The 131,802-nt window shown below is 39.2% G+C and overlaps 2 protein-coding genes and 1 pseudogene across 5 annotated transcripts; all 3 read left to right on the forward strand.

The window, feature by feature from the left end:
• Positions 1–5,213: 5,213 nt before the first annotated feature.
• On the forward strand, positions 5,214–49,709 carry LOC124507711 (UDP-glucuronosyltransferase 3A2-like). Of its 4 annotated transcripts, none has more exons than XM_047074045.1 (8): positions 5,214–5,307; positions 15,116–15,221; positions 27,950–27,956; positions 34,518–34,621; positions 40,393–40,924; positions 46,547–46,778; positions 48,097–48,316; positions 49,433–49,709. In XM_047074045.1, the coding sequence occupies exons 1-8, from the start codon at positions 5,214–5,216 to the stop codon at positions 49,707–49,709; spliced, it is 1,572 nt and encodes a 523-aa protein (XP_046930001.1). The 4 variants fall into 4 exon arrangements, with proteins under 4 accessions (XP_046930001.1, XP_046929984.1, XP_046929992.1 ...); XM_047074028.1 differs by lacking the exon at positions 27,950–27,956 and adding an exon at positions 33,808–33,930 and having other exon boundaries at positions 15,116–15,217; positions 34,513–34,621; XM_047074036.1 differs by lacking the exon at positions 27,950–27,956 and having other exon boundaries at positions 15,116–15,229; positions 34,513–34,621.
• Positions 49,710–70,118: 20,409 nt separating this feature from the next.
• LOC124510265 (UDP-glucuronosyltransferase 3A1-like) lies at positions 70,119–86,368 on the forward strand (annotated as a pseudogene).
• A 20,286-nt stretch (positions 86,369–106,654) lies between these two features.
• CAPSL (calcyphosine like) lies at positions 106,655–115,201 on the forward strand. The gene is made up of 4 exons (XM_047074064.1): positions 106,655–106,791; positions 109,639–109,816; positions 110,109–110,318; positions 115,100–115,201. The coding sequence occupies exons 1-4, from the start codon at positions 106,655–106,657 to the stop codon at positions 115,199–115,201; spliced, it is 627 nt and encodes a 208-aa protein (XP_046930020.1).
• Positions 115,202–131,802: the final 16,601 nt, after the last annotated feature.

Consider the following 131,802-nt stretch of genomic DNA (forward strand, 5'->3'; position numbering starts at 1 on the left):
GGTGCTGCTTCTATGGGATCTGGCATATTAGCTGGGGTGGATCAGCAAGGTGCACAGGGGCGGGAGGGGCAGGCTCAGCTTGCTTATCCTTCCGTGATCCGCTTGGGGAGGGGCCTTGGGACACCAGGAGGGAGTCAGACCCGCTGGAAGCATGGATCCGCAGAAGCACAGCGTTTGGTGTTTGCGCGGTGCCAGCATGTTCTTTGGCAGGAACTGGTTCCTTTTGGGATTGTGGCTGAGGGATGGGCGAGGGTGATGGTGCTCGCGAGCACCTTTGTTCCCCACCAAGCTGAGCTCTGTCATCGGGGGCTCAACAACTCTCCCTCCCATTGTCTTCCAGCCCTCCTGTTCTCTGAGCAGAGCTGTTAGCTTATAACCTTCCAGATGTTAAGTCCCGCTTGCTGTCAGAACACACTCCATCAGGCCCCTCCGCTTTGCCAGCCTGACTCAGGGGCTCTACTTTGCTGGCAGGCTGCCCCTCCGCCCTGGCTCCCTCCTGCCAGTCAGTGTATTGCACACTGCCTCTTCACCCTTCCTACCCTCTTCTGTGGGCCTCTCGTCTGCGCTTGGCTCCAGAGACTCTGTTCTGCTAGTCTTCTGGTGATTTTCTGGGTTATTTAGGCAGGTGTAGGTGGAATCTAAGTGATCAGCATGATGCGCGGTCAGCCCAGCATCCTCCTACGCCACCATCTTCCCCAGGTCTCTACAAATTATACTTTAAAATTGATTTGAAAATCTATACGTGTGAGATGTTTTTAAGTGCTTTTGTATTGTTTACCTTAAAATGTATTATTACATTTAAATATAATTGTAAATGCAAACACATTTTGGTAATTTCCAAAATAGTAGAGCTAGTACAGTTTTGATGAAGGAGGAGATATGCATGCATGAGAATTTGGTTTACTTTCTGAAGAATCAGAGGACAAGGGATCAATTTCACATATTCAGACCTAATCCAATTTATTTTGTGAGTGGGACCTGGGCTTTACATAATTACAATATAAAACATAAAAAATAATAAACATGGGCAAAATATTTAATTTGTTGGTCTTTCATGGGCATGGAACATGACACATATTCAGGATCTACATCTAAAATGCATATATTTGGAGGTATGTGTTAGAATGTCAAAATGAAGTTCAATCTGTCATCTATGTTTCCTTTCATTATGCAGTGATTCTTCCATTTATGTGTTTCTACCATTACCACCAACCATGATCACATATTGATTCTTTGTGTGACTAGGTACACTAAATGCTCTATGGATGTGATTTTTCCCCTATGTCAATCTTCTGTTGTTTGGTTTATCATATCCTAATTGCAGGCGCTGTGAGATGGTTATTTGTTTAAGTGTCAACCAATTATCTATGCAAAAGTAGGTAAATGGAATTATTTGTTGTCTTAAGCAAACTTCTTTCTACTTAGCTCAAAGAACTAGCTATTTCTGAAAAGCAGATTTCATATTTTGAATGTCCTTAAGATGAATGCATTTTACCCAGTTCAACAATTTGATTCAGCCAACACTGACTGCTTTCATATTTGTCAAAATGCATCATGCTGGGCATTTTGGAAGATGCAGATTCTAAGCTGAAAGTGGGTTCAGCAGACCAAGGGCAAGGCAGCAGGCCAGGGTGCAACCCTAGTCTAGAAGAGGATTCAGAGGATCCTGACTAAATTTGGTGAAGGAGGGAATCTTTGTCACACCCACCCCAACACATTGTGCTGTGCTGTACTTCTGTATCAGTGACCACACTGTGTCCTGTCTCAGAAATGCCATTCTGCTCTTGTTGGGACAAAAAGCTTCTACATGTTCTTCCTACCAAACTTTATTGTGTTCACATTAGTGTGGCTGTACTTGACTTTGACCCTCACAACAGAGCTCACTGTATATTCTCTTTCGAAGCATTTTTCCTAATATGTTGAAATTACTTGTTAACATATACATCTCTCAATTTAGAAACTATAAGACCCTAACGATCAGAGACTGGGTTCCATTTATCTTGTGCTTATAGCACATGGCATGGTGGTTCAAACAAATAATGCTGAGGTGACAGGATAATCTTTTAGAAGAGAGACAATATTTGATCCATATCTCACACCATATCTAAAAGTAAACTCTAAATACATTAGATATTTAATATGAAAAAATGACAGCATACTGAGTTGAAAAATTAGGTAGGTATATGTACTTACTATGGAATGACCTTGACCTGTGTATTTGGAATGACTTTCTAAATATACTTAAATATACTGAAGTAACAAAGAAAAGTTAACTAATCTAATTTGCCAATAGTAAAATGTTTTTACACAGCTAAATTACCACAAGTAGAAACACAGAGAGACGAATCCTATTCCTAACATTTAAAAAAATCTATCAAAATTGAGGAAGGAAGCTTGGTACATGGACACATTGGGATCATAGATACCTATAAACTACAATGAACAAGACAATTTTAGACTAATGTTGGCTGAATTCTAATCTGTTAAGTAAGAAAGAAAATAGTCTAAAGACAAATATAGTAAGCTCACTTTTATTTTTAAGTAAAGAGAAAAAGGGAGAGAATAAAAATATAATTATATATGCATACTGTTGCAAAAAGAAGCAGAGGGATGAAAAATCAGAATCATGTGATAGATTATCTATAAAGCTGTTTTTGAATAGCGTGAAGGTCAAGGAAACAAATGGCATGTCTGTAGATTTCTGTGTTTACATAGTTTGGTCTTTGTAGGCATGTTATTATTTTTCATAACAAAATTCTATTTATAACAAAAAATGGAGGAGAAAACTCTAAAATAGAATACAAACAGAAACAAATGAATTCAAAATATTTTCAAACGTGTAACATAATTGCACTGTACCAAAAAAAAAAATGAGGGAACACAACTACATTTTGAACACAGTACTTTGAATATATGTCTCATCAATCTAAAGAAAAAATGAACTTCAAAAATCTACTTTTAGGCTAACCTATTTTTTGAGTAGTCTATTGGGTAGAACTGATATTCACAGTTCATGGATTAGTACATGGTAACATTTTTTCAGTATGATTGAGCAGATGTGTAAATATACCAAGGATTTTGAAAGTAGATTTCTTAAATTTAGAAGGAGAGTTACTAACGTGGAAATGGAGGAGATGAAAATCACCTCTGTGGTGGTGCTGGAATTGAAGGTATTATCAGTATGGATTCACATTTTCCCACAAATTATATGTAAACATGGTGGTATAGATATGTAATATTTACATCCATCCTGTATCTATATATTTCATAACTGTCCACTGAAAAGGATTTATGAACAACAGTGCTTCATTAGCAATGAGCACTTCTGCAAACCACACCTATTTTTTAAAATACCATTAGGTGTCTTTGAGAAATGGAAGATTTGAAGACAGAAACAAAAAAAATTCGAGTGGAGTCTGGAAATTGTGTGCAAGCAAGAAAGGAAAAGCTCCAAAATGGTTGAGTTTCAACAGCAGCAACCCAATACATGATAATAGGAAGAGATAATACCCCACTGAATAAATACAGAGAGATGAATAAATAATGATAATAGATTGATACAGATAGAAAATAGATAGATGATAGGTGGATAGGGACAAAGGAAAAGGTTTTGTAACAATACAATGCCACATGGAAAAAAAAAAAACAAAGAAAAGTGCAGTTAGAAATCACTAATTGGCCACCATGACAGCTACAACTGCTTTAAGTAAGAAACAAAACAGTTGGTAAAATGAGTGAGTGAAATTTGATAGGAACAGAATATTTACACAGTTTCAAAATGTCTCCCCAAATCTGATTTCCTAATTATAGGGTAAAAAAAATACCAGCTTTACAGTCAAGAATCTTGATGAACACCACCTTAAATAAGGGATAGAGTTATCATCTCTAATGATAGAGGACCATCTAATAATATCATGTGCTTCGCATTGAGATTCACTGAGATGGAATCAACACCACGTTTGTAGTATTCCCACCAAACTCCCTAGTAACCTGAAGTATTCTGAGAAAACATCAAACAAACCCAACTGGGGATCCATCATAGAAAATAAACAGCTTGTACTCTTAAAATATCAATCACGTGAAAGAAAAAGAAGGGTTGAGAAACCAGTCCTTACTAAAGGAGATGAAATACACATGATAACTAAATGCAATGTGTGATCCTGAATTGGCTCCTGCACCAGAGAATTCCTGTCACAACATAGGATACTGTGTGCACAACTGGAGGGATTGAAATCAGGATTGTAGACAAAGTAATGTGATTACATTAATATTAAATGGTGTCTCCCTAATGCAGATTAATATTGTCACTGGGAAGATATGCTACCTGAACAGATGAAAATTGTGAATGTGCATGCATGTAATCATATAGTATGAGGGGAAAGTGGAGTAATAGGTTGGGAGAGTTTTAACACGTTTCTAATGAGAAATTTCAAACACTTAGAAGAATAGAACTTCTTGGTGCCCACTACCGAGTCCTATTTTGTCATGCGCATTCAGAATTACAGACTTAGCCTTAGAGGTTCAGTCCTTCAGGTCAAGACCTGGCCCTCCAGGGGTATTTAACACGTAGGGGACCCTAGCACTTTCACCAGTAGGTACTTTCCAAAGAAACTCCCTGAGCACTAAGTGTAGGTCATTTTCTTCTTGGAATCAGCTTCTGGGATCTTGAGATTGGAAGACTCGCGGAGATTTTAAGCAGGTACCTGGGGAAATGGGGCACGGGGATGACAGTATGAGGTCAATAGTGCAGTTAGGAGGTGGGAACATTTGGGGAAAAGTCACTAAAATGCAGAAGGGTCTGAGTCACCTGGAGGTGGAGCTCACTTGGAAGTGACATCCTAAGGTCTCTATCATTCCTGGTTCAGAGTATCTTCTCTGGGGAGAGTGTGGTGATTACAGGGACAGAGAGGGGTTAAGGAGAGCTCACTAACCCCTCCTTCCTGCTGCCTTAGCTTAGGGAGGGTGAGGACCCAATAGCCTGTGGAGCAAGCACCCAGGAGGCGGAGCAGAGGGGCCAGAAGTGGCAAACAGAAGAGAAGGCAGGCAGGATCCACCTCTCACCTCTTCCCAAGCTGCCTGCCAGCGCATTTCCTTGGCAGCCAGGGCAGCGTGTGTCCCAGGGCACGCACACAGGTCACTGTGCAGGACACAGAGCCACAGAGCATAGGGCTCTGGGCACCAGGCTGGAATCTGCAGCTGGGACAGGAGCAAGCATGGTGGGGCAGCAGGCGCTACTGCTAGCTGGCTTGTTTTTGCCTGGGTTCCTGCTCTCTGAGGCTGCAAAAATTCTGACTTCTTTTGCACTGGGTGAGTGCTTAGCTGGAGAATCAGAAAGGGGCCCATCCCAGGCCCCTGTGCCAGGGTTCAGTCACAGCCTTAGGTCAGAGGATCATTCCATGTGGTGTTCTAGAGAGGGCTAGGGTCCCAGGCCAGAGGAGGGAGAGGCGTGAGAGGTCTGTGCGGTAGAATGGGATCCCTACTGCTGCGATGGGGAAGTTAGTTTTGGGCTACCAGCAGTTTCCTTTCCTCTCTTTGTATTTGCTCTGGAGCTGCTTCACATTCTGCATTCCTGGGGCCAGAATGTAGAGCCAGTGCTGAGCTAGAAATCATGAGCTGCCCACCACAGGGCATGGCAGGGACTTTCAGAGGCACATGCGAAAAGTGTGGGACAGTAGAAAGTGGAAAGTGAAATCAATTTCACGCTCTTGGAGGCTAAGGACAGGGGCTCCTGGGGGCAGCAGCACTAACTGGGCATGTTTCATTAATGGGAAACCTGGAGAACTGCCTGGGCAGTGGAGGGGGCCCTGGACGATCAAGTTCTCGGTGCCCCTCTCTCTTTTGCCCTTACTGCTGGAAGGTGTTGACGGACTGTGAAGCAGTTAATTTTGTGTGAACCCAGTTGTAATGCCTTTATTTTGTCCCAAAGGGAACAGAAGGGGAACAGGAACATTTATTAGGAAGAAGGTTTCAGAAGATGGAGTTTCCTGAAGACTTTTTTGGATCCATTGTGACAGGCTAGGGGATCTGCCCTGCCCCTGCCTCTGCCCCAGAATACACTGGGCTCACCAACACCTTCAGGAATGGCTGTCTCTGCAGGAAGCCTTTTCTCATGCATCCATTCCTTCCTTCCATCCATCTTGCCTGCCTGCCTTCCTTCTTCCTTCCTTCCTTCCTTCCTTCCTTCCTTCCTTCCTTCCTTCCTCTGTTTCTTCTTTCTTTCTTTCTTTCTTTCTTTCTTTCTTTCTTTCTTTCTTTCTCTTTCTTTCTTTCTTTCTTTCTTTCTTTCTTTCTTTCTTTCTTTCTTTCTTCTTTCAAGTTAGTTAACATACGGTATGGTCTTGGCTTCAGTAGTAGAACCCAGTGATTCATTTGTAACATATGACACCCAGTGCTCAATCCAAAAAGTGCCCTCCTTAATACCTATCACCCATCTAACCCATCTCCCCACCTACCTCCCCTCCGACATCCCTCAGTTTGTTCTCTGTATTTAATGGTCTCTCATATTTTGCCTTCCTCTCTGTTTTTATCTTATTTGTCCTTCCTTTCCTCTTTGTTCATCTGTTGTGTTTCTCAAATTCCTCATATGAGTGAAATCATATGATAACTGTCTTTTTCTGACCTATTTTGCTTAGCATAATACACTCTAGTTCCATCTACGTTGTTGTAAATGGCAAGATTTCATTCTTTTTCATTGCTGAGTAGTATTCCAGTATGTATGTATGTATGTATGTATGTGTGTATGTATGTATGTGTGTATAAGTTGATGGACATTTGCACTCTATCCATAATTTTGCTATGGAAATTATTTATAGTGCTCCTATAAACATTGGGGTGCATGTGCCCCTTTGAATCAGAATTTTTGTATCCTTTGGATAAATTCCTAGTAGTGCAATTGCTGGGTCATAGGTTTGTTCTATTTTTATTCATTTGTATTTTATTTTTATTTTTTAAACAGAGGATATTTACAATGATGCTTTACTATATCCTTAAAATTTATTTTGTTCATTTATTTTTGAGAAAGAGAGAGAGAGACAGAGCATGAGCAGGTGAGGGTCAGAGAGTGAAGGAGACACAGAATCAGAAGCAAGCTCCAGGCTGTGCATTGTCAGAACAGAGCCCCATGCAGGGCTTGAACCCACAAACTATGAGATCATAGGGTAGTTCTATTTTTAATTTTTTGAGGAAACTCCATAGGTTATCCAGTGTGGCTGCACCAGTTTGCATTCAAACCAACAGTGCAAAACGCTTCCCCTTTTTCTAAATCCTCACCAACATCTGTTGTTTTCTAAGTTGTTAATTTTAGCCATTCTGATAGGTGTGGAGTGGTATCTCATTGTGGTTTGATTTGTATTTCTGATGATGTATGATGTTGAGCATTTTTTTAATGTGTCTGTTAGCCATCTGGATATCTTCTTTGGAAAAGTGTCTTTTCATGTCTTCTTCCCATTTCTTCACTGGAGTATTTGTTTTTTGGGGTGTTAAGTCTGTTAAGTTCCTTATAGATTCTGGATACTAAACCTTTATCTGATATCTCATTTGCAAATATCTTCTCTAATTCCACTGGTTGCCTTTTAGTTTTGTTGGCTGTTTCCTTTGCTGTTCAAAAGATTTTTATCTTGATGAGGTCCAAAAGTTCATTTTTACTTTTATTTCCTTTGCCTCTGAAGACATGTCAAGTAAGAAGTTGCTGTGCCCTAGGTCAAAGAGTTTGCTGCCTGTTTTCTTCTCTAGGAGTTTGATGGTTTCCTGTCCCACATTTAGGTCATTCATCCATTTTGAATTTACTTTTGTGTGTGGTGTAAGAAAGTGGTCTAGTTTCATTCTTCTGCATGTCACTGGCCAGTTTTCCCAGCACCATTTGTTAAAGAGACTGTCTTTCTTCCATTGGATATGCTTTCCTGCTTTGTCAAAGATTAGTTGGCCATATATTTGAGGATCCATTTCTGGATTCTCTATCCTACTCCATTGATCTATGTGTCTGTTTTTGTGTCAATACCATACTGTCTTGATGTTTACAGCTTTGTTAACACAGGTTAAAGTCCAGGATTGTGATGCCTCCAGCTTTGGTTTTCTTTTTCAACATTACTTTCTCTATTCAGGGTCTTTAGTGGTTCCATACAAATTGTAGGATTGTTTGTTTTAGTTCTGTGAAGAATGCCAGTATTATTTTGATAGGGATTGCATTGAATGTGTAGATTTAGATAGCATACACATTTTAACAATATTTGTTCTTCAAATCCATGAACATGATATGTTTTTTTTCATTTCTTTGTGTCTTCTTCAATGTCTTTCATAAGGTTTATATAGTTTTCAGCATACAGATATTTCACCTCTTTGGTTAGGTTCATTCCTAGGTATCTTATGGGTTTTTGTGCAATTGTAAATGGGATCAATTCCTTGAAATCTCTTTCTGCTGCTTCATTATTAGTATATAAAAATGCAACCAATTTCTGTACATTGATTTTATATCCTGCATCTTGCCTGAATTCATGTATTAGCTCTAGCAGTTTTTTGGTGGAGTCTTCAGGTTTTCCATGTAGAGTATCATGTCATCTTTGAAAAGTGAAAGATTGACTTCTTCCTTACTGATTTGGATTTCTTTTATTTCTTTTTGTTTTCTGATTGCCAAGGCTAGGACTTCCAGTACTTTGTTGAACAATAGTGGTGAGAGTGGACATCCCTGTCTTGTTCCTGATCTTAGAGGGAAAGCTCTGTTTTTCCCCACTGAGGATGATATTAGTGGTGGGTCTTTCATATATGGCTTTTATGATGTTAAGGTATGTTCCTTCTATCCCTTCTTTCTTGAGGGTTTTATCAAGAAATGATGATGTATTTTGTCAAATGTTTTTTTCTGCATCTATTGAAAGTATCATATGGTTCTTAGTCTTTCTTTTATTAAAACAATTTTTTTTACATTTATTCATTTTTGAGAGACAGAGAGAGACAGAGCACAAGCGGGGGAGGGGCAGAGAGAGAGGGAGACACAGAATCCAAAACAGGCTCCAGGCTCCGAGCTGTCAAGACAGAGCCCAACGTGGGGCTCAAACCCACAAACCGCGAGATCATGACCTGAGCCGAAGTTGGACGCTCAACCGACTGAGCCACCGAGGAGTCCCTTATCCTTTCTTTTATTAATGTGGTATATCATGTTGATTGATTTGTGAATATTTAACTAGCCCTGCAGCCCAGGAATGAATCACAACTGATCATGGTGAATAATTCTTTTGATGTACTGTTGAATTCAATTAATATCTTGTTGAGATTTTTGCATCCATGTTCATCAGGGATATTGGCCTGTAATTCTTGTTTTTAGTGGGGTCTTTGTCTGGGTTTGCAATCAAGGTGAAGCTAGATTCATAGAATGAGTTTGGAAGTTTTCCTTACATTTCTATTTTTTTGGAACAGTTTTAGGAGAATAGATATTAATTCTTCTTTAAATACCTGGTAGAATTCCCCTGGGGGGTCATCTGGCCTAGGACTCTTATTTGTTGGGAGATTTTTGATAATCTATTCAATTTCTTTGCTGGTTATGAGCCTGTTAAATTTTCTGTTTCTTCCTGTTTGTGTTTTGGTAGTGTGTGTCTGGAATTTTGTCCATTTCTTCCAGATTGTCCGTTTTGTTGGCATATAATTTTCCATAGTATTCTCTTATAATTGTATTTCTGTGGTGTTGGTTGTGATCACTCCACTTTCATTTGTGATTTTATCTGTTTGGGTCCTTACTCTTTTATTTTTGAGAAGTCTGTCTAGGTAGTTTTCAATTTTGCTTATTTAAAAAAAAAACAGCTCTTAGTTTCATTGATCTGGTGTACTGTTTTGTTTTGTTTTTTTCTTTTTTGGATCCTAAGTCATTTATTCTGCTCTAGTCTTTATTATTTCCCTTGTTCTGCTGGATTTCGACTTAATTTGCTGCTCCTTTTCTAACTCCTTTAGTTGTAAGGTTTGGTTGTGTATTTGGGACCTTTCTTGCTGCTTGAGATAGGTCTGAATTACAATGTATTTTCCTCTTAGGACTGCCTTTTATGCATCTCAAAGGGTCTGGACAGTCATGTTTTCATTTTCATTTGTTTCCACGTATTTTTAAATTTCTTCTTTAACTTCCTGGTTGACCCACTCATTCTTTAGCAGGATGTTCTTTATCCTCAATGTATTTGAGAGCTTTCCAAATTTTTTCTTGTGTTTGATTTCAAGTTTCATAGTGTTATGATCTGAAAATATGCATGGTAAGATCTCAATCTTTTTGTACATGTTGAGGGCTGATCTGTCACCCAATATGTGATCTATTCTGGAGAATGTTCCATATGCACCCAAGAGGAATGTGTATTCCGTTGCTTTAGGATGAAGTGTTCTGAATATATCTGTTAAGTCCATCTGATCCAGTGTGTCATTCAAGACCATTGTTCCCGTGTAGATTTTCTGCTTAGATAATCTATCCATTGTTGTAAGTGGAGTATTAAAGTCTCTTACAATTATGGCATTATTGTCAATAAGTTTACTCATGTTTGTGATTAATTGATTTATATATTTGGGAGTTTCAAGTTGGGGGCATAAATGTTTACAATTGTTAGCTTTTCTTGATGGACAGACCCCTTAATTATCATATAATGCCCTCCTTCATCTTTTGTTACAGTCTTTGTTTTAAAGTCTAGTTTGTCTGATATAAGTATGGCTACTCCAGCTTTCTTTTGACATCCAGTAGCATGATAGATGGTTCTCCATCCCCTAACTTTCAATCTGCAGATGTCCTCAGGTCTAAAATGGGTCTCTTGTAGGCAGCATACAGATGGGTCTTGTTTTTTTTAATCTATTCTGATACCCTATGTCATTTGATTGGGGAATTTAGTCCATTTACATTCAGAGTGATTATTGAAAGATATGAATTTAGTGCCATTGTGTTATCTGTAGATAACACAATGTGGTTTTGTGTTTGTGGTGATGTTGTCTGGTCATTTGTAGTCTTTGCTGCTTTCCACTCAGAGTCCCACTTAGAATTTCTTGCAGGATTGGTTTAGTGGTCACAAACTCCTTTACTTTATGTTTGCTTGGAAGCTCTTTATTTCTCCTTTTCTGAATGACAGCTTTGCCGAATAAAGGATTCTTGGCTACGTATTTTTCTTATTCATCATATTAAATGTTTCCTGCCATTCCCTTCTGGCCTGCCAAGTTTCAGTGGAACCTTATGTGTCTACCTTTGTAGGTGAAGGACATTTTGTCCCTAGATGCTTTCAGAATTCTCTCTTTATCTTTGTATTTTGCAAGTTTCACTATGATATGTCGTGGGGTTGACCTTTTTTTTTGTTGATTTTGAAGGGAGTTCTCTGTGCCTCTTGGACTTGGATGCCTGTTTTTTTCCCCCAGATTAGGGAAGTGCTCAGCTATAATTTATTCAAATAAACCTTCTGCCCCTTTTTGCTCTTCTTTTTCTGGGACTCCTCTGATATGGATATTGTTTTGTTTCATGGAATCACTTAGATCTCTAATTCTCCCCTGTGGTTTAGTACTTTCCTCTCCCTCTTTTTTTCAGGTTTATTATTTTCCATAGTTTTATATTTTATTTCACCTATTCTCTCCTCTGCTTCTTCAATCCTCACTGTCACTATATCTAGTTATTTTGCATCTCCATATTGCATTTTTAAAATTCATCCTGACTAGTTCTTTGGTCTTTGATCTCTGTGGCAAGTGTTTCTCTGGTGTCTTCTATGCTTTTCTTCAAGCCTAGCTATCAGTCTTATGACTATCTTTCTAAATTTTGTTCAGATATATTTTTTATATCTGTTTTGAGCAAGTCTCTGGCTGTGATTTCTTCTCAACCTTTCTTATGGGGAGAATTCCTCTGGCCTGTCACTTTGCTTAAGTTTCTCTCGTTTGCATTTTTTAAAAGCCTGTCATGTGTCCTGCATCTGAGAGTACTACTATATTAAAAATGAGTCATACACTGTCCAGGGCCTGGCACTCCAGGAAGTGTTTCTGGTGTATGTTGAAGGCACTCTGCTGTTGCGTTTTGGCTGCTCTATCCCACTGGTCAATCCTTTGCAGAGCTCCTCCTTGCTTCAACTAGGTGTGCTTTGATTTGTTTGTTGAGGTAACCCTAGGAAAAAAAGGATGGGGGAAACCTGATCCCATAAAAAGAGAAAAAGGAAAGTGGAGAACAGAAAAACAAAAAGAATAAAAAAAAAACAAAACAGAAAATTATAAGCCTGATTCCAAAGAAAGAGTAGGAAAAAAATAAAGAAAAAAGTAGAATAAAAGAGAAAAGATGAAACAAAAAGAGAATAAATGAAGTCTGATATACATATACATATACAAATGTATATGTACATCAATATATGCCTATATATGTATATCTATCTATATATAGATATAGATATATTGATATACATATACATATACATATGTGTGTGTATATATATGTGTGTGTGTGTGTATATATATATATATATATATATATATATATATATGGTAAGAAATGACAAAAAAAAATCAGAAACCATGAGCCTGATTCCAAGAGAAAAAAAAGAAAAAAGAAGAAGGAGGAAAGAAAGAGAGAAAAAAGAAAAAAAAGTTGTCTGTTGGCGCCTGGGGCTGGTGGCTGTGCTTTTCTGGAGGAGAGACTGGCTGCGATGGGTCAGCCAGTCTTGCTCCAGTAAATAAGCAGTTTCCAGGCATGGAGGGGAGGGTTTAGGTGTAATCAGTCCTGCTTCCACTGGGAGCCACTGTGTTGCTCTCCAATGTCCCACTGTGTTGGTGTTGGGGAGAAAATGACATCACTCCAATCTCTCAACCCTGGACCAGGGATCTCAACCCTATCTTATCAGGCAGCCCTCACAGAATAGAGAATGCAGTCAGCTTGCCCTGCTCCACAGTTCTCCTGCACCTTCTTGGCGCTCATCTGGATTCAAAATCTGAAGTCTTAAAGGACTCAGCACCGTACAGCAATGCTCCCCAGCTCCAGAGTAAAGCCTCTCCCCACTGCTGATGAAAGGCCTTTGGCTGGCACCTGCAGGGTCTTTTGTCCTTGGGGAGACAAAAACCCTTCATCTCAAAGTACTCTGAGAAGAGAATTATTCTCTCCCCGAACACGCCAGAGATTGCTACACCACACTATGCACTCTGGGGTGGCTGCTTCCTCGCCAGGAGCATGAGCCAGGGTTCCAGTCTGGGTAAAGTTGCACACTTCTGAAAACTCTGAGTTTCAATTCCAAGGCTGTTGCAAACAAAGAGTTGGGACACTCAGTACTTCTTGCTCCCAAGTCCATAGTCCAGAGAAGCTTGCTCTTGTCCTAACCCCATGCTGCACTTTCATAATCCCTTTCTCTTTCTCTCCCGTTTGTCTCTCCACAGAAGGGGTTCTCTCTCCTCTATGCTCTGCCACTGTATATCCCTAAAATCACATATATCCACCTCAATCCTGCCAAGCTGTATCCCTCCAAATGTGGAGATCATTTGGCTGCTCTGCAGTTCAATTTCCTGGGTGTTCTAAGTGATCTGACACCAATACAGCTGTGTTTGAGTGGCAAGGCCCTCCTACTTCTCTGCCATCTTAACTCTCCTCTCCCTGCATCCATTTCTTGCATAGGTTAAAGGTAAGCTAGAGCAAGCAGTCTGAGGGGGTAAGGGTTTGTATTTTATGTAACCTGTGTTACCTCAGGAAACACAAACACAAATTAAAAATTAGAGTAATTCCCACAGACACACCATTACTGTAGTCATACATCCCACTCTGCTGACCTAATCACTACAAAGTCATTATCTTCCAAAGTACCCTTCTTTCCAACGTGGGCAAATTCTATTCTTTTCTTCCTGATTGGACATTCTCTGCTCTGAGACCCATAGATTCAAGAGAAATGCTCCTTGATGGTGCATAGTTTTAGACAATCATTGCAAGATAGAACCAGTACTTCCCCTAGGAGTAAGCTTCTCTTTCCTTAGAATCTCACGATTTTCTTAGGATAGGTGATGCCTTGGGGCGCCTGGGTGGCGCAGTGGGTTAAGCGTCCAACTTCAGCCAGGTCACGATCTCGCGGTCTGTGAGTTCGAGCCCCGCGTCAGGCTCTGGGCTGATGGCTCAGAGCCTGGAGCCTGTTTCCGATTCTGTGTCTCCCTCTCTCTCTGCCCCTCCCCTGTTCATGCTCTGTCTCTCTCTGTCCCAAAAATAAATAAACGTTGAAAAAAAAATTAAAAAAAAAAAAAAAAAAGGATAGGTGATGCCTAACTCTGTCATGTGCAGGATCTTACAGTTATGCCCCAATGACCACAGTTATCCTAAATGCCTTAATTTCATGTTCAGGCCTAACTGGAAACTTGGAATCCTGCTAAATATATTTGAATCTCAAGGATTTTGTTTCATTTTTAAAAAGTTTTTAATGTTCATTTGTTTTTGAGAGAGAGAGAGAGAACAGGGGAGGAGCAGAGAGATAGGGAGATAGAGAATCAGATGCAGGCTCCAGGCTCCAGGCTCTAGGCTTCGAGCTGTCAGCACAGAGCCCGAAGCAGGGCTCGAACTCACAAGCTGTGAGATCATGACCTGAGCTGAAGTCAGACGCTTAACCTATTGAGCCACCCAGATGCCCCTTAAGGATTTTGTTTCTAAGTGGTAGATCTAACTCCTTCTGCTTTAATGACTATTTCTTGGACTAATATTCAATATCCCATGTTTCTAATTCCCCCTCTAACATGAATTTACATGGAGAATGATTCCATAAAGAGTGCTGACTGATTATCCAATAGGAAGCCTTCCTGTTTCCATTTACAGCAGTGTGCCTAATTTCCACCAGTACAGTTATTTCTTCAGGACATGGTATCTCCACAAGGCCTGGCTAAAATGAGCATGTCGCTAGGATCAGGAACCACTTGAGGACTAAGCAGAGAAGTTCATCACACTGACATGGAGGCCATGAGCCACAAGGAAATTTTTGATGGAGGATTACCACAGGTCAAAATTTGGGAAGCCCTCAGCTGGGGCTTACCTTAAGTGAGACAGTGGGGCTGAAGAAACTCATCTTCCTGTGCTCACCATCAACTTTCTGCCCCCTTACCATGGATTTCCCAACTGCCACATCAATTTCAGAGCCTCTGTTCACAGCTTTACAAAAATGAAATTTTGTGTTGTTCCTAGGTGGAAGCCATTATCTACTACTGGACCGTGTATCTGAGATTCTTCAAGATCATGGTCATAATGTCACTATGCTTTTTTACGGAGAAGAGTTTTTAACCCCAGGTATGTTTTTTAGTAATCATTGAATTCTTTTATCCCAGGGAGATAATGTGTTTTGTATAGTACTGTGAAGCACATAATCTTTCTGGATCTAGTTGTATTGACAGAATGGGAAAAACGTGTGTGTGTGTGTATGTTTATGATACCTGCTGACTATCATATTAAGTTCTGTATGTCTGGCCTCCACATGCTGTATCTCCATGTTTTACCCCTTTAGCTAGGTGTCACTTCAACTCAGGCAGGCCTCTGTACATTATTATTTATTGATCAGTTTGATAACTACTACTCTGTGGTATGGTTTTAACTTGTTTAAACAGATGTCTTCAGCCAAATTTATAGCTTCTATTATGTAAGGACAGCTGCTTTTTCTGTTTCATAGGTTACTTTCTAACCCTGTTCTGAGGCTCAAAATTTAAGAAAGCTTTTAAAAGGATGTCTTTTATTCATGTCTTAGGATCAAAATCTATCAGTGAGATGATCCTGTATTCATGAGAAGTTACTGGCTGCCTATGAGTTGTGCATAGTGATGTCACAAGTTCATGAGTCACTGAATGCAAAGAATTTTAGCTAAGATGAAGCTCATCAATCTTGTCAATGATTCTGTTGACAGACAAGGACACAGAGGCCCAGAGAACTGCAAAGATTTGTTCAAGTTCACACAGCAATTTAATAATAGAGTTGGGTGGATCTGGAACTTAAAGCTCTGATTTTCTCATTTGGAATTGCTACCGCTTTAGCTTAAAAAAATCCAAAATTAAGCATTTTTTTTATGAAAATCAAGTCTGAGCAAGTATGGAATTCTGAAGATGAACTTAAGACTGTTATTGTGTAATCACCTTTTAGGCTGGGTTCTATATTGTTCACTGAATATCTTTTCCATATATGTCCCTTTGTATCTGCCTTAATTGTCAGTCTGATTGTGTATTTGCCTTGACTGCCAACCATGGTAGTTGTAACACATGATCATTTCATTTTGGTGGTTTCTGGGAATGAGGAACTGCTAAAAGCTTTAGACCCTCTACCTCTTTAACAAACAGACCCACACTCAGAACTACCAACAATTCAGGGGACTCATGGGTTCCCTTAGTTTTATTCTTGGTTCCAAGTTTTAAGAGTCCAGAGTTTCTTGCAATATTTACCATTTACTGGAAATTCTGGAGGTTTTGAAACGGATTATTTATTTTTCACTACAGCAGTACCTTTGCAGAGATCTGCAAATAAGGAAACACGTGATTGGATTATTTTTGTTGACCTGATTCAATACTCAGTATTGAAACTTTTGAACGTGTATTAACTACTTGTTTGGATAACTTCCTTATAGAGTTTTTATTTACAACTTTACTAAATAAATGACTTCAGAAATACTGAAGTAGAAACCATTTCTAATGCTTACATGGGGGTTGTTCTGATCAATAACTGAAGTCACAAGTGTAAGATGCCAGCCTACACAGGATTTTCCTTTTCCTAAGTGAGCTTGCTATACCTTTCTATCCACCACATAGACATTCTCCACATGACGGTTCTTCTTTTTTTCTGGGGGGACTGTGCAGTTACATCATTGATTCTGAGGGACTTGCTTGCACTCATGAGAAGTTCTGCTTGGAGGGACATTGCCATGACCAGATAATTCCATCCCTTTCAACCAGTTAGGTTCTGCTTTCTTTGGGTAAGGAGGTAGAAGAACGTGTCAATCGCTAATGCAAGGAAGCTCTGTCTTGAATTCAGACTTTTGAATGGACTGAAGGTCTTCTCCCTTTATCTATCTAGTAGTGCTCACCTTACCCCTGGGAGCTAAAAAACCCAGGATCTTAGTCTGCTGTTATCAAGGTGGGGTCAATTTCTCATTTTAAGGGTTTATAGAGTTTAACAAAACACAACCACCTTTCCCTCTGAATTTCAGAACCAACAGAGAGAAAGTTATAGGAGTTAGGTAAAAATGCACCTTCATCTAGTTGATTGGGGAACTTCCTTTAGGTCTTCATTAACTCTCAAGGCCCTGAGTAGTGACTTGAAAATAGGCTCTGTAAACCTCTGAGTATTGTTCTATTTCATTCTTTATTGTGCCTTGGGTAGTTTCCTCACGTTTGAACTGAACTGTTCTTAGGAACACTCCAACCCGAAACTTTCCCTACAGCTCTCTTTTGGTTTTCTGGTATTCTGGCCTGTGAATACCAGCTGCCATGTCCTTCCCCTAATCTACTGTGCTGCACTCAGGGAGATGGCCAGGCCAGGTGTGGGTGCCTCCTCCATGAGATGTATCTTGGAAGCTTCCTTCAGCCATCCATGAATGTCCTGTGCCACCTGGTGTCTAACGTCTAAAAAACCATTTTAGCATATATTTGGTCTGGTTTTCTTTAGTTGTTTAAAGGAAGAATTTCCATATGGCCCTATCACTTTCTTGTAGCCACAGACTGAAGTTGCTTATATTCATTATTTAAACCATTCTATTGAAGTAATATTGGCATATAATAAACTGGATATATTTAAAATATATTATTTGATATATTTGTACATGTACCTATGAAACCATCAACATAATCAAGATGACAAATATATTTGTTCCCCCACCAGAAGATTTCTAATGCCCTTTTGCAATCTCCCCTCTGGGGCCTCCCACCTTTCTATTCCCGTTGCCAGTCAATCCCTAACATGTCCCTATGTGTTAGATTACATCATGTAGATTTTATATCAGGGGAATCATAATTATCTAGTGTTATATTTTAGTTTATTGTACTCAGCATAAATATTTTTGGATGCATTCGTAGTGTGTGTATGAGTAGTTCATTCCATTTTCTTGCTGAATAATGTTCTATGTGTGTACTAACACAATGCGTTTATTTAGTTGCTGTTGCTGGGCATTAGTGTTGTCTCCAGTTTTGAGCTATTGTTAATACACCTGCTGTGTAGATTTGTGTGCATGCCTATGTATGAACAGGTAGTGTCTTTTCTCTGAATTAACTGGTAGGAGAGCAGTGACTGAACCATAGGTTAGGTGCTGTTTAAGTTTTTAAGAAATGGCCAAACTGGTTTCCAAAATTGCTGTAACATTCTGCATCTCACCAGAAGTGACTGCAAGTTTCATGTACACCACACCCTTGTCAGTACTTGGTTAGCCTTTTTACTTTTATCCTTCCTTGTGTAGGTATTTAGTTGTATTTCATTGCGGTGTTTACATGCATTTCCTTTGTTAGTAATGATGCTAAGCCTTTCTTCATGTGTTTATTTGTCAACTATATATCTTCACTGGTGAAGTGTTTGTCAAATTTCGCCCATTTTTACATTGGTTCATTTGTTTTGTTATTATTGAGTCTTCAGTGCTCTTGATATATATTTTGTATATATATATATATATCTTTGGATATATATTTTGGATATATATATATATATATATATCTGGTAAAATACCAGATATAAGCCCTGCAAATATTCTTTCCCAGTTCGTGACTTATCTTTTCATTGTCTCAGGAGTGCTTTTTGTAGAGCACAATTTTTACTTTGATGAAGTGTAATTTTATACTTTTGCTACATGTATTAGTATGAATATGATTTTTTTATTTATTCTGTTAAAATGATGAATGTCAGTAATAGATTTTCAAATGTTAAGTTAAGCTTGTAGTCTGGGATCGAATTCCATTTGGTCAAAATATATTTTATATATAAATACACACACACAGAGAGAGAGAGAGAGAGAGAGGCAAGCAGGGGAGGGACACAGAGAGAGGGAGACACAGAATCTGAAGCAGGCTCCAGTGCTGACAGCTGAGAGCCTGACGCACAGCTGGAACTCACAAGCTGTGAGATCATGACCTGAGCCGAAGTCAGACACATAACTGAATGAGCCACCCAGGCACCCCTGTATTTTTCTTTTATATATTTTATATTTTGTTTGTTTGAATTTTGGTTTAATATTTTATATCTCTGTCCATGAGGATCATCGTTCTGTGATTTTCTTGAGTTTTTTTTTTCTTTCTTTAATTGCTATTGGTGAAATTCTTATCTCAGAATGAATTGGGTTGTGTTCCTTTTTCAGTTTTCTGGAAGAGTTTGGGTAAAATTAGTATTGTTTCTTCCTTAATTGTTTCAGCCAATCTGAGAGTCAGTATGTCTCTCCCCACCCCAAAGTTAGGTTTGGGTGTTAAGACATATGGCCTTACATATATACCAAGAGGCTATAAAATGGTTTATTATTAGTATGATGACACTTTCAGGGGAGAGTAAAGCAACTCCCAAGGTGGTCCAAAAGTACATTGAGAGAACAGGAAAAAGAGGGTGGCTTTGGGCTTTTATGGCGGTCAGCAGTGGGACTGGAATGGGCATTTCCCTTCTTGCTTGACTGATGGCCAGAACATGCCATGTCTCATGTATTTCAATTTGAACATGTTTAAGTAAGTCATTATGGTATTTTATGAGCCTTGCTGCCTAAGACTGATGAGAGAGTTGAAAATATCACTGAATGTCTTGTTTAAAAGACTAACTATATGGTTCAGTTGGTTAAGCATCTGACTTCGGCTCAGGTCATGATCTCATGGTTTGTGAGTTTGAGCCCCTCATTGGGATATTTCCTGTAGGTAAGTATCCTCTGTCACTCTCTCTCTCTGCCCCTTCTCCACTTGTTTTTTTTTTTCTCTCTCTCTCTCAAAATAAATAAACTTAAAAAAAAAAAAAGACCAGCTTTGTGCATTTAGAAAAGTGAATTAGTGCTTTGGTCATGATCAGTAATGTCTGAAAATCTAGAGGATAAGGACAGTCTTCTTTAAGGCTGTGTATTGTGTCTTTAGTGTGTAGAGACACATGTGCAATCTTCTTTTATATTTTGGATATCCATTTCACAGGAGATTCTGAGTACTTAACCCAAATAAAACAACCGTTCTTCTTTATAGGTTTATTTAGAATGTCTTTTTCTTCTTTCAGTTAACTTTGGTAGTTTATATCTTTCCAGGAAGTTGTCCATATAATGTTGTCTAAATTTTTAGCATCTGCAGTTCATAGAATTCATTTATAGTCCTTTTTATTTCTGTGTGGTCATTAGTGGTGTTACTTCTTTCATTTATTTTTTTTTCTTCTAATACTTTATTTAAATTCAGGTTAGTTAACATATAGTGTAGTATTGGTTTTAAGAGCTTAATTTTGTGATTCATCAGTTACATATAACACCCAGTGCTTATCACAAGTGCCTCCTTAATGCCCTTTGCCCATTTAGCTCTCCTCCCACCTCCCCTCCTGCAACCCTCAGTTTGTTCTCCATAGTTACGAATCTCTTATGGTTTGCCTCTTTGTTTTTATCTTATTTTCTTTTTCTTTCCTTCCCTTATGTTCATCTGTTTTGCTTCTTAAATACCACATATGAGTGAAATCATACAGTATTTGTCTTTCTCTGACTGTCTTATTTCACCTAGCGTAATACACTCTAGCTTCATCCATGTCCTTGCAAGTGGCAAGATTTCATTCTGATTGTAGTAATTTGTGTCTTCCTTGTCTGTAAATTTTATTCATTATTTCAACGAATTGGCTCTGGTTCCATTGATTCCTTCTTGTTTTTTTCTTATTTCCAAAATTAATAGTTTCTCCCCTAATCTTTATTAATTCTACCTTCTGTTTTATATTTAATACACTTTCTTTCCCAATATCTTATGGTGGCAGAATAGGTTATTGATGTGATAACTTTCTTTGTTAACATAGCTGTAAGTTTTCTTCTGAGTACTAATTTTGTTGCAACCCATAAGTTTTGGTATGCTGTATTTTCAAATTTATTTTTGTCTAAGTATTTTCTGATTTCTGTTGTGATTTCTATTTGACACATTGCTTATATAAAATATGTTGTTTAATTACCATAATTGATAAATTTTCCAGTTTTCCTTCTGTTGTTGATTTCTACCTCCATCCTGTTGTGGTCAGATGTCCTGGGGTAATTATGTTTTAAAATCTATTGAGACTTATTTGTGACTGAACATATGGTCTCTGCTGGAAAATGTCTCAGGTACCTTTAAGAGGAATGAGTATGCTGTTACCGTTAGGTAGAGTGTTCTGTATATGTCTGTTACATCTAGTGGATCAATGTGTGCAAGTCTTGTGTGCAAGTCTTCTATTTCCTTACTGATCTTTCTGGTTTTTCTGTCCATTATTGAGAGTGGAGTATGAAATCTCCAATGATTATTATGGAACTATCTGTTTCTCCCTCCATTCTGCCAGCTTTTGCTTTAGATATTTTGTGGTTTCTCATTAGATGATATGTGTTTATAATAGTTTTATCTTCTTGCTGTAGTGAATCTTTTATTGATATATAATATCTTTCTTTGTCTTGTAATATTTTTTGATTTATGGTTATTGTGATTGATATTTGCTCATCTGCTTTCTTTGATTATTATTTGTATGGAATATCTTTTTCTGTGTACCTGTATCATTGGACCTAAAGTCTCTTGTAGACAGTTTATAGTTGGATCATGTTTTTCCTTGCGTGTGTGTTTGTGGCCTTTTAATTTTTGTATTTATTTTTAAAAATAATTTCTTCATTTTGGAATGATTTTGTATTTGAATAAAAATTGCAAAGATGGTACAGAAAGTTCCCATACAACTCACATCTTCATCTCCCCATTGTTAATCCCATTTAATTTTTAATTTTTTAATTATTGTTATTATTATTTTAATTTTATTTTTAATTTTTTAAAATTTACATCCAAATTAGTTAGCATATAGTGCAACAGTGATTTCAGGAGTAGATTCCTTAGTGCCCCTTAGTCATTTAGCCCATCCCCCCTCCCACAAGCCCTCCAGTAACTCTCAGGTTATTCTCCATATTTATGAGTCTCTTATGTTTTGCCCCCTCCCTGTTCTTATATTATGTTTGTTTCCCTTCCTTTATGTTCATCTGTTTTGTCTCTTAAAGTCTTCATATGAGTGAAGTCATATGATTTTGTCTTTCTCTGACTGACTAATTTCACTTAGCATAATACCCTCTAGTTCCATCCACATAGTTGCAAATGGCAAGATTTCATTCTTTTTGATTGCTGAGAAATACTGCATTGTGTGTGTGTGTATATATATATATATATATATATATATATATATGTGTGTGTGTGTGTATATATATGTGTGTGTGTATATATATGTGTGTGTGTGTGTGTGTGTATATATGGAAAGAGCCCAAATATCCATCAATGGATATATGGGTGTATATATATATCTATATATCTATATATCTCACATTTTCTTTATCCATTCATCCATTGATGGATATTTGGGCTCTTTCCATACTTTGACTATTGTTGATAGTGCTGCTATAAACATGGGGATGCATGTGTCCCTTCAAAACAGCACACCTGTATCCCTTGGATAAATACCTAGTAGTGCAATTGCGGGTCGTAGGGTAGTTCTATTTTTAATTTTTTTAGGACCCTCCATACTGTTTTCCAGAGTGGCTGCACCAGTTTGTATTCCCACCAACAATGCAAAAGAGATCCTCTTTCTCCGCATCTTTGCCAACATCTGTTGTTGTCTGAGTTGTTAATGTTAGCCATTTTGACAGGTGTAAGGTGGTATCTCATTGTGGTTTTGATTTGTATTTCCCTGATGATGAGTGAAGTTGAGCATTTTTTATGTGTTGGATGCCCATCTGGATGTCTTCTTTGAAGAAGTGTCTATTCATGTTCTTTTGCCCATTTCTTCACTGGATTATTTGTTTTCTGGGTGTGGAGTTTGATAAGTTCTTTATAGGTTTTGGATACTAACCCTTTATCTGATATGTCATTTGCAAATATCTTCTCCCATTCTGTCAGTTGCCTTTTAGTTTTGCTGATAGTTTCCTTTGCTGTGCAGAAACTTTTTATTTTGATGAGGTCCCAGTAGTTCATTTTTGCTTTTGTTTCCCTTTCCTCTGGAGATGTGTTGAGTAAGAAGTTGCTGCGGGCAAGATCAAGGAGGTTTTTGTCTGCTTTCTCCTCGAGGGTTTTGATGGCTTCCTGTCTTACATTGAGGTCTTTCATCCATTTTGAGTTTATTTTTGTATATGGTGTAAGAAAGTGGTCCAGGTTTATTCTTCTGCATGTCGCCATCCAGTTTTCCCAGCACCACTTACTGAAGAGACTGTCTTTATTCCATTAGATATTCTTTTCTGCTTTGTCAGAGATTAGTTGGCCATACATTTGTGGGTCCATTTCTGGGTTCTCTATTCTGTTCCATTGATAGGAGTGTGTATTTTTGTGCCAGTAGCATACAGTCTTGATGATTACAGCTTTGTAGTATAGCTTGGAGTCTGGGATTGTGATGCCTCCTGCTTTGGTTTTCTTTTTCAAGATTGCTTTGGCTACTTGGGGTCTTTTCTGGTTGCATACAAATTTTAGGATTATTTGTTCTAGCTCTGTGAAGAATACTGGTGTTACTTTGATAGGTATTGCATTAAATATGCAGATTGTTTTGGGTAGTGTCAACATTTTAACAATATTTGTTCTTCCTATCCAGGAGCATGGAATCTTTTTCTGTTTGTGTGTGTGTGTGTGTGTGTGTGTGTGTGTGTGTGTGTCTTCTTCAATTTCTTTCAGAAGCTTTCTATAGTTTTCAGTGTATAGATTTTTTACCTCTTTGGTTAGATTTATTCCCAGGTATTTTATGGTTTTTTGTGCAATTGTAAATGGGATCGATTCCTTGATTTCTCTTTCTGTCACTTCATTGTTGGTGTACAGGAATGCAACCGATTTCTGTGTGTTGGTTTTATATCCTGCAACTTTGCTGAATTCATGAGTCAATTCTAGCAGTTTTTTAGTGAAATCTTTTAGGTTTTCCAGATAAAGTATCATGTCATCTGTGAAGAGTAAAAGTTTGACCTCCTCCCGGCCGATTTGGATGCCATTTATTTCTTTGTGTTGTCTGATTGCAGAGTCTCAGACTTCCAATAGTATGTTGAATAACAGTTGTGAGCGTGGACATCCCTGTCTTGCTCCTGACCTTAGGGGGAAAGGTCTCAGCTTTTCCCCATTGAGGATGACATTAGCATTGGGTCGTTCATATATGGCTTTTATGATCTCGAGGGATGCTCCTTCTACCCCCAATGTCTTGAGGTTTTTATCAAGAAAGGATGCTGTATTTTGTCAAATGCTTTCTCTGCATCTATTGAGAGGATCATATGGTTCTTGTCCTTTCTTTTATTGATGTGATGAATCACGTTAGTTGTTTTGTGGATATTGAACCAGCCCTGCATCCCAGGTATAAATCCCACTTGGTTGTGGTGAAATTTTTGTTAATGTATTGTTGGATCCGGTTGGCTAATATCTTGTTGAGGATTTTTGCATCCATGTTCATCAGGGAAATTGGTTTATATTTCTCCTTTTTAGTGGGGTCTCTGTCTGGTTTTGGAATCAAGGTAATACTGGCTTCATAAAAAGAGTTTGGAAGTTTTCCTTCCTTTTTTATATTTTGGAGCAGCTTCAAGAGAATAAGTGTTAACTCTTCCTTAAATGTTTGGTAGAATTCCCCTGGAAAGCCACCCAGCCCTGGACTCTTGTTTTTTGGCAGATTTTTGATTACTAATTTGATTTCCTTACTGGTTATGTGTCTGTTCAAATTTTCTATTTCTTTCTGTTTCAGTTTTGATAGTGTATATGTTTCTAGGAATTTGTCCATTTCTTCCACATTGCCCATTTTATTGGCATATAATTGCTCATAATATTCTCTTATTGTTGTTTTTATTTCTGTTTTGTTGGTTGTGATCTCTCCTCTTTCATTCTTGATTTTATTTATTTGAGTCCTTTCCTTTTTCTTTTTGATCAAACTGGCTGGTGGTTTATCAAGTTTGTTAATTCTTTCAAAGAACTAGCTTCTGGTTTCACTGATCTGTCCTACTGTTTTTTTGGTTTGGATAGCATTAATTTCTGCTCTAATCTTTATTATTTCCTGTCTTCTTCTGGTTTGGGGTTTTATTTGTTGTTCTTTTTCCAGCTCTTTAAGGTGTAAGGTTAGGTTGTGTATCTGAGATCTTTCTTCCTTCTTTAGGAAGGCCTGGATTGCTATATACTCTCCTCTTATGACTGCCTTTGCTGCATCCCAGAGGTTTGGGGTTGTGGTGTTATCATTTTAATTGGCTTCCATATACTTTTCAATTTCCTCTTTAACTTCGTGGTTAGCCCATTCATTCTTCAGTAGCATGTTCTTCAGTTTCCAAGTATTTGTTACTTTTCCAAATTTTTTGTTGTGGTTGATTTCGAGTTTCATAGCATTGTGGTCTGAAAATATGCATGGTATGATGTCGATCTTTTTGTATTTACTTAGGGCTTATTTGTGTCCCAGTATGTGGTCTATTCTGGAGAATGTTCCATGTGCATTGGAGAAGAATGTATATTCCTCTGCTTTAGGATGAAATGTCCTGAATATATCTGTGAAGTCCATCTAGTCCAGGGTGTCATTCAAAGGCATTGTTTCCTTGTTGATTTTTTGATTAGATGATTTGTCCATTGCTGTGAGTGGGGCGTTGAAGTCTCCTACTATTATGGTATTACTATCGATGAGTTTCTTTATGTTTGTGATTAATTGATTTATATATTTGGGTGCTGCCACATTTGGCGCATAAATGTTTACAATTGTTAGGTCTTCTTGGTGGATAGACCCCTTGATTATGATATAATGCCCTTCTGCCATCTCTTGATACAGTCTTTATTTTAAAGTCTAGATTGTCTGGGGGCGCCTGGGTGGCGCAGTCGGTTACGCGTCCGACTTCAGCCAGGTCACGATCTCGCGGTCCGTGAGTTCGAGCCCCGCGTCAGGCTCTGGGCTGATGGCTCAGAGCCTGGAGCCTGTTTCCGATTCTGTGTCTCCCTCTCTCTCTGCCCCTCCCCTGTTCATGCTCTGTCTCTCTCTGTCCCAAAAATAAATAAATGTTGAAAAAAAAATTTAAAGTCTAGATTGTCTGATAAAAGTATGGCTACTCCAGCTTTCTTTTGTTGACCATTAGCATGATAGCTGCTTCTCCATCCCCTTATTTTCAATCTGTAGGTGTCTTTAGGTCTAAAGTGGGTCTCTAGTATACAGCATATAGATGGGAGACGGGTCTTGTTTTCTTATCCATTCTGTTACGCTATGTCTTTTGATTGGAGCATTGAGTCCATTGACGTTTAGAGTGAGTACTGAAAGTATGAATTTATTGCCATTATGATGCTTGTAAAGTTGGAGTTTCTGGTGGTGTTCTCTGGTCCTTTCTAATCTTTTGCTGCTCTGTGTGTGTGTGTGTGTGTGTGTGTGTGTGTGTGTATGTATTTTCATCTTTTCTCCCCCTGAGAGAGTCCCCCTTAAAATTTCTTGCAGGGTGGTTTAGTGGTCACAAACTCCTTTAATTTTTGTTTGTCTGGGAAAGTTTTTATCTCTCCTTCTATTTTGAATGACAGCCTTGCTGGATAAAGAATTCTTGGCTGCATGTTTCTGATTCAGCAAACTGAATATAACCCGCCACTCCTTTCTGGCCTGCCAAGTTTCTGTGGATAAGTCTGCTGCAAACCTGATCTGTCTTCCCTTGTAGGTTAGGGACTTTTTTTCCCTTGCTGCTTTCATGATTCTCTCCTTGCTTGAGTATTTTGTGAATTTGACTACGATATGCCTTACTAATGGTCGGTTTTTGTTGAATCTAATGGGAGTCCTCTGTGCTTCCTGGATTTTGATGTCTGTGTCTTTCTCTAAGTTAGGAAAGTTTCCTGCTATTATTTGCTCACATAACCCTTCTACCCCTTTTTCTCTCTCTTCCTCCTCTGGGACTCCTATGATTCTGATGTTGTTCCTTTTTAATGAGTCACTGATTTCTCTAATTCTTAAATCGTGCTCTTTTGTCTTAATTTCCCTCTTTTTTTCTGCTTCATTATTCTCTATAAGTTTGTTCTCTGTATCACTGATTCTCTGTTCTGCCTCATCCATCCTTGGTGCTGCTGCATCCATCCGTGTTTGCAGCTCATTTATAGCATTTTTAATTTCATTCTGGCTATTTTTTACTTCTTTTATCTCTGCAGGAAGGGATTCTAATCTATTTTTGAGTCCAGCTAGTATTCTTATTATGGTGATTCTAAATTCTGGTTCAGACATCTTGCTTGTGTCTGTGTTGGTTAAATCCCTGGCTGTCGTTTCTTTGTGCTCTTTCTTTTGGGGTGAATTCCTTCATTGCGTCATTTTGAAGGGAGAAAAGGAAGTAATGAGGCAGAAAAATTGAAATTAAAAAAATATAATATTAAAGAAATATTAAAATTAAAAAATTGAAAAAACACACACACAAAAATTGAATAAATGATACTAGATCCTAGGTGTGTTTGGTCTGGGTGTTGAAAGTGGTTTGATAGATTAGAGAAAAAAGGTGGGGGAGGAAAAAAGGAAATCGTTTGAGAAATTGAAAAATTGAATACACTGAAGTAGACTAAAATGAAATGTTGGGAGTAAAATAGAATGAAAAAATTTACATAATAGTAAAAAATATAGTGAAAAAATTAAAGAAAAATATTTTTAATAGAGATTGAAAATAAAATGAATTTTTTCTCTTTCTGTATTCAAGAGAAAGAAAAGAAATGAATAAGAGAAAAAAGAATAAGAAAAAAGGAAATCATTTGAAAATTTGATAAAGTGAATACACTGAAGTAGAGTAAAGTAATGTGATGGAAGTAAAATAGAATTTGAAAAAATTTACACAAAAGTAAAAAATATAGTAAAAAAGTTAAACAAAAATGTGTTTAATAAAAATTAAAAATGAATTTTTCTCTCTCTGTATTCAAGAAAAAGAAAAGAAGTGAAAAAGAAAAAAAAAGGAAAGAAAATTGAATAGATGGATGTGCTAACAGACTGAAATAGGACTGAAATTACTTCGTTTTCTGCTAGAAGTCAGACTATGAAGCACTTTATAGTCCACACACTAAGCAGGCGGTGAGACTTGTGTTCTTCAAGAACAAGGTTGGCCCAGTTGGGCGGGGCTTAGTGTAATGGCCTCATTTTCCACTAAATGGTGCTGCTAGCCTACTGGGGTGGAGTGTTGTGGCACTCATAGGTGCATATGCACATGCGTGGGAGCAGTGAAAATGGTGTCACCCCATTACCCAGTCTCTAGTATCGGAATTCTGTTCTCCCCAGCCAGCAATCGTGCACCCATCCTCTGTCTTCAGCTTTGGTCCACTGCCTGCTTCTTTACTGTCCATGACCAAGCCCCAGGCAGTATCTCTCTCCAGAGTTTTATCTCAGATGCAGCTGTTTTCCCTGGCCCCTTATTGTGAAAGACCTTGGCTTTGACCCATTCCACCCCTCTACAGGAGGGTCTCACCTCACAACGGCCGAATGTCAGCTGCACCCAGGAATACTTGCTGGACCCTGCTGCTGCCTGTGCCCAAAGACTGCGGCCAGGTGCCATCCTGCCTCAGAAAAAGTTCTCGAGATAGTGTAGCAGCAGTGATTCAGGGATTATGGAAAATCACAGTGCACATCAGGCACCAGGCTTCACCCTTAACAACCTTGTTCCAGCACCAGCCAATGTGGCCGTTTTCTGGGGTCTGCTGGGAACAGGTGGCCTCAACAGTTTCTACAAAATGTCCTTTTAGCAGTGAAACTGCTTTTCCTCATGTGGCCCAAGAACCTCCTGGACCCCACTCTGTTCCTGGGGATTCGCCCTTCCCACCAGAGCACTGCCAGGTATCAAGCTGTGGAGTTGCAGACTTTGTGCTCCCCTTGTTTACAGTCTTAATGGAATTTAAATCCTTTCCTTTCTCCTTTCTCCCTTTTTAGTTTAGTCCCTGGGGTTGTTTCCAATTTTCCACTTTCTCTCCAGCTGCTTTTGGAGAGGGGTGTTTTTCCTGTATCTCCCCTCCGTCCCAGTCTCCATCCTCTCTCTGCCTGCAAAAGGGGTTCCCTACCTTTTGGGGCTTCTTGCTCTCCAAGTTCAGCTCTTTGTGTCATGTACCTGCTGAATTCTGTGGTTCAGGTTGTGCAGATTGTTGTGTTAATCTTCCAATCAGTTCTCTAGGTGTGTAAGATGGTTTACTGTTGGTCTGGCTGTATTTCATAGACGAGAGACCCACAAAAATCTTCCTTGTTGTTCCATCATCTTGGCTCCTCTATTATTTTTTATTGAAGTATAGTTGATACACAATGTGACACTAGTTTCAGATGTCTGACATAGTGATTTGCCAAATGCATATGTATATGTTATGCTACGCTCACCACACGTGTAGCTACCACCTGTCACCAAACAATGCTATTACAATTGGATCATGTGTTTTTACCCAAAGTCTGTCTTTTGATATGGGAGTTTCATGCATGTCCATTTGAAGTACTTACTGATGAGGAGAGACTTCTGTCATTTTTCTATTTGTTTTCTATATGCCTTGCAGGTTTTTTGTTCCTCACTTTCTGTATTACTGTTTCTTTTGTGTTTAGTTGATTCTTTGTTGTGAAAATTTTAAATCCCTTTGTCATTTCCTTTTGTATATTCTATAGCTATTTTTTGCGTGTGTTATCTTGGGGATTTCATTTAACCTGCTAAATCTGTGTCATTCATTATAATTTATAGAAGTTCAAGTTTAATAACATTCAAAAATTCTGCTCCTGTAATGTGTTGTTCATGGTCACCCTCTTGGGTTGTTGACATCACAAAAATATCTTTTTGTACATTGTGTGCCCCCAGACATAAACTTTCATTAATTTAAATGAATTAGTACATTAAATTATATAGAAAACTTGATTGGCGTTACAAAGTTTAAGTAATACTTGTTTTTAAATCAATGATTTGTTTTAAAAAAACGGACTAGTTTCTTTAATCATGTAGAAACCAAAAGTAGTTAGAAACTGTTGCTATAATACTAAGTTTATATTTTTCTATGCAGTTACCTTTATTAAAATATTTATTTTTCATTCACCTTTGAGTTAGTATCTGGTGTCCTTTTGTTTTTTCCCTGGAGGACTCCCTTGAGCATTTCTCTCAGTGTGGGCCTAGTAGTAGCAAGTTTCCTTAGGTTTTGTTTATTTGGGAATGTTTTGATTTTCCCCCTCACTTTTGAGGGACAGTGTTGCCAGATACAGAATTTTTTTTTTTGGCCATTCTTTTATTTTACGACTTTGAATGTATTGGCCTGCTGACTTCTGGTCTCTAAAGTTTCTGATTAGAAATCTATTGATAATCTCATTGACAATCACTTGTATGTGATGAGTCACTTTTCTCTTGCTGCTTTTAATATTCTCTTTTTATCTTTCTAAATTTGATTATAATGTGTCTCGACTATGTGTCTGAGCTCATTTTTCTTGGAGTTGATGAGCTTGGATGTTTATATTCACATCTTTCATCCAATTTGGGAGATTTGGGAGATCATAGCTGAAATATTCTCTCTATCCCTTTCTTTCTTTCTTCTCCTTCTGAGCATCCACAGTGCATATGTTGGATCCTTAGGCTATGTTGTCTTGTTTTCAGTCTTAACTTTACTGCTCTCCAGCCTCTATCATTTCCATTATCTTCTCTTTAGGTTCACTGTTAATTTCTTTTGCCTCAAATCTGCCTTTGAATGCCTCTAGTGAAATTTTCATCACATTAGTTGTATTTTTCATTTCTAGAATTCATTTTTAGCTTCTTTTTTGATTTTCTATCCCTTTATTGACATTTTTATTTTGCACACATTTTTTTTCTTCTACCTTCCCCACATCTTGCTTTAGTTCTCTGAGAATCTTTAAGGCAGTGATTTTAAAGTCATTGTCTGGTATATCTACCATCAGGTTTTTCTCAAGAACAGTTTCTGTTGATTTATTATTTTCCTCTGAATAGGCTTTTGTTTTCAGCTTCTTGGTGTGTCTTGTGATTTTTGTAGAAGACTGAATATTTGAATCTAACCATGTGTTGAATCTGGAGATGAGACTTTCCTCCCTTCCCCAGGGTCTGCAGATTTTTGTTATTCGTTTTGTTTATTAATTTTTTTGATTGTTTTATCCTGCTGTTGTGGAAAAGATCAATATAAGATGTAGATTTCAATGTCCTCAGGTATTTTCTGGACCTTTTCCTGGTCATAAGTGGACACTTTCTTCTAATGTTCCTGGTTTATGTAGTTGTTTTCCAATGTTCTAGCCTTTAATATCTGTCTTGCATAAGGGAAAAACAGAAAAATGAGGGAGAAAAAAAGGTCATCAGCCTTTTAAGATCCCTTGAAGTCCATTCAGCCAGAGGGGGGAGATGGTTGCAACAATAGGTGTAGGGACAGCAAAGACTTTGCTGCCTACTTCTTTGTCTGCACTTCTGTGATTAGAGCAGCAAGCAGCAATCAGAACCCAGATACATGATATTTGGATTTTGGTTTTTTTTTTTTTTTTTTTTTTTGGTCCACTCTGGTTCTTGAAACCTCTGTGCATGCTGCTTTGTGAACACATGTATAGGTGCTTGCCATGTGATGGGGACAGGGGATGGATAGTTGCTACTGTGATAAAAGCTGAAATAACTGAAATTGAGTAAAATTATCTGCAATTTACATTGAAAACCTGCCCTAGAAGTTACTGCAACTCTTCAAAATAGATACTCTAGACCGAGTCTTCTAGTTCAATTTTTATTTAATTAGGGGAGGCAGATTCCTGTTGCTCTACCATCTTCCCAGAAATTTTCCTACTATCTTTTGACCTTTTTTTTTTTTTACAAAATTATATATATACATATGATGTTGAATATGTGTGTGTGTGAATATAAAAGAGAATTTTCACCAGTTTCTGTTTGAATGTGTGTCCAGGAAAGCTTTTTATACATATGTGCTCAAAGTGGACCACAGGAGTACTTTCTTGACAGTGTCAGGGTTGGAAAGTCTTCCACTGAACAAATAATTCTTCTTAGGAATCACCTGAGGTGCTGTAGCTTCTGCTTTGTGTAAGGCAGCGGCACATCCCTCTTTGTGAGCCTCTATGTGAATTTTTGTGTCTTGAATGAGTGTGTTCAATGAATCTCTACAAAAGTTGTCCACAATATAGTGTCATACACGTGCTCCTGGAGAAAGGTGAATGTGGTTAAGATCTTGCCAGCAAGGCTTATGAGCAAGGCTGTTGAGGTAGTCCATGAGAAGTCAGTACAAGTGATTTGTATCCTTCAAAGATGAAGGAGAAGAGAAACTGCAGCTGAGATCTTGTTGAAATAGGATCAGAACATACTAACAAATCTATGCTTGCAAAGTATCTATTACTACTTAGATAGAGTCAGCAATTTCAGTAATATTGGAGATGGGGAGCAGGCTTAATATGATGCATCACTGCAATAATGTTATAGTAATGTTCTGCAAGGTATCATAAATTCTTTTCAGGTTTATGAATTAATCTAAATTAAGCTATTAAATGGAAAAGCAGTGTAGATAATCTCTCCTTTGCTTAATAGATCTTTTATAATGGGATTTCATCCTTAAAGCCACTGTTTCAATATGTATTGGGTTGTATTTAAAGGTTAATATGTTGGACAGATCCAAACACGTCCTTTTTTGTGAAGCTGACTATAAGTGCCAGAACTCTAATATTATTTTAATTTATGACATGTTACATAAGACAACAATAACTATTAGTAGATGATGTAAAAGATGGTTGCTATGACTATGGGATATTTTATCCCAGTAGTTAAGAGAGGGCATGGAAATTTGTCTTGTATCTAATACTTTTGACTCCTAGTAATACAGGAATATCTACATAAATATAGAAAATATAATCATTATATCTGTTATTTTTGCCCCAGTATTGATTAAGAACACTAATCTCACTAATCTTTGTCATTGTTTCATCTCATCCAATGTTAAAATTCATTTGGAAGTTCTGACAGAGAGGTACAAAAGCAACTTGTGCCCTTTATCAGTTGTAAATTTTTTAAAGTAATGTTAGATTCCCACACGTATCAAAACAGAACTCTGTTTTCTTTCCTGACTCTCCCACCCTGCCCATCTCCTTTCTTTTGGTTGTTATTAGATGTATTTTGGGGAAGTATCTGTTATAACCTGCCTATATATATATATATATATATATATATATATAAGCTTCTTCTTCAGAATATCCCCATTAGTATCATCAAAGTTAGGGGTCTCCCCATGGATAATTTTGAGACATGTGAAATTAATTCGAACTAACTCCTTGAAATAACTCCATGGGCCTTTTATCAGTCTTTTTCTCTATTACTGTGTTAATCAAGATTTTCCTCTAGCTGCAAGATAATCAGCAGCAGCAGAAAAGTCATTTTCTAAGGTTCTAGCACACCATCTACTTTTGCAGGTATCGATCTCATCATACCACTTGGTAACTACCCTTCTTTACATCATTCAGTGCACTTGTAAATTGCTATCAGTTCTACTCTGGAGGACCATTCTTAAGGGGGCAATACCTGACTGCGACACACAGTCACAGAATTCTACCTAGCCTAGTGTCAATCACAGCTCATGCTGGAATCCAGAAACACAATCCAATCTGATACAGAAAATAGGTTTGTGTGAGACACATAATCAAGACCATGTAAAGACTAAACCCATACTTTTGTCTCTAAATGCCAATTGTGGAAGCTTCTGAGTGGGATGGAGGTGAGGATCCCCCTAACGTGGGTCTGGCCTGCTTGGCTTGAAAATCTTGGTCACACAAGGGAGGGCATGTTGAGTCTTTCCTCTAAGTTTTTCAGGATATGTCACGGAAGGTTAAGGGAGAGATGAAGCTTGAAAGCTGTCAGCAGTCTAACTTCAAAAATGGTGTTAGACTTTTTATTACACAGGAGTTATGGGGAAAATGCCAGGATGGTAAGTAGGGCTGCAGAAGACTGCAATTTTTAACTGCAATTTTTAATTTAGAAGACTAAATTTTTAATTTAGGCATTGGTATTTTTTGGTAGAATGAAAAACCTCTGCATGTTTCACTTTTAATTTTAATGAAAATGATTTCTTTTTCTAAGTGATAAATGACAGGGGAACGGGTATAAAATAAGGTCTGTATTTAAATATAAGGTATGCCATTCACTATACGTGCAATCCTGACAAATTATCTGGCACTCCTTTCATCTCTGTTTTCTCACCTATAAAATGATGAATAGTTATACCTTTATGTGAAAACTTTAAATAGAATCTTGAAGTACTTTAAAATGAATAAAAGTGTCTAAACCTATTAACAGGTTATCAATAAATATTGGCAGGTTGTGTGATTGAAGAAATGAGAAAGCAGAAAAAAACCATACAAAATAGAAGTTCAGTAAGGGAACATTTGAAAATATTTACAATAATTGGAATAAATAAACCATGATATCCTCATGCGAATGTTAATTTGGGTTGTATGGCATAATTAAAAATTTTCCTATTGGTGTTTTATTTTTTATCCTCTTTTTTAAGAAAAGGGTGAAACATCGTATGAAGTTATCAGTTGGCTTCCACCTGAAGATCATAAAAAAGAATTCAAGAAATGTTTTGATTTCCTTGTGACAGAAACTTTGCATGGCGGGTAATTTCTTTTATTCTCTGCTTGAAAGACTTACCGTTTTAGTGATTTAAATGAATGGTTGGATACATAGATACTTGGAGTGAGTTTAAGAGCAATGGATAGATGAATGGATGAATGGATAGATGGGGAGATCAATGACAGGGGGCAGAGGATAAATGGAGTAGATGAATTTTTACTCGCAATTATTCAGTCTGTGTAGTGTGCCTCTTCCACTGAAAGTAGGAATGCATTTCTGTATATGAGGGGGATTGTTCCTTTTGGATCTTCCTGGCAACACTTCACCTACAGTGTTTGCATATTCTCCACCACACAGATGGTGGATAGAAATTTAATTTCTCATTGTTGGTATGCAAATGGGAGTCGCCATATTATACTTATTTTTCCTCCCACTTCCTCCCATAAATTCAAGAATAGAAAAATGCTGGGGCGCCTGGGTGGCGCAGTCGGTTAAGCGTCCGACTTCAGCCAGGTCACGATCTCGCGGTCCGTGAGTTCGAGCCCCGCGTCGGGCTCTGGGCTGATGGCTCGGAGCCTGGAGCCTGTTTCCGATTCTGTGTCTCCCTCTCTCTCTGCCCCTCCCCCGTTCATGCTCTGTCTCTCTCTGTCCCAAAAATAAATAAAAACGTTGAAAAAAAAATTAAAAAAAAAAAGAATAGAAAAATGCTTATGAATATTGATTTCTTATACCTCAAACCAGTGTCTTTTAAACTCGTTTAAGAAACCAAATATCTTGGTGATACACAATGAGTGAGTAACCTGAGAGCTTTGCCATTACCTAGAATGTATAGAAAGTTCTTCATGTTTGACATCAGAGGGGAAGACACAAATTCATTCCTTACTTGCTTAATACAGTGGCTTAATGTCCATCCCCCTTCTTCCTTAGAAATTCTGTTTGCTAGTAGGTGGTCATAAAATATGGCTTTTTTATAAAGTCATTTTCCTTAGTCAAACTAGACTCCAAATTTTCTCATATATAAGAGATCTGATCTAAAGTACTGATTTGAAATTTTGTCTATATCATCTTATCTTGTTATTGATACATTTTAAAATTCTGTATCTCATCTCTTCTTCCTTAAACTGATTACCTTGAAGGCCGTTTTTTTTTTTTTAATGTTTATTTTATTTTTGAGAAAGAGAGAGACAGTGAGAGCAGGGGAGGAGCAGAGAGATAGGGAGACACAGAATCCGAAGCAGGCTCCAGGCTCTGAGCTGTCAGCACAGAGCCTGACACGGGGCTGCAACTCACAGAACGTGAGATCATGACCTGTGCTGAAGTCGGACGCTTAACCGACTGAGCCACCCTGCCGCCCTGAAGGCTGGTTTTATATACACGTCACATATGGTATAATATACCAAGCACAGTGCTTTCCTATATTTTTTTAATTAACTTAATTTCTGACATGATTAATGTTCTACTTTTAAGGAATTTGTACTTCACATTTTAAATTTGTCACCAATAATTAGCAGCACTGTTCGGGTAAAATCACTTAAAATATAATAGAGAATAATTTCAGCTAATCACCTGTTATCACATGAAGTTGATTTTAACCCCCAGGTGTAGATCTGCATATTGCCAATGAGTTCTCACCTGTGGGCTTTCTTTCAGTGGGCTGACATAGTGTAGTGTTGTACAGGTTACAGGTTGGCCAGGCCATTGATTCTCTTAGTTCTTCATTCAAATGGTAGGCCCATGGGTCACCAAAGTACTTGTACCTGTAACCTCTGGTCAGGAACATTCTCATCTATTTGTCCCTATGCTGCATAAAAAGGATCATTTTCCTTGCAGACACTGATGCAAAAACATTGAAGCAGAATGGTTCCTGGAACAGTGCCATAGACCAGAGTCTTAATAGATATTGGTAAAATTTTAGCATGAACTTTTATGAATACTCCAGCTGGGTATGAAGTGGAAAGGATAGTAGTTAGCTTCACAAAGGCTTTTATTTTTGTTTGTTTTAAATGTTAATCTTTTCTGGTAGGAAGACGTAAATCTCATGTTCAGCTTAGAATTAGAATTCAAATATTGCCATCAGAAAGTTCCTTGTGTGAGGCAATCTACCAAATTCAGGCTATTCTCAATTTCAACTAAAAGGGCTATATCATGAATATTGATGTCATGAAGTTATTTCTACAGTTCACTTAGGAAACAGGACAGTCACTGATAAAAAGTCAGTATACAAATGAAAGTTAAAGAGAGCACCACACCTAAAGGAAATAGAAGCAGAACAGCAAAGACACCCCAAACCCAGCAGAAGAAGAGAAATAATAAAGATCAGAGCAGAAATAAACAATATAGAATCTAAAAAAACAGTAGAGCAGATCAATGAAACCAAGAGTTGGTTGTTTGAAAAAATAAACAAAATTGATAAACCTCTAGCCAGGCTTCTCAAAAAGAAAAGGGAGATGACCCAAATTGATAAAATCATGAATGAAAATGGAATTATTACAACCAATCCTTCAGAGATACAAGAAATTATCAGGGAATACTATGAAAAACTATATGCCAACAAACTGGACAACCTGGAAGGAATGGACAAATTCCTAAACACCCACACTCTTCCAAAACTCAAACAGGAAGAACTAGAAAATTTGAACAGACCCATAACCAGCAAAGAAATTGAATCAGTTATCAAAAATCTCCCAACAAATAAGAGTCCAGGACCAGATGGCTTCCCTGGGGAATTCTACCAGACATTTAAAGCAGAGATAATACCTATTCTCAAGCTGTTCCAAAAAATAGAAAGGGAAGGAAAGCTTCCAGACTCATTCTTTGATGCCAGCATTACTTTGATTCCTAAATCAGACAGAGACCCAGCAAAAAAAGAGAACTATAGGCCAATATCCCTGATGAATATGGATGCAAAAATTCTCAATAAGATACTAGCAAATCGAATTCAACAGTATATAAAAAGAATTATTCACCATGATCAAGTGGGATTCATTTCTGGGCTGCAGGGGGGGTTCAACATTCACAAATAAATCAGTGTGATACATCACATTAATAAAAGAAAAGAAAAGAACCGTATGATCCTGTCAATCAGTGCAGAAGAAGCATTTGATAAAACTTTAGCATCCTTTCTTAATAAAAACCCTTGAGAAAGTCGGGATAGAAGGAACATACTTAAGCATCATAAAAGCCATTTATGAAAAGCCCATAGCCAATATCATCCTCAATGGGGAAAAAATGAGAACTTTCCTCAGGAACACGACAGAGATGTCTACTTTCACCACTGTTGTTTAACATAGTGTTGGAAGTGCTGGCATCAGCAATCAGACAAAAAAAAAAAAAACGAAATAAATAAGTATCCAAATCGGTAAAGAAGTCAAACTTTCATTTTTCACAGATGACATGCTACTCTACATGGAAAACCCGAAAGATTCCACCAAAAAGCTGCTAGAACTGATACATGAATTCAGAAAAGTCACAGGATACAAAATTAATGTACAGAAATTAGTTGCATTCTTATACACTAACAATGAAGCAACAGAAAGACACATAAAGAAACTGATCCCATTCACAATTGCACCAAGAAGCATAAAATACCTAGGGATAAATCTAACCAAAGATGTAAAAGATCTGTATGCTGAAAACTATAGAAAGCTTATGAAGGAAATTGAAGAAGATATAAAGAAATGGAAAAACATTCCTTTCTCATGGATTGGAGAGTAAATATTGTTAAAATGTCAACACTACCCAAAGCAATCTACACATCTAATGCAATCCGAAACAAAATTGCACCAGCGTTCTTCTCGAAGCTAGAACAAGCAATCCTAAAGTTTGTATGGAACCACAAAAGACCCCAAATAGCCAAAATAATATTGAGAAAGAAAACCAAAGCAGGAGGCATCACAATCCCAGACTTTAGTCTCTACTACAAAGCTGTCATCATTAAGACAGCATGGTATTGGCACAAAAACAAACACATAGACCAATGGAATAGAATAGAGACTCCAGAATTGGACTCACAAATGTATGGCCAACTAATCTTTGACAAAACAGGAAAGAATATCCAATGGATAAAAGACAGTCTCTTTAACAAATGGTGCTGGGAGATCTGGACAGCAACATGCAGAAGAATGAAACTAGACCACTTTCTTACATCATTCAGAAAAATAAATTCAAAATGGATGAAGGACCTGAATGTGAGACAGGAAACCATCAAAACCCTAGAGATGAAAGCAAGAAAAAGCTCTCAGACCTCAGCCGCAGCAATTTCTTACTTTACACATCCCCAAAGGCAAGGGAATTAAAAGAAAAAATGAACTATTGGGACCTCATTCAAGATAAAAAGCTTCTGCACTGCAAAGGAAACAATCAACAAAACTAAAAGGCAACCGATGGAATGGTAAAAGATATTTGCAAATGACATATTGGGTAAAGGGCTAGTATCCAAACAGAAGAGACTCATAAATATGGAGAACAAACTGAGGGTTGCTGGAGGGGTTGAGGGAGGGGAGGTGGGCTAAATGGGTAAGGGGCACTAAGGAATCTCTTCCTGAAATCATTGTTTCACTATATGCTAACTAATTTGGATGTAAATTTTTAAAAATAAAGAAGAAAATTAAAACAATTATAGAAAATGTTTAATATATAATATTAAATGAAAGAAACGATATGTAAAAAAATAAAATAAATAAATAAAAATAAAAAATAAAATCAGAAATAAAAGACATCCAGATGGCCAACAGGCACATGAAACGATGCTCAATGTCACTCTTCATCAGGGAAATACAAATCAAAACCACATTGAGATATCACCTCACGCCAGTCAGAGTGGCTAAAATGAACAAATCAGGAGACTATAGATGCTGGAGAGGATGTGAAGCAATGGGAACCCTCTTGTACTGTTGGTGGGAATGCAAACTGGTGCAGCTGATCTGGAAAACAGTGTGGAGGTTCCTCAAAAAATTAAAAATAGATCTACCCTATGACCCAGCGATAGCACTGCTGGGAATTTACCCAAGGGATACAGGAGTGATGATGCATAGGGGTACTTGTACCCCATTGTTTATAGCAGCACTTTCAACAATAGCCAGATTATGGAAGGAGCCTAAATGTCCATCAACTGACGAATGGATAAAGAAGATGTGGTTTATGTATACAATGGAATATGAATTGGCAATGAGAAAGAATGAAATCTGGTCATTTGTAGCAACGTGGATGGAATTGGAGAGTGTTATGCTAAGTGAAATAAGTCAGGCAGAGAAAGACAGATACCATATGTTTTCACTCATATGTGGATCCTGAGAAACTCAACAGAAGACCAGGAGGGAGGAGAAGGGGAAAAAAAAGAGTTACAGAGAGGGAAGGAGGAAAACCATAAGAGACTCTTAAATATTGAGAATAAACTGAGGGTTGATGGGGGGTGGAGGGGAGGGGAAAGTGGGTGATGGGCATTGAGGAGGGCACCTGTTGGGATGAGCACTGGGTGTTGTATGGAAACCAATTTGACAATAAATTTCATAGTAAAAAAAAAAGAATGTATCAACTAGAAATGAAACTCTAAAATCTGCTAGTGTAGGGAATGCTTTCAAAGCAGAAGGATCTTGAATTAGCTCTGATAGTGGGTGCATATGGATTGGCCAGAGAAAGGGGAGGGGAGGAGGTGAGAACATTTCAGGAGGCAGAAACACCTGGAGCAGAGTGATCAGAGCAGAGTATTCATCGGACACTGGTAAAATGGGTGGGTGGTAAAATATTGTGAAATTAACACCTCCAATGAATATTTGTCTTTAGTTTTTTGTTTGTTTGTTTGTTTTTGTTTTTACAGGGATGCATTTGGCAACTTTGTATCATTAATGAAACAACTGGGAATTCGATGCAGTGATTTGCTAAGGAGAGGTGATATCATGGATTTCTTAAAAAATGAGAACTTTGACTTGGTATTTGTTGAAGCATTTGACTTCTGTTCTTTCCTCATTGCTGAGAAGCTTGGGAAGCCATTTGTGTCAATTCTTCCTACCCAATTTGGAAGTGTAGACCATGGGCTACCAAGTCCTGTGTCTTATGTTCCATTATTCCGTTCCTTGCTCACCGACCACATGGACTTCTGGGACAGAGTGATGAATTTTCTGATGGTCTTTGATTTCTCCATAAAGCAAAGGCAAATCCATTCTACCATTGAGAACACCATCAAGGAACATTTCCCGGAAGGCTCCAGGCCAGTTTTGTCTCATCTTTTAAAGAAAGCAGAGCTGTGGTTTGTTAACTCTGACTTTGCCCTTGAATTTGCTAGGCCCCTGCTTCCCAACACTGTGTATGTTGGAGGCTTAATGGCCAGACCTGTTAAACCAGTACCACAAGTAAGTAAAACCTTAGTGTTCAATAGCGACTTCATGCAGAGCTCTTCAGTGCAGAGTTGGTGGCTTCCCTGCCAGTGGGAACTGGGAGTGAAGTAGGATGAGACAAACAAAACACCTAAATGTAAATTTTTATTTTTTTAATTTTTTAATTTTTATTTTTCTATTCTATTTATTCTATTTTAAATTTTATATTATTTGGGTAAAAACACTTAATATGAGATCTAGCCCCTTATCAAAATTTTAACCATACAATACATAATTATTTACTGTAGGTACCATATTGGATCTCAGATCTCTAGACCTTATTTATCTCACTTATCTGTAATTCTTTCTCCATTGAATAATAGCTACCCTTTTCTCTTAAACCCTAAACCTTGGAAACCAGCTGCCACTTTTCATTTTATGAATTTGAATATTTTAAATGCTTCAGATAAGTTAACTCATGCAGTATTTGCTTATCTGGCTTATGTCACTTATCATAATATCTTTAAGTTTCACCCATGTTTTCCCATATTGCAAAATTTTCTTCTTTTTTAAAGAATACATAATATTCTTCTTAAAAGAACATATAGTATTCTTTTTTAAAGAATATAAGTATTGCTTTTTAAAGAATATAGAGAACTTTTAAAAAATATGTAGTATTTTTTAAAGAATATATATATTATATATATAATGGAATATATATATATACATATATATATCTCACAATTTCTTCAACCATTCATCTTTAATGAATATTTTGTTTGTTTCCATATCTTGCTTATTGTGAATAGTGCTTCCGTGAATATGGGAATACAGACATCTCTTTGAGATCTTGATTTCCATTTTCTGTTTTTAATTTGTGGGGAAATTTCCATACTATTGTCCTTAGTGCCTTTGACATTTTTCATTCCCAACCACAGTATGTAAGGGTTGTTATTTCTCCATATCTTTAACACTAGTTGTCTTCTGATTTTTAAAAATAACTACCAATATTTGTGAATTAATAACTCATTGTGGTTTTGATGTGTATTTCTCTGATGGCTAGTGTTGTTGAGCACTTTTTTCATATTTCTGTTTGCCATTTGGCATGTTTTCTTTGGATAAATGTCTATTCAAGTCCTCCATCTATTTTTAATAGAGTTATAAGACTTTTTTCTTCTCCATTGAATTGTAAGCCTTTCTTATACATTTTGGCGATTAATCTCTTAGGATTATGGTTTATAAATGTTTTCTATTCTGTAGGTCTTCTGTTACTCTGTTGATTGTTTCTTTGCTGTGCAGAAGCTTTGTAGTTTAATGTAGTCTCACTTGTTTTGTTGTTTGTTTTGGTGTTTGTTTCTTTTGATTTTGATATTTCATTTTCCAGTTTATTGTGCTATATTTTTGAAATCAATAGCAAGACCAATACCATGAAGTTTCACCCTGTGTTTTTTTTCTAAGAGCTTTGTCGTTTCCGTCTTAGGATTAAGTCTTTAATCAATTTTGAGTTGAGTTTTTTGTATGGAGTAAGGTGAGGGTCCAGTCAACCTCTGGTGAGAGGTTGTTTTCATAACTATCTGCCAACTTTGGTGAGACTGGTTATACAATTGCCTGGGGTACAGTTAGTTTTTAGTTATTTTTATTTTTTTTTATTTATTTTTTTTTTAATTTTTTTTTCAATGTTTTTTATTTATTTTGGGGACAGAGAGAGACAGAGCATGAACGGGGGAGGGGCAGAGAGAGAGGGAGACACAGACTCGGAAACAGGCTCCAGGCTCCGAGCCATCAGCCCAGAGCCTGACGCGGGGCTCGAACTCACGGACAGCGAGATGGTGACCTGGCTGAAGTCGGACGCTTAACCGACTGCGTCACCCAGGCGCCCCAGTTTTTAGTTATTTTTATCTTTTAAGTACTTCAAATAAAATATTTTTAAAATATTTCTGTACAGAATGAGAGCATGGAACTTCCTATTCTAATGTCATGTTGTGCTCTTTTCAGTTTTAAATAATAGATTTACATTAATCTTATAATTATCAAAAGATAGTAAAGGTGATTTTAAGTGGTCCCCCAGAATGGTAGTTCTAACAGTGTAGTGCTGGATGGAGTCAATTACAGCCCAATGGAAGAATGGGGTATAGGTTGGGAATTGGGAACAACCAAACCATGAAGAGGATGGAGAAACTGTTATAAAGAATTGACAAAACTGTATTCATGCTCATTTTTAGGGGATTAAATCAGAAACTTCCTAGGGGGCCTGGTGGCTCATTTGGTTAAGCATGTGACTGCGGCTCAGGTCATGATCTTACCATTCGTGAGTTGGAGCCCCGCATTGGGCCCTGTGCTGACAGCTCAGAGCCTGGGGCCTGCTTCAGGTTCTGTGTCTCTCTGTTTCTGCCCCTCTTATGCTCGCACTCTGTCTCTGTCTCTCTGTTTCAAAAATAAATAAACGTAAAAAAATTAAAAAAAATTTCCTAAGAATAATCTAGGAATTATTATATGCTATATATTATATAGCATAATATATGCTAATTAATATCACACAAAATAGACTTCAGTCAAAAAGTTCACAGGAGGTAAAAATATTTTATAAATGGTTTAATATAACAAATCAATCAATGTAATACATTATTAGAGTGGAAGGAATAAAAAAACACATCATGTCAATATATGCAGAAAAGATATTTGACTAAATGAATACCCTTTCATGATAAAAACAAAACTAAGGGTAAAAAAGGTACTTCTTCACATGACAAAGAGTATTTACTGGAACACTCACAGCTAACATCATATTCTTTATGATAGACAGAAATTGTGCTGCCTCAGGTCGGTAGTCTAAGATGCCCACTGCTACTTAAATATGCCATAGACAGAGCAAGTAGGCAAGAAAAAGAAATTCCAAATTGGAATGGACAATGTCAAAATAGCTTACATTTTTTTATATGACATAAGTCTGTCTATAGAACATCCCAAAGACTTCACACACCAAAAAGAAACTACTAGATGTTAAACAAATCTAGCAAAGTTGCAGGGAAAATATCAACATGGAAATAGGACTTGTGTTTCCATACACTGGCTAGGAACAACCTGAAAATGAAATCAAGTAAATTATTCTGCTTACAACAGCATCCAATTAAACGGAGGAGGTGAAAGACATGTATGTTCACTGGACACTACAAATTTCCTAAGAGAAATTAACAAAGACCTAAATAAATAAAAAGATATCTCTAGATCATGGGTTATGATACTTAATATTGTTAAAAGAGCAATACTACTGAAAATTATCTACAGATTTGATCTAATCCTTATCAATAGTTTAATGGCCTTTTTTAAAGATGAAAAAGGCAGTTTTCAAATGCATATGGAAATGAAGAGACCCTGAATAACCAAAGCAATAATAAAAAGAAGAATGACTCATACATCTGTGACTAATTCATTTTTACAAGGATGCCAAAAACAACCAATGCAGTCTCTTCAGACTCTCTTCAGAAAATGGTGCTGAGACCATTGGATATTTGTTCACATTGAAGGGAATGTATTTTGAGCCTTCCTCACACCACATACCAATATGAACTCAAAATGGATCAATGGCCTAAATAAAGAGCTAAAAGCCATAAAATTCTTAGAAGACAAGAAAGGGATAAATCTACAAAGACTTGGATTTGGCAATGAATTTGTAGATGTGACACCAAAGCATGAGTAACAAAGGAAAAAAATACATAAATTGGACTTCATCAGGATAAAAAACTTCTCTGTATCAAGGTAGAATGCAAGTTTGTCTTCTCACTGCCACATTTTAGCCTCATACTGGAGGTCCTAAGTAAAGCAATAAGACAAAAAAGGAGGTAAAAGGCATATAGATTAGACAGGAGGAAATAACGTGGTTTTGTTCACAGATGGCATGATGGTCCATTTAGAAAATCTGAAAAGTCATAAAAAAATCCTAGAATTAGTAAGCAATTGGAGCAATGCCACAGGATACTAGTTTAATGTATAAAATCATCCTTTTCTTATATATCAGCAATGAATGGAGGAATATGAAATTAAAAACAATAAACTATTTACATTAGCACTACCAAAAATGAGATCTTAGGAATAAATAAAAAATATGTATATATACAAGATTAAATGAGGAAAACTATAAAACTCTAAAGAAAGAAAGAAATTAAAGAACTAAATAAATGGAGAGTAAGTCCATGTTCATGGGTAAGAAGACTCAATATTGCCAAGATATTAGTTCTTTGAAAATTGATCTATACATTCAATGCAATCCCAATCAAAACCTCTGCAACTATTTTGTGGATATTAATTAAAAAAAATTTAAAATTTGCATGGAGAGGCAAAAACCCTAAAAAGCCAACACAATATTGAAGATGAAGAACAAAGTTTGAGGAGTGATATTGTCAACTTCATGACTTACTATAAAGCTACAATAATCAAAATGGTATGATATTGGCAAAAGATTAGAAGTCAATGTAACAGAATAGAGAAGCCAAAATAGACCCACATAAATTTAGTGGGCTGATGTGTCATAAAGGAGTAAAGACAATAGTATAGAGAAAGCAGACTTTCAAAAACCAACAGTGCTGGAAAAATGATCTGACTACATAGAAAATTAATTAGCCTCAGATCCTACACATTCAAAAAAATTAACTCAAAGCAGACCGTAAACCTTAATATAAAAAGCAAGTGCAAAGTATGAAACTTTTAGAATATGATATCAGAAAAGAATCTAGAGGACCTAGGGTTTGGTGAAAACTTTTTAAATGCAAAACCTAAGTCATGATCTATGAAAGAAAGAGTTGATAAGTGTGCTAAGTTGAAATTAAAATTTCTCTTCTGGGCAGGAATTATCAAGAGAATGAAAGGGGGAGGAACAGAACACAACCAAATGTTTGGAACAGATCTGTTAAAAACTATTATTCAAAATATTCAAATAAACACACACACACATATACACAATATACCAAGAACTATTAAAATTTAACAATTAAAGCCAGTATTTTAAAAATGGACCGAACACCTTACCAGAACTGTCAACAAAGAAAACACAGATGGCTCATAAGCATATGAAGGAGACACATGACGGATATTTTCCCAGCATTACCTCAGTTTCCAGAAGGCCTACTGCCCCCTACTGGTCTAGGACATCAAGTGGCACTCTCCCAGGCACTAGCACCCTGGTCTGACATTGGAACACTCCTAAGTGACCATGTATCCCTAGAACTAGGATGTTAATGAAGAAAGAAGTTTCCACCCCCTGTACTTTCCTCTTCTTAAAACATTGTTAAATCAACATTCTGAATCTAGGTGTTGGTGCTACAGTATGTGTTAAGTGCCTTACGTGCAATGTGGGCTATTGTGATAGTGGCTGGACACCTAAGGCTCTCCACACATCCATTTGTGATTATTGAAGGTATTCATATGGTATGGCGTGTCCTGAGATCTCAGAAAAATGACTTCAAAGCCACCAGACACAATGGATACGAGCACAGTGAAGAGTGCACTGAGCTGTTCCCAGGGCTATGAGAACAATTTCAAGACAGTGAGCTCTAGGTATTGACAGGAGGGCGTATTCAGTTAATAGTTGACTTTCATTTCATGAATGTCTAGGCTTTCATAAACAACTTTGTTCACATCCTGTCCTTTCTCACTTCTCTCCAGGAATTTGAGAATTTCATCAGCAAGTTTGGAGACTCTGGTTTTGTCCTTGTGGCCCTGGGCTCCATAGTGAGCAACTATCAGTCCCAGGAAGTTCTCATGGAGATGAACAGTGCCTTTGCTAATCTGTCTCAAGGTGTGATATGGAAATGTAAGTTATCTAAGTGGCCCAAAGACGTCAAATTGGCAGCAAATGTGAAAATTGCGGACTGGCTTCCTCAGAATGACCTCTTGGGTAAGGACTACCCAGATCTATTTCTCTCTTTCCATTTATGTAACTTTAGGGCTCTACTAGGCACCCCAGCAGCCTGTGAAGGAGCAGATGGTAGCTAAAGGTAATGTCCAGAGGGTAGGAATGGAGCAGCCAGTTGGAGTTCTTGGGATATTAGGTATACTTCCCAAATGGCTAAAATTTCCATGTTTTCTTCTTCCTTTCCATTCCTGATACCTTCAGTCAGAAGTGATATTATCATGCCATTATTTTGACCCTATCATATTTGGCACTGAACCACATTGCCTAAATACAAAGACAGTTTACGGACTCTGAGAACACATATCAAGGGCCATACTACCAGTGTTTTCCAGGCATCTTGAGCACCTGTTAGGCTTTATGCCATTGTAGAAACACACTCCCACACTTACTGGTTCACCCTCCTTTGCTGCAAAAGATGTACTCATACTTTCACAAGGTTTCTGTTAACTGTCTGAAGAGTGTACTAAAATATCTGAATGTCAAGCTGAATAACCTCTCAGGTTTTTACCTGGTTCAACAAATTCTCTGGTAACAGAGAGCTAGATGGTTCTGCACATTTTTTTCAGAAGGCATGGGGTATGTAAAAAGATTCTGATTTTCAAAGAAACACAAATAAATTCTGATGCACATCCCCGTTGAGAGGCAGTGTTGGAGATGAACTCTTTGTTATCAACACTTGTTTTAGTTTTCTCTAAAGAAGGGTGGAGTAAGCACACAGGAACTGGAAATACTGAGATGGGTGGTCCATCATTCTCTGCTTTAGAGGATTTCCTATGGAATTGAATAGAAAGCATATGAGGTGTAAGTTTGATGAATGTCACATGATTATGTGTCGTCAATGAAAGTGTTAAGACTTCAGATAACAGGGAAGTGAATGGACAGTGAAAGAGAGAGTGTGAAACCTGGAGAGGGAGAGATGGAAACAGAGATAGAGTGAGATACCAAGAGAGACAACAGGGATGGGAGACGCAAGAGAGATGTATCATTGAGAGAAAAGAATGGATGGATGAAAGGATGGATATGGGAGGAGGATTATTTCTTGCTAAGCACTGTTCTCTGCAGATTTCCTTGGGTTCTTATTCCCACATGGATTGTTTTAAGGAATCTCTGTACAGAGACAAGGCCAGAATCTTGTATCTTGGAATATGCACCCTTGAGTGTGTCCTAAGCTAAATCAATATATCAGTTTCTCCAACATAATTTGAGATCTCTTTGTATTTTTTTCTGCCCTTGCTACTTTATCAGATGTTCTGAAAATTTTCACCCTGAAATATTCTGCTCTGTTCCTGATTTACAACAGCTCACCCACGCATCCGTCTTTTTGTCACTCATGGTGGGATGAATAGCATAATGGAGGCCATCCAACATGGTGTACCCATGGTAGCGATTCCTGTCCTTAAAGAACAGGCTGAAAACGTGGTCCGAGTAGAAGCCAAAAAGTTTGGTGTCTCTATCCAGTTAAAGCAGATCAAGGCAGAGACATTGGCTCTGAAGATGAAGGAAGTCATAGAAGATAAGAGGTATGGAGCTCTTTGGGCTTGTGGTCACTTAGGCTGAATGAAGGCATCAAATACGAAGGGTGCTGTGTGGCACACTTTTGCAATAACAGCTGGAACTTCCAGGACACGGAATATGTATGTGACGCTAACATCTGACCTGTTACCTTTGAGAGCAAGACTAGGCATTTAGGTTAGATATTGAGAACGAGTTCTACTCAACTATAAGTAGGACTGTGACCTACTTATATAGGGTTTCTGAGAGGTGTTATATTTTAAGGGTGCTTATAATTGAATTACTTAAGGCAGAAGGTTGCCTTTCAGTCCCCCAATATGCCACACTGTTTCCTGCCTCAGGCCCTTTGTCAGTGTTGCTCTCTAAAACATCCTTCCTTCTCCTCTCAGGACTGGCACCTTCATGACAGTCCGACTAATCTCCAATGCCCTCTCCTCAGAGAGGCAGTCTTTATCTAACAGTCCTAACTGCACTCTTCTCCCATTCCCTTCGATCATAATTTCATTTTTCCTTCTTATCGCTTCTCAGGATCAGCAACTACCCCATCCCCATTTCTTTCTGTTTTAATTTATTGTGTGTCCCTCACACTATAGAGAGTAAGCTCCCCTAGATGGCCAAGTGTGTCTCTTGTGTTCCCATATTCCCAGGGCCTAGTAAAGGGCCTGCTACAAAGTAAGGATGAATTTATGTTAAGTGAATCAGTAAAAGGGCCCATGATATCCTAGGTAAATTCCCATCCAGCACAATGATCTGATAACCAGGATGAACTGAATAACTTATTAGGGTCTCCAGGACATCTATACTGAATGGGTTATATGTTACATCCCATATATTCATATCTACTCTTCCCTTTATCAAACATAAGCTTCCTGGGTAGAGATTTGACTTTACAACTTAGTCCCTGTTTTATAGTTTAGCACTTTTAGCACTAATCATGTATCTTCGCATGGAGGCGCTAGTTTGAGCTTTTCAGTGGGACCAACTGGATGGTGGTAAGGCCAGGCCAACAACTTTTCCTTGAAAATGAGTCTTCTGTGCATGCAGAGGAAAGCATGTGTGACACAAGGTCTCTAAGACTTCTGAGACCACAGGAAGTAATGCCCTGCCTCTGTGTCTGCCAACAGGTACAAGTCAGCAGCGGTGGCCGCCAGCATCATCAGGCGCTCCCACCCCCTGACCCCTGCCCAGAGGCTGGTGGGCTGGATCGACCACATCCTCCAGACAGGGGGTGCGGCCCACCTCAAGCCCCATGCCCTGCAGCAGCCGTGGCATGAGCAGTACCTGCTGGACGTCTTCTTGTTCCTACTGGTGGTCACCCTGGGCACCCTGTGGCTCTGCAGGAAGCTGCTGGGCATGGTGACCAGGTGGCTGTGTGGGGCCAGGAAGCTGAAGAAGGCCTGATGGGGATATAATGTTGATGGTTGTCTCAGGACCCACTGGTTGTACAAGGCTTCCAACAAACACAGGACACTGCTGGTGTCTTCCCCATATTGGCACTTTAGGGTGGAACACAAATATCTCCTCATTATAATCTGCCTCTGCTTAGAAATTCTTATGAAGTAATCTTGGGATCTTTTTTAAAATTGTGGTAAAATTTATATTATTTAAAATTTACCATTTTAACCATTATGTGTACAGTCGTTGGCATTAAGCACATTGATGTTATCATGCAAACCTCACTACCATTCATTCCAGAACTGTTTTCATCATCCCAAATTCAAACTCCATGCTAATCAAACAGTAAATACTCATAACCCTGCCCCCACCCCCATGACCCCACAGGCTCCTGCCAACCCCCATTCTACTCTCTGTGTCTGTGAATTTTATCTTGGCTTCTTGACTTGCCCCTCATCAATGGCCTCCTCACTCAGATCCAGGCCTTCATCCGACAACCCTGCTTTCCTCCCCATTCCATGTCCCTAGACACAGGGCCCTGCTTACTTCACTGTTGCTCTCTGGACACTTTTCTCTCTCTGATCTTTCTCTATCCTCACTTTTATGGCATGACATAAGATCTTGGCCAGTTGTTCCAGTTTGGGTCTCTTTCCTCTTGTGTCTCCTTCTCACCTCACGTCCAAGCTCAGGAAGCCTCTCCTCTGTCTGTCCTGCAGTTAGGCAGGGGTGGCCCTCCCTGGACTCCACTTGTGGTCTCTGTGCTGAGTCCCCTCCTATGAAGAGCATCTCCTTTGCTCTCAGACCTGGAGCCTGCCTTTCGGCCACAGCTGATGCTGTGTTTTTCACTTGTCACAATTACCTTCTCATTTCTCACTCTTAAAAATGTAGTCATGGTGACCTCAAGTCAGATCCCAGACCTCTGTGTGAGGCTTTGGGGCCCAGGTCCAGTGACCATGGCCATTCCCAGGACTTTGTTGATTTAGGAAACATCTTTCTGCCACCCTACTGTGGCGTAAATAGGAAGTAACCCACTATGTATAGCAATTACATTCAGTTCCTAGCAACATATACCAGAAAAAGAGTGTATTAACCACCAGGGTTATTTTTTGTTTTCTTGTTTGCTTCTTTGATAAGGACTGGTGTGGTGGCTCCATCTTATTGTCTGTAGATTTTGCTCCATTTTTTTTTTGACTTTTTGATATTCTTTACTAGACATCAGGCTCCCACTCTGGTAGGTTCCCTTCATAATATATTTTACTTTCAAGTGATTATGTGCTGATATTTGCTTTTGCATTTACAGATGGAATTATATTTCTCCTTTAAAGTTTCAAATGTATGCTATCTTGTGGGTTATAACACAGTGAAGAAAATAGTAGATATGCAGGATGGTCCCAGAAAACATAGTTTGACTGCTTAATTCTGGGGTTGTGCCCACATCTTGAAATAATTCAAATAGAGGATGAAGCAGCTGCTACCAATACTTCTTGCAGATGTGGAAAGAGGCCCATCCTTACCAAGGTCAGGATAGGATTTTCTGGGTAGAATGTGAAGTGGTGCCAGGTGTCTACCGAGTCCTGTGAGTTCTCATGCTGCACGATGTCACTTATAGTCCCAAGCACATCACATGAGGATGTGTGTGTGTGTGTGTGTGTCTGTTATTCAAGGTTTAATTTTTGTAATTCTTTTAAAAAAGTGTTTATTTATTTATTTTGAGAGAGAGAGAATATGAGCGAGCAGGGGAGGGGTAGAGAGAGAGGGAGAGAGAGAATCCTGAGCAGGCTGTGTGCTGTCAGTGCAGAGCCCAACCTAGGGTTTGATTTCATGAATTGTTAGATCATGACCTGAGCTGAAATCAAGAGTCAGATGCTCAACCGATTGAGTCACTCAGGTGCCCCTATTTCTGTAATTTTTATGAATGAAATCTCTAAAATTTGTCTTTGGTAATAGTGCCTTGAAAGGCAGACCTGAAGCTTTTTCTGTGTTGTGATTAGAAAGAAAAGCCAAGATTTCTTACCTTCATAATCAACAAACGGATATAAGGATCAGACTTTCAGATGCTGATTCCCTTTTCCATTCCTACCACATCATCATCTTTGAACACTTGTAACTCAGTGATGCCAACTCTCTGCCTGCTGCTTCCTGGGCTCTGCTTTCATCCAGCACATCTGATCAAAGGAAGCCGTGAGTGGGGATGATGCCTCTAGTCTGGATCCATTGAAACCTTCTCCACTGGACTGTGTCAGCATGGTCTTGACAGTATGGACATCTGATCTCATCATTTCCTGGTTAAGATCCTTTCCTGGCTCTCATTGCATGTAATACAAGCCCTCTGTGGTTTGTGTCTGGCTACCACTCCAGGAGCATCTTGAAAACTTGGAAATAGACCCACGCAGACATGTTTACTTGATTTATGACAAATCTCTTCAGCAAATTTTACTGGAGTAACTGATATCTGAATGGTCTTTGATTTTTACTTAATGGCACACACAGAAAAACATTGACTGTTACTGCATACCATACAGTATGCAAAGTAAGACATTTGATAAATTGGACTTTATCAAAATGAACAACCTTCACTCTTCTAGAGACATGCGTAAGAAGACAAAAATATAAGCCATAAACTGGGAGAAAATATTGCAACACATTTCTCAGAGAACTTGTATCTAGAATATTCAAACAAATCTTACAACCAGTACAAACATGGACAAAAAAAGCTTGACCAGACACTTCACAAAAGAAAATATGCAAATGGCCAATAATCACATGAAAAAGTGGATACTGTAGTCATTTAGAGAAATGCAAAATAAAATCTCAATATCACAACACATCTACCAGGCCGGCTAAAATTAATAGGACTGATCATATCAATAGTGAGCAAGAAGACAGAGCTACTGGAACTCATACCCGTTCCATTGCTGAGGAGAACGTGAAATGGTGCAGCCACATAGGAAAATCGCTCTGTAGTTTCTCAGTTAAGCATATACTTGCCACATGACCCAGCATTACTTGTAGGTATTTACTTAAGTTCATGAAAACATATGTCCACTTGAAAGTCTATACACAAATGTTCATAGCAGCTTTATTTATAATGGCCCCAGATTAAGAAAAATTACATGCCCATCAATAGGTGAATGAAATGACATTGTGTTGTATCCATGTAATGAATGCAGTTTGTTGCATACAAATTACACTTTAAAATTGATTTGAAAATCTCTATGTGTGAGATGTGTTTTTTTAAAGATGTTTATTTATTCATTTTGAGAGACAGACAGAGCACAGGTGAGGGGCAGAGATGAGAATCCAAAGCTGGAAGGACAGAACAAGAGATGAGGCTCGATCCCACCAACTGTGAGATCATGACCTGAGTGCTTAACAGACTGAGCTACCCAGGCACCCCTGTATGAGATGTGTTTTTAAGTGTCTTCCTCTTGTGTACTTTAAAATGTAGTGTTCACCAATTATTGTTGCATTACATATAATTGGAAATGCAAATACATTTTAATTTCTAGAATAATAGAACTAGTACAATTTTGATGAAGGAGGAGAGATGTGTGTATAAGAAATGGAGTTACTTCTTAGAGAATCAGAGGACTAATGGTAAACAGACTAAGGAAGGAATCAAGTTCACATACTCAGACCTAATCCAAATTTATTTTGTGTGTGAGACCTGTAGTCTCTCTGTAATTATAAAATAACATTCAGAAATGATAAAGACAGGCAAAATATTTAATTTGTTGACATCTAATGGGCATGGAACATGACACACATGAAGGATCTACATATAAAATGCATATATTTGGAGGTGTGTGTTAGAATGTCAAAATGAAGTTCAATCTGTCATTTATGTTTCTTTTCACTATGTAGTGATTCTTTCACTGACATGTTTCTACCATTACCACTAACCATGATCACATATTGATTCTTTGTTTGCCTAGCTACACTAAATACTCTATGGATGTGATTTTCCCCCATGTCAATCTTCTGTTGTTTGGTTTATCACATTGTGATAAACACATCTTGCAGGCACTGTGAGATGATTACTTGTTGAAGTGTCAACCAATTATCTATGCAAAAGGAGGTAAATGGAATTACTTGTTGTCTTAAGCAAACTTCTTTCTACTTAGCTCAAGGAACTGGCTATTTCTGAAAAGCGGATTTCATATTGTAAATGTCCTTAGGACGAATGCATTTTACCCAGTTCAACAATTTGATTCAGCCAACACTGACTGCTTTCATATTTGTCAAAAGGCATCATACTGGGCATTTTGGAAGATGCAGATTCTAAGCTGAAAGTGGGTTCAGCAGGCCAAGGGCAGGGCAGCAGGCCAGGGTGGAACCCTAGTCTAGAAGAGGATTCAGAGGATCCTGACTAAAATTTGGTGAAGGAGGGAATCTTGTCACACCCACTCCAACACATTGTGCTGTGCTGTACTTCTGTATCAGTGACCACACTGTGTCCTGTCTCAGAAATGCCATTCTGCTCTTGTTGGGACAAAAAGCTTCTACATGTTCTTCCTACCAAACTTTATTGTGTTCACATTAGTGTGGCTGCACTTGACTTTGACCCTCACAACAGAGCTCCCTGTATATCCTCTTTCGAAGCATTTTTCCTAATATGTTGAAATCACTTGTTAACATGTATGTCCCTCAATTTAGAAACTATAAGACCCTAACGATCAGGGACTGGGTTCCGTTTATCTTGTGCTTATAGCACATGGCATGGTGGTTCAAACAAATAATGCTGAGATGACAGGATAATCTTTTAGAAGAGAGACAATATTTGATCCATATCTCACACCATATCTAAAAGTAAACTCTAAATACATTAGATATTTAATATAAATAAATGACAACATACTGAGTCTAAAAATAAGGTGTGTGTATGGAATTACTATGGAATGACCCTGATCCCTGTGTATGGAATGATCTTTTATATGACTTAAATATTCTGAAGCAACAAAGAAAAGTTAACTAGTTTAATTTGACAATAGTAAAATGTTTTTACACAGCTAAATTACCACAAGTAGAAAAATACCATTAAAAAAGTGGGATAAGTGGGGCGCCTGGGTGGCGCAGTCGGTTAAGCGTCCGACTTCAGCCAGGTCACGATCTCGCGGTCCGTGAGTTCGAGCCCCGCGTCGGGCTCTGGGCTGATGGCTCAGAGCCTGGAGCCTGTTTCCCATTCTGTGTCTCCCTCTCTCTCTGGCCCTCCCCCGTTCATGCTCTGTCTCTCTCTCTGTCCCAAAAATAAATAAACGTTGAAAAAAAAAAAAAGTGGGATAAGTGTATTCATAATTTTCATCACAGTGAGATGACTACTAGTCCTAACATTTTAAAACTCTGTCAAAATTGAGGAAGGAAGCTTGTTACAAGGACACAGTGGGATCATAGATACCTATAAACCACAATGAACAAGACAATTTTAGACTAATGTGGATTGAATTCTAATCTGTTAAGTAAAAGAACATAGTCTAAAGACAATATAGTAAGCTCACTTTTATTTTTAAGTAAAGAGAAAAAGGGAGAGAAAAAAATATAATTATATCTACATGCTGTTGCAAAAAGAAGCAGAGGGATGAAAAATCAGAATCATGTGATAGATTATAAAGTTGTTTTTGAATAGCGTGAAGGTCAAGGAAACAAATGGCATGTCTGTAGATTTCTGTGTTTACATAGTTTGGTCCTTGTAGGCATGTTATTATTTTTCATAACAAAGTTCTATTTATAACAAAAAATGGAGGAGAAAACTCTAAAATAGAATACAAACAGAAACAAATGAATTCAAAATATTTTCAAATGTGTAACAATTGCACTGTACCAAAAAAAATGAGGGAACACAATTGCATTTTGAACACAGTACTTTGAATATATGTCTCATCAATCTAAGGAAAAAAGGAACTGCAAAAATCTACTTTTAGACTAATCTATTTTTTGAGTCATCTATTGGGTAGAACGGATATTCACAGTTCATGGATTAGTACATGGTAACATTTTTTCAGTATGATTGAGCAGATGTGTAAATATACCAAGGATTTTGAAAGTAGATTTCTTAAATTTAGAAGGAGAGTTACTAACGTGGAAATGGAGGAGATGAAAATCACCTCTGTGGTGGTGCTGGAATTGAAGGTATTATCAGTATGGATTCACATTTTCCCACAAATTATATGTAAACATGGTGGTATAGATATGTAATATTTACATCCATCCTGTATCTATATATTTCATAACTGTCCACTGAAAAGGATTTATGAACAACAGTGCTTCATTAGCAATGAGCACTTCTGCAAACCACACCTATTTTTTAAAATACCATTAGGTGTCTTTGAGAAATGGAAGATTTGAAGACAGAAACAAAAAAAATTCGAGTGGAGTCTGGAAATTGTGTGCAAGCAAGAAAGGAAAAGCTCCAAAATGGTTGAGTTTCAACAGCAGCAACCCAATACATGATAATAGGAAGAGATAATACCCCACTGAATAAATACAGAGAGATGAATAAATAATGATAATAGATTGATACAGATAGAAAATAGATAGATGATAGGTGGATAGGGACAAAGGAAAAGGTTTTGTAACAATACAATGCCACATGGAAAAAAAAAAAAAACAAAGAAAAGTGCAGTTAGAAATCACTAATTGGCCACCATGACAGCTACAACTGCTTTAAGTAAGAAACAAAACAGTTGATAAAATGAGTGAGTGAAATTTGATAGGAACAGAATATTTACACAGTTTCAAAATGTCTCCCCAAATCTGATTTCCTAATTATAGGGTAAAAAAAATACCAGCTTTACAGTCAAGAATCTTGATGAACACCACCTTAAATAAGGGATAGAGTTATCATCTCTAATGATAGAGGACCATCTAATAATATCATGTGCTTCGCATTGAGATTCACTGAGATGGAATCAACACCACGTTTGTAGTATTCCCACCAAACTCCCTAGTAACCTGAAGTATTCTGAGAAAACATCAAACAAACCCAACTGGGGATCCATCATAGAAAATAAACAGCTTGTACTCTTAAAATATCAATCACGTGAAAGAAAAAGAAGGGTTGAGAAACCAGTCCTTACTAAAGGAGATGAAATACACATGATAACTAAATGCAATGTGTGATCCTGAATTGGCTCCTGCACCAGAGAATTCCTGTCACAACATAGGATACTGTGTGCACAACTGGAGGGATTGAAATCAGGATTGTAGACAAAGTAATGTGATTACATTAATATTAAATGGTGTCTCCCTAATGCAGATTAATATTGTCACTGGGAAGATATGCTACCTGAACAGATGAAAATTGTGAATGTGCATGCATGTAATCATATAGTATGAGGGGAAAGTGGAGTAATAGGTTGGGAGAGTTTTAACACGTTTCTAATGAGAAATTTCAAACACTTAGAAGAATAGAACTTCTTGGTGCCCACTACCGAGTCCTATTTTGTCATGCGCATTCAGAATTACAGACTTAGCCTTAGAGGTTCAGTCCTTCAGGTCAAGACCTGGCCCTCCAGGGGTATTTAACACGTAGGGGACCCTAGCACTTTCACCAGTAGGTACTTTCCAAAGAAACTCCCTGAGCACTAAGTGTAGGTCATTTTCTTCTTGGAATCAGCTTCTGGGATCTTGAGATTGGAAGACTCGCGGAGATTTTAAGCAGGTACCTGGGGAAATGGGGCACGGGGATGACAGTATGAGGTCAATAGTGCAGTTAGGAGGTGGGAACATTTGGGGAAAAGTCACTAAAATGCAGAAGGGTCTGAGTCACCTGGAGGTGGAGCTCACTTGGAAGTGACATCCTAAGGTCTCTATCATTCCTGGTTCAGAGTATCTTCTCTGGGGAGAGTGTGGTGATTACAGGGACAGAGAGGGGTTAAGGAGAGCTCACTAACCCCTCCTTCCTGCTGCCTTAGCTTAGGGAGGGTGAGGACCCAATAGCCTGTGGAGCAAGCACCCAGGAGGCGGAGCAGAGGGGCCAGAAGTGACAAACAGAAGAGAAGGCAGGCAGGATCCACCTCTCACCTCTTCCCAAGCTGCCTGCCAGCGCATTTCCTTGGCAGCCAGGGCAGCGTGTGTCCCAGGGCACGCACACAGGTCACTGTGCAGGACACAGAGCCACAGAGCATAGGGCTCTGGGCACCAGGCTGGAATCTGCAGCTGGGACAGGAGCAAGCATGGTGGGGCAGCAGGCGCTACTGCTAGCTGGCTTGTTTTTGCCTGGGTTCCTGCTCTCTGAGGCTGCAAAAATTCTGACTTCTTTTGCACTGGGTGAGTGCTTAGCTGGAGAATCAGAAAGGGGCCCATCCCAGGCCCCTGTGCCAGGGTTCAGTCACAGCCTTAGGTCAGAGGATCATTCCATGTGGTGTTCTAGAGAGGGCTAGGGTCCCAGGCCAGAGGAGGGAGAGGCGTGAGAGGTCTGTGCGGTAGAATGGGATCCCTACTGCTGCGATGGGGAAGTTAGTTTTGGGCTACCAGCAGTTTCCTTTCCTCTCTTTGTATTTGCTCTGGAGCTGCTTCACATTCTGCATTCCTGGGGCCAGAATGTAGAGCCAGTGCTGAGCTAGAAATCATGAGCTGCCCACCACAGGGCATGGCAGGGACTTTCAGAGGCACATGCGAAAAGTGTGGGACAGTAGAAAGTGGAAAGTGAAATCAGTTTCACGCTCTTGGAGGCTAAGGACAGGGGCTCCTGGGGGCAGCAGCACTAACTGGGCATGTTTCATTAATGGGAAACCTGGAGAACTGCCTGGGCAGTGGAGGGGGCCCTGGACGATCAAGTTCTCGGTGCCCCTCTCTCTTTTGCCCTTACTGCTGGAAGGTGTTGACGGACTGTGAAGCAGTTAATTTTGTGTGAACCCAGTTGTAATGCCTTTATTTTGTCCCAAAGGGAACAGAAGGGGAACAGGAACATTTATTAGGAAGAAGGTTTCAGAAGATGGAGTTTCCTGAAGACTTTTTTGGATCCATTGTGACAGGCTAGGGGATCTGCCCTGCCCCTGCCTCTGCCCCAGAATACACTGGGCTCACCAACACCTTCAGGAATGGCTGTCTCTGCAGGAAGCCTTTTCTCATGCATCCATTCCTTCCTTCCATCCATCTTGCCTGCCTTCCTTCCTTCCTTCCTTCCTTCCTTCCTTCCTTCCTGTTTCTTCCTTCCTTCCTTCCTTCCTTCCTTCCTTCCTTCCTTCCTTCTTTCCTTCCTTCCTGTTTCTTCCTTCCTTCCTTCCTTCCTTCCTTCCTTCCTTCCTTCCTTCCTTCTTTCTTTCTTTCTTTCTTTCTTTCTTTCTTTCTTTCTTTCTTTCTTTCTTTCTTTCAGTTAGTTAACATACGGTGTGGTCTTGGCTTCAGGAATAGAACCCAGTAATTCATTTCTAAGTTATGACAGCCAGTGCTCAATCCAAAAAGTGCCCTCCTTAATGCCCATCATCCATTTAACTCATCTCCCCACCTACCACCCCTCTGGCAACCCTCAGTTTGTTCTCTGTATTTAAGTGTGTCTCATAGTTTGCCTTTCTCTGTGTTTTTATCTTCCTTCCCTTCTTCTATGTTCATCTGCTGTATTTCTCAAATTCCTCATATGAGTGAAATCATATGATAACTGTCTTTTTCTGACTTATTTTGCTAAGTATAATACACTCAGTTCCATCCAGGGGACTCATGGATTCCCTCAGTTTTATTCTTGTTTTCAAGTTTTAATAGTCCAGAGTTTCTTGATATTTTACCATTCACTGGAAATTCAGAGATTTTGAAATGGAATATATATATTTCTCTTTAGCAATAGACTTAGAGATTTGCAAAGAAGGAAACACATGATTGGATTATTTTTGTTGACCTGTTCAATACTCAGTATTAAAACTTTTGAACCTATGTTAACTACCTGCTTGGATAACTTCTCTATAGGGTTTTTATTTACAACTTTAATAAATAAATGACCTTAGAAAACTGAAGTAGGAAGTGTTTTTAATGCTTAGATGTAGTACTGTTCCAAACATAACTGTACCCACAAGTATAAGATGCTAGCCTACAGAGGACTTAATTGTCTGAAGTTCTGACTCTTTTCCTTTTCCTAAGATAGCTTGCTGTACCTCTGTGTCTATCAGGTAGATATTCCCCAAGTGACAGATCTTCTTTATTCTGGGGGGACTGTGCAGTTACATCATTAATTCTGAGGAACTTGTTTATACTTAAATGAAGTTCTGCCTGGAGGGACATTGTTGTGACCAGACAGTTCTACCTCTTTCAGCCAGTTAGGTTCTTCTTTCTTTGGGTAAGGAGGTAGGAGAGCAGATCAGCAGCTAACTAAGGAAATCCTTTCTTGGAATTCAGGCTTTTGATTTGGCTCATGGGCTCCTCCTTTTATCTATCCAGTAGTGATCACCCTACCTCTGGGAGCTAAAAACCCAGGATCTTAGTCTGCTGTTAGCAAGCTGAGGTCAATTTCTTATTGCTGGGGTTTATAAAGTTTAATAAAATACAAACACTTCTCTCTCTGAATTTTAGAATCAATTGAGAGAAAGTTACAGGAATTAGATCAAAATGCACCTTTATCTAGCTGATTGTGGAACTCTCCTTTAGATCTTCATTAACTATCAAGGCTGAGTAGTGGTTTGAAAAGACTCTGTATAATCTCTGGGTATTACTCTATTTCATTCTTTATTGTGCCTTGGGTAGTTTCCTCACATATTTGCACTGAACCGTTGTCAGGAAGACTCCAACCCCAAGCTTTCTCTCCCTATGGCTCTCTTTTGGTATTCTGGTACTCTGGTCTGTGGATTCTAGGTGCCATGTCCTTTCCCTAATCTGCAGTGCTCCACTCAGGGAGATGGCCAGGCCAGGTGTGGGTACCTCCTCCATGAGATGTATCTTGGAAGTTTTCTCCAGCTGGTCATGAATGTCCTGTGCTACATGGTGTCCAATGTCTAAAAGAAAACATTTTAATATATATTTGGTCAGGTTTTTTAAGTCTGTGAAGTTGAGGATGGCACTTGTTGGGATGAGTATACTGGGTGCTGTATGTAAGTGATGAACCACGAGACTCAACCCCCAAAACCAAGAGCACACTGTACACACTTATGTTAGGCAATTTGACAATGTTATATAAGAAAATACAGTAGGAATGTCAATATGGTCCTGTCACTTTCTTGTGGCCACAGCCTGAAGTTGCTTGTCTTCATTATTTAAACCATTCTATTGAAGTAATATTGGCATATAATTAACTGGATATATTTAAAATATATAATTTGGCATATTTGGACATATACATATGCTGACATATGTATGTATATATACCTGTGAAACCATCAACATAATCAAGACAACAAATATATTTGTCCCCACACCAGACAATTTGCAATGCCCTTTTGCAATCTCCCGTCTGGGGCCTCCCACCTTTCTACTACCATTGCCAGTCAATCCCTAATATGTGCCTATGTGTTAGATTATGTCATTCAGATTTTATATCAATGGGATCATATTTTTGTTCATTGTACTCAGCATAAATATTTTTAGATTCATTCATAGTTTGTGTATGAATAGTTGTTGCTGAATAATGTTCTAGGTATGGACTACCACAGTATATTTATTTAGTTGGCTGTTGATGGGCGTTAGGTATGTTTCCAGTTTCAAACTATTACTAATACACTTGCTGTGAAGATTTTTGTACAAGCCTTTGTATGAACATGTACTTTCTTTTCTCTGGATTAACTGGTAGCAGTGCAGTGGCTGAACCATATATTAAGTGCATGTTTAACTTTTAAAGAAATGGCCATACTGTTTTCCAAAATGGCTGTAACATTCTGAATCTCACCAGAAGTGACTGCAAGTTTCATGTACACCATATCCTTGTCAGTACTTGGTATGGTTAGTCTTTTTACTTTTAGCCTTCCTTGTGTGTTTAGTCATATTTCAGTGATGTTAAGCCTTTTTTCATGTGCTTACTTGTCAACCATGTATCTTCACTGGTAAGGTGTTTGTCAGATTTTCCCCATCCCTACGTTGGGTCATTTGTTTTGTTATTATTGAGTCTTCAGAGTTCTTGATATATATTCTTGATAGAAGTATTTTATCACATATATTTTATCACAAAAATATAAGCTCTGCAAATATTCTTTACAAGTCCATGACTCATCTTTTTATTCTTTTAGTCATGTCCTTTGAAGACCACAATATTTAATTTGTAAAATGTAGTTCATGTTTTTACTACATGTCTTAGTATGAATATATGGTTTTTTATTGATTCTGTTAATATGATGAATTTACTAATTGATTTCAAATGTTAAACTAACCTCATAATCTGGGAACACACCCCACCTGGTCATGATATTTTTGTTTTCATATTTGGGTTTGCTTAAATTTTGGCTTAAAAAATTATACCTGTGTTCACATGGAACGTTGCTTTTTCTTGGGATTTTTTTCCCCTAGCATTGCTATCAGTGCTATCAGTGCAATGCTTGTCTCATAGAATGAATTGGGTTGTGTTCCTTTTTCAATTTTCTGGAAGAGTTAGGGTAGAATTAGTGTTACCTCTTCTTAAGTTGTTTTAGCCACTCTGAGAGACAGGATGTCTATCCTCACCCCAAAGTTAAGTTTGGATATTGGAACTTACGGTCTTTCATATACACCAGGAGGCTATAAAACAGTTCCTTAATAATATAATGTGGCTTCCTGGGGAGAATAAGGCAACTCCCAAGCTGGTCCAAAAGTCCATTGAGAGAACAGGAAAAGGAGAGTGGCTTTTGACTTTTATGATGGCCAGCGGGTCGGCTGGAATGGGCATTTACCTTCATGTTTCATTTATTTGATGACCAGAACGTGCCATGTTTCATTTATTTTGATTTGAACCTTTGTAAGTAAGTCATTATGGAATTTTATGAGACCTGCTTCCTGAAGCTGGTGAGGGAGTTGAATGTATCACTGAATGTCTTACTCAAAAAACCAGCATTGTGCATTTAGGGAAGTGAATTAGTGCCTTGTTCATGATCAGTAATGTTTGAATATGTGAAGAGGATAAGGACAGTCTTGGTTGAAGCTGTGTACTATGTCTTTAGTGTGTGGAGACACATGTGTAACCTTCACTTATATTTTCGGTATTTATTTATGTATTTAACTTTACTTTTTATTTTTTAAAATTTGTATCCAAATTAGTTAGTATATTGTGAAACAATGATTTCAGGAGTAGATTCCTTAATGCCCCTTCCCCATTTAGCCCATCCCCCCCACAACCCCTCCAGCAACCCTCAGTTTGTTCTCCTTATTTATGAGTCTCTTCTGTTTTGTCCCCCTCCCTGTTTTTATATTATTTTTGTTTCCCTTCCCTTATGTTCATCCGTTTTTTCTCTTAAAGTCCTCATGTGAGTGAAGTGATATGATTTTTGTCTTTCTCTGACTGATTAATTTCACTTAGCATAATACCCTCCAGTTCCATCCACACAGTTGCAAATGGCAAGATTTCATTCTTTTTGATTGCCAAGGAATACTCCATTGTATATATATATACACCACATCTTCTTTATCCATTCGTCCATCGATGGACATTTGGGCTCTTTCTGTACTTTGGTTATTGTTGATAGTGTTGCTATAAACATGGGGATGCATGTGTCCCTTCAAAACAGCACACCTGTATCCCTTGGATAAATGCCTAGTAGTGCAATTGCTGGGTTGTAGGGTAGTTCTATTCTTAGTTTTTTGAGAAACCTCCATACTATTTTCCAGAGTGGCTGCCCCAGCTTGCATTGCCACCAACAATGCAAAAGAGATCCTCTTTCTCTGCATCCTCGCCAACATCTGTTGTTGTCTGAGTTGTTAATGTTAGCCATTCTTATTGGAGTAAGGTGGTATCTCATTGTGGTTTTGATTTGTATTTCCCTGATGATGAGTGATGTTGTGCATTTTTTCATATGTCTGTTGGCCATCTGGATGTCTTCTTTGGAGAAGTGTCTATTCATGTCTTTTGCCCATTTCTTCACTGGATTATTTGTTTTTTGGGTGTTGAGTTTGATAAGTTCTCTATAGGTTTTGGATACTAACCCTTTATCTGATATGTCATTTGCAAATATCTTCTCCCATTCTGTCGGTTGCCTTTTAGTTTTGCTGATTGTCTCCTTCTCTGTGCAGAAGCTTTTTATTTTGATGAGGTCCCAGTAGTTCATTTTTGCTTTTGTTTCCCTTTCCTCCAGAGACGTGTTCAGTAAGCAATTGCTGCGGGCAAGATCAAAGAGGTTTTTGCCTGCTTTCTCCTTGAGGATTTTCATGGCTTCCTGTCTTACATTGAGGTCTTTCATCCATTTTGAGTTTATTTTTGTGTATGGTGTAAGAAAGTGGTCCAGGTTTAGTCTTCTGCATGTCGCTGTCCAGTTTTCCCAGCACCACTTACTGAAGAGACTGTCTTTATTCCATTGGATATTCTTTCCTGCTTGGTCAAAGATTAGTTGGCCATACATTTGTGGGTCCATTTCTGGGTTCTCTATTCTATTCCATTGATCTGAGTGTCTGTTCTTGTGCCATTACCATACTGTCTTGATGATTACAGCTTTGTAGTATAGCTTGGAGTCTGGGATTGTGATGCCTCCTGCTTTGGTTTTCTTTTTCAAGATTGCTTTGGCTACTTGGGATCTTTTCTGGTTCCATACAAATTTTAGGATGATTTGTTCTAGCTCTGTGAAAAATGCTGGTGTTATTTTGATAGGGATTGCATTGAATATGTAGATTGCTTTGGGTAGTATTGACATTTTAACAATATTTGTTCTTCCTATCCAGGAGCATGGAATCTTTTTCCATTTCTTTGTGTCTTCTTCAATTTCTTTCAGAAGCTTTATATAGTTTTCAGTGTATAGATTTTTCACCTCTTTGGTTAGATTTATTCCCAGGTATTTTATGTTTTTTTTTTTTTTTGTGCAATTGTAAATGGGATCGATTCCTTGATTTCTCTTTCTGTCACTTCATTGTTGGTGTATAGGAATGCAACCGATTTCTGTGCATTGATTTTAAATCCTGCAACTTTGCTGAATTCATGAATCAGTTCTAGCAGTTTTTTGGTGGAATCTCTTGGGTTTTCCATCTAGAATATCATGTCGTCTATGAAGAGTGAAAATTTGACCTCCTCCCGGCCGATTTGGATGCCTTTTATTTCTTTGTGTTCTCTGATTGCAGAGGCTCAGACTTCCAATAGTATGTTGAATAACAGTGGCGAGAGTGGACACCCCTGTCTTGTTCCTGACCTTGGGGGAAAGCTCTCAGTTTTTGCCCATTGAGGATGATATTAGCGTTGGGTTGCTCATATATGGCTTTTATCATCTTGAGGTATGATACTTCTATCCCTACTTTCTTGAGGGTTTTTATCAAGAATGTATGCTGTATTTTGTTAAATGCATTGTCTGCATCTATTGAGAGGATCATATGGTTCTTGTCCGTTCTTTTATTGATGTGATGAATCACATTAATTGTTTTGCAGATATTGAACCAGCCCTGCATCCCAGGTATAAATCCCACTTGGTTGTGGTGAATCCTTTTTTTAAGTATTGTTGGATCCAGTTGGCTAATATCTTGTTGAGGATTTTTGCATCCATCCATGTTCATCAGGGAGATTGATCTATAGTTCTCCTTTTTAGTGGGGTCTCTGTCTGTTTTTGGAATCAGGGTAATGCTGGCTTCATAGAAAGAGTTTGGAAGTTTTCCTTCCATTTCTATTTTTTTGAACAGTTTCAAAAGAATAGGTGTTAACTCTTCCTTAAATGTTTGGTAGAATTTCCCTGGAAAGCTATCCAGCCCTGGACTCTTGTTTTTTGGCAGATTTTTGATTACTAATTCGATTTCCTTACTGGTTATGGGCCTGTTCACATTTTCTATTTCTTCCTGTTTCAGCTTTGGTAGTGTATATGTTTCTAGGAATTTGTCCATTTCTTCCACATTGCCCATTTTATTGGCATATAATTGCTCTTAATATTCTCTTATTATGGTTTTTATTTCTGTTGTGTTGGTTGTGATCTCTCCTCTTTCATTCTTGATTTTACTTATTTGGGTCCTTTTCTTTTTCTTTTTGATCAAACTGGCTAGTGGTTTATCAATTTTGTTAATTCTTTCAAAGAACCAGTTTCTGGTTTAATTGATCTGTTCTACTGTGTTTTTTTTTATTGTTTTGTTTTTTTTTGTTTGTTTGTTTTTTGGTTTCAATAGCAATAATTTCTGCTCTAATCTTTATTATTTCCTGTCCTCTGCTGGTTTTGGGTTTTATTTGCTGTTCTTTTTCCAGCTCCTTAAGGTGTAAGGTTAGGTTGTATATTTGAGATCTTTCTTCCTTCTTTAGGAAGGCCTTATTTAGGATTGCTATATACTTTCCTCTTATGACTGCCTTTGCTGCGTCCCAGAGGTTTTGGGTTGTGGTGCTATCATTTTCATTGACTTACATATATTTTTTAATTTCTTTAACTTCTTGGTTAGCCCATTCATTCTTTAGTAGGTTGTTCTTCAGTCTCCAAGTATTTGTTACCTTTCCAAATTTTTCTTGTGGTTGATTTCGAGTTTCATAGCATTGTGGTCTGAAAATATGCATGGTATGATCTCAATCTTTTTGTATTTACTTAGGGCTCTTTTGTGTCCCAGTATGTGGTCTATTCTGGAGAACGTTCCATGTGCACTGGAGAAGAATGTATATTCAGCTGCTTTAGGATGAAATGTTCTGAATATATCTGTGAAGTCCACCTGGTCCAATGTGTCATTCAAAGCCATTGTTTCCTTGTTGGTTTTTTGATTAGACTGATCTATCCATTGCTGTGAGTGGGGCATTGAAGTCTCCTACTATTATGGTATTACTATCGATGAGTTACTTTATGTTTGTGATTAATTGATTTATATTTTTGGGTGCTTCCACATTTGGCGCATAAATGTTTACAATTGTTAGGTCTTCTTGGTGGATAGACCGCTTGATTATGACATAATACCCTTCTGCCATCTCTTGATACAGTCTTTATTTTAAAGTCTAAATTGTCTGATAAAAGTATGGCTACTCCAGCTTCCTTTTGTTCACCATTAGCATGATAGATGGTTCTCCATCCCCTTATTTTCAATCTGTAGGTGTCTTTAGGTCTAAAGTGAGTCTCTTGTATACAGCATATAGATGGATCTTGTTTTCTTATCCATTCTGTTACCCTATGTCTTTTTTTTTTATATATGTAATTTATTGACAAATTGGTTTCCATACAACACCCAGTGCTCATCCCAAAAGGTGCCCTCCTCAATACCCATCACCCACCCTCCCCTCCCTCCCACCCCCCATCAACCCTCAGTTTGTTCTCAGTTTTTAACAGTCTCTTATGCTTTGGCTCTCTCCCACTCTAACGTCTTTTTTTTTTTTTTCCCTTCCCCTCCCCCATGGGTTCCTGTTGAGTTTCTCAGGATCCACATAAGAGTGAAACCATATGGTATCTGTCTTTCTCTGTATGGCTTATTTCACTTAGCATCATACTCTCCAGTTCCATCCACGTTGCTACAAAAGGCCATATTTCATTTTTTCTCATTGCCACGTAGTATTCCATTGTGTATATAAACCACAATTTCTTTATCCATTCATCAGTTGATGGACATTTAGGCTCTTTCCATAATTTGGCTATTGTTGAGAGTGCTGCTATGAACATTGGGGTACAAGTGCCCCTATGCATCAGTACTCCTGTATCCCTTGGGTAAATTCCTAGCAGTGCTATTGCTGGGTCATAGGGTAGGTCTATTTTTAATTTTCTGAGGAACCTCCACACTGCTTTCCAGAGCGGCTGCACCAATTTGCATTCCCACCAACAGTGCAAGAGGGTTCCCGTTTCTCCACATCCTCTCCAGCATCTATAGTCTCCTGATTTGTTCATTTTGGCCACTCTGACTGGCGTGAGGTGATACCTGAGTGTGGTTTTGATTTGTATTTCCCTGATAAGGAGCGACGCTGAACATCTTTTCATGTGCCTGTTGGCCATCTGGATGTCTTCTTTAGAGAAGTGTTTATTCATGTTTTCTGCCCATTTCTTCACTGGGTTATTTGTTTTTCGGGTGTGGAGTTTGGTGAGCTCTTTATAGATTTTAGATACTAGCCCTTTGTCCGATATGTCATTTGTACCCTATGTCTTTTGATTGGAGCATTGAGTCCATTGATGTTTAGAGTGAGTACTGAAAGATATGAATTTATTGTCATTATGATGCTTGTAGAGTTGGAGTTTCTGGTGGTGTTCTCTGGTCCTTTCTAATCTTTATTGCTTCTATTTTGAATGACAGCCTTGCTGGATAAAGAATTCTTGGCTGCATATTTTTCTGATTCAGCACACTGAATATATCCTGCCACTCCTTTCTTGTCTGTCAAGTTTCTGTGGATAGGCCTGCTGCAAACCTGATCTATCTTCCCTTGTAGGTTAGGGACTTTTTTTCCCTTGCTGCTTTCATGATTCTCTCCTTGCCTGAGTATTTTGTGAATTTGACTACGATATGCCTTGTTGATGGTCGGTTTTTGTTGAATCTAATGGGAGTCCTCTGTGCTTCCTGGATTTTGATGTCTGTGTCTTTCCCCAGATTAGGAAAGTTTTCTGCTATGAGTTGCTCACATAACCCTCTACCCTCATTTCTCTCTCTTCTTCCTCTGGGACGCCTATGATTCTGATGTTGTTCCTTTTTAAAGAGACACTGGTTTCTCTAATTCTTAAATCGTGCTCTTTTGCCTTAATCTCCCTCTTTTTGTGCTTCATTATTATCTATAAGTTTGTCCTCTATATCACTGATTCTCTGTTCTGCCTCATCCATCCTTGCTGCCACCGCATCCATCCATGATTGCAGCTTAGTTATAGCATTTTTAATTTCATTCTGGCTATTTTTTACTTCTTTTATCTATGCAGAAAGGGATTCTAATCTATTTTTGAGTCCAGCTAGTATTCTTATTATCGTGATTCTAAATTCTGGTTCAGACATCTTGCTTTGTATGTGTTGGTTAAATCCCTGGCTGTCGTTTCTTTGTGCTCTTTCTTTTGGGATGAATTCCTTCCTTTTGTCATTTTGAAGGGAGAAAGGAATTAATGAGGTAGAAAAATTGAAAAAAAATTAAAATTAAAAAATATTAAAATTAAAAATTAAACACACACACACACACACACACAAATCGAATAAATGATGCTAGATCCTAGGTATGTTTTGGTCTGGGTGTAGAAGGTGGTTTGACAGATTAGAGAAACAAACAATAACAAAAAACAAACAAAAAACAAAAAAGGGGGTGAGAGAAAGAAAAAAGAAATTGAGAATTTGAAATAATGAATACACTAAAGTAGACTAAAATACACAAAATTAGAGAATATAGTAGAAAAAAATATAAAAAAATATTTTTAATAAAAATTTAAAAATATGAATTTTTTTGTTTTCTGTATTTAAGAAAAAAGAAAAGAAACAAAAAAGAGAAAAAAAGATTAAAAAAGAAAAAAAGAAAAGATAAGACCAAAAAAAAAAAGAAATCGTTGGAAAGTTTGAAAACGTGAATACACCGTAGTAGAGTGAAATAAAATGATGCGAGTAAGATAGAATTTCAAAAAATTTACATAAAAGCAAAAAATATAGTAATAAAAATTAAATAAAAAATATTTTTAAAAGAAATTAAAAGTAAAAATGAAGTTTTTCTCTTTCTGCATTCTAGAAAAAGAAAAGAAATGAAAAAGAGAAAAAAGAAAAAGAAATAAAAAAAGGAAATTGTTTGAAAATTTGAAAAGGTGAGTATGCTGAAGTAGACTAAAATAAAATAATGGAAGTAAAGCATAATTTGAAAAAAATTACACAAAAGTAAAAAATATAGTAAAAAATTAAAGACAGATATTTTTAATAAAAATTGAAAATAAAAAATGAGTTTTTTCTCTTTCTGTATTTAAGAAAAAGAAAAGAATTGTAAAAGAGAAAAAGGAAAAAGAGAGAGAAAAAGAAAATTGAATAGATGAACCTGCTAACAGATTGAAGTAGGACTGAAATTGGTTTGCTTTCCCCTAGAGGTCAGTCCATGCAGCTCTTTATAGTCCATAAATTAAACCAGCCCTGAGGTTTGTCTTGAAGAGAGAAGTTGGCCCAGTTGGGCAGGGCTTGGTGTAACAGCTCCGCTCTCCACTAGATGGAGCTGCTAGACTACTGGGGTGGATTGTTTTGGTGCACATGCGCATGCGCGAGAGCGATGAAAAACGGCGCCAACCAGTCTGTTCTCCCGGATCAGCAATCATGCACCAGTCCTCCATCTTCAGCTCTCCTCCACTCCCCGCTTCTTCACTCTCTGTGACCAGGCCCCAGGCATTACCTCTCTCCCGAGTTTTGTCTCAGATGCGGCTATTTTCCCCGGCCCCTTACTTCCGAAGGACTGCAGCTTTGACCCGCTCCACACCTCTGCGGGAGGGTCTCACTGAGCAATGGCTGAATGAGCAGTGCCGAATGTCGGCTGCACCCAGGAACGCCTTCTGGATGCTGCTATTGCCGGTGCCCCAAGACTGCGGCCAGGTGCCAGCCCACCCTGAAAAAAGATCGCGAGACAGTGTAGCCTCAGCGTTTCGGGGACCATGGAAAATCGCAACACACATTTGGCACCAGGCTTCACCCTCAACAACCTTGCCCCAGCACCAGTCAATGTGGCCGGGGTCTGCTGGGACCAGGCGGCTTCAACAGTCTCTACCAAGTGTCCCTCCAGCAGTGGAACCGCTTTTCCCTGTGCGGCCTGAGAACCTCCCAGACCCCACTCTTTTCCTGGGGATTCACCTTTCCCACCAGAGCACCGCCAGGTATGGAGCTGCAGAGATGCAGCCTTTGTGCTCCCCTTGTTTACAGTCTTAATGGAATTTAAACCCTCTCTCCCTTTTCAGCTTAGTCCCTGCGGCTGTTTCCAATTTTCCACTTTCTCTGCAGCTGCTTTTGGGGAAGGGTGCTTTTCCCGTATGCTCCCCCCTCCCCAGTCTCTGTCCTCTCACTGCCCGCAAAAGGGGTTCCCTACCTTTCGGGGCTTCTTGCTCCCCAAGTTCAGCTCTTTGTGTCGTGTACCTGCTGAATTCTGTGGTTCAGGTTGTGCAGATTGTTGTGTTAATCTTCCAATCAGTTTTCTAGGTGTGTAGGATGGTTTAGTGTTGGTCTGGCTGTATGTCATGGATGCGAGACACACAAAAAGCTTCCGTGCTGTTCCGCCATCTTGGCTCCTTCCCCTATATTTTGGGTATTTATGAGGCAAGAGATTCTTACCCCAAATGGGACAAGCTTTCTTCTTTATAGGTCTACTCAGAATGTATTTCTCTTCTTTAAATTAACTTTAGTAGTTTACATCTTCTAAGAATTTAGATATTTCAACAGTGTTATCTAATTTATTGACATCTAAAGTTCATAGATTTTTTTAATAGTCCTTTTAATTATTGTGTCAACATTAGTGGTGTTCCTTCTTTTATTTCTGGTCCTAGTAATTTGTATCTTTCGGTCTTGTTTGTTAAGTTTCTTAATCTCTTCAAAGAACTGGTTTTCATTGATTCACTATTGTTTTTCTATTTCTCATTTTAGTAATTTCTCCCCTAATCTTTTAATTCTACCTCCTTTTGTTTTAGGTTTAGTATACGTTTTTCTCCCAGTGTTTTAAGATGGCATAATATGTTATTGATTTGAGAATTTTCTTCTTTCTTTTTTAAATTTGTTAATGTTTATTTATTTTTGAGAGAGAGACAGAGAGAGGGATAGAGAGAACTAACAAGCAGGGGCAAGGCAAAGAGAGTGGGAGACACAAAATCTGAAGCAGACTCCAGGCTCCAAGCTGTCAGCACAGAGCCTGACGCAGGGCTCAAACCCACAAGCTAGGAGATCATGGCCTGAGCTGAAGTCAGTTGCTCAACCAACTGAACCACCTTGGCTCCCCAAGAACTTTATTCTTTATGTAGGCATTTACAGCTTTAAATTTCTTTCTAGTACTGCTTTTGGTGCATATAATATCTAAGTATTTTCTCTTTTCCCTCGTGATTTCTTTTTGATACATTGCTTCTTTTTTTTTTTTTTTAAGTATTTTTTTTTTAACGTTTATTTATTTTTGGGACAGAGAGAGACAGAGCATGAACGGGGGAGGGGCAGAGAGAGAGGGAGACACAGAATCGGAAACAGGCCATCAGCCCAGAGCCTGACGCGGGGCTCGAACTCACGGACCGCGAGATCATGACCTGGCTGAAGTCGGACGCTTAACCGACTGCGCCACCCAGGCGCCCCTACATTGCTTCTTTAAAAGGGTGTTTTTAAATACCCATAATTTGTGAATTTTCTGGTTTTCCTTCTGTTGTTGATTTATAACTTCATCCTGTTGTGTTCAGATGTCCTGCAAAAATTGTATTTTAAAATCTATTCAGACTTCTTTGTGGCTGAACATATGGCATCTGCTGGAGAATGTCCCATGTACCCTTGAGAAGAATGTATATGCTGCTGTTGTTGGGTAGAGAGTTCTGTATGTGTCTGTTACATCTAGTGGATCAATGTGTGCAAGTCTTCTATTTCCTTACTGATCTTCTTTCTTGTTATTCTATCCAGTATTGAGAGTGGATTTTGAAACCTCCAATGGTTATTATATAACTGTGTATTTCTCCCTCAATTCTGCAAGTTTTTACTTTAGATATATTGATGTTCTCTCATTAGGCACATGTGTATTTAAAATTGTTACATTTTCCTGATGTATTGAAACTTTTATTAGTTTGTAATGTCCTTTTTGTCTCATGGGATATTTTTTATTAAAGGCTATTTGGCTGATATTTGCTCATCTGCTTTCTTTTGGTTATTATTTGCATGGGATATCTTTTTCTGTCATTTCCCTTTCAGTCTATCTCTGTCATTGGATATAAATTGAGTCTCTTGTAGATAGTGCATAGTTGGATCATGTTTTTCTTTGTGTGTGTGTGTGCCCTTTTGATTTTTGCCTTTCTTTAGTTAATACATTTCTTGATTTTGGAATAATTTTAGGTTTTCAGAAAACTTGTTAAGATTGTAGAGAAAGTTTACATACACCACTCACCTTTCCCCCTATTCTTAATATCTTTTTAATGTTTATTTATTTTTATTATTTCTTATTGAAGTGTAGTTGATACACAATGTTACATTAGTTTCAAGTGTATGATATAGTGGTTGGACAACTCTACATGTTATACTATGCTCACACACGTAGCTACCATCTATCACCATACAAATCTATTACAATGGAATCATGTGTTTTTGTCCATTCTGCCATTTTCTGTCTTTTTAATGGAGAGTTTAAACCGTTTACAGTTAAAGTTATTACTCATAAGGAATGACTTAACTTCTGTAATTTCGCTATTTGTTTTCTATGTGCCTTACAGCTTTTTTTGTCCCTCATTTTCTGCAATACTGTTTCCTTTGCATTTAGTTGAATCTTTGTTGTGAAATGCTTAAATTTCTTTTTGATTTCTTTCTGTGTATATTCTATAGCTTTTTTTTTTTTTTTTTTGGTATGTGGTTACCGTGGGGATTCATTTAACCTGCTAAATCTATGTCACTCACATTTTACATTATATCAGCTTACATTTAATTACATTTAAAATTCTGCTCTTGTAAAGTTTTAGCCCCACACCTTTTTGCTGTTGTCACAAAATTATATTTTTATAAATTGTGTGCTTCCAGACATAATCTATCTTTCATCTCAAAGCATTAGTATCTTAAATTATGTAGAAAACTTGGAGTTACAAGCAAAGTTTAAAAACTATTAGTTTTAAAACTCCTATTTATCCAATAGTTCCTTTATGTTTGTTATTGTTTTATATATTTGGGTGCTGCCATGGTGTGTGCATAAAAATTTAGAATTGTTATATCTTCTTGTTGGATTGTCTCCTATATTATGATATAGTGCCTTCCTTTATCTTGTTATAGTCTTTGTTTTAAAATCTAGTTTGTCTTATATAATTATTACTACTCTGGGTTTCTTTTGACATCCATTTGCATGATAAATTTTCTCCATCCCCTCACTTTCAATCTTAGGTCTAAAATTGTCTCTTGTAGGCAGCATATAGGTGGGTCTTTTTTTTTTTTTTTTAATCCAGCATGACACCCTATGTCTTTTGATTGGAGCATTTAGTCCATTTATACTTAAATTAATTGTTGATAGATATGTATTTATTGTCATTTTATTACTTGTCATTGCTTCTGGAGATTTTTCTCTGATCCTTTCTTGTCTTCACCTCCTTTGGTCTCTCCTTTGCACTCAAAGGGTCTCCTTTAATATTTCTTGCAGGGTTGGTTTAGTGGTCATGAACTCTTTTAGTTTTTGTTCATCTGGGAAATTCTTTATCTCTCCTTCTACTCTGAATGATAGCCTTGACAGATAGGGTATTCTTGGCTACATATTTTTCCCATTCAGCACTTTGAATATATCATGCCACTCCCTTCTAGCCTTCCAAGTTTCTGTTGAGAAATCTCCAGCTAGGCTTATGGGTCTTTCCTTGTAAGTTAAGGATGTCTTTTGTCTGGCTGATTTTAAGATTTTTTCTATATCGCTATATATTATGCAAATTTAGTTATAATATTTCTCGATGTTGGCCTGCTTTTGTTGATTTTGATGGGAGTTCTCTGTGCCTCCTGGATTTGGATAAGAAGAACTCTCTTGCACTATTGGTGGGAATGCAAACTGGTGTAGCCACTGTGGAAAACAATATACAGCTCCTCAAAAAGTTAAAAATATAACTACCCTATATTCAGCAATTGCACTATTAGGTATTTACCCAAAATATACAAAAAGATGAATTCAAAGGGATACATGCACCCCGATGTTTATAACAGCATTATCAACAATAGCCAAATTATGGAAACAGCCCAAGTATCCATCAATAAATGAATGGATAAAGAAGAAATGGTATGTGTCTACAATGAAATGTTACTTAGCCATAGAAAAAAATGAAATCTTGCCATTTGGAATGACATGGATGGAGCTAGAGAGTATTAGGCTTAATGAAATAAGGCAGTCACAGAAGGACAAATACCATATAATTTCACCCATAGGTAGAACTTAAGAAACAAAACAAATAAGAAAAGAGAAAAAAAAGAGGCAAACTAAGAAATAGATGGTTAGCTATAGAGAATAAGCTAATGGTTACCACAGGGGAGGTGGATCAGGGGGTAGGTTAAATATGTGACAGAAATATGCGCTTGTGATGAGCCCTGGGAAATGTTGAGTCACTATATTGTGTACTTGAAACTAATATTATATGTATGTTAACTAACTGGAATTTGAATAAAAATTTAAAAAACCCTAATAGTAGTTTCTAATGTACCAGTCTCTTAAATCATGTAGAAAACAAAAAGTGCAGTTAAAACCATTGTTAAAATAGTACTAGTTTTTATAATTATCCATGCATTTACCTCTGCTAAAATCTTTGTATCTTCAGATACCTTTGAGTTAGTATCCGGTGTCCTTTCATTTTCCCTTGGAGGACTCCGTTGAACTTTTCTCTCAGTATAGGTCTAGTGGCAAAAGATTTCCTTAGGTGTTGTTTATCTGGAAATGTTTTAATTTCTCCCTCACTTTTGGAGGACAGTGTTGCCAGATGCAGAATTTTTTGTTGCATTCAACATGCCAGATGCATTCTTTTCTCTTAGCGCTTTGAATATGTTGGCCCACTGCCAACTTCTGACTTCTGATTTCTGATTAGAAATCTATTGATAATCTCATTGATAATCACTTGTATGTGACGAGTCAATTTCCTCTTGCTGCTTTTAATATTCTCTCTTTATCTTTCTAAATTTTGATCCATAATGTGTCTTGATTTTAGTGATTTGAATATGTTGTCCCACTGCCTTCTGATTTCTGATTTCTTATTATAAATCTACTGAGGGGCACCTGGGTGGCTCAGTCAGTTAAGCGTCTCACTTCAGCTTAGGTCATGATCTCACGGTTTGTGAGTTTGAGCCCCGCGTCAGGTTCTGTGCTGATGGCTCAGAGCCTGGAGCCTGCTTTGGATTCTGTGTCTCCCTCTCTTTCTATCCCTCCCTGACTAGTGGTCTGTCTCTGTCTCTCAAAAATAATAAATGTAAAAAAAAATTTTAAAAAGCAATCTATTGATAATCTTATTGATAATCACGTACAATCTTATTGATAATCACTTGTACGTGATGAGTCAATTTCCTCTTGCTGCTTTTAATATTCTCTCTTTATCTTTCTAAACTTTGATCATAATGTGTCTTGATGTGAGTGTCTGAGTTCATTTTGCTTGGAGTTTGTTGAGCTTCCTGGATATTTATATTCATATCTTTCATCCAATATGGGAGGCTTTCAACCATCATTACTTAAAATGTTCTCTCTATCCCTTTCTTTCTCTCTTCTCCTTCTGAACATCCACAATGTATATGTTGGACTCTTAGGCTATGTTCTCTTTTCTTAAATCTTTTAACTTTCTCTTCTTCAGCCTGTATCATTTCCATCGTTTTCTTTTCAGGTTCACTGATAATTTCTTTCACTTGCTCGAATCTGCCTTTGAATCCCTGAAGTGAAATTTTCATTTCATTTATTGTATTTTTCAGTTCTAGAATTTGTTTTTGGTTTCCATTTAGATTTTCTATCCTTTTATTGACATTTTTATTTTGCACACACTTTTCCCTTGACTTTATCCACATCTTGCTTTAGTTATCTGAGAATCTTTAAGGCAGTCATTTTAAAGTCATTGTCTAGTATATCTGCCATCAGGTCTTTCTCTGGGACAGTTTCTGTTGACTTATTATTTTCCTCTCAATAAGCCTTAGTGTCCAGTTTCTTGGAGTGTCTTGTGATTTTTTTTGAAAAATGAAAAATTGAATCTAATGGTGTGTCAAATCTGGAGATGAGACTTTCCTCCCTTCTCCAGGAGATCAATGGGGAGATCAATGATGGATGGCAGTGATTGGATGAAGTAGATGAGTTTTGCACTCCCAATCATTCAGTCTGTATACTGTGCCTCTTCCACTGAAAGCATGAAGGTATTTCTGTATAGCGTGGGGAATTCTTCCTTCTGGATCTTCTTGGCAACACTTCACCTATATAGCCTTTGTGTATATAATCTCCCCAATGGAGAAGTTGGGGTAGACAACTTAATTTTCCATTGTTGGTAGGCAAATCAGAGCCACCATTTTTTTTACTTACTTTTCTTCTCTTCTTCTTACATAAATTCAAGAATGGAAAAATCTTATAAACACTGATTTTTTATACCTTGAGCCATTGTCTTTTAAGCTCATTTAAAAAACCAAATACCTTGATGATATACAATGAGAGGTTAGCCTGAGAGTTGTTATCATTGCCTGGGATCTATAGAAAGTTCTTCTTCTTTGACATTAGAGGGGAAAGACACAAACAAATGTATGCTTTTTTGATTAATTATAGTAGCCTAACCCTATCTCCCCTGTTTCCTTAAAATTGTATTCAATTGTCAAGGTGGTTCTAATATTCGGCATTTTCCATAAAGTCTTTTTCCTTACTTTTTATTACTTACTAGAAGACCATATTCTCTCGTTTATAAGGGATCTGATCTAAAATATTCATTTGAAACTTTGTCTTTGTCATCTTGTGTTATTCATAATTTTTAAGTATGTCTTGCCTCTGCTCCCCAGCTTGATACTTCAAAGACTAGCTGTACATTCTTGTTAAAAATGGTGCAATACACTGAGAAAAGTGCTTTCCTATATTTTGTTAAATTTATTAACTTAATTTCAAATGAGATTAATGCTCTACTTTGAGGAATTTGTACTTTATATTTTGAATTTATCCTCAATATGTAGCAATCATTCATTATGTAAAATATTTTAAAAATATAATAGAGAATAATTTCAGCTAATCATCTGTTGTCACATGAAGTTGATTTGAATCCCAGGTAGACATCTGCATATTGCTAATGAGTTCTCACCTAAGGGCCTTCCTTAAGTGAGCTGACATGGTGCAGTGTTGTACAGGTAACAGGTTTGCTGGGCCATTGATTCTCTCAGTCCTTCATTCAAGTAGGAGGCCCATGGGTTTCCAAATCCCCTGTCCCTGTAAACTCTGGTCAGGAGCATTCTCATCTACTTGTTCAAATGTTGTACAAAAAGGGTCATTTTCTTTGCTCATATGTTGTGCAAAAAGGGTCATTTTCTTTGGAGGCACTGCTGCAAAAGCATTGAAGGAGAATAGGGCCATAGACAGCATCTTATTTAGGTATCAGTAAAATTTTAGCATTAACTACTTTGACTACTCCAGCAAGCATGAAATAGAAAGGTTAATGATAAGCTTCAAATAGGTATTTATTTATTTATTTATTTATTTATTTATTTATTGTTTTAAATTGTTTACCTCATAAACTAGAAAGATAGAAACCTTGTATTCAGCTTAGAATTGGGATTCTAATATTATCATCACAAAGTTCCTTGTGTGAAGCAATCTTTCAAATGTAGACTGTACAAAATTTAAAGAACAAAAAAGAGCTATATTATCAACATTGACAGACTCTGCTACCAAGTTACTTCCACAGTTAGGCTGGGAAACAAGACAGTCACTCATAAACAGTCAGTATACAGATGAAAATTAAAGAGAGCATCACAGAATGTGTCAGATAGATATGGAACTGTGAGGTCTGCTACAGTCAGAGATGACTCCCAAAGCAGAAGGCTCTTGAATGGGCTGGATGGTGGGTGTGAATGATTGGTGGAGAAGGGGGAGGAGGAAAAGGGAAAACATTTTAGGAAGCAGAAACACTTGGAGCAGAGTGACCAGAGTAGAGTACTCATTGGACACTGGTAACACAGGTGGGCAGCTGCCAGATGTGGTCTGACATAACTGGAGTATTTTCTTTGAGTCAAAGATTCTCCTAAGTATTGTGAAATTAACATCTCCAGTGAATATTTGTCATGATTATTTTTTTTCCTTACAGAGAAGCACTTGACGGCTTTGTAAAGTTAATGGAACAACTGGAAATTCCATGCATTGATTGCTAAGGAGAGGCAATATCATGGGTTCCTTAAAAAAATGAGAACTTTGATCTGGTATTTGTTGAAGCATTTGACTTCTGTTCTTTCCTGGTTGCTGAGATGCTTGGGAAGTCATTTGTGTCAATTCTTCCCACACCGTTTGGAAGTGTGAACCATGGGCTACAAAGCCTTGTTTGTGTCTTATGTTCTAGTGTTCCATTCCTTGCTAACTGATCACATGGACTTCTGGGGCAGAGTGAGGAATTTTCTGATGTTCTTTGATTTCTTCATCAGACAATGGAGAATCCAGACTACGTTTGACAACACCATCAAGGAACATTTCCGGAAGGCTCTAGGCTGGTTTTGTCTCATCTTCTAAAGAAAGCAGAGCTGTGATTTGTTAACTCTGACTTTGCCCTTGAATTTGCTAGGCCCCTGCTTCCCAACACTGTGTATGTTGGAGGCTTAATGGCCAGACCTGTTACAAGTACCACAAGTAAATGAAACCTTAGCTCTTAATGTGGACCTCTTGCAAAACTCTTCAGTGCAGAGTTGGTGGTTCCCTTCCCAGTGGGAACTGAGAGTGAAGTAGAGTGAGACAAGCAAAACACCTAAGATATACTAATTTAATTTAATTTAATTTAATTTAATTATTATTTTTATTTTTTCTATTCTATCATCTTTTATTTTACTGTGATCAAAATAGGTAATATGAGATCTACCCTCTGAACAAATTTCTAACAGCCCAACATTTAAGTATAATTATTATTATTTTAGGTTTATCCATTTACTTTGAGAAAAAGAGAGTGGGTGCAAGGTTGTGAATGGGGGAGGGGTAGAAAGAGAGGGAGAGAGAGAATCCTAAGCAGGCTCTGTGCTATCAGTTCAGAGCTGGGCACAGAGCTCGATCCCACAAACTATGAGATCGTGACATGAGCCAAAATGAAGAGTCAGACCCTCAACTGACTAATCCACCCAGGAGCCCCATACAACACAGAATTATTGACTGTAGGTACCATATTTACCTCAGATCTCTAGATCTTATTCATCTCACTTACCTGTAACTCTTTTTCCTTTGAGTAGTAAGTAGTCATTACCCCTTCCCCCAACCCCTGGAAATGAAAGACTACTTTTAATTCTATGAATTTGACTTTCAGATGTCTTATATAATTGAAATCATGCAATGTTTGTTTTCTGGCTTACATCACTTAGCATAAAGTGATAAAGGTTCATCCATGGTTTCACATACTAAAAAATTTCCTCCTTTTTAAAAATTAAATAGTATTCCATTGTGTGTATGTGTGTGTGTGTGTGTGTGTGTGTGTGTGTGTGTGTGCGCGCTCGCCACAATTTCTTTATTCATCTTTTGATGGATATTTTGGTGGTTTTCTCATCTTAGCTATCACAAATAGTTCTACAATGAATGTGGGAGTGCAGATATCTCTTTGAGATCCTGATTTTGTTTTCACGACTATATGCACAGAAATCAGTTTGATAAATCATAAGGTAGTTTTATTTCTAAATTTTTGAGGAATGTCCACACTGTTTTCCATAATGGCTGCACCATTTTGCATTTCCAACAACAATGTATAAAGTCCACAATTTCTCCATATCCTCAACCCTTGTCTGTATGCTTTTTGATAATAGTCATACCCACAAGTGTGAAGTGACACTTCATTGTGGTTTTGATTTGCATTTCCCTGATGACTAGGTTGTGGATTTTTTCATATATCTTTTGGTCATTTGTACTTTATCTTTGGATAAATGTGTATTCAAGTACTTAGCCCATTTTTTAATAGGTTTATTAGGATTTTTTTACACTTTTGCTATTGATTTGTGGACCATGCTGTATACTTTGGAGATTAACCTCTTTTCAGGATATGGTTTTTAATATTTTCCATTCTCTGGGGTGTTTTAGTCTGTTGACTGTTCCTTTAGCTGTGTAGAGCTTTTTGGTTTTATTTATTTATTTATTTATTTATTTATGCCTGTTCATGGACCTATATCATTGAAATCATTGCCAAGACCAATACCATAAAGTTTTCCCTCCTGTGTTTTCTTCTAAGAGCTTTGTATTTCAGGTATTATGTTTAATTCTCTAATCCATTTTGAGTTTTTTGTATGCTGTAAGGTAAAGGTCCAATTTTATTCTTGTTCATGTGGATATCCATACGCTGGGATTCTCGTGATAGGGTATTTTCAAAACTATCTGCCAGCTCTCATGAGTTTGGTTAACATTTTCCTTGGGTGCAGTACCTTTTCATTTGGTTTCTGGATTTCTTACAAGGGAAATTTCAACATGAAATGTTGCTAAACTGGCATGTTTGTAGGGGGAAGGAGCATCCAGGGCTTCCTACTCTGCCATCTTGCTGATTCCAGGGTCCACTTTTAAGGAAACACTTCCTGCAATGGTCATGGAAGTACTGTTAGGTCCCACATGACCCTGAGATTGAGGGTCTTCTTAAATAATGATACCCAGGTCTCTTGTTATGCCTTACCATAGACCTAGCCTTGGTGGTAAAAATGCTTCAATAAATCCATCTATCTATCTATCTATCTATCTATCTATCATCTATCATTTTTTTAATGTTTATTCATTTTGGAGAGAGAGAGAGAGGGAGAGAGAGCAGAGAGAGAGAGAGACAGAGAGAGAGGGAGAGAGAGCACAAGCAGGGGAGGAGCAGAAAGAGGGAGACACAGAATCCGAGGCAGGCTCCAGGCTCCAAGCTATCAGCACAGAGCCCAATGCAGGGCTTGAATTCACAAACCATGAGATCATGACCTGAGCTGAAGTCAGACACTTAACAAACTGAGCCACCCAGGCACCCCATCAATAAATCAATATTTTAATTTTCATTTTTTATTATCACAGTAAATAATCATGGAGTGCGAGGCTACCACATGAATGAATTTTTGTGGAGATAAGTTACCCATGTGATATATTAAAAAAATAAGACATAGTATAACCGGGTTAGGACTGTTTCGACTCACAGCAAGAACTGTGGGCATTATCTCCAATGTCTCCTTCTTATAGAGGCCTGGTTCCTGACTCAGCTTAGATTTTCTGATTTGATTGGTCTGGGAGTGGGTCTAGGTATTGTAAGTTTTAAATGTTACCCAGATGGTCTGAATGCAGAGCCTGAACTCATAACCACTGCTCTAATAGTTATAAAAATGAAGTAGAGCTAAGTTTAGTGGTTGCCTGTTGCCTGCAGGTAGGTACTGGGTTACTATTATATGGACATTATCTCATATATTGTATATTGTGCCACCTTGGGAGAACTGTCATGATCTCCAGTTTTATAAATGAGAGGACAGATGTTCAGGTGATGTACATAATATTCCAACACGATTCATCTCAGAGCAGCAAAAGCCCATATCTGGCCTGGACTTTCTAGGCACTAAAGTCTCTATTCTTTCCCTACTGATCTTGCACTGAGTGAACAGAAAAAGTTGGGGGAATGGTTCATGGGCAAAATGGACTTTGGTTCATGGTGGCATTTAAAAAAAAATTATATTTATGTTTACTTTGGTTTAAATGCTGGATTGCTCTATGTGAGAAGGATCCATATCTATTTTCTTACTGCTGAATATTCACTACTTAATACTGTACCTACAGCAAAGTAGACCCTTAACAGTAAGTGATAAATGTTGAATAAATTGGCAAAAACTCTTCAACATTATATTAAGATGGAGTTATAGAGAATTTAACCCTTGGGTCAGTAAGAAATGTCTATTGGAAACCCTGAAAAATAAATTAAGGGCTGTATATTTTACACTCTGTGAATCTGAAGAAACAGAACTGGGAAGGAAGACACACCAAGTTGAGAGAACAGGGGGCCCCATGTGTGGAGATATAAGGAAGATGGCCATGAGGCTGGGTTCCTTTGGTGACACTGGCCAGACCACAGAGTGGTCGATTCAATTGCATAAATAAGACTAGGCCAAAACACAGATCTTACCTGACATGATGGTAGGTCAAGTCTTGGAAGTGAGACAGGAGTTATTAAAGAAGAGAATAATGGAAGTGAAGGTGTATAAACTTTGAGATAACAGATTTTGGCTTTGTACAGTTTTTCTTCTCTTATTTCCCAAGTTTTCTGTTGTGGCCAAACATAGTATAAATTTTACCACTTTAGCCATTTTGAAGGGTACAGTTCAGGGGCATTAAGAACTTTCATATTGTTGTGCAACCATTACCTGCCTCCATCTCTAGAACATTTTTCTCTTCCCAAACTGAAACTTCATACCCACTCAACAGTGACTCCTCGTTTCCTCTCTGCATCCAGACCTTGGCAACTACTATTCTCCTTTTTTCTGTATGAATTTGACAATTCTAGGTGTCTTATGCAGGTGGAACCATACAATAAATGCTCTTCTGTGATGGCTTGTTTCACTTTGCATAATATCTTCAAGATTCAGGTATGTTGTAGCATGTGTCCAAATTTCTTTATTTTTTAAGGCTGAGTAATATTTCATTGTATGTATATGCCACATTTGTTTATCTATTCATCTGTTGATAGACACTTGGGTTACTTCCAATTTTGGCTATTGTGAATAATGTTGCTATGAAAAGTAGCGTACAAATATTTGTTTGAGTCCCTGCTTTTAATTCTTTTGGGAATATACTGAGAAATGGAGTTTCTGAGGCATATAATTGTAATATTTAATTTTTTGAGGAACTGCCATATAGTCTTTCACAGTGGCTGCACAAATTTACATTTCCACCAACAACGCACAAGGATTCCAATTTATCCATACTTTCACAAACACTTGTCATTTTCTGTTTGTGTGTGTGTGTGTGTGTGTGTGTGTGTGTGCATGTGTGTGTTTTAGTTTTGTTATTCGCCATCCTAATGGGTGGGAATTGGTGTCGCATTATGGTTAGATTAAAATTTCCCTGATTAGTGAATTTTACCATTTCATAAACTTATTAGACATTTATATATCTTCTTTGAAAAAATATCTGTTCAAGTCTTTGCCAATTTTTGGATTTTGATGGGGGGGTTGGAGAGAGTTATAGTTCTTAATTTAATCTGGATATCAATCCTTTATCAGCTATATGACTTGCAAATATTTCTCCCACTTCCTTGGTTGCCCTTTTACTATGTTGATAGTGTCCTTTGGTTCATAAAGTTTTTATTTTTTATACAATTTTTTATTGTATAATATTGTATAATTTTTATAAAATTTTTTATTTTTATAAGAAATACAATTTCACTATTTTTTATTTTGTTGACTGTGCTATTGGTGTCTTATCGAAGAAATCACTGCCAAATATAATGACATGAAGATTTCTCCCTATATTTTTTGCTAAGAGTTTTATACTATTAACTCATACCTTTAGATCTCTAGTCCATTTTATGCTGATTTAGAGTATGGTATAATAAAACTGGTTCAAACTCAATCTTTAGTATGTGGATATCCAGTGTTCCAACACCATTTATTGAAAACACTGTCTTTTATTTTATGAATGGTCTTGGCACATTTGTCATAAGTTATTTATCTATCTATCTATCTATCTATCTATCATCTACAGAGAGTATGAGTGAGGGAGGGGGAGAGGGAGAAGGAGAGAGAAAATCTTAAGCAGGCTCCATGCCCAGTGTGGAGTCTGTCATGGGGCTCAGTTTCACGACTGTGAGATCATGACCTGAACCGAAATCAAGAGTGAGATGCTTAACCAACTGAGTTATCCAGGCGCCCCTGTCATAAGTTATTTGACCAAATATACATCTTGTTTTTTATTCACGTATGTATATATCTATCTTTATGCCAATACCACATTATTTTGATTATTGTTGCTTTGTATTACATTTTGATATCTGGAAATGTGTGACCTTCAACTCTTCTTTTTGTCAATGATGTTTTGTGTACTCAGGTTCTTTTGAAGTTCCATATGAATTTTAGAGTAGGTTATTTCTGCAACAAAATGTTATTCACTATTGATAGAGATTGTATGGTATCTGAGATCATTTTGGATAGTAATGACATCTTTAAAGTATTAAGTCTTAGAGCCCAGTAAGCCTGGGCTTTATTCCATTTATTTGTGTCCTTTTATCTTATTTTATTTTGCCTTATTTAATTTTATTATTTTCACGTTTATTGTTGAGATGCTTTCCCTGGTGTTCTGAAAGATTTCAGCCTGACATATTCTGATCTGTTCCTGATTTACAACAGCTCACCCACGCATCCTTTTTTTTTGTCACCCACGGTGGAATGAATAGCATAATGGAGGCCATCCAACATGGTATGCCCATGGTGGGGATTCCCATCCTTGGAGATCAGCCTGAAAACTTGGTCTGAGTAGAAGCTAAAAGTTTGGTGTCTCTATCCAGATTATGCAGATAAAGGCAAAGACATTTGCTCTGAAGATGAAGAAAGTCATGGAAGACAAGTGGTATGGAGCTCTCTGAACTTGTCGTCATTTAGGCTGAATGAAGATATGAAATACGAAGGGCCCTGTGTGGCACATTTTTGCAATAAAAGTGAAACTTCCAGGACACAGAATGATATTAGTATGATACTAACAGCTAACCTATTTCCTCTGAGAGCAAGACTAGGCATTTAGGTTATATGCCAAGAACAATTTTCTACCAAAAGGGTTGTGAAGATTCTGAGGGGATTTTGGGGCTGCTTATAGTAGAATTGCACTGAGGCAGAGGTTGCCTTTCTGTCCTCTAATATGCCAAATTGTTTCCTGCCTCAGGTGCTTTGTCAGTGCTGCTTCCTAGAACATCCTTCCTTCTCCTCTCAGGACTGGCTCCTTCATGGCAGTCAGGCTCATGTCCAATGTCCTTTCCTCAGATAGGTGATCTTTGTCTGACAGTCCTAAATGCACTTCTCTCTCACCCCCTTCAATCATAATTCATTTTTCCTTCTTAACACTTCTCAGGATCAGTAACTACCCCATTTCTTTCGTTTTAATTTGTTGTGCATCACTCACACTAGAAAGTAGAGAGGAAGCTCCCCTGGATGGCCCAGTGTGTCTCTTGCTTTCCCCTGCATCCCCAGGGCCTAACACAGGGCCTGCCACACAGTAAGTTGGGATGAATTTCTGTTGAGTCAGTAAAAGGGCCCATGATGTCTTAGGTAAATTCCCATCCAGCACAATGATCTGATAACCAGGATTAACTGACTTATTAGGATTTCAGGGACATCTACCCTGAGTCGTGGGTATGTTACATCCCATATATTCATATATATTTTTTCCTTTAGCGACCTTAAGCCTCCTGGGTAGAGACTTCTCCTTGCAGCTTGGTCACTGTTTTATAGTTTAGCACCTTTAGCACTAGGCAAGGAACTTTGCGTGGAGGGACCAGTTTAAACCTTTCAGTGGAACCAGTTAGACTATGGCAAGACCAGGCCAACAACTTTTCCTTGAAAATGAGTCTTCTGTGTGTGGAGGGAAGAGTGTGTGTGATACAAGGTCTCTAAGACTTCTGGGACCACATGAGTAACGCCCCACCTCTGGGTCTGCCAACAGGTACAAGTCAGCAGCGGTGGCCGCCAGCATCATCAGGCGCTCCCACCCCCTGACCCCTTCCCAGAGGCTGGTGGGCTGGATCGACCACATCCTCCAGACAGGGGGTGCGGCCCACCTCAAGCCCCACGCCCTGCAGCAGCCGTGGCATGAGCAATACCTGCTGGACGTCTTCTTGTTCCTGCTGGTGGTCACCCTGGGCACCCTGTGGCTCTGCGGGAAGCTGCTGGGCATGGTGGCCAGGTGGCTGTGTGGGGCCAGGAAGCTGAAGAAGGCCTGATGGGGGTGCAGCCTTGATGGGTGTTTGGGGAGCCACTGGTTCTAGAAGGCTTTCCCCAGCACAGGGCAGCCCTGGTGTCTTCCCCATATTGGCACCTGAGGGTGGCACGCAAATATTTCCTCACCATTTACTGCATCTGTTTAGAAATTCTTATGATGTAATCTTGGGATTCTTTTTTCAAGTTGTGGTAAAAAATATATTCTATAAAATTTGCCATTCTAACCATTAAGTGTACAGTCAGTGGCATTAAGCACATTGACATCATTGTGCAAACATCACTGTCACTCATTTCTGAACTGCTGTCATCAACCCAAATTAAAACTTCATGCTGATCAAACAGTGATTCCTCATATCCTTGCCCCCACCTCTCACGCCACAGTCTCAGTCCCTGTTCTACTTTTTGTGTGTGTGAATTTTATCTTGGCTTCTTGACTTGCCCCTCATCAATAGACTCCTCGCTCAGGCCCTGACCTTCAGCACACAGCCCTGCCTTCCTCTGCACTTCCTGTTCCTAGACACAGGGCCCTGCTTACTTCATCCTTGCTATCTGGACACTTCTCATGCTTTCTGACCTTTCTCCATCCTCACTTTTTATGATATGACAAAGGATATTGGCCAGTTTCCATTTTGGGTCTTCCTCTTGTGTCTCCTTCTCACCTCACCTCAAGCTCAGGAAGCCTGGACTCTGTCCTGCAGTTAGGCAGGGGTGGCCCTCCCAGGACTCCACCCGTGGTCTCTGTGCTGAGTCCTCCCCTGCAAAGAGCACTCTCTTTGCTGGTCAGGCCTGGAGCCTGTTTTTGGGCCACAGCTGATGCTGTGGTTTTCACTTCTTAAAATTCCCTTCTTATGTTTCCCACTCTTAAAAATGTAGTCATGGTGACCTCATGTCAGATCCCAGACCTCTGCACAAGGCTCTGGGGCCTCAGGTCCAGTGAGTATGGGAGCTCCCTGGACTTTGTTGATTTAGGAAACATCTTTCTGCCACCCTAATGTGGCAGAAATAGAAAGTAACCCTCAGTGTATAGGAATTACATTCAATTCCTAGCAACATACACGGGGAAAGTGTGCCTTAAACACTGGGGTTTTTTTTGTTTTGTTTTGTTTGCTGTTTGTTTCTTTGATAAGGGTTGGTGTGGTGGCTCCATCCTACTGTCTGCAGCTCTCACTCCCCTCCTTCTTTTTGACTCTTAGATCCTTTACTAGACACCAGGCTCCCTCTCTGGTAGGTTCCTTTGTAATATATTTTACTTTCAAATGACTATATGCTCATATTTGCTTTTGCATTATCATAACTTGTATCTAGAATATCCAAACAAATCTTATAATCAGTACTAACATGGACAAAAAGTTTGAGCAGGCACTTCACAAAAGAAGATATGCAAATGGCCAGTAATCACATGAACAGTTACTTGACATATTAATCATTAGAGAAATGCAAAATAAAACATAGCACATCTACCTGACTTGTTAGAATTAACGTTTATTTATTTTTGGGACAGAGAGAGACAGAGCATGAACGGGGGAGGGGCAGAGAGAGAGGGAGACACAGAATTGGAAACAGGCTCCAGGCTCTGAGCCATCAGCCCAGAGCCTGACGCGGGGCTCGAACTCACGGACCGCGAGATCGTGACCTGGCTGAAGTCGGACGCTTAACCGACTGCGCCACCCAGGCGCCCCTGACTTGTTAGAATTAAAAGGACTGATCATATCAATAGTGAGTAAGAAGACAGAGCCACTGGAACTCACACCCATTCCATTGCTGAGGGGAATGTGAAATGGTGCAGCCATATAGGAAAATCACTCTGCAATTTTCAGTTAAGCCACACACTTGCCAAGTGAACCAGTATTTCACTTTTGGTATTTACTCAAGTTCATGAACACATATGTCCACTTGAAAATCTGTACACAAATGTTTATAGCAGCTTTATTTATAATAGCCCCAGATTAAGAAAAATCTACATGCCCATCAACAGGTGAATGGAATGACATTTGTATTATATCCAAATAATGCAGTTTCTTTATACAAATTATACTTTAAAATTAACTTGAAAACTCTGTGTGTGAGATGTGTTTTTAAGTGTCTTTTATTATGCACCTTAAAATGTACTATTCATGAATTATTATTGCATGTGAGTATTATTGGAAATGAAGACACATCTTAATAATTTCTAAAATGGTAGAGCTAGTACAGTTTTGATGAAGGAGGAGATATGTGTGTATGAGAATTTGAGTTACTTCCTGGAGAATCAGACGACTTATGGTAAACAGACTAAGGGATCAGGTTTACATACTGAGACGTAATCCAAATTTATTTTGTGAGTGGGACCAGGAGTCTCTCCATAATTATAAAATAACACATGGAAAATGACAAACACAGGCAAAACATGTAATGTTTTGATCTTTAATGGGCATGGAGCATGACACACAATAAGGATCTACATATAAAATGCATGTATCTGGAGGTATGTTTAAAGATGTTGAAATGAAGTTCAATCTGTCATTTATGTTTCCTTTCATTATCTTCCACTTATGTGTTTCTACCATTACCACCAACCACAATCACATATTGATTCTTTGTTTGCCTAGCTACACTAAATGCTCTGTAGATGTGATTTTCCCCCATGTCAATCTTCTGTTGTTTGGTTTATGACATCCTGATTGCAGGCTTAGTGAGGTGTTTATTTGTCAACCAATTAACCATGAAAAGGAAGTAAATGGAATATTTGTCTTAAACTTTAACATAGTCAAGGAACTATTTCTGAAAAGCAGATTTCATATTTCGAATGCCCTTAATATGAATGCATTTTATCTCGTTCAACAATTTGATTCAGACAACACTGACTGATTTTATGTCTGTACAAGGCACCATGGGGAGCAATTTGGAAGATGCAAAGATGAACCAGAGTATCCTGGTCCTCTCAAGTGGCTTCCCACAGTCTTACTGATGAATTAATTGAAAGGTAGATCTATCTGTCATTGTCAGGGCATCTTGTCTCAGTGGTGAGTTTAGCTTAGTAATTTTACTTAGTGTAATGAAATAACACAGTGTAATACCATGAGCTCAGCTGCAGTAAGGAAGAATGTTTCTGGATAAAAAGCTAATGGTGTGTGGGGAAGACAGTCAGAACTATCCTGGGGTGGACGTTGGTTGCACATCAAATACCCTGCCAGTGTCAACAGCTTTTTAGTGCTTGGTGGGTGTCATGTACCATATACAGGGACCTTCTGAAAACAGAATGTAACCCTAAAAGAGAGACAAAGGACTTATTTTGCAAGTGGCTTTTTCTTGTTCCTCAAATCACACTCCTCTGGAAATTCCCTCAACATAGGCAAGTATTTATTAAAATCCACAGAGAATATCACCTTGATCTCCAGGACAAGGCTGAGAAGTGGACAATACAAATATAATGTCTTCTCTAGAGATTGTAGAAATCAATGACCACACTTGCCTGAGAATACAGGTTAATGTACAGTGCAGAACAGAACATGGAATACATGTCCTAGTTTCTTTGTAGTACTTATTGGTGGAAGCAAGAGAAGGGATGGAAATGATGAGGTAGGTTGGGATATCTTGAAGGAGAGAATGAGTTAGGTACTGTTTTCTAAACAGGGCACTAGACTGCTTCTTAACTGGCAAACTCATTACTAAGGAACAAGTGTGAGAAGAGAAGAGAATAGAAGAAAGGAAAAAAGAAGACACCAAGGATGGAAAGAGTAGGCAATGGTATCCTATCAATGTGAGGATGTGGAGAAGGAGAGAGGGCTTTGAATCACTTACAATTACACCTATGGCTCCCCCTGTGTGCTGAGGTTTTAAGTCTTACTGGATAGATGAGACATCCTAGCAGTAAGCTATTCAGAGACAACAGAAGAGCAGGAAGGGGTTATCTTATACAACATATGAGGCACATTTTGATGCTGTCCTCTAAACCAAACAATTGCCAGCTACACTTCCTGCTGGCTTCCCTCAGAAGACAAACAACTTGAGCTTTCACAGCCACTGGATTTCCTAGGCAACAGAAGTGTAAACTTGAGAAAAGGCAGAGCCAGGGTAGGGATTGACAGTGAGCTTAGCCACTCAGGCTGTGAATCTGCTTCAATGATTGCCAAGCTGTGCAATCATCCTGAAGAGGGCAGCCAGCAAGTCTGAGGAGGGGAGGGAACTGGGAGGGAGGTGGATGGAGGAGCTGAGCCCTCCCAGGGGAGCCAGAGAGAGCGTCCCTAGTTTCAGATCCCAGCAACCGGTGGCAGCAGGTTAGCATTTAAGGTAAATGAGTGTTTTCGATCTATTATGTTTATTTGATCACTTTGTTTAGATTTAGCTAAACAGAGAAAGAAAGACAGGGAGAAGAAAGAGGAAAGGTATTACTTTCTAAAGAGAAAACCAACACTTGGTGAGAATTCTTGGTTGTCAGTCTAGGGAGGAAATAGCTTGGTTCTGGGAGAGGCTTTTGTCATCTTTATGAAGAGGTGCTCAGATAAAAATAAAAAAATTATTTGATAAAGGGAAAGGAAATAAACATCACTGAGCATCACTTTGTACTAGGTACCTATGGGTGAAGTGTTTGGGTGAATTGCTTCAACTAGCTTGTATGGCCATTAAAAAAATTGACCTTCAAGAATATTAAATATCTCCAAGTTATATGCAATTAAAAGATTGAACTTTGATTCAGACCATGGTTTTTCTGACATTCACAGATGTGCTATTTCTGCCATACCTTGCCAAACTGACCACATAGACTCAGATAAGAAACAGAACTCTTATTAAAGTGGGCTGGCATAACTTGCTAAAACTTGTAGAGTTGATTTGATTTATCACAAAATTGAGAAGGGCCTTAGTAAATAGCAATATCTTGACTTCAGTCTGGGGTATAGGTAAACCATACTAAGTAGATGAAATTGTTTCCTGGTTTTAGAGCTCTTTTTTTTTTTTCCCTCAAAATCTTATAACTACAGAAATGTCTTTATTTTGTAATTGTGCATTTTGAATATTGAGATTTAAATCATGGCCATTCATTTATATTCAAATAGCAGTAGTCTAATAACCATAGCAGTGATCAATTCCAAATAGCAATCTAGTAGCATAGTCCTAGGTGCTGATGATGAAGACAGAAGACACAAAGTTTACAACCTTTGTCCTTAAGGGCCTTATAGTCTAGTAGGACAGGCAGTTCTGAAAGCAGACTTACATCAGGCTTCAACATGGACGCTATTTGGGTTTTTCACAGATTATACAAAGAAAGATGCAAGCTGTATTGCTCTGGTGAGGGTGGTTATGTGAGGCTTCACCATAGTGATTATATAAGGAAGAACAAGACTTCTCTAGGCTAACAAGCGAGGGAGGGTGTTCCTTAACGTGGGACTGCATGTACAAAGGCACAGAGACAGAATACCATAGTGTGTTTGGGGAATGTGAGTGAGTATAAATGCAGAATAGATTTTAAAGCAGTGGAGAATTACTAGAAACAAGGCTGGAGAGTCAGTCAGGGCCAATGTATACTTCAGGTGGTAAGATGTTTGCTCTTTACCTGCACACATTGGGGGGCCACCAAAGGGTTTTTGATTAGAGTGTAAAGTTCACATTTCCATTTTGTAAAGATCGCTTTGACAGTCATTTGAAGGATGGTTGGAGGGGGAAGACTAGAGAAAAGGAACCAGCTAAGAGGCAATTGCAGTAGTGGAAATGGGAAATGAACAGGTCCTAGATTAAGGAGGTATCCTTGGCCATGGAGGTGGGGGAGGGAATAGAGATTCAAGGAGTGTCAAGATGGTGAAATTCTATAGGACTTGGCTGCTGATTTGATGTAGAGGGTGAGAAGGAGTCTAGGGTAATGTTCAGTGAATGACCTGTGGAAATGGTGGTGTAACTTCCTGAGGCAAAGAATAAGGAGGAAAAGATAATGAATTTGGCTCTGGAACATTAAACTTGAGGTGTCTGTAGGTCATTGAAGTGTGCATGTTTTGTGGGAAATTTGAAATGTGGCTCTGAAGCTAGCACAGTGCATGAGTTGGAATAAAGATTTGGGAGCTGTCATTCTGTCAGTGGATGTGGCTAAGACATGGCCATGGGATGGTGTGAGAGCATGATGAGGGGAAACAACCAAATCCTGGGAAACAGCATTTAAAAAAACAGGCAGAAGAAAAGGGATAGGCAAAATAGGTCAGAACCAGAGGAAGGGAGACAGAGGAAAGTAGATTCATAAACATTGAGAGAAAAGTTTTAAGAAGGAAGAATGGTCAAAACAACCAACTGCTGGGCAAGGTAAAATAGAAACTAGAAGTGACCGTTGAAGTTGGCCATCAGGTTGGCAGTGCTTCCTGAGAGAATGTTCAGTGGAGGGACAGAGGAGACCAGACTGCAGTGGACTGAAGTATGAATGGAACATGACAAAGTGGAGAAACTAGAGACTCTTTCAGGTAGTTGGACTATGAAGGGGGTGGGGGGTTGACAGAAGCAGTCTCTGATGGAGGGACCACTGCAGATTCAGGAACTAAAAAGAGGAGCTGGTGGAGGAGAGGAAAGGGGCACAGCGGAGGGTTGAAGAGGGACTGAAATTGATGTCATGGGTGGAGGTTATCCTTAAGTGGAAGGCAATTCTGAACTTCCTCTGGAGGATAGTTTCAGAGATAAATACCTTTGTAGACTTGGAGGAGGTGATGTGAGTTCATCTCTGTTTGTACTGTGATTTTCAAGGTAAGGTGTGGAGGAGAGTGGCATAGGTTGAAAAGATTGAAAGAGGAATCTAACCAATGTCATATAAAAGTATGGTTGACTGTTTTAGAAGGCCCAGCTGTGGTTGAAGAATAAATGTGCAGTGGCATATGTCCATCTTGGCCTGTGGGTTTGTTCAGTTGCACTTCACAGCCCGCCTTAAAAGAGAGGGCACATGGAGAAATCAAGCCAAGTTAGGCATCCATATGGGAGCATAGGAAGCTGACAAGGGTTGAGAACAGAGGCTCTGGTAAGAAGTGGTCAGAATGATATGCTGATGTGTCTAGGATGAAGAGGGGAGGAAATGGATCCAGAAGGGAGAATGCGGTAGGTAATGGCTACAGCGGAAATGCAGAGTCAAGAGACTAGTGGTCACAAGTATCTAAGGTTGGAAGAGAGAAACTAAAAGGTGGAGAGAAAGTGGATATTGAATTTTGAGTTTTCAGAGGAGGCCATATTTGGCTGGTGATAAAAGTAAGAGATGGTCTTAGAAAAGGATGCTGGGAGAGTGAGCAGATGAAATTGGCAGAAATCAAGCAGCTCCAGGAACTTCACGGCTGCATGTTGAATGGATTGTCTAGATGAGTTGTGAGGTTGCCCAGGTTGATGGGGGCACCTGGGATGGGGAAGAGGTCCCTGAGGTAGTATCCAAAGTCTCAGTGTTTTAGAAAATGACAGAGCCAAAGAGGGACATGGCAGGGATTCCCAACTGTGCTGTGCTTCAAAGAAAGATGTGAGAATAGGTCATCTTAGAGACTGTGAGATTCCATAGTACTTAGAATTTGGGGTGAAAAGTATCTTTATCTGTGGAGACTGCAGAAATAGAGTTCCTTATACAAATTCAGTTCTCAGGTATGAGAAAGACATTAGACCAGTCAGCACCTTGGGAGGGAATGGATGGCACATTCACAAGTAGTAATAGCATAATTTGGATAGAGCTAAGGGATGCAGGTAAGGGGTAATTGAACACCAGAGGGCCACCATAGAGAGGCAGGGCAGGAGGAGGTGCATTATTGTTAATAAGCTTGTCCCTATTTTTATACAAGAATGATTTGTGGTGACTACAGTGGTTCCTGGTTTAAAAAACGAATATTTCTTGAGATGTTGTGGACAGCTTACAAAAGATCCCTGGGGAAGTGGCAGGCACAAAAGAACCTGCTCATAATCTTGGCTCTGATAGTTACGTCTGAACTAGGACAAACTCTAAATCTCTTTGTACCTCAGTTTCCTTATTTTGTAAAATAGGAACAGCCACATCCCCTCTAATGTAAGAGTACTTTGTAAATTATGAGTTATTATCCAAACTTACTTTAGAGCGGACACATTTTCTGTTCTAAACAAATGGATAGTGAATAATTTGCAAAACACGGGCCACAGAAAGCCTGACACAGAGTAAATGATCAATAAGTGTTCCTGTTGCTTTTGTTATGGTCTGTATGTTATCTTCTGTATGGTCCTGGGTTAACAAACTATTTCTATATAAGACCAGACACTCAGAATTCAGGCCTTGTGGACCAGAGGTCTCTGTGGCAACTATTAAACTTTGCTGTTGTAGCATGAAAGCAGCCACAGGTAACATATTAACAAATGTGTGTGGCTGTTTTCCAATAAAACTTTATTTACAAAGCTAGGTGGAGAGGCAAATTTGGCCCATGGGCTATGATTTGATGTACCCAGGTCTAGATCATTTAGGTTATGTTTGCCTGAACTCAGGGTCTTTTTGATAAGTGCCCAGGGAAAGGTGGATCTTATTTTCTTCAGGGGAACAGAGGTTGAGAACCCTGAAATCATCAACATGCTAACTTCTGATTTCAGGACTCACATTACTCTCCATCAGAGTGACCTAGTTGCTCCAGATAATGGCATGGGATAAACTGATCTGGATGTGCTCACACACTTAATTTCTAGAAGGATCTGAATGTGTTCACACATACTTTCTAGAAGGATTCTATCTCTTCTGCCAACTGTGGCAGAAACTGCCAGCTTCCCACTCAATGGCCAGTTTCCTCTTCTTTATAAACGAAACCTGAAGGATAGCAATGTACCCAGCCAAAAATTAGGTTTCTCAACTGTCTTTTTTTTTTTTTTTTTTAATTTTTTTTTTTCCACGTTTATTTATTTTTGGGACAGAGAGAGACAGAGCATGAACGGGGGAGGGGCAGAGAGAGAGGGAGACACAGAATCGGAAACAGGCTCCAGGCTCTGAGCCATCAGCCCAGAGCCCGACGCGGGGCTCGAACTCACGGACCGTGAGATCGTGACCTGGCTGAAGTCGGACGCTTAACCGACTGCGCCACCCAGGCGCCCCAAAGGTTTCTCAACTGTCTTAATCTGCTCGGGCTGCTATAGCAAAATACCACAGACTGGGCAGCTTATAAAAACAAAAATTTATTTCTCACAGTTCCACAGGCTGGGAAGTCCAGGATCAAAATACCAGCATGGTGGGGCCCTCTTCCTGATAGAAGACTGGAGCCTCTTTTATAAGACACTAATCCCCTTCATGAAGTCTCTACTCTCATGATTTAAGTACCTCCGGAAGTTCCTACCTCCTAATACCAGGAGTTAGGATTTCAACCTATGAATTTTAGAAGGACAGAAACATTCAGATCACAGCACCAGCCTCCTTTGCAGGAAGAGTCAATGAAATTTAAGTGGAAGGAGTTGGGTGGAGTCTCTGGGGATCCCTTAAAAGGGGATGACTCAGCTAGGAAGTACATTCTTCTTGCCCTCTGTTCTTTTCTGCTGCCTGGGGTGTGGATGTAATGGTGGGAGCAACTATGGTGATTTTGTAACTTCAGGCAACTCTGAGGATAAAAACAATGGTAAGGTAGAAAGATAGAAGTTCCTTGAGACATTCACTCTTTGAAATGCCTCCAGACTTCCTTTATACCAGAGGAAAACAAACCTCTATCACTTTCAGAGATAATTACCTGTTTCTATCATGAGTATCTAGACAGAATTCCTGTCTGAAATTCCAGTCTGCACTGATATTGACACTCTGACATTGGATTTCTATCCATCAACACTTCTTGGTTTTCTGGAAGTTATCAGTTAAGAACCTGTAAGATGCAAATAATTGGCTGGATTTCTAAGTGGCTACAAAATAAGCATTAAATAGACAATTGACTCCAAAGGAAACATTTTAAGTGACGATAAAATAGTAAGTAAGTGATTTTGGTTTCTAATGTTGCAAAAATACAAATGGTAATCATAACTTTATTCCCTTTATTCCCATCTAACAACAGTGGAAGATCCACAGTTGAGGTTTGTCCTTGCAGTGAGTTTGAAACGGGGTATTGGAAAGTTGCCTGATTGGTTCTAAGAGCATAGTCACTAAAGCCAGAGAGTTTGGAAAAAAATTATTTTTCTTTTGTCTTCTTTTCTTTTCTTTTCTTTTCTTTTTGCATTTTGTACAGGAATCTAGCCAAATCTTTGCTTACTTTTGTGTAGCTTAGATCCTTTTTTTAGTCTGCTTCTTTAAGATCTTTCATGTGGCGGGCTGCCTGACCAGAATAGATTGTAAGTAATTTCCTGGTAAAAACCCCAGAGACTCAAGTCACAGCAAGATGGAGAAGGAGACAGCAAGGACAGTGTTATTAAGAAAGCTCCTGGTTCCAGAGATTCCCAGGGGATGCTCATTATAAGGATCTTGTAACCCTGGGACCTCTGTGCTTTATAAAACCTGGTATCACATTGTGTTAGCTACATGGGCCCTTGAATATCACACTAAACCGTATTTCTCACTCTCTTCATGGCCAAAAATGCTACAGAGGTTGCTAAATGCTGATAAAATTCTACTGAGAGGGGTGCCTGGGTGGCTCAGTTGGTTAAGCATCTGACACATGATCTCAGCTCAGGTCTTGATCTGAGGGTTGTGATTTCAAGCCCTATGTTGGGCTCCATGTTGGGCCCAATGCTGGGTGTAGAGCTACTTAAAAAAAAATTCTGCTGAGAGAACAGGTTATAATGGAGTTACTTTATCTCTTCTCCCACTTCTCAGGAGGAGCTGAGTCTCTCCTCACACTGGACTGTTAGTTATTTTTCCCAGGTAAAGGTGAATATGTCGGGTCAACCCAAGCATGTAGGAATAAGATTTTGCCGATTGTATTAGTTAGTAATTTGGCTGTAAGTAATAGAGAACCTGACCAAAGGTGTATTAAGCAAATCGGGGCTTCTGTTTCTCACAAGCTGCGAATGTGAAGTCAGGCAATTGCCAGAACTCGTTCAGCGGCACAGTGATGGTAGGGCTGTAAGTTGGTACCTCTGTGATTCCCTTGGCTTTTCCCTTGTGATTGCACGAAGGCCGTCACATCTCCAGACAGTGCCTTCTCGTTCAAGGCAGGAAGAGGCAAAGGAGATGGAAGAGTTCTCCCAGAGCCCTCTGTACTTTTCAGCTGAGTCTCTGGCCAGAACTCATTCCCACTGCCACCCAAGTGAAAGTGGAACGTAGCAGACAAAGGAGATTGGAATGACCCTTGAAGAGCCAGTTGACAGTGCCTGGAAAATCTGCTGTAGTTCAAATCCAACCAAGTTAAAACTACCCTGAGGAATGTAAACTCCTGTAAGGGACGTTGGCTATCTCATTCATTACTATTGTGTGGCACGTAATAGGTGTTCAATAAATATAAGTTGGCTTTAGGACCAGGACTAGAGTGAGGCAAAAGGAGGCACTCACTCTGAGGCTCAGGCAGGTACAAGGTTGACATTGGCACAATTCTGAGAACGCTTCCTTGAACATTACACCCTAGGAGGGTCTGGGTAGCTCAGTCGGTTAGGCATCCTGCTTTGGCTCAGGTCATGATCTCATGGTTCGTGAGTTTGAGCCCCGTGTTGAGCTCTGTGCTGACAGCTCAGAGCCTGGAAACTGCTTCGGATTCTGTGTCTCCCTTTCTCTCTGCCCCTCCACCACTCGTTCTCTTTCTCTCTCTCTCTCTCTCTCTCTCTGTCTCTCTCTCAAAAATAAATAAACATTAAAAAATAAACAAACAAACATTGCACCCTAGACACTTACCTGAATCCCAGCCCTGGTTGAACTTAATAAAATGAAATTTCACGAAGATGTATGAAGTAGACACTTTACAACACTGATATTTATACATTATTCTCAAATCATGCCATATCATAAACACTAAAATGAGGATTTAAATCACACCCCCAAGATCAGCAGAAAGAATAAAAGACTATAAGTAGAGGTGGGCTCTAGAGAAAACTGCCTATTGACAAGAGCTAAAGCATGAATTTTAAGCATCTTGAGAAAATGCATTTTGGCAGAGAGGATCTGATAAGATGCCAGAATTCACTGCCATCTCATTTCCACAGTGTGCCCGTGTCATTAAAGCATAGATTACATACTGTCCTACTTTAAATCTACAAGGAAGTTGGCAATCCAAACAAAACCCAGCTGTTTCATATATTCATATGTTGTGGAATAATTGTCAACATAATTTGTGGGAAAAGAGTAAATATAATGGAAGATAATCACCACAGTAGCTTTGCGCTTAGATTTCAGAAGAAAAAAAAAACATTCTTGCACATCACTCTACTAACTGAGCAAGGACCCTGAGGAGAGAGGGAAAGGGGTCGCATTTAAGACCCTGTGTGGCCTGTGTTTGCTGTGCATTGTTGTCCCCTTCCCTCCTCGGCAGTGAAATCCTTCCAGCGTTCCGAGGCAGTCTGTTCCTTGAAGCTTTTGCTTTCCTTCTCATTTCATGGGCCTTCTCCGAATTCCCAAAGCAGTTTATGAGCACAATGGCATAGCTGTTGACAGCAGAGACTTGGGCAGGACACTCCTACCTGTCAGCCCTGACTCTGCCACTGCCTTGTGGCATTTTCTCAGCCCATGACTGGGGTATGTGCTGACTTCCTGGAATAGGGCAGCAATATTTGATAGAACCCACCGCATGAGGCCATGTGCTCATGTGTGTAAAGCACTGAGCCACAGGCCTGGCCACCGGAGCGGTTACAATTGTGGTTATTACCACTTCTCTTCCTGCCTGGATCTGATCCTATGTTAGGTTCCCATCTTTCCTCCAGGCCTTCCCCTCAAGGTCTCACTCCTGCCACCAGAAGAACTTCACAGCTCCTGTCACTTAGATTCTCAAACTCTGATGTACATGCAAAACCTCTGGAAAACATTAAAATACAGAAACTGGCATTCACACCTAGAGATTCAAGCTTCCTGTGTTTGGGGTGGGGTGTGGACATCTTTATTTTTCAACAACACTTCTGGGGCTCTCCTTGTCCCTGATGCTCCCAGTTCCTTCTCTACAGCAGGGCTGCTCAGCCTCAGTACTACTGGCATTCTGGACTAGAGAATTCTTGGTTGTCGAGGGCTTTCCTGTGCATCGTAGGATATTTAGCAGCATCTCCGGCCTCCACACGTGAGATGCCAGTAGTACCCTCACCCCTGTTATGACAACCCAAAACATCTCCAAACCTTGTCAAATGTCCCTGGGGTCAGGGGCTGGGTTGGCAGGGTGGGTGAAATCATACCTGAATGGAACTACAGCTCTACCTCACCTGCAGAATTAGCACAGTCCCTTGCATAGCCAGAGGTGCCAAGGGTCTGTTTAGTTGAATTGAGCTCAGATGGGTTCAATGAAGGATCTCCCAGGATGTCAATGACACTGACACACACCTGTGATTATGCCTGGAGCGGGGTGGTTCCCAATATTCTACTGCAAAAACTATGTCTTTCTTCATATCGTCTGAGTCTTTCATTTCAGTCTCAGAGGAAGCACATCCTAGCCACCTGCTACACTGCTCTGAGCACTGGGATCTAATGTTTATTCCAGAGGAACATTTTCTATGGGGAAAACCTCTTGAGGGACCACAGCTTTTTGCTGTCTACCACACAGCAATAATTAATTTATTGAATGGACTGGAGTCAATAGAGATAGTTTAATTTTTCCCAACCACGACCTTCAAACGTGATCTGTTGTATGTCTCACTCCACCCCTGGATGACATTTCCAGTATTAAAAGATGCACTGAGTCAAAATTAAAATTTCAGTCTTACTTCCTGTTCCCAAGTAGAGAAAGGGTAAAAACCACTGCATGCCCTCCATCCCCATGTGGATGGCCCTTAGGTACGGGGTCAAATCTGAGCTGGCAGATGGGGAAAGGTTTGGCTTGGATGTGAGCTGTAGAGAAGGAAAGTATGACTCCTACGTCTTAAGAATGAGCTTGGAGCCCTAATGTTTTAGCAGCAGCTACCTCCTCTTTTCTTTGCCTTACTCTTTTCTCTGAATAGAAGAGTGTTTAAAATCACAAGGAGCTATTATAGCAACCCTAGGACCCTTGCTACTGAAATGGTTAATGTAATGGCACAGGTATTTAACAGTGACATAAATTCCTAAAAATGCTTTTAAGGCAAAACTCATCACATGGCCTGGCTGTGGGGAAAATGGGCTTGATAGCAACAAGAGGCAGGAGAGGTCTTTGGAAAGATTGGATGGCTTTGCTGGCAGTTGCTGTTCTCACGGGGCGGGCTTGTGTGACTTTCTCAGTAGGACGGTTTTCTCAAGGCACACACTGTCCCCCTGTCCCAGCACCCCGAGCACTAGGGTGCAAAGAAGGACTGTCCAGGCAAAACCAGGCCCATCCATCGTAGTGCACATCCCTGCCTAGCCTGGAGAGGCCGGGCTGCTGCCGTTCCTTCTCCTCAGTACGTGGCCCACCTCCCCTGTGCTCCCCCTCCCGTGTTTACAAGGCCTTCCTGTTTCCCTAATTCTGTCTCAACTCTTACAGGCTAACTCTGCTCTCTAAAGTTTACCCAAGCTGACTAAACCTGCTTCAGCTCCCTCTGCTCCTTCATATAACCACCCTTTTCCCGAGAGATGAAAACAAGAAGTGTAGTGTCACAGAAAACAGAGAGGATAGTGTTCTTTAGAGAGTGGAGTGAGACATTTCCTTTGGATTTTTGCATCAGAGGATATGGAAGATCTTGGTGCTTTCTCTTGATGGATGTCTGAATAAGTGATCCCTGGGGCTGTCTCTTTGGTTTTGAGATCTACCTCTGTGTTGCAGATTGTTGGGGTCAGGTTCATGAGACAGAGAGAGAAGTGAGAGAAATATGTAATTCAGCTTATTGCCACTAAAGAGAGACAGACACAGAGAGACAGACACACAGGGTGATGTAATTCAGCTTATTGCCACTAGAGGACACCAAAGACCACAGTCTGGGGCTTGAGAGGTGGCGGTTGTTTTTTTGTTTTTCCCCCATAAAGGTTCAACTTAACTCTGCCCCTGAACTCAGGAAAGAAGACTTTCATTGAGAATTATGAAGAGACAGACCTCCATGCATTTTTACCTTTCCACATCCTGTCCCATAATGATTCTTGCATTCCAAGAAGAGTGCTCTGGCAGTGACAGGCAGCTGTGCACCAGGACAGTGGGATGAAAGAGCCTTAACTAGTTACAGTGTGAGAAGACCTGGTGACCATTGCTGCAAAGTCTCCTTTGGCTTTGCTGCTGGTGGCTCCACTCAGCCAGTGCCCCATGTCTCCAGGACTCTGTATCCTTTTGCTCTGTGCGTGTTCCTCCTCACCAGCCAGTGGGGGTGGGGTGGTGGTGAGGAGCTGTCAGCAGGCACTCTGGCTGCCACAGCTGAGCCCTCTCTCTCCTTCAGACTGCACATTCATGTGCTCTCCATCTCAGATCTCTTTACCTTTCTCTGCCCTGCTGCCAATATCTCCATCCAGTCAGCATAACCTCTCACCTGATCATCCCCAGCCTGTGCCACCTTCCCATCCATTGTCCACACTGAACCAGAGAGCTCCTTGACATTGCAAACTGTCACCCCCTCATTGAAGCTCTTTGTGATCTTCTGTTGCTCTCAGTACAGGATCCAAACCGCCCAGCACGGTGTCCCAGGCTCCTTGTGATCTGGTGCCTGCTTACTTGCCCAGTTTCCTCTTTTTCCGACTTTCCACTTCCCACATCCCCTCCCTTTTGCCACAGTGCTTCACCTTACCACCCACCCACCCTTCATCAGTCATACTACAATACTTGTGTTTCTGTATTTATACCGTTTTCTCTTTCGCTTTGGCCTTGGTACTTGGAAAATGCCCAGTGTCCTTCCTACTTCCACCCCGTACGACCTTGGGCTGGATGACTACTCTTTCCTTTAGGATGAAAGCTTAAACATCACCTCCTCTGAGAAGTCTTCAGGGTTAGCACCCTCTTCTGATTTGTTGTGGCTGAGTACTGGGTTGCTCCCTGCCAATTCCCACTCCCGGAAGCACTGTGTTTCTTACTCCCTGTTCCACAGTCTAACCCAGTGCCCTACTCTTAACTAAGCCCTTACTAAATATTTGGTGGCACAATAGACCAAGTGTACCTGGCCCAGGGAAGTGTGCAGGGCCAACACCAGGTGGCGCTGCGGCCACGTGCATCAGGAGGGATCCTGACGTTGCCCTGGCAAGGCTGGGCCTCCTCTGTTGTCCCCATGCCTGCTTTTCGAGGCTCCGTAAGGGTCTCCTGCAGTCAGGGACACGCTTTGTGCCACGCTGTGATGTTGGTGACACACGTTTGGGGACAGACTCTGGCCCAGGCCTATGGAAGCCCTGAGTGTCTCTCTTCTTCCCCAAGACCCTCCCCGATCCGTGCCTTCTTTGAAAGCCCCCAGTTCTTACCAAACCTGTTTCCTGCCTTGCTTAACTACGTGACTTCAGTACTCAAATTTAGGATTCTGTGCTATTCAAGGGCTTGCTTGTCAGAGTAATCCTTCCTTTACAGCACTGGTGCCCTGAAAACAGCACACAAAGCCTATTAAACTGTCCATGAAATGTGTAAATAAATGATGAAAGAGAATGCTTAATATGGGTATTTCAAGTATGATGGCAGGAGAGAATTTGTGGTTTTTTTTTTTTCCTGAATATATCAAATTCGACTCCAGAGGTAACCGTTAGTATGGTCAATGTGTCCAGTTAGGCACAGGAGATAGAACCAGCAGGGTGTTTTCCTGGACTCTACCCTGCTCTCCTATGAGTGGGTTCCATCAAACTGTTCTTTGAGGTTCTTTTATATTATTTCACAAAGGTGGTGAAGTTGAAAGAGGTCTGCATGAAAGTCAGAAGATCTATGTTTGGGTATGAGCCAGCACTTTGGGCCAAGTTGCTTTACCAGCCCGCGCCTTAGTTCCCTAGTCTGCTGACAGAGGTCAGGACCCGGGGCCGTCACTCAGGGTCTCACATGGTGTGTGAATTCCTGGGAGCCACACCGACTGCTCCCCACTTGCTTTATCTGTGAAATAGAAATCATAGTTATGATTAGCTAATAGGGTTTTTTTTTTAATTGAGATAAAATTTACATAACATGAAATTAGTCATTTAAAAATATACTGTACATTCATAATGTTGTGCAACCACCACCCATATTGATTTCCAAAACATTAAAGCCCATACCTATTAAGCAGTCACTCCCCATTGCCGCCTTCCCCCAGGCCTTGGCCGCGACCAGTCGGTGTTCTGTCTCTGCGCATTTGACTATTCTGGATATTTCAAATGAATGGAATCGTACAATCGTGTGACATTTTGTATCTGGCTTCTTTCACTTAGTGTGCTGTTTTTGACATTCCCCCACATTGTAGCACGTGTCAGTACCTCATTCCTTTTTGAGACTGAATAATATTCTGTGGTATGCTTTTACTCTCTTGCCTTTGTACGTAGTCCCCTCTCTCATTAGTGGCTTTGTCCCACTCTCTGCCTGTCAAATTGCTATTCACCCCCTGATGCCCACATCTCAGGCTACTTCCCCAATTCCTGTGGCTCTCTGTTTAGGCATTAATATTGTACTTTTCTCACTGTCCCATAATAATCCATGTGTACCTCCCTTTCTCTACCCACTAGGGAAGTCTGGACTCCCTAGGAACAGGGACAGAACTTTGTTCATCTTCAGGTTCGTAGCACCTAGCAGACCTGACCAACACTATCTACCCAACAGATATCTGTTGAATTCGTGAGTGAGGAGATTCTTTTCACATTTGTCAAGTTTACACTTATTACACAAAAGGAGTAGGCAGTAGTGTGGAAACAGCTCATGATAATGCACTGTTACTATGATCCTAAATCTGGGGTCATGTGGAAATAGTGCATTTGAAACTTGGTGGCCTGGGACAAGTTGAACCACCTTTTGTTTATCTGTTTGTTCGTGGATGGACATTTGGGTTGTTTCTACCTTTTGGCTATTGTGAATAATGCTGCTGTGAATATGACGTATGCGTATTTGTTTGAGTTTCTGTTTTCAATTCAGCCCCTAGGGTTTTCATGAGGACTGGGCACATGCTTATCACATGGTGGGGGCAGAATAAATGTTAGCACTGATGTTATTAATTTTATCTTGAAGGTGTGTAAATAGGTCCCCACGTGGGTTCTTTCTCTTGCCGTCTCACACACACGGGAGCTGGATCTCGCTCTCTCCCACTACTGGTTTGTAGCCTGTACGTCTCTCCATTCCCCTCCTGCCTGCTGCCGTGGCTGGTGTGGCAAACCAGGGAGGGGAGGGGAGGGTGAAAGAGGCGGGGGAGAAGCAGTGGAAATGCGGAGGGGGAGGTGAGCGGCTGGGAACCACTGGGCAGGTAGTACGGAGGAAGGGGCAGAGGCAGGAAGGACACCAGGTCCGGAAATAGCAGACCCTGAGGAGGGTCTAAGAATGAGGAGGGCACGGGGTTGCTGCTTTCCTGCTCCAGTGGAGGGAGGCGGTGTGAGGCTGGGGCCGGTACCACCAGCAGCCTCTGGTCAGGACTAAGAGGTACCTCAGGAGAGGATGTGCAAGGGAGCAGGAGGTGGCTGGAGTGAACTGATGTTTTTGTACAGAAAGAGGAGATTCTGGTAGTGTCTGGAGCACTCTGTGGGGGTGGCGTTAGGACCAGAAGCTGGGAACAAGCTCCTGGGGTCGTCAGCTTGACATCAGGTGACAAAATAGTAACAAGAAAATGCAGGTTTGAGGAACACGAATGCTGCCAGGAAGGCAGTTGATTTGGGCTGTGGATGAGATTGTTGGAGTAGAGTCTGAACACTCTGGGTAAAATCTCCTCAGGAGCTGAGAGGGAGGTCTCCAAAAGTGTGGCGTGTGGTCATCTGGAATTCTGGCACACCTGTACCTCTGGTGCTGGAGGGAGCAAAGAAGGATCCACATAGCTTTGGTCAGAGCAATTTCTTCTTAATGTGGAATAGAGAGGCCACGACCTAACAGGCAAAGGCCTCCTTCTTGCCCTGGTGTCCAAGGGAACTGAGAATAATTACTCACATTTGCATTTATATAGTGTGAATTAGAATGCAGGTCTAGGCGGAGGGAACCCAGAAGATGGCTCTTAGGAGGTGCTGTAGGAAATGAGGCAGTCAGGCACGCGCATCCCTGACTTACCTCTTCTGGTCTGTTTTCAGTCTGAGCTTCCCTCCCTCCAAAGTGAAACAATATGATCTTTGTTGGGGAGAATTTATAGCTTGTATTGGAGAGGAAGAGCTTTAGAGAGCGTTAATCTGAGAGTTGTCTTCTCTGATGACAAGAATCCCCTCCTAACGTGGTGCTCAGGAGAAATATCAGCACTTGGCCAGGGATGGGGGGCCCTTAAGCCAAGGGCAGATCCATTCTAACACCATCTTTCTGCATCTTGAATGCTGTGTTTGCATAGCCTTCAACCATCTTGCTCCTTCATTCACAATTCACATTAAAAAAAAAGTAGTTTCTAGAGTCCCTCATTTACATTGGTCAGTGAGCTCGTAAGATGATTAGTTGTTTTTGGAATAGGGAGGAACTTTCAGATCATTTAATCCAATCCTTCCATTCGACAGAGGAGGAGAAACCAGAGACCCTGAGATTTGCTCAGACATCCCTGGGGCCGCGTCTCCAGGCTCCCAGGCCAGTATGCTTTCCACTCTTGTGCAGGTTTTGAAAACTCCAGCCCCACTGCAGGAGTTTGTATGTGGCCAGGGACCTCTCAGGAGAGGATGCTTCACTGCACACATTCTTCTCTTCCTGAATATTTAAATCACAAAAGCCAAACTGCAGAAAAATAAATATTATGTCTATTTGTCAGGAGACAGTTAGTGTCTATTTACCCTTTTCTGTCCTCAGAATCTAGGTGTTAATGGACACTAGTCTGTTAATCAAAACATGCTGGTTCCTGGCAGGGATCATTCAGTGTTGAGAATCTCAGTCAAGACAGAAACAATAATAGTTAATATTTAGACCAAAGACGAGAATATTAAATGTGGAGTCAAAGGGGAACATGTAGAATGCTAAATAAAAGAATAAAGCATATAGGGTTGACTCAAAAAGGAGAGTAAAGGGAAGTGAGACTTTTTATTTTATGGCAGGAGGAGGGTTTCAACTATATGAAAGTGTATCTAGGAAAAGCTGTTTATTTATAACTGTTGTCCAGGCTGGAGAAATCAGATGTTCTCTGGACTAAACAAGTAAGTAAGAAATATGCTGAGCACATAGTTGGTCTAAATGAAAGTTGGGAATTCTGAGAGGTTCGAGGCTGTTCCTTGGAGAGGCTGCTGTCACCCCGTAGGCCAGAAGCAGGTGAGAGGCCGAGCTCTGCTAATGTGCTGTGAACTCTTCTGTCAGATGGCGGGCACGGCACGTCATGACCGAGAGATGGCGATCCAGTCCAAGAGGAAGCTCACCACGGCCACCGATCCCATTGAAAGACTCCGACTGCAGTGCCTGGCCAGGGGGTCCGCGGGCATCAAAGGTCTTGGCAGGTAGGGTCCCGGCCATGGGGAGGAAGGACACTGCCAGGTGAGGCTAATACTGGCTGTGTGACCTTGACCGAGTCTTATTCTCCTAGGGTCTCACTTCCCTATTTGTAAAATGTAGTTTGGAAGACTTGATCTCTGAAGCATCTTGTGACCGTTTTTGGTTCTTAGTCCCAGATTCAGCAAGGCTGTGTCTGAGATGAGAGCACAGCCCCTGGGACAACTTGAAGTGAAGAGAGAGGCGTGCCCAGGTCCCAGCGACACCTAGCAGGATGCGGAGAGGGACTCTGCTAGAAACTGACAATGGAAGCGAGCTTGGAAGAGGGAGGAAGTTGCTTTCAGGCAGTCACATCTTGCTGACCTCCAGGGGGCACTGGAATTGCCTGTGGGATATTCACTGCCGGTGGGCTTCTCCCAACTCCATAGGACCTGTCCTCTGGCCCTCTGAGAGTGTGAGAAGTCCTCAGGACCAGGAAACCCAAGGAAAAAGAGATTGTAAGCCTCCAACTGGCAGGATCTCTTTTTAACAGACTGCATGGAATGCCTGCCATGGGCCAGGTGTTTGTATGTTTGTGGGTGAACAAGGCTTCTCCAGGCCCCAGGCAGGACTTAGACTAAGGAAATGGACTGTCACAAAAACCAGAATCTCCGTGGTGATGTTGTAGGTTAGAGAAATACAGGGCACCGCAGCAGGGGCATCCGACCTCACATGTGGAGGTTATAGACAGCTTCACTTACAGCGAGGAACTTACTGAGCATTGGGGACATCACTTTTAATAGTCTCAAATTCTCAGACTAAGCCTGGCTCTGTCAGAAGCCCAGGCTATGGGTATGTGGACCCTGGTGGCCAGGCAGTCACAGTCCAGTGAGAAGACTAGCCCATTTCTCTTCAATACTGTATCACCCCAACCTACAACCTCCACGTCTTTCATCCTGGAGCCATGTCATTGTCCGTGGTGCAAACCCCTCAGGAACACTGCCCTCTGTCCCACTCACTGGCCCACTCAGTTGAGTCCCTCTTGCTGCCTACCCACCCCCCAACCCCTCCTAGCCCTTCCACTGTGAGCCAGTCTATTGGCTCATCCTTGGCCTTTTGCTCCACTGTGTGCTCTGCCTTGGCCCCTTTACTAGTTTTTCCCTTCCCTCAATCTCTCCTCAACTCAAGTGGAAGGTGCTCCCTAGTTTTCCTCTTTATGGGACCACAAAAGTAAAGTGCCATTTTTGTCACATGATGTCAAGGATACATACTGTCAACGTGATTTATCGGTATTGGTATTGACCTTGATCACCTGGCTGAGGTAGTGTTTGTCTGGCTTTTCCCATGTAAAGTTACCATTCCTCCCCAACCCCATTCCATACTGGACTGGAAGGAAGGAAGTCTCCATGCAAAGCCACACTTAGGAAGTGGGGAGTATGCTTCCCTCCTTGAGGACAGAGCGTATGTGCATAATTTATTTGGAATTCTACTCAAGGGAAATTTGTCTTTTCTAAATAATATTTATTTATTTATTTAATCATTTATTTAAACCCATATGGACTCATGGATATTTATTTTATACTTTGTGTTACAATTTAACACTATTTTATTGCTCAAACTCTAGAAAATTGAGCTTTAGAAGCTCTTTCAGTTGGCTCCTATGTCCCTTTGACATATCCCCAACATTGTTAAGTTTTTTTCTTTGTTTGTTTGTTTTGAGTGCTTCCTTACTTTCTGTACAAGATACTCCAAGTTCATCTTGAGTATTTCGTGTCCCAGTCCTAGAATCAGACATTTCTCCAAGAAGCCCGATTCTTTTTATTGGATAATTGCATTAGAAATCAAGATCTAGGCTCTAGATGTGCTTGTTGTTACTGGGGTGTTACTTCTAGGTTCTCTTAGCTGACAGAAGAAGAAAGTATATGTGTAAATATATGTACAATCTATAGATATTTTTATATGTAATCATCTGTGTTTATATTAAGCTAAGCATGAGTTCATACTAATGTCTCCAACTCTAGCCCATTACCACATGCATCCGACCATTTAGCCTCCTCCCCTGGCTTATCTATAAATTCCCATTTCAACAGTGATAAATCTGGCTCCCACCATCTGCCATCTATTTACTTAATTGTTCAATTCCAGTATACCTTATAGCAATGTCAGAATTGTTAACTCAAATCTCCATGGGAAATATTATTATCAACTAGAGTCCAGTGCTTATGTGCAGTTCCTTTTGCCTTTAGTCCTACAGACTCCCATCTCCACAACTACTTAAGTCAGCACCTTCATACTCCACAGCTCCCCCCCACCCCCTTTCAGTGAGGTTGTTTCAAACTTTTGTAATACAGTTGAGTTCTCTTGTCACTGTGCATTCCTTCCTGGGATCCCCTAACCTCCTAAATAGTTATTTTAAAATTTGTATACATTAAATTTTATTCTTTGTAGTCTACAGTTCTATGGGCTTTAGCAAGTATATCATGTATCCACCATTATAGTTTGGGCTTTAGCAAGTATATCATGTATCCACCATCATAGAGAATAGTTTCACTGTCCTAAAAATTCCCTGTTGCTCCACCTATTCTCTTCCTTCCTTCCTTTTTCTTTTTATTGTATGTATAGTTTTGCCTTTTGCAGAATGTCACAGAATTAGAATCACATAGTACATTTTCTTTTAAGGTTTTCCTTTTATGAGATTCTGGGAAGAGGCTCTCCAATTTTGGAAGGAGAGTAGAGACAAGAATCTAGGGCTTCTGTATTTTACTTTGAATAACGTTGAGAGTGGTTTATTTTTAAATCTTTGTGCTTACATCTTATTCTATGCTCTTTTCTTTCCTGTGTGTGTGTGTGTGTATGTGTGTGTGCATTTTCTTCAGAGTGTTTCGAATTATGGATGACAATAACAACCGGACCCTTGATTTCAAAGAATTTTTGAAAGGACTAAATGATTATGCTGTGGTCATGGAAAAGGAAGAGGCAGAAGAGCTCTTCCGGAGGTTTGATAAAGATGGAAATGGAACAATAGACTTCAATGAATTTCTTCTCACATTAAGAGTAAGTGGCCTCATGAATCAGTGTATCTTCTGAGTTTGGCTTTCACGTGGTTTGGGTTGGTTATTTTGAGGTTTTGTTTTCAGAAGTTGTTACTGTGCTGTGGAAGAGATGGGAAGGAGATTGACAACAGGTTTAGGGACTTTTTGGAGTAACCATAATGCATGTCATTTAACAGCACACAATTTCATACCACTGAGAGGAATCAGATATTTCATCATATATCTTATAAAAAAAAAGCTCATTTGCTTGTGTTGTCTGTGTTTGTGTTTTTTTTTTTTTTCTATTTATCTAGCCTCCGATGTCTAGAGCCAGGAAAGAGGTAATTATGCAAGCTTTTAGGAAGTTAGACAAGACCGGAGATGGAGTTATAACAATTGAAGATCTTCGTGAAGTGTATAATGCGAAGCACCATCCTAAGTACCAAAATGGAGAATGGACCGAAGAACAAGTATTCAGGAAGTTTCTGGATAACTTTGATTCACCCTATGACAAAGATGGATTGGTAAGGAAAAGAGCTTAACCTAAGTGAAGTTTCTTCTGTTGAATTTGTCATTGAAATTAGGAAATAGGTCCAAAGCCTTAAAAAGTACTTATAGCATATTCATTATAAATAGGAGTAAAATATCTCCTTAGAGACTATTTAGAAAGTTGGCAACTAAAGTGATGATATATGTGTGTGTGATATATGATATATATGTGATATATATATTGGTGAGAGGTCCACATATAGCTAAATACCCATCATCTGAAGAACACAATATTTTGATTTAACACTCCATTGCACGGTTACTTATGTTTACCATACTTAGCCAGCCATATTCCAACTAACTCAACTAGGGTAAAGCCTATTTAACTTCAAAATGAAACCATGATTTAATTTTTTGGAACATGATTCACAAGGTATTTCAAGATATTGAAGTGTTTTTCGCACTCATCCTTACAGTATCATTTGTTATCACACTTTGCTGTGTGGAAATGCCATTTAAGGGAAGCTTTCAGTAAAGGGAATGCCAGATAACAGAATTTACTTTGATTTTGTCTTGAGTAGGCTTGAGATTAACTTGCATTTCTAAACTATAGTGAACTTAAAAACACCTGATCTCCATTAATGGTATCTTCAAGTTATGAACACATAGCTTGGTAGGGTAAGGAATTACATCTCTGCAACTGTGATGTTGTCTCCCCAGGCTGAGATGACAATGTCATCTGTCTTTTATCAACAGGCTTAAGTGGGCTTTTGAACTCAGAACCAGTTCTGGTCTTAGGTGTCCTAAAGGCCCTGATGATGGGGAAGGGAGTGTTCTACTTGGTCCACAGTCAGCACCAGCAGATGCCTGGGGAGGGTTACTCGGAACCCCTGTGTCACACAGGAAGGAGTAGTGGGGCACTGGGCAGGAAGAAAAGATATTAATGATAGGAATAGGAAGCAAGGCTTCCTCTTCTTAAGGGAGTTTCTCCCAACTTTTTCCATAAAACTTCATAGTGAGTCTAATTAGCAAGGGGTTAGGGGAGTAGTAAGGCAACCTTTCTTTCCTTCCTACTGACATTTTCCTGTTGGGGACAGAGAAATACCCTTCATTTTAGTTGAAGGATTAGAGAGGTGGATTAAAAAAAGGGCGGGGGGGCGTGGGGGCTAGATTCTCAAGGGAGCCTAATGCTTAGGGACAGAAGTAACAGAACCAAACCATATGTTTTCTTCCAACATTGCTGGTCTTTGATCTCTGAAATGGCAGTGGAAAAATAGTCAACTGCCATTTCCCCAAATTAGCCCGCCTCTACATGAGATCCCAGGGTGTACTTGCCTCCTCTCTGCAGGTGGTTCCTTCTCCTCGTTGCCAGGGGAAACCTCAGCTGCTCTTTTCTCTACCCCAAGTCAAAGTAGCCAGTTGTTATGATTCAGCTGATTTAAAGTTCCCACTTCTGTCCCTTTTGACATTTATTTTAACAAGCCATCTTAAGTTCTCAAATACTCATAAAGGTCATTGGGGTTTTTAGTAGTTACAGCATTTGCTATCACCTGACTATCACAGACACTGTGTTAATATCCAGCTGACTGTGCATGATCATCATCCAGGCTACGTATTAATAACGTACATTACTGGCTGTACTGCAGAACTACAGAATCTGATTATTTCTGGGTGGGGATCAAGGATTTACAGTTTTAGTAAGTACCCCAGATGGCTCTTATTCACATTCATATTTGAGATCGTTGTCTCTAAAAGATTCAGAAGTAGTTTTTAATTACTACATATAATATGCACATGAACCTCATTTGGCATAATTAGGGAGCTGGATCATTTATTGACTACTTATCTACTGGGTATAGTACTAAGCGTCTTAAAATACATAATGAAAATATTTTTGGAAAGTGATGTGGAATTCAAACCTTTGTTCATTGAATCATATTTTAAACACACAAAGAACTATTGATGTAAACAAACTCCACGATAAATTCTTTTATAAAGAGAAGAATTAGTCCTTAAGTGAGCTTTTCCAAATTGAGTTGTTTTATACATTAAGATTTCTTATGGTGAAGCATAGCTAGCTATGCTTGAAGCCAGTGCACTCATATATGGCTAAAAAATGTAGCGGATATCCAAATAAGACAGAATTTAGAATAAGCCAATAAATTTAGCATATCATTATGATGCTGAAATTTGTGAACTTTTAATAGTTTGGGCTAAGTTCTCAGGTAGTCATAAAAACTCCTGAGTTTGTAGCAGTCATGGATTTTGATGTAATGGATCCTGTGTTAATAATCCTCACACCCCATCCTCAGAGCCCTCTGTGCACCAGAAGCCATGTGGATAGAGGTATGAAAGCAACCAAATCATGTATGAAGTGAACCTTCCTCACTCTAATTCTATCCCTAAAACCCACCCTAGTTGGGTGAGATTTTCATTTCTTACTTTTTTATTTTTATTTTTTAATTTTTTAAAATGTTTATTTACTTTGACAGAGAGAGAAAGAGAGAGCGTGTGAGCAGAGGAGGGGCAGAGAGAGAAGAAGACAGAGAATTCCAAGCACTGGCAGTGCAGAGCCCAACACGGGGCTCAAACTCACCAACTGTGAGATCATGACCTGAGTCAAAATCAAGAGTGAGACTCTTAACCCACTGTGCCACCGGGGTGCTCCACTTCTTCCTTTTTTTAATATCTACGTTTGGAAGTTTTCATTTATATATGTTATTTTATAATTACAAATATATTTTTTAGATGTCAGAAGTAGATTAGCTTTTGAGTAAATATGGGTCTTACAGTCTTCTCTCATATAGAAATTTTTTAATAATTAAAAATATTTTAAATACATTACTGAGTGTATATAAATAACTTAAATTTATTTTATGATTTTTCTAATCAGTCTGAAACAGAGAAAAAGGTACTGTGTTCTGTACCATGACTCAAATATTTCCAATGCTCCCATTCAGGACCTTCTCCATTATATAACGAATATTCTGTCAATTCACAGTAGCATAGTCAAGAGGCTGATCAAAAGCAGAGGTGTCCATTCTATCCCTTTTTACTAATGTCAAACAAAATAATTAAGTAGGAGTAGTTATTATGACTGAAAATTAATTTACTACAATGAGGGAAAACTTGGGGAAATTATAGGATTTGTCATTCAGGCTATTCTGAGTATAAATTGAGTCTCAGGAAACAAGCAAACACTTCACTAAGAATAACTGATGGCCTTTTCTGAAATGATCAATTATATTAGCTCTGATGTCTGGTTTTATGTAATCTGACTTCTGGAAGGTTTAATGCTGGATAACTGGGAAATGCAAAGGAGGACATACGTAAAGAAATTGAAGAAAGGAGAGCATTAATGGTATCCTAATTTTAACAAAAGCTATGCACATATTTATTTCTACTTCCAGACCATCGAAAAGCCCAGCTCAACTATTAGTTCAGTCCAACGACTTTCTTCCTTCTGCTTTTTACTATTTTGTGGGTGGTGGGGCGGGGGGTAAGTACAGGGAGAGAAATTTCGTCCCCTGACTTTTTTTTTCTCTGTTCACTTATGATTACAGTAAAAAAGGCAAGTGGGTCGATCAGCTCATATGATTATTAGAAGACATAAGTAGGCACTCTGGAAGGGGGGTTTTGAATTATTTATGGATTTCACTTTTTGATGTTTTTAATCTTTCATGACATTTAAAATTGAGGGCTGACTAGGGGTGCCTTAGTGGCTCAGTTGGTTAAGGGGCCGACTTTGGCTCAGGTCATGATCTCAAGGCTTGTGAATTTGAGCCCCTCATGGGGCTCTGTGCTGACAACTCAGAGCCTGGAGCCTGCTTTGCATTCTGTGTCTCCCTCTCTCTCTGCCCCTCCCCCTCTTGTGCTCGCACGCGCGCGCTCTCTCTCTCAAAAATAAATAAACGTTAAAAAAATTTTTAATTGAGGGCTAACTAGAGAACAACAAATTTCCCAGCCATTGTTGTTGTGTCTGTGTCCTCCCATGGAAGCAGGGCTGTACTTTGGGTTACACTGATTGCTCACAGAGATCCTTCCAACAGGAAGACAATTCCTTCTCTGAGTCAACTAATCCCGTCAGCTACTATGGTTGAATTGCAGTGTACATATCACTGACAGCTATTAAAAAATAAGATCGATACCTGTTTCTTCTTTCTAGCAGTAAAGTGATAACAAAATCTAGCCTGGAAAAACACATTGGTTGCTATATCAAAGAGACAGTTCTGAGAACAGGATGGAGAGAACCCAGGCTAGTGTGAGGGGGCATGGAGGAGGGGCGTCTTTTTTCACTCACTTTGTGCCTTGAATGAGTAATTTCTATCTTAAAAAAGCATGAAGTTAAGGAGGATTTAACTATAAATCTATTTCTTTATCCACAGGACAGAATTCCACTTTCTAAAAGGTAACACATTACTTGCCTCGACCCCAGGGCATGCCGTGTTGTTTCTGACGTGTCACAGAAAGCCTGTACTAACTACAGCTAAAGAAACTTGTTTCTTGCTCTGAATTTCAGTCTCACTGATCCGAACAGATGGGTTCCTGCTCTTAAAGAGAGGCGAGAACCTATGTTTCACTTTCCATTTAGGTTGGTGTGGAAATTTTCAAGATTTTCTATTCATCTTCCCCTCTGCCACCCATCAAGGCCATCCTCAGCTTGACTCTGCTCTTGTCTGAGATCTATTCTTGATCTGTGTCATTAAAAAGCTTCCTTGACCAAAGTTCCCCTCCCATTTACAGGTACTAGAAATATGCTTCCATTGAAGTGGTGGGAAGCAAAGTTATGTTTTTGTTTCTGACTTTTCCACTGCAGGTGACCCCCGAGGAGTTTATGAACTACTATGCAGGGGTGAGCGCATCCATTGACACTGATGTGTATTTCATCATCATGATGAGAACTGCCTGGAAGCTCTAAATGTAGGATCTGGGGACCAGGGCATTGGGTGCAGCCACATGGCTCCAAATGATTAAACATCAGCCCCAAACCAGGATCACATTTGATTTCATGTTCATCCCAGTGATTCTTCCCTGTCAACACACACTGCATTTTCTAGGGCAGGCATGACACTATGTAGTTAACTGTGACTTAACTTCTCTGAAACTGTTTCTTTAGCTCTAATATAGGAATTAATTAAAATAAGATTCGGAAAGCTCTTAGAGCCAGGCTCTAGGATACATACATGTGTCTAATAAACATTAGGTGCCTTCCTTGGCCATTAATAAAAGTTTGAGTATTTTAATTGTAATTCCCACCCACACACCCACAGTCTTTCTCCACATCCTTTTAGATGGTCTATTTCTAGGTGTGAGAATTCATCTGTTTTTATGACTGACCGTAAATTTTCTTTAAGTTTATTTATTTATTTGGCAAGAGAGAGACAGAGAGAGGGAGAGAGAGAGAGCTCACAAGCACACATGAATGGGGGAGGGGCAGAGAGAGACAATCCCAAGCAGACTCCATGCTATCATCGCAGAGGAGACAGATGAGGGGCTCAAACTCATGAACTGTGAGATCATGACCTGAGCTGAAACCAAGAGTCAGATGTCTAACTGACTGAGCCACCCAGGCACCCCCCTGACTTTAAGAGCTTCAGTTACAAATTGGGTACCAGAAGAGAACACACGTTAGCCTCAATTTTTATACCTGAATCTTGAGTTTCTCTGCCTGTGGTTTAGGGAAGCCTTGGTGTGGTGAATAGATTAGAATGACATTTTTGGGTCATCTAAAGCTTCTGTGAGATGGGAGGCCATTTCCTTGAGCAGTAGAGCTAGGACCATCCCTGTGGTTAAAATTTGAGGCTGGGCTGTGCTCTCAGATTTTATGGGGGACCTCTTGTTTAGTGAGTGAGCAGATTGTATCATCAAACCTTTGTCCGGTGGAATGTTCATCTCCCCTCTCCCTGCCATGGGCCAATGATGTTGACATTCCCACCATCACAAGAGGGTGGGGTATGACATAGACAAGGGTCACAGGCCTATTCCAAAGAGTGTGTTCCATCTTGACACTTTATGGCCCAAAGTATTCTCCTTCCAGCTCTAAGCTTTGGCTTTATATCATCAATGTGCAAGAATCTCCCCATGAAAGACTTCAAAGCAAAGGCAGCTTCAGCTGTTAGAAATAGATGTTGAAACGATCACTCTCCTTCTATGTGTTCTGTGTCTGGGGTCAGAGATAAAAACACAGTGATCAGCCCTTTGGCTGTGATGCTGGAGGTAATAACCACCTGCCTTGTTATCAGGGCCATCCTTTTTTGTCTCCTCTGTCCCTGGCTCTACTCATCCCCTGGCTTGGGGGCATGCATTGGGATAATAGTTAAGATCCCATGTATTTAAGTGGCTCTAGAATTAGGGTCAAGCACACTTGCCATATTTTGTACTAATTCACTTGTTTACTTTTATCTCACAGACTTGGAAGTCTAGATCAAGATATACTTTGATTTAAAATTTGTGTTTAGAGCAGGTGTTTCCAGATGAGAATCATGGCAGTTTGCTTGTTGTCAAGAAGCTAAACTCCCACAGACTCTGATGACAGACTGGAAAAGTGACCTTTTTCTTGAGGATGGGAGCACCCCCAAATTTCGGGAAGCTAGTTTTTCAGAAATTAATTACACAAGTTTGGTTTTCCACTGGATTTACTATCTAGGCTTATATAAAGATTGGAAGGCTGAAAGATGCCAAGTATTATGAAGAAATATGTAGAAATGAGGCAGAAATCCAGTAGAAATTGTGATGGGCTGTATCAGAAAAATATCCATGTTTTCTGTAACCTGTACTTTGCCAGTCGTGGCTAAGGAGAGGTTCCTGGTTTCCTGGCCATGGGCAGTTTCAAGCCTACTGCTCTAGATAGATCTGTGTCTTTGATTCTAGGAATGACTCATACCTCTGCTTAACTGGGGACATAGAGTTAGCATGTGATTCTGAACAAGGACTAGGCCATAGCTATCAGCTTCGTCTCCCCCAGTCATATTTTTACTTCCTGTCTAAATGGGGCACAGGCCATGCTCTCAGATTTTAGATAACACGTGCCTCACAGTCTGTTTGGTCACATTCAGTTATCTCTCTTCTAGCAGGTCAGGTTGTGGGCCCAAAAGTGAGGATTCCCCCAAGGGCCTCTCCCCTACCCCCCTCCTCCCTCTACCCCTGTAAACAAGATCTAGCAAGTTGCTCACCAAGGATCACTCCACTCCTATTTTGAGCCTTCTCTGTGATTTCTGGCCTAGTCAGAAATTTAACTCGATTATTATAAATTTAACTGTATTATAAATTTAACTCATTATTTAACTCTATTCCTTCTGGTAGCAGTGGGAGGAACAGAGAAGAGTCTTTTAAGAAAAATCATTTGCTAATACTTTTCTGGATGTAGTTTTTGTTTATTTGACTTTCACAATTTAAATTTTACTCCATTTGCAAATTAAAAAGTAAGTACCGAGGTCAGAAGATAAAACACAATAAAAAAATCTCCAAAATAACTCGTAGGAGCACCTTACCTGTTGGGTCTGAACCCCAGAGAGCAAGTAAACATACAAGCCAAAGATAAGAGGGTGAATTTAGTAGCTTCTCCTGAAACAGAAAAGTGTATGTGAATATTCTGAGAATCGTGAGTGCTCAGAATAAGCCGCCAATATCAGTACTGTATCTGGGTTCTAGCTCCCCCTAAAGACAACCCTAGGGAGGAAGGGAGGGGTGACCCTAACTCACCCTCTCTTCAAGGGCTGGTTCACATCCTGCCTGAGTTCCCTTCAGAAGCACAGGTGAGTAATTCAAGAAACGTTGGTGTCGTAGTCTAGGGAAGAATTCCTCCTGTCATTCTGCACGGCTAATTTTCTGACATTCATAGACATTCAAACCTTGATAGAATTTTTCTTCCCAGACCCAAATGGCACCCTGGAGGCTGATGTATGGCTCTTGGTGGTTTGGTGGCAGCATGGAGTAACACTTCATACCCTAGTAGCAGCTTTCTAAGGCAGAGCTGGGCCCCCCTCAAGTAGGCTGTCGATTGGCTTTGTCACATCACAGTGTTAGATTGAATACATCCCACTGGTAAATATGTATTGAGTCACTGCTATGTGCCCTATTCTGTTCTAGGCTGTGGGGATAGAGGAAGGAGCTAGAATGAATGTAAATAAAACCACTGGCTTTCAAACCAAACTAATAGCCCAGACCTAAGATATCAGAGAGGAAACATAGGCACTGAAGCCAAGACAGTTGCAGCCCTTTATATGGCAGTGTGTTGCAGAGCATGTAGTAAATTTGGTGAATGTAGACAATCTATCAAGACAATGTCAGGAAAATACTTTTCTGTTCTTGGAAGCAGACCATTGTGTCTGCCTTTCACTTCTCTTGGCCAGTGTGGATTGCCTCACTGAGCCACAAGAGTACAAGCAGGTAATGATTCAAGCCTCTTTAGGCACCCAACAGATGGAATTTGTTCTGCTGATGTTTAATCAAGTGGAGAGATGAAATTAACCAAATGCATTTTTGGCTGGTGTGTGGGTGCCCTTCTGCTCCCCTTTCATGAAATTCTACTAACACCTCTGAGCGCTATACCCTTTTGGATTTATGCACAACTCTCTGGGCCATAGAGAATCATGGCAGTTCCAATTTCTCAGTTCAGTCCATAGAATGGCTTTCTTGGAAATTATAGGCTGTTCTTTTAAATCAAGAGCTTGTTGAAAGAAGCAGCAAAGTTTTACATTTCAGAAATGCTTATGATTCAAGGAAAAACAAAGGAGCCAAGGATCTGATAGGTTGTCATATAATGTTATCTTCATATAATTGATCCTTTTGAAAGCCAATGTCTCTAAGCATGATCCTACTCTTCCAGGTCGCTGATGTGGAAACTATATAACCTTGATGGAGACAGCCAGTTCTTTTCTTCTCATAAAAAAGCTCACTAAATGAATCCCCTAAAATTATGTCTTGTAAAACAGATGACGGGTGAAATCTGTTGGAAGAAACATAAACAAATGATTGATGGGGGTTCTGAGAACACTGCTGTGTGAGAAGAGTTCTTTTGCCACCTCAGTTGGTGCGGTGAGAGGTTGTGGTGAAGCAGCTCTTCCTCTCTGAGAATAGCATGACCTTCTTGTTTTATTTTCACACCTGCTTCACCAAAGCCAGTATCTTCCCTCAGCAGAATAGAGTGGAAGGTGCTCGTTAGGAGTGCAAGACACTGAAACTATGAGCCACCAACCATTAGCTGAGGTTTTGATAATGGACCTGGTAACTACCAGAAAGGTATATTGTATCAGGGAAAGAAAAATCTCCTAATGTAATGGTCTATTTTCTTTTGTCCTAGATTCTTCTTCCTCTTCATAAGTGGAATTTATTTATGGTTTCTCTGGAGTGTTACACAAATCCTAACAGCCATTGAACACGGGTGATGGAATTTCTGTTTCACCAAAGTTCCTGTGAGCGCCGTGGGTTTCCTGTTCCCACTCTCACTCCCAACATGGGGTCAAGTGGCAGATACCCAAGATATGCACAGGGTCATACCCATTACGCTGCCCATGTAACTATCATTCATCTCCAGTTTCATTCTGCTCTAGGTCCCATAATAAATTTAAGATAGACCCTGTGACTCAGAGCTCAAGCACCTGAAATTTGAAGCCAGACCTGAGTATGTAGCTTGTAATCCTGTCATGAAAGACTTGAGTTACTTTTTCTTTCTTTTTTTTTTTTTTTTTTTTTACCAACCTTAAAATTTGGCGCTCAGACACTGGTATTGATTCTGGGAACATCTCGATCTTCAATTTGAAAGGTTTGAGTTGCTTGTCTCCTGGAAACACTTAGGCCACATGCAGAACTGATGACAATCAGTGCTCGGAGAGAGCCTTAGAGCAGGAAAGGAACCCATAATTGAGAGAAAATGACAGATGGCAGAGTAGTTTGCTCTTGCCATGGTTATAGGGAGCCCCAAAGCACTTCCACCTTGATGGGATAAAGTGCAACAGAAATGCAGGGCATTACCAAACGTCAGGCACTGACTTAATGAGACCCAGATCATTCTTTTAGTTTCCAAGGGGGACTGGAAATTAAATTCTGTTCCACAGATTGCATACTTAGTCATGCCTCAAATCTCATTTAGCAATATCATTCAGCATTCATTTATTTAAGATTATCTTTGAAGCTGCACAGTAAATACCATAAATCACCATTAATTTAACTTTGCTAATTGAGTTCATTAGATAGGGTTTGAATGAAAATTTACTTTTGTTTCATCTATACTAAAGAGAATGAGCAGGTCAGTATATAAAGATTATAGGAGCTGTGCCTACCTACGTTCATGTGTGTTTTATAGGTATTTGGAGAGATCTATTTGCATATGAATGCCATTAGTAGGCTAGTCCTAAAAAGTTCCCACATATCTCAAAACCGTCCTAGGCCAATTGTTTGATGGCAAAGCTTTATTTATGCAACTGTACGTAACACAAACTATTTTCTAGATATTGAGGCATTCCTATATGTAAATCCTATCCTGACTGTATTTTAAATAGAAATTGAAGCTGAAAAAACAATGTTTTATAAGGCACAATTTCCATGCCATTTATGCTATAAATTTTAAAATATTTTGTTTAAAAAGTTATACATGCTTATGGTAGTAAGCTACATATGCATTGAAAGTAAGAATTTGTCATAAAAGCAATAGTTAGGATATTACTTCAAGGAACCAGAAATTGAGAAGTTTTTGAGTTACAAAATTAGATATGGTTTAAATATATAATACCAACTTTGTCATTGTTATTTTATCATACCGTGCCTTGCCATTAACATGATTCTGATTTAATAGAATTTCTTCAATTTAAGGCTGGAAAACATTAACGACCCTTGTACTAAAAGAGTTCATCTAGTTTTTATTTCTGTTTTAAGGTCTTTCTAAAATCTATTTCTTCTTAATTAGCTAACATGTTACATATCATGCTTCTTTAAAAGTTTACTTCCTAGATGGTGCTTTTGGATCATTTAAAAATGTTATGTGTGTGATATTTCAGTTTCAGGTTATGGAATTTATTCTTTGAAAATGATGAGGCCCTGTTCAAACTGTACTTGCTCATGTTTTTAAAAGAACAAAATGTAATCCCTCCCCCCCAAAAAAAAAAACCACATTATTTTGACAGCCAAGAATGAGAGTTTGAAAATTTTATGTTAACATTCATTTTCTTGCAGGCTTGGACTACTTCTGTCTAGTGGGCCAAGCAAGTTCCCACAATGCTCAGCCTCTGAGTGGTGCCCCTAGGACTGTGGGCAATAGAATTACTCTATGCGTTGGTATTGAGGAATGGGGGTGGTTAAGAGGGATGAGAGAGAAATGGAACCTAGGGGCTGATTCCTGCTCTTTTACTTTCTCGTTTCCCATTGTAGGAGGCACAGGGCCAACTATGAAATGCTAACATGTATCTTGACCAAATTGAGAAATTGGCCTTCTAGCACTTCTTATATGGCTAGTTCCTTGCCCTCTGCTATTGAACACCAGGCATCATGGATTCCTGGGTGACCAAGGATCCTGGAAAGTGCCCCCACTCTCTAGTTCTATCCTTACTTATGTGATCAGTCTAAACTTTCCCTAAAGAGCTTTTTATCTGTGCATTTATGCTGTAAATTTCTCTATCCTAATGTACTAATAATAATCACAGGTGCAATCATACAAAGGATGCTCTAAAGTAGTGCTTTCTCATAGAAACTTCTGTGATGATGGAAATATTCTACATCTGTGCTCTCCAAGATGTCAGCCACTAGCCACATATGGCTACTGAGCAGTTTAAATGTGGCTAGTTCAACCGAGGAATTCAATTTTTCATTATGTTTAATTTTAACTAGTTTAAATTTAAAAAGCCATATGTGACTAGTGGCTACTGGATAGCACAGTTCTAAACATTTTTTTATCTTAATGCAAAAAAAAAAAAAAAAAAAAGATGGCCAGTGGGCTGGCAAATCTTGCAAATGCCCCACCTTAGAGGGGAAAGGAAAACCAGGTACCCTGATCCCCAATTACCTGAGTTTCTTGATTGCCAATGGCAATTCAGACTCAATAGAAAACATTTCAGGGAGAATGTAAAATGCTCTACTAAGACTCACATGTTTTGACACCATTTCCTTCTTGTCCCCTTGCTTTATCCCCCACCCCCAACCAGGTTTCAAAAGAAGAATTTTTGAACTATTACGCTGGTGTTAGTGCTTCTATTGACACCGACGCCTATTTCATTTTAATGATGACAAAATCCTGGAGATTATGACACTGTCTATTAATTCTTTTGGAAATCATGGACTCTCAGAGAGTGGAATGACTTTGAAAGAAGTCCATTGCTATAGATTTTTGATAAGATATAAACTGAAGTTTCTGAAAAAGCTAGCCTATGAAAAGCAATAGATCTTCAGTCATCTTACTTAATTGCCTGGAACATATCCATATTCTTAAATGCCTAGGATATATATTTAAATCAGAAAGAAAGGAAGAACAGAAGGAAGAAAGGAAGCCATGGAGTGAGGCTGGAAAGTGGTTCTTAGGTGAAATCATGTATTTCTTGTTATAGTTGTTTCTCTTATAGGTGTACATGTAGGTGGTTCCCCAACTTTCACTTATTTGTTGTCTTTGGAGTCTTTAGCAGGAGGTGATGATAAAAGGATTGGAGGAACATCTGACTGTGTAAAATATCCTGAGCTTACTTATTTTAATGTGTCTCTTGGTGAATGCAAATAAAATTTATTTTATTCTGAAATTTAGTGGCTTTTTTACCCCCCTATTTTCATATTTTGATCCAGGGATTTAAAGTCAGCAAATTCCCACACATGAATGAACGGGGACATGAGTGATTCTGGGGACAAAAGGAGGGTGAGCTCAGTTGGCCCTCTTAGTTGAAGGCTGGGTTTTCATGGAGTGGGATCACTTCCTGGGTTGGCCTATTAGGATGAAAAGCAGTGCACAGGGAAATCGATGGGCTTATAAGAAGCCTTGGATACTTTCTGGAGCTTTAAGGTAAATTGATGAGAAGGACTTTGAAAATGTTTTGGGAATTCATCTTTGGAACCTACATTTAGGCTCCTTCACAAGGCAGGTGATACCAGGTTTCCGGACCCATTTCTCTTCCTCTAATGTCTGCTTCTCGGGAAACAAAAGTGGCTGGGAATTGATTACTCATATAACCACAGGCTCTTCACCTTGAAAAGATGAAGAAATGAAGTGGGAGAGGAGAGGAAAGGCTGATGCTGTGCTTCTCAAACTTAAAAAAAAATTTTTTTTAAATACTTATTTATTTTGGGAGAAAGAGAGAGTGCAAGTGGGGGAGGGAGAGAGAGAGAGAGGGAGAGAAAGAATCCTAAGCAGGCTCTGCCCTGTCAGTACAGAGACCAACATAGGGCTCAAACTCACAAACCATGAGGTCACTACCTAAGCCTAAACCAAGAGTCAGACACTCAACCAACTGACTACCCAGGTGCCCCACTTCTCGAACTTTAATGAGTACCCAAATCACCAGAGACTCTTGTTAAAATGCTAATGCTATTTCAGAAGGCTGGATTGGGGTTCAAACTTTAACTTGTTAACAAGCTTCTCTGTGATATTGATGCCTCTGGTTTTCAGGTAACACTTCAAGTTACAATGGATAGAGATACCAGCCTGTATATTTCCAGTACTTATGGTTTATTATTTTTCCATCTCTAGTTGGCCATCATAATTTGTGATTTTTGACTGCTGAGCCATCCTTTCTTTGTCTTGAAGTTCTGAAAATATGAAGGAAGCATCAAGAAAATGTATGTGCCTCGCAGGCATGTGTAGGAGAGAAATAGCACTTCCAAGAGACCTCGTGTGGTGACATTCTAATTGGAGAATGAATTTCTCACAGCCCAGGGCTGAGTCCCACAGCCTTCCAGCTTCGAGGATCTGAATGTGTCAGTCCACCGAGAGTAGGTCGTTGCTCAAGAGGGACTACACTGAGCAAGCTCATAGCAATCGTTGCTAAAACTGGAATGCCAAGCCATTCAACTACTATGGCATGTTAGGGTAATGTTTGATGTGGAAAACAACCCTAAAATTTATAAAAGTTCAAACAATGGATATTTAGTTTTCATTCATGAAGCAGTATTATGTACCAGCTGTTTGTGGTCGATGAACAGCTTTCCTCTGTGTAGTGATTCTGGGTTGCAAGATTCCTCCATTTTGTAGTTCGGCTGTTTTTCCAGGGTTTTGTAGTCAATGATATTCATGTGCCTGAAGAACAAGAGTGTTTAGAGGAGACTGAACAACTTTCTGAAAAGCTGTGGTCTGGAAGGGACACCCTCTCTTCTGCTGGCATTTCATTTGATGATAACTAGTCACATGATTACATAGAATGGAGGGGAGGCTGGGAAGTGTAGTCCTGGTCAGGGAATCTCCTTGCTGGTGAAAATATATCTAACATAAGGTCAATACAAATTTTAGTGGACTACTAGCTGTCTCTGCCACTTAAAACAGCAGTCCCCATTGCCTTCCATTTTCTTAGGGAGGCATGCTTGGTGGTCTCAGTAACCCATGTGGAATAAGATATTTTCCAGGTTGAAGGAGTATGGAATGGAGGTCTTTCTGTCTTTAACCATGTTAACAACCAAGAAAACAACTTCTACAACCGTATCTGGTAATGATTTCCCACTTAGCGAGTCTTGTCACTTGGGCTTTTATGGCTCTATTCCTGACCTTGAAATTCATGCTAAGACAACACTGAGGCAATTTTCTTGTTTCATATTGGAGGGGAAAATTAAATCGTAAGAGAATGATCTTATCTGTAGATAATTCAGCAGAATAATCATCTTGATTTAATAAATCATGGGAAGGTTTTGGGGTTTGCAAGTATTATATATTGATAATTAAAGTGGACTGTTATTACAGATAGAAATTGTAGGGAACAGTTTTAGAATCAAGTAGAGTTAAAAATCAGGATATCATTAAGATATTAGCCCTAACATATAATACCAGCTGCTAAAAATGGTAGGAGGGGAGATCTTACTTTTTTTGGTTGCAGGAGTTCAGGTAGTAGACGTTTGCACATGTTCCTTACTTTCACTTGAAATTATCAGATCCAAAATAAAATTCATTACTCCTTTCCATGCCCTCCATTAACCTCCCCCCACCATCTTCTACTTACACCAAGGATGCTTCTATCTCAGTCTGCGTCTTCAGCTACATGAGCAAGAAATCCCAGGATCTTTGTTCCCTCTCTATCCAAGAGGCAGAATAAAGATGGTTAAGAGTTCAAATGCCAGAACCAGTCTGCATGGTTTAAAATCTGACTCTGTGTGGATTACTAGCTGTATAATCTTGGGCAAATTACTTGACTTCTCAAACCTCAGTTTCCTCACCTGTTAAGTGGAGATAATAGTAACTACACCACAGGATGAGGATTAAATGAGTTAATGTATGGAAAGCACTTAGAACTTTACCTGATGCCAGGTAAGTAAGCTATGTAGAAGTGTGTGTTATTATTTTGCATCACTTTTTAGAGTCATCTGATTATATTTTAGGGTGTCCCTTCTCTCCTTCTCCACTGTACATGTTCAGTTCCTCTTACCTCAAACTCAGAATGGTCCCCAGATAAGTCCTTGCCTGCAGTCTCTTACCTTTTCCTCCACCCTTCACATTGATACCAAGATGATTTTTCCTAAGCCTCAGGTTCACCCATATCACTTCATTTCTTAAAGATGTTCAGTAACTCCCCAAGCCCATTTAAAAGTTAAGATATCTTGGCATGGCATTTAAGGCCTCCCTGATTTGTCCTGACCTATATATTTACAGACATCTGTCCCATCACATCCTTCATGTTTTCCATGCTTTGGTTATACAGTGTGTTCTCATAAAGAATTTCTCTGGTGTTTGTCCTGGGTTCTTGGAGCATGAGCTTCTAAAATTTCCTGAGTGAGAGCATGTCTTTGTTATGTTAACAAGGTGACCCAGAGTGAACACCTAGACAGTTTCAGGATGGAGACTGCTCACCAGAAAGCTGTACCATATGATGAAAGAGTTAGAACTTTGGGCCAGCCCACCTCTGAAAAGGGGAGGGGTTCTGGAGACTGAGTTCAGTTTCACAGACAATGATTTAATCAAGCATGCCCACATAAGGAACTCCAATAAAAACTCTTAATACTGAGTCTCAGTGGCACTTGCTGGTTGGTGAACATATTGATTTGCTGGGAGTGTGACATCCCATGATTTCAGAAGAAGAGAAGAGAGCACTCTGCATTTCCTCTCAGACTTTGCCTTACATGTCTCTTTATCCTCCTCATTTGCATTCTTTATAATGAAACTGTAATTGTCAGTAAGCATAATGCTTTTCTGAGTTCTGGAGTCATGCTAGTGACTTACTGAAACTGAGGGTGTCATAGGAACCTGCATTTTGAACCAAGTGGGTATAAACTTAAGGCTGTAATATAAAAATCCTGCCTGAATTTGTAGCCTGCCCCACAGAATTCAGACTTAAGACTTCATCAACTCTTACCTGATGCCAGCTTGCCAGCTTGCTCTATGGACTTTCCAGCCCTCACAATCATGTGAACCACTTTCTTAAAGTAAATCCATATATAGTTCCCTCTCTCTCTCTCTCTTTGTCTCCTCTCCACCGCCCCCTCCCCCCTCCCCCAGCCTACATTAACACACACTATTGGTTCTGTTTCTCTGGAGAACTCTGACTAATACTGATGTGCAAACAGCCCTGAAGTAAGAAGTAAACATCTGAAGTAAGAGCATTCTTGTTGGAGACTGTCCTCTATCACTTGAGGGGCCTGTCCTAACTCTGAGTGATTAGTACCAGAATTGATTTTCAGTACACTCAGTTGGGGTTGAAGCAGCGTAACAAGCTGAGTGATTTTTTGCTAAACTGGCTCAAATCTCAAGGCCCAATTCAAAAGATAAAGTCTTTACAAAGCTTTCCACAATCTTCCAACCAGATTGACTTCCTCTTTCATTATTCTATTCCTCTTTTACTGAGTATATATGTGTCTTTATATGACAGTCTGCCAGTCAGATGTATAAGAAATTTTACTTTATTTTCTCTAATAGACTTTCAGACTTGGAGCATTCCTCCATTCAAGATGGCTGGCAGAAAATGTAGCTTAAGTCTTTCCTGGGACTTCCACTTAAGGTTTTCTATGGTTCTTAGATCTGGCATGCAGGGGAGGGGCAGGATATAATCTCAGCTCATACAGGCTATCCTTGAGACATCTACTGTTTTTCAAGGTCTCTTAAGTCCATTGAATTATGGCAGCTTCTCTACCATACTTGGGAAATGACAACTTTGAGAAGCTACTAATGAGGTAGATGAAGAACTCACTTTCGAGAGATCTGTGGATATCTAAGTGAGGAATCCAACAGGAAGTTGGATATTCATCCATTAAACCAACAAGTATTTACTGAGAAAATATTCAGTATTATCAGTGAGTAATATCTTAGGTGCTGGGGATTTAACCTTGAACAAAAGACATATGATATATTTACTTGTGGAAGTTCAAATTATTAGACATGATTCTAAAGTTCAGGGTGTTGGTCTGGATGGATAGGAAAATCTTGAAGAGCCAGTGAATGTAATGAAAAAAGCAAAGGTACAAGAGATATCAGATGACTGAAGGGGCAAAGTTCTGGAGTAGGAGGGAAAGATGGAATAAAGGACTTAATGGTTGATTTGGTCTTCTACTGACAGAGGGGCATCTTCTCCTTTGACTGGGAGAACAGTTGTTAAGGATTTATGGGAATTTGGGAGCTTGTAGATGGAAATAGAAAGAGAAGAAAAAGAGTCATGGCCCAGTTTTCTCAAAGCAAAGGCAAAAACATCTGCTGGGAATGAGGAGGACTGAGATTCAATGGGGGACTTGGGGAGGTGGAGATTTGGCAGTAGTCATGGAGGTCATTGGAAGGGAAAAGATGCTGCCAAGCACAAATAAAGGAAAGCACAAATTTATGTGGACACCATTTTGGCAGAATTATGAGATTTTTCAACCAGGATAGTAAAGCAGATAGGATAAAGAAGAGATGTGAATCGTAGAGATGTGTCATATTGAAATAGGACTTTAGCTACCTCCATTTTGACCTCAATGTGTACTTTCTACCTAATTAGGTTCTTTTTTTCCAGCTTATCTCTGAACTCGGGCAAAAGACCTGCCAGGAAAAGCATCCCATAATGGGAACCAAAACCACATCTTCAAGCAATAACTGTCCTGATGCTAGCAAGACCCCACATAACTGACCCCAAAGCAGTGATTGACCTGACCTTTACTTCTCACCTACATGTACCCACCAACTTTTGTTCCATATTTTCCTTATATAAACCTAGAAGTATTTTTTTTACTTTGGAGACAGCCTCGGGGATATCAGACCTCTGTCTTCCTGGCCTCACTGAAATAAATTCCTTTCTTGTTTCACCACTGTTCATCTCTCTGCCTTTGGATTTTGTCAGTGATGAGTGGCCAAACCTGGTCTATTTGGGATTCCTGGAGCCAGGTGCTCTTTTGCACCCTTGGGCCCTGGTTGCAATTTCATCTTGTTCCATAGTATCTATCTCTGCAATTTGCACACAAGAGGTGCTCAATGAACTGTACTGGAATTCAGTAATTATTTAAAAGATAGGAGGATAGGGAAATCTTGAAGTTCACTGTTGTGTCACCCATAACACAAGGAAGAAATCAGATGATGACTATGGAACAGTAGAATCTCATTTTTTTTTTCTTGAATAAATCAGTATCAATGTTATTCTAGAAAATTAAACATTACAGAAAGAAATGGAAGTTTTAATTCCAAGTAAGAATTATATTAAGAAACATTTTATTCTTTTAATTATTTTTATTATGATAATAAAACATATATACTCCCTTCCAAAAGGAAAAGAAGACAAAGGTAGTAATTGGAAAATCCCTTACTTTTATATAGTAATCTATCATTCCATTTTTCTCCTTATTAATAACCACTGAAAACATTTTGGAGCTTTGCCTTCAAAGTTTTGCCTCAGAGTTTTTCTAAGCATATTCTAACTCTAATTTTCTTTCTCTGTCTATATATACTGTTTTAAAAATATATTTTGTAGTAGTCACTTTTGTTTGCTTCTTTAACATCCTTTATTTCCTTCCTCTCACCCCTATTTTGTCCAGGTTCCCATCTCATCCCCAGGTCCAGAAAGTGAGCCATTTCCAAGCCAGTCAGTGCATGGCATTCACTAGTGACTGGCACTGGTCTAAGGATGTGCACATCACTTTAGCTGGGTCAGTCATACTGAAGGGAAGAAATTACATTTTGTGCTTAGGAGAGAAGTGTGTGTTTTTTTCCTCTTGCTTAACAATTTATGTGAGAAATGGCTATATTTTTTGTTATTAGATTAAAGGATCTATAAATATTGAAACCCTTTTATTGGCCAACGACTTTTCCTTCCCTAAAGATTCCCAGTACACGTATAGACAAAAGCCATTTCATTAAGGACTGGAGAGAAGGTATCTTTGGGTCTGCTGCTGTATGGATGGGACAGGGGAGCTTCTTCAGATAGGGATGCCATTTGTGTTCTCCTGTAAATGTGGCCTTATATCTGTCTTCATATCTGACTGAAGGAGGTGCATTAATGACTCAACTCTTCATCCCTTTCCTATCTGCATGCTTTACCTTATGTTTCAGAGTTCCCACGCAAAAGAAAGTATTCTTTCACTCCTTGAGCTTGGTCATTTGGCCTGTTTGACCAATAAGATGAGGTGCAAGTGACAGGTGTGCTGATTCTGAGCTTAAGCCTCAAAAGGTTTTTGTGTTTCTGTTTGCTCTCTTGTGCCTCTACTATGAAAAGAATAAACCTGAGTTCCCTTTCTGTCTCAAGAAAAAGATATGAAAGTCACGGATCAGTGTTATTCCCAGCTGAACCCAGCCTAAATCAGCTGACTTCTGTTCTGTTGCTGATGCTGAACTCTTCCCAGCTAATACTAGTAGAACCACCCAGCAGAATCCAACCTAGGTCATTCAACTCCCACATAATGGAAAGTTTGTGACAATACATGATGTTGTTTGAAGCCATTCAGTTTTGGCATGGATTGTTACTAAGCACCCATATAGCAATAGCTAACAGATACACAGATCAATCTGGTAGTTTCTCATTGTGGGAATGAGAGGGGGAAGGAGTAAGAGGGAGGTGGAGCCTCTGCAGAATTTCCTCTTTCTAGAAACATTGACAAAATGGCATAGATGTTTTTCTTTATCAGTTATCTAAAAATGTGCCGTATTTCTTTTAGTGATTTTGTTAATATTCTATATTATAGATATACCATATTTTATTTAGAATATTTACAATTTTTCTCCATTAGAAGCAGTACTGCATAGATATTTTTTGTGCATAATTTTTGAGCCCTTTCTGTGATTATTTATTTAGAAAATTCTTAAAAGTGGAATTTTGAGGAGTGCCTGAGTGGTTCAGTCGGTTAAGCATCCGACTCTTGATTTCAGCTCAGATCATGATCTCATGGTTTGTGACATCAAGCCCTATGTTGGGCTCTGTGCTGACGATGTGGAGCCTGCTTGAGATTCTCTCTTCTCTCTCTCTCTCTCTCTCTGTGTCAAAAATAAATAAATAAACATTTAAAAAGTGGAATTTTGGAATATACCCATTTACATTTTTCTATGTATTTCCAAATCACCCTCTTAAAAGTTTGCACTAATTTATACTCACACCAAAAGTATATGAAAATGCCTTTCCCCGCACTGAAGTTTGGCAATATTTTTAATTTTCACAATTTTATAGGTAAAAAATTTACCTCATTATGTTATGTGAATTTTTTTATTCTGAAGGAGATCCAGCATATTTTCATATTTTTAGAATAAATTTCACTTCTTCTGTGAACCTGCAGCTCATGTGCTTGTTCATGTTCCTCTTAGATTGTTTTTTGCTTATGGATTCGTAAGACTCTTTAGATATTAAGGCTATTAGCAGTTTGTCACATTGTTACTATATTTTTCCAGTTTATTTTTATCTTTTCTTTTTGTTGTGGATTTTTTAATACAATAAAAAATTACCAACATTCTATATTTTACATATGCAAATGTATCACTCCTTTTCTTTTGTGGTTTCTGGGTTTTATGTCTTTTTTAGAAATGCTTTTTACATCCAAAGAATATAAAATGATTTGCCCATGTCTTCTAGCATATTTTTCATTCTAAAAATTATTTATATCTTTGATCTACGTTGGATTTATTTTAGAAGAAGTCAGTTAGTTCTTTCCTCTTTATCTAAAATTGGCTAGTGTATTGTTCTAATCTCTATTAAATAATGCACCTTTCTCTACTAATTAAAAGCAAATGAAAATTTTTTAAGTACACGGATCTGGACACATAGGTTTTCTATCTATTCCATTGATTGTCAAAAAACAAAACAAAACAAAACAAAAAAGAAAAAAGAAAATTAAAAGAAAAAAGAAAAATCTAACCAGGGATATCTGCAGCTTCTAGGCAAGTAATACCCTTGCAAATTTTTGTGCTGATAATTATTATCATTTTGTGACTTGTAAATGTATAACGAAAGTAATTTATATTGCCTCTAA

Source organism: Lynx rufus, unplaced genomic scaffold (assembly GCF_022079265.1).
Source record: "Lynx rufus isolate CCGP_SWC_20201006 ecotype Redwood Valley unplaced genomic scaffold, mLynRuf1.p SCAF_1, whole genome shotgun sequence".
Lineage (NCBI taxonomy): Eukaryota > Metazoa > Chordata > Mammalia > Carnivora > Felidae > Lynx > Lynx rufus.

Excerpts from the sequence above, each read along its gene's own strand:
- LOC124507711 (XM_047074028.1), top strand. The coding sequence starts at position 5,214 with ATGGTGGGGCAGCAGGCGCTACTGCTAGCTGGCTTGTTTTTGCCTGGG. Across the intron at positions 46,779-48,096 it reads TCCTCAGAATGACCTCTTGG|CTCACCCACGCATCCGTCTT; the intron begins GTAAGGACTACC and ends GATTTACAACAG. Across the intron at positions 48,317-49,432 it reads GAAGTCATAGAAGATAAGAG|GTACAAGTCAGCAGCGGTGG; the intron begins GTATGGAGCTCT and ends GTCTGCCAACAG.
- CAPSL (XM_047074064.1), top strand. The coding sequence starts at position 106,655 with ATGGCGGGCACGGCACGTCATGACCGAGAGATGGCGATCCAGTCCAAG. Across the intron at positions 109,817-110,108 it reads AATTTCTTCTCACATTAAGA|CCTCCGATGTCTAGAGCCAG; the intron begins GTAAGTGGCCTC and ends CTATTTATCTAG. Across the intron at positions 110,319-115,099 it reads CCTATGACAAAGATGGATTG|GTGACCCCCGAGGAGTTTAT; the intron begins GTAAGGAAAAGA and ends TTTCCACTGCAG.